The 130,402-nt window shown below is 41.0% G+C and overlaps 1 protein-coding gene across 1 annotated transcript; it reads left to right on the top strand.

The window, feature by feature from the left end:
• The first annotated feature begins 26,050 nt into the window (after positions 1-26,050).
• LOC126470161 (katanin p60 ATPase-containing subunit A-like 1) lies at positions 26,051-114,057 on the top strand. The gene is made up of 7 exons (XM_050097788.1): positions 26,051-26,115; positions 59,130-59,433; positions 67,484-67,705; positions 70,375-70,517; positions 80,970-81,079; positions 110,833-110,959; positions 113,859-114,057. The coding sequence occupies exons 2-7, from the start codon at positions 59,152-59,154 to the stop codon at positions 114,055-114,057; spliced, it is 1,083 nt and encodes a 360-aa protein (XP_049953745.1). The 5' UTR covers positions 26,051-26,115; positions 59,130-59,151.
• The last annotated feature ends 16,345 nt before the right edge of the window (positions 114,058-130,402 follow it).

The raw sequence follows: 130,402 nt of genomic DNA, 5'->3' as shown, positions 1-130,402 counted from the left end.
AAGTTTGCGGTTGCTTACGGAACCGTGATTTTACCCAGGCTTGTACCTCTTCGTCCGAAGCAAATCGACTGCCACTAGTATCTTACTTCAGGGCACCAAAATTATGGATATCGCATGGGGAGAGAATGGGACTCCATGGAGTATGTGTAAGGGCATCAGAGTGAAACTTCTGCAGCGTAGTCGAAACGTGAGGGCGGGCATTTTGTTGACAGGTTGTGTTGGCTACATTGCAGTCGTTTCGCTGGGAATCTCTTACACGTACCCCATACAGTCCCGATCCCTCCCCATGCGATTTCCAGATTTTTGGAACCGCCGGCCGCAGTGGCCGAGCGGTTCTAGCCGCTTCAGTCTGGAACCACGCGACCGCTACTGTCGCAGGTTCGAATCCATCCTCGGGCTTGGATGTGTGTGATGTTCATAGGTTAGTTATGTTTAAGTAGTTCTAAGTTATAGGGGACTGATGACCTCAGATGTTTAATCCCATAGTGCTCAGAACCATTTGAACCATTTTTTTGGAACCCTGAAGAACGATACTCGTGGCTGTAGATTTGCTTCGGACGAAGAGGTGCACGGATGGGTACAATCATCATTTTATAGGCAACCGCAAACACTTTTCCAAGAAGGTAGTGACCCCCTTGCCTCGCAGAGGGATAAATGTATTAACACTTTGCTGACCGGCGATACCACAGCGGTGTCGTGCGCGAAATAGTCGTCAAAGACCGGCGACACCACAGTGGTGTCGTGTGCACAGTATCGCCGAGAGGCCGTCGACATCACAGTGGGGTCGTGAGCATATTATCGCACAGTGGCCTGTGACAGCACTTAAGTATCATTTTCATTCTGTTGGTGTTTTGTTTAGGTAACAATAAGTTACACACCCCATCAAGTTTTTCGTTTTTATAAGTACTTGTGCACTTTCATCATGGCAGACGGAAGAGACGATACGATTATTTACGATGAATGCGCGGACGTCTTGTCTGACGTTCAGGCGTGATTGGGAAGAAGACATTGGATATCAAAAAAATGAAAATTAAGCAAAACCGTCAGAGGATAGATAGTGAAATACGTCCAAGAAGAACTCGGCGAACGCTACGGTTGCCATCTGATTCGGAAGAATTTACTGAGAACCAATAACAAATTTGAAGGATCTCCGGGTCCACACATGTTTCCCAAAGATACACAGAGCGTGGTGGATATCGTAGAATTATTTATTGGGAACGATCTGTTTGAATATATTAGCAACGAAACCAATAAGTATTACAGTCAAAATTTCAATAGAAGGGAACTGGATTTTAAAAAATGCCAAATTTGTCGACGTTATGGGGCCCGAACTTCGTTGATAGACACACCGATATTTCGCAAAACGATTCAGACAAATATTATCATTTTTACATTTTTCCGACATCAACAATAAACCGAATAATGCCGACCAGCTTTTCAAAGTGCAATTCGTAACTGATTATTTTTCCATAAAGTTTAAAGAAACGTTTAATCTAAGTCAAAACATCTCAGTTGATGAAGGAATGAAACCATGGCGTGGACAGTTAAATTTTAAAGTTTACAATCCGTCGAAAATTACCAAATATGGCTTTCGGAGCTGTGTGATTCGAGTAAGGGATATATTTCCTCATTCGAGATACGTTCCGGCGCTGGACAACCTTTAGCAAAAACAATGATGGAACTATTGACACCTTCTTATGGAAAGTGGCATCACCTCTGCATAGATAATTATTATAACAGTGTAGAACTTGCAGAGAAGTTACTTGAAAAGAAAATTCGAGTTTGTGGAACGATACAGCAAAATGGAGGATTTCCGGAAAAATTAAAGCTCGCAAAAATCAATGTGTTTGAAGCTTGTCACTAACCCAAAGGTGACAAGCGGCCGGCGACAAGCCAATCCGAATTAGCGCTGCCGGCACCAAGCGAATAAATTTATAAGAGACGGGCAGACGGCAAAGTGTCAACAGTTATGGCGATTACATCTGAAATAATGAACACTTTACTTACTTTTATCCATCTGCCTCATTTTCATACAACTGCCCCTTATACTACATTGCATGACTGAAGATGAATGTGGTATTTGAGATTCCATCGTAATCTCACGACTGTGCACATCCGACTGCTAATCTCCCCCTAGCCCATTTTAGTGTCGACCGGTTTGAAACATGCTCATTGCTGTGTTCTACCGCGCGATAGATTGAAACGCCGCGCCGATTCATCTAGAGCCCGGCGGCCCGGATAAGCGTTCGTCGGCACGAGTGCAGAGTGCACTGCTCACGACCACCGCAGCGCCACTGCCCGCTTCAGCGGACTTGGCTTGGCTTCACAAGGAGTGCCGGACACGCATTCCGCCGCCAGATACCCATCATCTGTGGTACAAAGCGTGTGTGTTGTGAGGCCTCACGAGCTTGATGTCGTTGTTGCTGCCGTAGGGCTTGTTTGCCACGCTGTGTAACATTTTTCGAGCACGACTGTCATGCTTTCGTGGTTGTTTTATTTGCCTGTTGCGTTTTTCTACATTGTCAGTTGTGTAATTTTGGTCTCTGGCGGTTTCCTGATGAGTGTAGTTCCATTTGCGCAATTTGCAGGGCCAAGGGTGCCAACTGGCTCCGATCTTACCGACCTGCTTTCGTCCACTGCCCCTGTGAGGCAACCTTCTTGTTTCACCTTGAGCCCATTTTACACGAACAACTTCTTGTCTCAGTTGAGAACTCGTGGCAAGTGAGTCTACTGCAACAACTCGGACGTTTTATCCTGTACTCTGTCTCGTCCGTCACGAGTGACCATTTTCGTTTACACGGCAGCACCAAAATTCGTGCGTTGTCAGAGCTGTCTGCTGTGCAGTTTGGCACCTGCAAGGTGACAGTGACTTTGCGAGGGACCATCATTTTCACGGCTTTGTGATGTACGTGTCGCTTCACGTTTCCTCTTCACTATCACATCTGAAAAAGTAGACCTAGGGATGTTTAGGAGTGTGGAAATCTCGCGTACAGACGTATGGCACAACTGACATCCAATCACCTGACCACGCTCGAAGTCCGCGAGGTCCGCGGAGCGCCCCATTCTCCGCTCTCGCGATGTCTAATGGCTACTGAGGTCTCTGATATGGATTACCTGCCAGTAGGTGGCAGCACAATGCACCTAATATGAAAAACGTATGTTTTTGGGGGTGTCCGGATACTTTTGATCACATAGTGTATATGAGCAGAGCAGTAACGAATGGGGAATCATTCTAGCGACGATAAGTAGCGCAAATGCGGAAATCCGCTGACTTAAGCGACTTTGACAAAAACCAGATTGTTTTGGCCCAGTGCCTGTAAGCGAGCATCTAGTAAACGGCGAAGCTAGTCGGCTTTTCGCTTGCTACTGTCGTGACCGTCTATGGAAAGTGGTTGAAGAATGATGAAACCAGGAGCAGATGACAATACGTTCTACAATATGTGTACAAAGTAAAAGCCTAGACAATGCGTAAATAATAACGTAAATGAATAAACGTCCATATCTCATCACGGAACATAGGGAACGGAGGCTTGGCCGCTCTCTAAAGCAGGATAGGTGGCGATCTGTGGCATATCTAACTACAGAGTACAGTGCTGGTGCAGGCACAAGTGTTTTGGAGCACACCATTCGGCGCACAGTGATGTTCCGCAGCAGAGGACCCCTACGTGCTCCCACGTTGACCCAACAACATCGTCGGTTATAATTACAGTGGGCACGGGATCACCGTGACTGGGCAGTGGGTCAGTGGAACTGTGTCGCCTGGTCGGATGAATCCCATTTATTGATAAACCAAGTCGATGGTCGTGTCCAGATACGCCGTCATCCAGGCGCTCTGCTGCTCGAAACATGCAGCGCACCACGGACGCAGGCCAGTCTGAGTAGTATTATGGCATGGGGGAGATTCGCCTGGGCTTCCATGGGACCTGCGGAAGTAATCGAAGGCACCATGACACATCTGGACTCCATGAACATTATTGGGGACCACCTGTAACTCCTTATGCTTGATGTCTTCCTCAACAGCGATGGCATCTTCCAGCAGGATAACAGTCCGTGTCAGAAGGCCAGAATCGTGCTGCAATGGTTTGAGGAGCATGATTGTGAGCTCACGTTGATGTCTTCGTCATAAAATTCGGCTTATCTGAATCAGATTAAACCCAACTGGGACGCTATCGGGCGCCAGCATTTTTATAACGATTCTTTTCCCAAAACATTGACTTGTACTTCAGAGTGAAGCCATTTTGTTAAAAACCATTTAAAATATCCGTACGTATTACGTTAGACAATATCATCAGTTTCAAAGCAGTTTTTGAAATTTTATTCTAGGTCGAAAATTGTGGCGTTCAGAGCTCCCACCAGCCGCCTTCGCACTCTGTGAAGATTTTTCGTCGATGTCGTGTAGTGTCTTCTGGGCGCAAATCTTTTACTTAAAAAGACAGAAAACAATCTTAAGGGTGTACAATAAATGTCTAAAGTCAGTTTGGTAATTTGTTTGTTTTTAGTTGGAAAAAAAAGGAACGTGTACATCGGTTCCAAATCGAGCGTCACCCTGGTCTACCTCCCTTAACTTCTGATGATAGCAGACGACGACATAATCTGTTCTGCGCATGCAAAGTCTGAAACATGCTCAAGATTTCATAGCTCCACACTAAGCACAGGCAGTCGGTCACTGACGTCACTGTTCCGCTCCCTACTTAGCTGGCTGCTGATTTACACGCAAGCACAGAATGCGCACCAACAATGAGTAGTCGTTTGTGGCGAGAAAGTCGCTGGTGTAAAATGGGGTTTGAGTGTAGGAAACCAGCATACCACAGCCCGTGGCACTACCTCGTTACCCGCTTGTGTCGTTAGTTCTGAGGGACTGGCTCTGCTCTGGAAACCTCCTTGCAGGTACTAACGAAAGGGCAACCAGGTTCACTGGCAGCAAACCCCTCCACTTTTGAAGCTGGTGACTCTGGCCACATACCCTCTTAGCCACCGTAATTGAGGCAAAGATTTATGAACTATCGTCCTTAGTTCACTCCTTCCCTACTCCAAATCCCCGCCACCACCCCTCTATGCCACTTGGGCTGTTGTTGTTGTTGTGGTCTTCAGTCCTGAGACTGGTTTGATGCAGCTCTCCATGCTACTCTATCCTGTGCAAGCTTTTTCATCTCCCAGTACCTACTGCAACCTACATCCTTCTGAATCTGCTTAGTGTATTCATCTCTTGGTCTCCCTCTACGATTTTTACCCTCCACGCTGCCCTCCAATACTAAATTGGTGATCCCTTGATGCCTCAGAACATGTCCTACCAACCGATCCCTTCTTCTGGTCAAGTTGTGCCACAAACTTCTCTTCTCCCCAATCCTATTCAATACTTCCTCATTAGTTATGTGATCTACCCATCTAATCTTCAGCATTCTTCTGTAGCACCACATTTCGAAAGCTTCTATTCTCTTCTTGTCCAAACTATTTATCGTCCATGTTTCACTTCCATACATGGCTACACTCCATACGAATACTTTCAGAAATGACTTCCTGACACTTAAATCAATACTGGATGTTAACAAATTTCTCTTCTTCAGAAACGCTTTCCTTGCCATTGCCATCCTACATTTTATATCCTCTCTACTTCGACCATCATCAGTTATTTTGCTCCCCAAATAGCAAAACTCCTTTACTACTTTAAGTGCCTCATTTCCTAATCTAATTCCCTCAGCATCACCCGACTTAATTAGACTACATTCCATTATCCTTGTTTTGCTTTTGTTGATGTTCATCTTATATCCTCCTTTCAAGACACTGTCCATTCCATTCAACTGCTCTTCCAAGTCCTTTGCTGTCTCTGACAAAATTACAATGTCATCGGCGAACCTCAAAGTTTTTATTTCTTCTCCATGAATTTTAATACCTACTCCGAATTTTTCTTTTGTTTCCTTTACTGCTTGCTCAATATACAGATTGAACAACATCGGGGAGAGGCTACAACCCTGTCTTACTCCCTTCCCAACCACTGCTTCCCTTTCATGTCCCTCGACCCTTATAACTGCCATTTGGTTTCTGTACAAATTGTAAATAGCCTTTCGCTCCCTGTATTTTACCCCTGCCACCTTTAGAATTTGAAAGAGAGTATTCCAGTCAACATTGTCAAAAGCTTTCTCTAAGTCTACAAATGCTAGAAACGTAGGTTTGCCTTTCCTTAATCTTTCTTCTAAGATAAGTCGTAAGGTCAGTATTGCCTCACGTGTTCCAGTGTTTCTACGGAATCCAAACTGATCTTCCCCGAGGTTGGCTTCTACTAGTTTTTCCATTCGTCTGTAAAGAATTCGTGTTAGTATTTTGCAGCTGTGACTTATTAAGCTGATAGTTCGGTAATTTTCACATCTGTCAACACCTGCTTTCTTTGGGATTGGAATTATTATATTCTTCTTGAAGTCTGAGGGTATTTCGCCTGTTTCATACATCTTGTTCACCAGATGGTAGAGTTTTGTCAGGACTGGCTCTCCCAAGGCCGTCAGTAGTTCCAATGGAATATTGTCTACTCCGGGGGCCTTGTTTCGACTCAGGTCTTTCAGTGCTCTGTCAAACTCTTCATGCAGTATCATATCTCCCATTTCATCTTCATCTACATCCTCTTCCATTTCCATAATATTGTCCTCAAGTACATCGCCCTTGTATAGACCCTCTATATACTCCTTCCACCTTTCTGCTTTCCCTTCTTTGCTTAGAACTGGGTTTCCATCTGAGCTCTTGATATTCACACAAGTCGTTCTTTTATCTCCAAAGGTCTCTTTAATTTTCCTGTAGGCGGTATCTATCTTGCCCCTAGTGAGATAGGCCTCTACATCCTTACATTTGTCCTCTAGCCATCCCTGCTTAGCCATTTTGCATTTCCTGTCGATCTCATTTTTGAGGCGTTTGTATTCCTTTTTGCCTGTTTCACTTACTGCATTTTTATATTTTCTCCTTTCATCAATTAAATTCAATATTTCTTCTGTTACCCAAGGATTTCTACTAGCCCTCGTCTTTTTACCTACTTGATCCTCTGCTGCCTTCACTACTTCATCCCTCAAAGCTACCCATTCTTCTTCTACTGTATTTATTTCCCCCATTCCTGTCAATTGCTCCCTTATGCTCTCCCTGAATCTCTGTACAACCTCTGGTTCTTTTAGTTTATCCAGGTCCCATCTCCTTAAATTCCCACCTTTTTGCAGTTTCTTCAGTTTTAATCTACAGGTCATAACCAATAGATTGTGGTCAGAGTCCACATCTGCCCCTGGAAATGTCTTACAATTTAAAACCTGGTTCCTAAATCTCTGTCTTACCATTATATAATCTATCTGATACCTTTTAGTATCTCCAGGGTTCTTCCATGTATACAACCTTCTTTCATGATTCTTAAACCAAGTGTTAGTTATGATTATGTTGTGCTCTGTGCAAAATTCGACCAGGCGGCTTCCTCTTTCATTTCTGTCCCCCAATCCATATTCACCTACTATGTTTCCTTCTCTCCCTTTTCCTACACTCGAATTCCAGTCACCCATGACTATTAAATTTTCGTCTCCCTTCACAATCTGAATAATTTCTTTTATTTCATCATACATTTCTTCAATTTCTTCGTCATCTGCAGAGCTAGTTGGCATATAAACTTGTACTACTGTAGTAGGCGTGGGCTTCGTATCTATCTTGGCCACAATAATGCGTTCACTATGCTGTTTGTAGTAGCTTACCCGCATTCCTATTTTCCTATTCATTATTAAACCTACTCCTGCATTACCCCTATTTGATTTTGTGTTTATAACCCTGTAGTCACCTGACCAGAAGTCTTGTTCCTCCTGCCACCGAACTTCACTAATTCCCACTATATCTAACTTCAACCTATCCATTTCCCTTTTTAAATTTTCTAACCTACCTGCCCGATTAAGGGATCTGACATTCCACGCTCCGATCCGTAGAACGCCAGTTTTCTTTCTCCTTATAACGACATCCTCTTGAGTAGTCCCCGCCCGGAGATCCGAATGGGGGACTATTTTACCTCCGGAATATTTTACCCAAGAGGACGCCATCATCATGTAATCATACAGTAAAGCTGCATGCCCTCGGGAAAAATTACGGCTGTAGTTTCCCCTTGCTTTCAGCCGTTCGCAGTACCAGCACAGCAAGGCCGTTTTGGTTATTGTTACAAGGCCAGATCAGTCAATCATCCAGACTGTTGCCCTTGCAACTACTGAAAAGGCTGCTGCCCCTCTTCAGGAACCACACGTTTGTCTGGCCTCTCAACAGATACCCCTCCGTTGTGGTTGCACCTACGGTACGGCTATCTGTATCGCTGAGGCACGCAAGCCTCCCCACCAACGGCAAGGTCCATGGTTCATGGGGGGGTTTGGGCTGTTATCCATTGTTTATTTCGGACCTAATTTATTACCCTGGAGTGGATCTTATGGGTTGAAGGACAAATGTTGGTGTTTATTTAGAATGTAATATATTACCCAATTAGTTATCCTTATCACTACAGTTTATTACCTTATCGCTGATATTTATTACCCAATTGGGATAATTTGTGACTCAATATGGCGGATGCAGTACGGCCAACACTATGACATCACAATCAAACTTGACTGAGAGGGTCCTGGGCAATGATTATGACCTACAAGGGGCGTTTGAAAAGTCCATGCAAAAATAAAAACTACGTACGTGTTTGGGGTAAACCTTTTCTATTTTTCGACATAGTCTCCTTTTAGACTTATACACTTCGTCCAACGCTGTTGTTGATCCCTTCCGAATAATAGAAATTGTCCAAGTCCGCAAAATAGCTATTAGTTGCTGCAATCACCTCCTCATTTGAATAAAATCTTTGTCCCGCCAGCTATTTCTTCAAATTGGGGAACAAATAGTAGTCCAATGGAGCCAAGTCTGGAGAATAGGGGGGATGTGAAACGAGTTAGAATCCTATTTCCATTAATTTTGCGACCACAGCTGCTGAGGTGTGTGCTGATGCATTGTCATGATGGAAAAGGGCTTTTTTGCGGTCCAATCGCCTGCGTTTTTCTTTCAGCTCGGTTTTCAAACGGTCCAATTATGACGAATAATATGCACCTGTAATAGTTTTACCCTTTTCCAGATAGTCGATGAGGATTATCCCTTGTGAATCCCAAAAGACAGTAGCCATAATCTTTCTGGCCGAAGGAATTGTCTTCGCCTTTTTTGGTGCAGATTCTCCCTTGGTAAACCCAATGTTTAGATTGTTGTTTGGTCTCTGGAGTACGAGGTTTCATCCACACTGTCGAAACCATACTTAAAGTCCCGCGGATTCTTCCTGAACAGCTGCAAACCATCCTTGCAACACTTCACACGATTCCGTTTTTGGTCAAGTGTGAGCAGTCGCAGAACTCATCTTGCGGATAGCTTTCTCATGTCCAAATGCTTATGAAAAATATTATGTACCCGTTCATTCGAGATGCCCACAGCACTAGCAATCTCAGGCACCTTAACTCTTTTGTCATCCATCACTATATCATGGATTTTATCAATGATTTCTGGAGTCGTAACCTCCATGAGGCGTTCAGAGCGTTCAACGTCACTTGTGCCCATATGGCCACTCCGAAAATTTTGAAACCACTTATAAACTGTTCTAATTGAAGGTGCAGAGACACCGTAATGTTTATCAAGCTTCTCCTTAGTCTCCTGTGTCGTTTTGTAATGTTTAATCACCACACGAAATTCTTTTTCGTCCATTTTTTGACAATCGCTCGAATTCCGTGATTCACACGAATGCCAAACACACAGAAATAGACCAATATGGCTGAAACTTGGTGTGCGTTCTTTCCAAAGATGCTACTAGCTAAACATGACCTCGATACACACCGGTGGTGCCATCTCTCGGATTTTGCAAGGACTTTTCAAACGCCCCTCGTATCATTACTATCTGCCTCCCTCTTATTCCCCTGCCCCCCTCCACCTTCTTCCCCTTTTCCCTGTAGGTTGCTTGTGCTGTTATCCTGCGTTTATTGAGGATCTAACTTACGAATATGGTGTGTTATCCTATGAGTTGGACTGCATATGTTGGTGTATACTTAGGATTTAATTTATTGCACAGACTACTATGACTGTTGCTATAATTTATTACCTTATTAGAACTACTGCATTTCTTGCTCCTATAATTTATCGTCCTTATCACGACAATTTCTTACCCAATATGGCTGTAGGATTCAAACACGGCTGCCCAAGAAAAGTCTGACATTTTGACATCAAAATGGACGTCACCGAATGTAAAAACAGCGGAAGATTAAACAAATACGAGTGGGATAGCTTCAATATGAAACGGACTGTTTATTGTTTCTAGGTCCCTCCAGATATGTGTGTAGCAGTGATACGTTCAAAACACGCCAGTGCTGTGAAAAAGGCAGGAAATTTTTAAAAAATCGGAGAAACATACTTTTCATATTGAATAATCTATTTATTTAAAACATTCGTAATGTTTCTCCGAGTCCCTTCAACATATATGTAGCAGTATTACACTGATAGTCCCCTGGTTCTAGATTTAACAGTTACCACTACCTCCTTGGACATGCAAGCAGTGGTATTTAACTATCACTGATTGTGTGAAGGACCTACAGCAGATGTATATTATGCAGCTAAGAGCGCACTGGCGGAAACACATCGCGAGGGTAGCTGCTGCTGGTTGTAGCCTGAATTAACACATGAAGCGCCTCCACCCCCCACCCCACTCCCTGAACCAGTTGTGCATTATATCCGCCCCAATCATGTCCCTCGGTCCCTGGATCACAGAAGCTAAATACACAGCCAACTCCTACAGCCAAACCTGGTAACCTGCTCTCCTAATAATTAATAATTATTACAATGAAACGATGAGCGAGTGATGCTGAAAAAGTGGTTCTGCTGAAGACATCGTTGCCACGCACTGCGTTCAACCATAGTGACTCCAACTTTGGTCACTGTCATGTGTAATTCTATTACAATTTATCATTACTGAACACACATAATGTGCAACACATGTTAAACAATTATATATTACAGAGGACCATAACAGTAAGCAATCATGAGATGCAGAGCAATTCCATCATGCATTGTTAATTTGTTCTCGTGTACTGTTCAAGAGTGGAATGGTTATATTTGAAGAAGACAGCATGGAATGCATCACAATCACCACTGACAGGTCGAAACACGGGCGGTGTTTAAAAAATAAAATCGTGACTGACTTTAGAATACAGTTATTCTAGAAACAAATCCATTACTTACATTTCGTTCCAGAAATGGAACTTATGCTACCTCTATCATTTAACCCCATCCCCGTTCCATTTGTGAATGGTGCATGAAAAGAATGATTGTAGGTAAGCCTTAGTATTATCTCTAATTCCTCTGATTCCGCCGGCCGAAGTGGCCGAGCGGTTCTAGGCGCTACAGTCTGGAACCGCGCGAACACTACGGTCGCAGGTTCGAATCCTGCATCGGGCATGGACGTGTGTGATGTCCTTAGGTTAGTTAGGTTTAAGTAGTTCTAAGTTCTAGGGGACTGATGACCTCAGAAGTTAAGTCCCATAGTGCTCAGAGCAATTTGAATTTGAATCCTCTGATTTCCTCTTTGTGAACATACTACGAGATGTATGTGGCAGGAAATAATACATCTTTCTCCGAACATACTCTGTCGGATTTTCTACAGTAAACCTTTCTGTGAAACACAACGCCACTCTTGTAATGTCTACCATTGGAGTTTGTTTAGAAAATCCGTGACGCCAACTAAACGATCGCATGCATGTCGCCCAACGTTGTATATGATTAAATAAAATTTAATGTGACCTGGGAAGGGTATATGAAGCTTTGTATTTTGCCATAGACAGAATATGTCAGATAACTGATCAGCATTCAGTGACATGATGGAATGTATAATGCGACAGGAAGTTCGTGTGGATGTAATGTGCACTTTTATTGTGTGCAAGGGGTAGCTTTGACAGCTAGCATTGTGTTGACTAAAGTTTTCCTGAGCAGTTATTTGGAAGAAAATGATAATGGTGAAGAAGAAGGAGTGTTCTTGCAAATATTTTGTAGGTACACAACTTTGGTGGGGGAATCCGAATCTCAACTCGGTGTCAAAGAAACCAACCCATTTTTGATAGTGTATTGAATATGAAAACAAATATTCTTGTACAAAATCTTTATTAATTGTTGCATACATATTTACATGCAAGATACATTTCTTCCTTCATCTTTTTGGCGTAATTTTGATTATTTCTAGCTAATTTTAAATTACAATTTAATCTGCATCAGAATCTTCTCATTCTTTTTCCAACCAGTAATCAGATCCCGAATTGTAATACGTATCTAATTTTTTTCCTGTAAGAGAATTTATGCTGGACCGGCACTCGTACTCGAATTTCCCAATGATGACGAGCGGTCGCCTTAACAGCTTCAGCTATCAATGCACACTTCCCGGACCGACATAAACTTCCATATGTCACACTGTCTGCATCCCTATACAGTGAAAGTTTGAGTCGGTCTATGAGGCACAGCTGATGGTAGGCTTTCTAATTAATTTCGGACAGCTGTAAGTCGTCATTAACGTCTATTCATCCAGACACGAAAGTAAATATTACATGCCACTGTGATCGCAAGGGTCTCGATTCCTCACAGTCTCGTCCTCACCGGTGCGGGAATACTGAGTAAAGCTGTGAGCGTTAAGTGATGAATATACAGGACAATGTCATAGGGATATAGATAGCGGACATATGGAAGTATGGGTCCGTTCGGGAGGCGTGGGTGGATGGCCATAGTGGTTAAGGCGACTTTTCGCGATAAGCAGGTTCGAGTCCTTGTCCGGCACAAGTTCTTATATCTCACTAACAGATAGTAAGTCTATACCTAACACAGCCAATGCCAAGATATTTGCAAACAGTGAATTTATTTCGAATTAATTTAAGATGGCTTCCACTCTTTATTAATGTCTGCTCATATAGATGTGCAAGTAAATATTGTTAATGCACTCCACGTATTTTTTGATGTACAACTGTAAGTTTACCACGTTTTCAAGTGAACTACCATTAAATGTAGTTATTCCGTCAGGCTCAAACTCCACTGTGTTTGCGTAGCGGTCGTGCGGTTCCAAACTGTAGCGCCTAGAAACGCTCGGTCACACAGACCGGCTAACATATTTAAGTGATTTACATTGCAAGATCACAGGTCAACACATGGAACAGTGACGGGGGTTAATGATAGACACAGACTCCAGTGTTTGGAAAGAAATGTAATATTTTTTTACAAAAAACTTTTTTCTACTGTCAGTCATGATTTTCTTTTTTTAAATATGGACTACAAAGCAATGATAGATGCATGTTTTTTTTTAACTACGTCATTACCGCCCTCTTTCTTTGCAGACAATCCAGTGGCAGGATGACAAAATAACTTTTATTCCTTGAGCTGTCGCTATTTTCTTTTTTAGATGCGGTGTTTGTTCCATGCACTCCATGCCGTTTTCTCCGAATACGATCATTCCTCTCTCGAATAACATGTGAGAAAGAATGAACTATGCGTGTATTAAACACATGAAACCTACCTTGAAGTAGCTCTAAGGGTAACTGGTGATAAATTATTGGTCTCGTAACTGCTTAGCGCCCATGCTGAATCACTCGCTGAACACTACCGAAACTTTGTTTACCGCGTTCGTTACAGGACTAGTGAGCACATTAAGCACAAAGCGCGCGAAATTATTCAGTAACAGAGGGTGGAGTGAAATCGATATGCTGGCACCCAGGGAATAGAAGAGTCTGACTCAAAAGACTCTGACGACAACATGGGCGCATAGGACACTCCTCAGATGACTGACAACGTTCCGACCAGCAACTAGTTATCACTGCTTGCTGAGGAGTGAATTAACGAAGAGATATGATAAAAGACGGCCATTGGGAGGCTACCCCCACCTGTCGATGCACGACCAGCAACTACGAGGAACTCAGTGAGCTACCCACTGGTCTCACTGGTCAGCTGGAGACAGCGTTCAAACCTAAAACGTTTAGGTTTCCGGCAGACACCTTGAAAGACAATATATTCCTTCTCCAAGGTTTTGGGAAACAAAGTTTCTAATTCTACATATATCCTACTGGACAGAAATACAAGATTCAGGTGGTCGTCCGTGACATCCGGCCTGACAGATCTGAAAACAGAGCCATAGTGGCAGCGCTTCCCGAGAACTTCACCGTAGACAGCGTGAAAGTCATGACCAAGTGTCCACCACTGAACGTCTAAATGAAGGCAGGATTAGGCAGCTCCGGTTCCTGGCGACCTAATTGAACAAACACAAGAACTTGTCGACTACCAACTTATTGCGCCTTAAGGTGACAGTTACGAACTACGAGGAATTTGAAGGTCCCACGCAGTACTAACGCTCTGAGGTATTTTATCATGACGCACAGCAGTGTCACGTGAAACCAGCGTGCGTAACGTACGCTGGGAATCACCTGTCTCGAAAATGTGTCACACTGAGGAATAACTCAGCAAACGTGAGTGCCATGTGGTGAAGCACATCGAGCACATTATAGCCAGTGCCAATTTACGTTAAAATATTGGAAAGTTGACGACATACCGGTACTGCAGCTCCGTGCAAGACACACTCACCACTGCAACACGCCTAACCATGTACACCTCAACCCCCGAACAGTTTCCCGCTTTAATGAACTGTCACCAGTCAGCAGCAGCGGCCAGAACGAGTCCGCAGCGGATTTAACGCCGAAATTGCTTCCCCACCCCACCGTTATCAAAACGACACAACTCCGGGGCCCATTACCAGCTGCAAATACCCTCAGAATTCGCAGGAACCCTGAAAAAATCAAAGATTTGTTTAAAGAATTTAGTATCCACGAGTTACGACGCAAACCATCACGAAACTACGGGCCCTCACTGACAAGTTTTCCTAGGTCGTCATTGTGGCTGACGCTGTCATAACTGTCTTCAGTGATGGCTCAGGTTAGACTGAGTGCATTCCATACCCTAAACTGGATATCCACTAGCGTTTCTGACAAGAAGTACGAATTGGAGCACTTGCTTCGTCGCAACGGAAATGATGTAGCGTGCCTTTCTGAGCCGCGCATGACCGACACTGACAGAGTGACCATCCATAACCACGCATTGCATCGGGTCGACCGCGATGGCCGTTGAGGTGGCGGCGAAACCGTCCTGATGAAAATATCGACGCCACTTTAAGATACTCAGTCCTCCCCAGACTCCCCATATTGATGCCGGAATCGCTTTGGACACACCACAGTCCACATCGACAGGGGACGTCAAATTGATTCCACATAGTTAGATTTCCAGAAGGCTTTCGACGCCGTTCCTCACAAGCGTCGTCTAACCAAACTGCGTGCCTATGGAACATCACCTCAGTCGTGCGACTGGATTCGTGATTTCTTGTCAGAAAGGTCACAGTTCGTAGTAATAGATGGAAAGCCATAGAGAAACACAGAAGTATATCGGGCGTTTCCCAAGATAGTGTTATAGGCTCTCTATTGTTCCTGATCTATATTAACGACATAGGAGACAATCTGAGTAGCCCTCTTTGATTGTTTGCGGATGATGCTGTCATTTACCGTATTGCAAAGCCATCAGATGACCAAAACGAATTGCAAAATATAGATGAAATATCTGCACGGTGCGAAAAGTTGCAACTGACCCTGAATAAAGAGAAGTGTGAATTTATTCACGTGAGTACTAAAAGAAATCCGCTAAATTTCGATTACGCGATAAGACACAAATCTTAAGACTGTAAATTCAACTAAATGCTTAGGGATTACAATTGCAAATAGCCTTAACTGGAACGATCACGTAGATCATGTTGTGGGTAGAGCAAACCAAAGACTGCGATTCACTGACAGAACACTTAGAAGGCGCAACAGGTCTACTAAAGAGACGGCTTACACCACGCTTGTGCGCCCTATTTTGGTGTATTGCTGTGCGGTGTGGGATCCGCATCAGGTGAGACTGACGGATGTCATCGAAAAAGTTCAAAGAAGGGCGGCTCGTTTTGTACTATCGCGAAATAGGGGAGATATTGCCACAGACATGTTACGCGAATTGGAGAGGCAGTCATTAAAACAAAGGCGTTTTTCGTTGCGACGGGATCTTCTCATGAAATTTGAATCACCAGTTTTCTTCTCCGATTACGAAAACATTCTGTTGGCACCCACCTGCATATGGAGAAATGATCGTCACGATAAAATAAGAGAAATCAGGGCCTGCACAGAAAAATTTAAGTGCTCGTTTTTCCCGCGAGCCGTTCGAGAGTGGAACGGTAGAGAGACAGCTTGAAAGTGTTTCATTGTACCCTCTGCCAGGCACTTTATAACAGAGTAATCACGTAGATGTAGACGTAGATGTACGCTTATTAGCAAAAGTTCGAGGGTATTGTGTATCAAGCAAAATTAGTGACTGGATTGAGGATGTTTTGGAGGGAGCACGGAGCAGTTATCTTGGAAGCAGAGTCATCAACACATGTAGAAGTAACTTCGGCTGTGCTCTGGGAAAGTGGGTTGGGACCCTTGTTATTTATATTGTTTATTAATAACACTGCGGACAATATTAACAGTAACCTCGCAGATGACAGTTATATAATAAAGTACTACCTGAAAGAATCCGCACAAACATTCAGTCAAATACTGATAAGATTTCAAAGTGTGCGAAATTAAACACTGTGCACTTCAAAAAACGAAAAAAGTTAGTTTTCTATGACTATAATATAAAAGAGTCACAGTTTGAATTGGTCATCTCATGCAAATAGCTGGATGTAACAGTATATAGGGGTATGAAATGAACCGATCACGCAGGCTAGGTATAGCAGGCGTAATACTGCGCTGTTCACTGGTAGGATTCTAGGGAAATGCATTCAATCCACAAAGGAGACTGAACTGGCACACGTTTGCGATGGACGCAAACTATCCTGTGAAAACCCGTCTGGAAAGTTTCTAGAACCAACTTAAAGTGATGAATCGAGAAGTATGTTACAACCCCCTACGTATATCTCCCGTACATATTGCGAAGACAGTGTTAGACTTTTTACATCATGTACACAGGCATTTAAGCAATCGTTCTTCTTACGCTCCACGCATGAATGGAAAGGGAAAAAGCGGTAATAGCTAGTACAATGGGACGTGCCCTCTGCAATGCGCTTCACAGTGTTTTGCGAAGTGTAGATACAGATGTAGAATGACGCATTCATGTGACGCAGTAATGAAAGTATATAGAGTTATTCACAAGCAGCTCCGTACCTCTACAAGACATCACAATAAAATGACGCATCAGAATATCCCTCCAAATTTCGATCAGTAAAACATGCCGTGAAGTAGTTGCAGAGTGCAGAGTGCAGTATCAGGGGGTAGGCAAATCAGAACATAAAATGATGGAAAAAATCGCAACATCAAAACATAATGAACGTAGATTGACGTACAGTTTTGCAGTCTGGGTGCGTAATATAACCGTGAGAGTGCTCCTGTTGTCATACGAAATCGCACCCGAGACCACAACTCCAGGTATAGGTCCAGCGTGTCTAGCACGCAGACAGATTGGCTGCAGGCCTGCCAACTTGCTTTTAAGTAGCACAACTCCTTCGTGTTGCGGTTTTTCTCCATCAGTGTAGATACTCGTAAACCATTCACTCCGGATTGTTGCATCGAATTTGTTTACGCCTGCAGATACGCAACCCACTGAACAGATCTCCAAAGAGGGCTGCTACCGTTGCACCTTCCCAAGTAGCAACGGCAGCAGCAACCTAAGTGCACTGCACGCACTTATTGACATTTGCCTTGCCACAAACTGTGCCCATATTTAGCATCTGTAAAGTGAATTTAAAACTTGGGAAAATGCTCTCTCCACTCATATGTGTCTACTTTCTGTATGTCTTCTGAAAACCCGGATGTACTTTAGAATAACGCTGTATAATTATAGCGAATACGAATGAGGAACCATTCTAGCGACGATATGAGCCGCAAGGAGAAATGCAGTGACGTAAGTGATTTTGACAAAGGGCAAATTGTTATGGAAAGTCGCCTGGAAACGAGCATCTTGGAAACAACGGAGCTAGTCGCCAGGTTCTATGGTATGTTATTAGCATATGCGTATGAAAAGTGGTTGAAGAATGGTGAAGCCACGAGTAGATGATGAGGTGTTGGTAGTCTACGCCACATCATAGAACATGATGGCCGGAGGCGTGCTCGCTCTGTATGTCACGATATCCAACGATATGTGGCAGACGATATGTTGGAACACGTGAGGCAATACTAACCTTACGACTTATCTTAGAAGAAAGATTAAGAAAAGGCAAACCTACGTTTCTAGCATTTGTAGACTTAGAGAAAGCTTTTGACAATGTTGACTGGAATACTCTCTTTCAAATTCTAAAGGTGGCAGGGGTAAAATACAGGGAGCGAAAGGCTATTTACAATTTGTACAGAAACCAGATGGTAGTTTTAAGAGTCGAGGGGCATGAAAGGGAAGCAGTGGTTGGGAAAGGAGTGAGACAGGGTTGTAGCCTCTCCCTGATGTTATTCAATCTGTATATTGAGCAAGCAGTAAAGGAAACAAAAGAATAATTCGGAGTAGGTATTAACATTCATGGAGAAGAAGTAAAAACTTTGAGGTTCGCCGATGACATTGTAATTCTGTCAGAGACAGCAAAGGACTTGGAAGAGCAGTTGAACGGAATGGACAGTGTCTTGAAAGGAGGATATAAGACGAACATCAACAAAAGCAAAACGATGATAATGGAATTTAGTCAAATTAAATCGGGTGATGCTGAGGGAATTAGATTAGGAAATGAGACACTTAAAGTAGTAAAGGAGTTCTGCTATTTAGGGAGTAAAATAACTGATGATGGTCGAAGTAGAGAGGATATAAAATGTAGACTGGCAATGGCAAGGAAATCGTTTCTGAAGAAGAGAAATTTGTTAACATCGAGTATAGATTTAAGTGTCAGGAAGTCGTTTCTGAAAGTATTTGTATGGAGTGTAGCCATGTATGGAAGTGAAACATGGACGATAACTAGTATGGACAAGAAGAGAATAGAAACTTTCGAAATGTGGTGCTACAGAAGAATGCTGAAGATAAGGTGGGTAGATCACGTAACTAATGAGGAGGTATTGAATAGGATTGGGGAGAAGAGAAGTTTGTGGCACAACTTGACTAGAAGAAGGGATCGGTTGGTAGGACATGTTTTGAGGCATCAAGGGATCACAAATTTAGCATTGGAGGGCAGCGTGGAGGGTAAAAATCGTAGAGGGAGACCAAGAGATGAATACACTAAGCAGATTCAGAAGGATGTAGGTTGCAGTAGGTACTGGGAGATGAAGAAGCTTGCACAGGATAGAGTAGCATGGAGAGCTGCATCAAACCAGTCTCAGGACTGAAGACCACAACAACAACAACATGTGGCAGATCTGAGTACAGAGTACAGTGATGATGCAGGCTCAAGTTCTTCAGAACACACTGTTGAGCGCACATTGCTGATCATAGGGTTCTGCAGCAGACGACTCCTACGTCTTCCCATGTTGATCCAACAACATCGTCAGTTATGATTACTGTGGGCAAGTTATCATCGAAATTAGACCGTGGATCGTTGGAAACGTGTCGGCCGGTCGGATGACTCATACTATCTTGTGGCAGCTAGTATGCACGAAGCAAGCAATGGGCCATGGTCGCAGGCAGTATTATCCTATGGGGGACATTCACCTGGGCTTCTACGGGATCTGTGATAGTAGTCGAACACACGGTGACAGGTATGGTATGCGTGAACATTGTTATGGAAAACCTGTATTCCTTCTTGTTTGATGTCTTCACTGACGGCGACGATACCTTCGAGCTCTGTAACTGTCCTTGTCGCAACGCAACTTGACCGGCAAATTAGCTTGCTCTGAACCTGATGGAAAATATCTGGGATGCAGTCGAGCATCAGCTCCTCGCCCAAAAACCACCATCCCGTTATTTGTAGGAACTGCTTCACCTGTGGATAGACGTCTGTCGATACATGCATCAAGACACCTACCAAGTCTTGTCGAACCATGACACGCAGAATCGGCGGTGTATTGCGATCTACAGGTGGACCAACACGCAAGTAAACAAATGGTCTTAATGTTTTGGCTTATCAGTGTACATACTTACCTCTGTGTCTTATCACCGAGCCGGCCGAAGTGGCCGTGCGGTTAAAGGCACTGCAGTCTGGAACCGCAAGACCGCTATGGTCGCAGGTTCGAATCCTGCCTCGGGCATGGATGTTTGTGATGTCCTTAGGTTAGTTAGGTTTAACTAGTTCTAAGTTCTAGGGGACTAATGACCTCAGCAGTTGAGTCCCATAGTGCTCAGAGCCATTTGAACCATTTGAACCATCTTATCACCGCTTCAAACATAGTCAAGCTTGTGAGTTACTGCAACACAATGAATTTCACCCTCTGACTGTAGAACTGCAAGGATCAAAAGTACTCCTCGGAAATCATTACACTACCACTCTTCGTGGCATTTCTTAGTTACATCGCTACCTCTATACATTTCTTAGTCATGGAAAACCATCACGAGTCACAGGAAGCTACTGATCTTTGCCTTTCAATGCATGTTGAATGGGTAATGTGGTGCAGTCAGTAACCTTAACTCAAGCCCCTTTCCAGCCATCCTAGTCTAAGTTTTAGCTGGTTTCCCTTTAGGTAAATGCCGAGACAGGATTCTCAAGTAGGTCACATTTCTCACCCTCATTCTTTTCTAAATGATTTACTGCGCTGTCTCTAACGGCTTTAACGTCAATGGGTCGTTAAACTCTAAGCCTTGCTTCTTGTTCTCTCTGAGGCTGCTCCACTGTGCCTTCTTTTCGATACTGTTGTTTTATTTTCAGGAAGTGTGTCTTAGTCCCTAGAACTGCAGTTCTCAAAAATGTTTGGATGTGTGTGAAGTCTTATAGGACTTTACTGTTAAGGGCATCAGTCCCTAAGCTTACACATTACGTAACCTAAATTATCCTAAGGATAAACACACACACCCATGCCCGAGGGAGGACTCGAACCTCCGCCGGGACCAGCCGCACAGTCCATGACTGCAGTGCCGCAGACCACTCGGCTAATCCCGTGTGGCGAACTGCAGTTTTGTCTCTCGACAAAACTGTGTTCACAGTCTCTTTTCCTTGGTTTTCATAGTACTAGTACTTGGGAGAGCAGTTACTCTCCTAGAACCGAATTACCAATTGGATTCCACTAGTGTTAGCAATGTCAAACGTGCTGTTTCTGTAGCTCACTTCACGTCAGAGCAGCAGGAAAAGGCAGTTTGGTTTGCAAAACAAGTATTTATATGTTTGCTGCGGAAGATGGCCACACAAACAAACGCTGATACTGTTTCTAGGTAATGTTACGAAAGTCACCTAGTGCTGTCACTCCATTGTGCATTTTTTCTTGCACTAACATGCTGCAAATGCCTACATCTAATTTCTGACCTGCTATTCTAGTACTTTGCTGTGGATAGCTTCAAATATAGAAAATTACTTATCATATAAGTTACCGCAGGGCTGTCACATACAAATCAATTTCTCGGAAAACTGGAAGGCTGTCATTTTTTCCTACAAAGCACGTATGAAAATACAACAGCGGAGAGAAATTAAATCTGAACTTATTTTGACAGAAAATGTACATTTTCAGCTCAGTATAAGGATGCATTAAAGGTACTACAGGTGACAGAGAAATGAGTACAAATTTTTTTCCCCCTTTGTTGTATTTCAATTCCCCATCGGGGTGGGCTGGCAGCAGCATATGCACTGCTCTTCAGCCAAAAGACATAGAACAAACAATAGAAGACATTTAAAAATATAAAAAGGAGAAAACATGATGAACATAGATTTAAAAAAGGGGGAACATCATGGAAGACAATAGACAAAAAAGGGGCGACTGTAAAATGGAGATAAAAACTGTAAAAAAGTAGTGCACACAAAAAACTACACACTGGGACAGTTAAAAGAACACAAGGCATAGTATGACCAGAGCATAAAAGTATCGCCGGATGGCGTAGCACAAACAAACACTGACAGTGACACGAAGTACAATGCCAGCACACAATTAAAATCACACCTCTCGACGCACAGGAGAAACAGCACTAAACACAACACTGACGTGGTACTCTGACGATGATCAAAACGGTGGATCTGCCAGGCGCAAGGAGATGATGGAGACTGGGATGGTGGGAGGGGAAGAGAGGGGGGGAGATCGACGGGGGCGCGCCGAAGAGGGCCAGGTAGGGAGGGATGTGGGAAGGAAAGAGGCAAGTTTGGGGTGCAGGGTCTCAGGGGTGGGGGGGGGGGCGGAAGGAGGAAAATCCGCTCTGGGAGAAGGAGGGAAGAGGAAAAAGGGGGCCCTGGGGAGGGGGGTGGCAAGGCCAGGTTATAGTTGGAAGGAAGGGTAGATGTTACAGCGAAGTTCATCATCCGGGAGGGGGAGGCGCTGGAAATTGCCCTGATGAAGGAGATGGAGGGTGTGGAGGTGGAGAGAAGGAGGGATACAGTGATAGAGGCTCGGCAATGGGCGGGGGGTGAGTACAAATTTTTAATTATGGCAATATTTGTTTCATTCGTCTTCCTTATTTCGCTCTAGCTACTCTGAGGTAGTGAGACAGAAAAGCTCATTCTAAGTGGAATCTTGTTCTCTTTCTTTGTTTATTTTAATAAGTTGTAACATAAGAGGGGTGTTAGATAAGCAATACGACACTTTTTTCGGCCAATTTCAGATGAAAAAATGTGGAATTTGTTGTGGGACATTGTGGAATATTCCCGCTTCAGCCCATATAGTTCATGACGTTCCGATAGATGGTGCCCCTGTACGCAACCTTCTAAACTATATCGGTAACTGACCAGGAAAGTACTTGGGCTCGAACAAACAGATCTGTATGAACGTTTGGTTACAGGACCATTATGTACCACTGAATGTGCTGGTGGGTGTCGTTTTTCTGCAAAACTCTGCAGTCATGCTCTAGATATCACTGTAGATGTAATTGTAGACGCCATACGCAGTGCAGCAATCTTAACTATAAATGTAAATGCGGAATGTCAATAAAATGCTCCGAGCAATACAAATGACTGCAAAACGCACAGTGAAGAAATGCAAGTTGATCGCATGGCGTATTTGCACATTCTATAATATCAGTGTTGAAGGCCACGTCAGTGACACTTTTGAAGTTGTTGGATGGTTCACCAATATCGTAGCCAGCGTTCTGCCACGTGTAACGAAGCTTTGGTCTGTATACTCCCGCAGATAAGTTATTGTAAATGACAGAATGCATATTCATGATAAAGAATCTGCTGTGCAATTTCGGCTGCATATTACTGGAACGTAGTTTAATGTAGTCTGTTATTGTCTTGGCATATGTTTTATATTGCCTGAAGAAATACACATCCAGAGGTTGTGCATATTTTGTAGTTTTAGGCGGAATGATTTTTAAATCTACATGTTTTGCACCAGGTGCTTCCAGTAGTACTCGTTCATCCTTATGTCCAGACCAGGAGTCACAAAGTACTAATGACTTTCTCGACAAATGTGGATTCAAAACTGACAGAAGAAACGTCTTCAGATGTTGTTTCGTCATATTCCCAGTCACACTTGCACCGACGACGACATTTGGAGGGCACCGCGTTTCTATTTCCCTTGACACGCGGGGTCCAAACTTTCCACTGGATTCGTGGAAGGAAATATAGAGTTTGTCTGCCAATCGTCCGTCCATTGATATAGCAATATCGATCGTGTAACTATGTGTTGCACAGTTAACTGATTGCAACATCGCGACAGTGTTTCTCTCCCCTTTCATGGATAGTGTTCTGTCACAAGAAAGTTCATAGCTGAGCTGACTCTGATCACAGTTCCATACAGAACTAATATCGATATTTTCTCTCGTGATATGCTCATTGACGTCAGCAACAAACGTTTGAGCTCTTTCAATCAGCTCTTCTTCGTCATCCTTATCTTTTCGTGCTTGGAGCACAGTGATACGGCGTGATGGTATCCTAAACTCCTTTTTCAAATTAGTAATAAATCCTAGTGAAACTGTAAAGTTTCTACACCCGAGATTTCGGGCTACGTCCAATGCCCAATGTTGTAAATGCCAATAGTGAACGGCGGAAACGCATTCTCGCGCTTCATCGAATTTCGCCATTACACGCTCCTTGATGGTCTTGAACAGCAGTGTACGATTTCCTTTGAAAACTGTATTTCCTTCTCTTTTCTTTGCCACGTAATCCAGTATGTTTTTAATATTGCTTTTAGACTTCAGTTTAGGGTATCTTTTCAGAAGCTTGTCGTATGTGTCGAAACCTCTTACGTAATAATCATCGTATATGTTCTCCAGTGTGTTGTCATCAAACGCCGTGATGATACTTGCAACTTTAACCTTCTGCTTTGGAGACAGTTGGTATTCACTGTCACTGCTTCCATCGCCTCTTCCCGCACTTGCCGTAGCACTACCGTTTGCAATGAGTTGTTCGTCATTATCATTCCTATCATCATCATTATGTGTTAGTGTTACAACAGTATCTGTTTTTAACTTATGCTCATATTTCTGCACTATAACAGATACCAGAAAATATGCGAATGATCGTCTTCTGCCGGCCGGGGTAGCCGAGCGGTTATAGGCGCTACGGTCTGGAACCGCGCGACCGCTACGGTCGCAGGTTCGAATCCTGCCTCGGGCATGGATGTGTGTGATGTCTTTAGATTAGTTGGGTTTAAGTAGTTCTAAGTTCTAGGGGACTGATGACCTCAGAAGTTAAGTCGCATAGTGCTCAGAGCCATTTGAACCATTTGATTCGTCTTCTACACCAGTACCATCTTCACGAAAAAGGGTTCTTCGTAACTTCATCTCAACCAATCGCAATACATTAGCAGGATTGATTACCAATCGCCGAGCCATCTGACGCTTCAATACACAAATAATGTCACAAAACGCAACTTCAGAGGTACACCGCACCGTCCCTACTGGTCCCGACTGGCGTACCGGCAGGTCAGTGTGCAATGCGGCATGGCATACGCAGAGGCCTCTAACGGACGACTGCAGAGTTTTGCAGATGCGGGAGTATCACTAGTGCAACAACAGACCTTTACATTATTTCTCACACGATTTTTGTGTATTTGTGTTTGTTCGGGCCCAAGTACTTTCCTGGTGAGTCGCGTTCTAAGCAGAAAGCTGTCACTGAGTTTCTTTTGGCGGAAAACCAGAGCATCGCAGATGCTCATAGGTGCTTGCAGTATGCCTACGGAGACCTGGCTGTGACTAAGGCACGGTGACTTGTTAAGCTAGGCATCTGTCATCATCGCAACGAGGTCGTGCAAAGCTGTTTCATCTCATCCGTACCGGCTAACCGCACACATCTGTGACTCCTACAATAGTGGAACACGCAGACATTCTCATTCGAGGTTATCGACGGATCACAAACACTTCGCTACTCAACTGAACGTCTCTGTTGGTAGTGCTGACACAGTTGTCCACCATCTGGGGTACTCAGAGGTTTGTGCCCACAGGGTTTCGCGTCACCTAATAGAAGACCATAAAGAGCTTCCATCTATGGCTAATGATGGATGCACTCCACAGGAAGCAATACGTGGGTGATGTGGAGGTTATGACACAGCAAGACGTTGGTCCTAACTTACACCAGTGGAGTGCTACCATGGGAGCTTACAGGCCCTCCCAGTAGGGTGGCGTAAGATTACCGCATTGAAAGGAGATTATGTTAAAAAAAATAGGGTTATATAGCCGAGAGAGTGGAGAAATAATATGGTGTATTGGAATCCCGAATAAAACCAACCTGCTTTCAGAAAAAAATAAGTTGCTTTACTTAATGAACGTCCCTAGTATTTAATAAATAAAGTAACAGGACCACTGTTTAAATGAAAGTATTGTAATTTTCTGATTTGCATAGAACATAACTCTATTATATGTTTATGTAACAATTCATTACAAGTCCTTTGTTGGTGTACTCTGACTTCAAACAGGTCATACTTCAAACACCTCAACACAGAAAAGTGAAGCGCCATCTGGGTTCAATAGAATGCCAGCCGACTAGTGGGTAGCCTCACTTCGCAGACGGGATCCAGATTTGCAGCCAGCTTTACCTGCAATAACACCTCAAGCACGGTACGTCCACGGACACCAAATTCAATCGCCGCACGAGTAATGTTTCCTGGACTGGTATTTTCTTGTAATTCTATTGCACTGCTCTAAGATCTAGGCTACACTACATTAAACAGAGCTAAAGTACAGCTGTGTGAACTGACATTCTACTCTGTGGTCACAGGTGAAATTTTCTCGGCCTACCACAAATACGACTTACATATCAATGACATTTTGTATTTCTTATGTTAATACGTGTAAGTTGAATATGAACTTGATATGCAGAATTGTTCTTTGTGCAGCTTTTTATAGCAGTCGTACATGTTTTGTTGCAGTTGTTGAAATGGAATACTGGTTCACCGTAAATATTATAGGGTTAATCTTTCCTACTATTTTAGAAATCGGCAGTGGCAATTCGTCTAAGATTGATGAAGGCTTATAAGGACTGAGTTTCTTCATTTTCAAGGGATCAGGAGTAAACGACTGAATTCAAACGTGACCATACTACTTCTAAAGATTATCTAATGTATCGAAACTGAACCACAGTTGAAAACATCCATATAACGTGTAATTTGAAGACTGGCAATGAAAGGTGAATGAAATATTTTACCTCATATGTATATGGTGTAAAAGTGGAGATTATAGTTTCAGTGGAAAACTGTGACAACCTTTATGTAATGCTAGCTGAGAAACCCAGCATTTCTTCGGTATTCATTTACACCTGTGCCCGAGACTTCGTACGTGCGGAATTTTTTGTCGCATAAGGTTTCGATGTTCAAATACACACACACACACACACACACACACACACACACACACACACACACACACACACATGTCCGAGGGAGGACTCGAACCTCCGACAGGAGGGGCCGCGCAATCTGTGCATGGCGCCTCAAACCACGCGGCCACTCCGCGCGGCAAGACTTCGATGTATACACTGTTTGAAGTAATATGATACGAGACATGAACGGAGAGGTTGTTTACTTGACTAATACAGGAGAGAGTCACATAGAGTTGCCAATGAAAAAGCAGCTGACAATAAGGTCAATACCCACAACACACAGCGTCTGGCCTCGTACTTTGTTTACGGTCATGGCATAACATAAGCTTACGAAGAATTGTACATGTTTAAAGCGAAATCGTGAATTGACAGGAATAAGTGAGATTCAGGGTATGAACACTCACTCGCCTGTGTTATTTCCCGTCAAAATTTCCGCTTCTATAATGTTACGTTGAAGAAAAGTAACTTTAACCCTCTGCGAGTGAAAAGTTCTGAGGAACGAGATGATAATGCATGACGCTCTCCATCAGAGTTATGTTGCACTTCACCTGCAGAGTAGCTTCCAGAGAACGAGTTACAGTATGATGTTCAAATACACACACACACACACACACACACACACACACGCGCGCGCGCGCGCGCGCGCGCATGCCCGAGGGAGGACTCGAACCTCCGATGGGAGGGGCCCTAAGGTGAGACCAGTGAGCTCAAAGAAGAAAAATCTAGATCCTGCAGCAAGTCCCACTTCGTAATCTTCACTGGATTCTTGAGACCGTTTTCAGAAAGACTCGACCGTTTTCGTAAACAAAACGAAATCAAAATGTAATGGTTTAAATGGCTCTGAGCACTATGGGACTCAACACCTTAGGTCATAAGTCCCCTAGAACTTAGAACTACTTAAACCTAACTAACCTAAGGACATCACACACACCCATGCCCGAGGCAGGATTCGAACCTGCGACCGTAGCAGTCCCGCGGTTCCGGACTGCAGCGCCAGAACCGCCAGACCACCGCGGCCGGCAAAATGTAATGAGTACCCAAATCACATAGCAAATTTAATAAATTCGTCTTTCCTAGCAAAGAACGTAAGTCAAACCTATCGAAAGAAGCAAAGCAATATCGTTCAGTTTTAAATTCACAAACGGAAACCAGTAAATCCATATATACGTAGTAAATTCGCTGTTGATTTGTATTTGTAAAGATGAGACTGTATCGCGTAACTCTGTCACTGACCTGAACTTCTGAAAATCAAAGCCAGCGAGATATACGGGCCGTGCAACGAACTTGGGCATCACACTAGTAGTCTTGCTTGCCAAACTTCGCGACACTCGGCTCCGTGCAGGGCCCACGGGAAATCAATATTTAATTGAAAAGATACCTACTATAGTCCTAATTTTGTCGTGTGCCATCGAGAACTTACATGCATTTTTACGCGCAGTTAAAAAGAAAGAAAAAAACTGACAGCACCATCTATTGGTTCTTTGGTGTACAACCAAACTAACAGCGCAGTCTATTTGTTGTTTGGTGTACTAAACCGTGATGATTTAACATCCGAACTCCTAAGGTGAGACAAGTGAGCTCAAAGAAGAAAAATCTAGAGGCAGCACAATTAATCCAGTCAAATTGCAGATATACCTTGCAAAAGGTGGGGTAGAAGATTTTATTTTTTTAACTCCTTCATATTGTTGGAAAGGTTACAAAACCAAGTGTTGCCAACAAAATTACTCTTGGGAAAGCTTTCTGCAGTCAAAAAACTTCGAAAATTTCAGACTTTTTTCAGTTTTTTCAAAATATCTCAGTTTCATTTGCTCCTATCGCTTTAACGTCTATTTTCTTTTTTAAAGAGCACAAAATTCTCTACAAATTTGATTCTTACCATTTTTTTCTACTCCCAGTATCTAAGGCGCTACAGCGCGTCAAAAAATACCAATTTTTCAAATTTTGAGCATAGTGCCAACATACCTTATTTTATAACACTATTTTTTCAGTTTCTGTTTGTGTAGTATAAATACACGATACATCGTGCTATATGTTGGAATTTACCACCTCACTTTCAGGTATTCAATTTCTCTGTATGCAACATGAGGATTGCTGGGCAACCAACTATTGTGATTCTTACATCACTACCTGAAGTTCACTATGGGCCACCTCAGCCCTGGTATTTGTAAAACTATAAATATAAATGTCCATCATTAAAGACACACACACACACACACACACACACACACACATACAAAATAAATTGTCTCAGGAAACTGAACTAATATTAGTGCAATAGGCAACCGCAACCTAATTAGGTAGGTAATTATTCTTGTGTATAAAGGCCACACAGTTGACATTAAAAATAAGTAGCTTTATTACAATTAAAATACATTGTCAGTTACTAAAAATGTTGACAATTCTGGGTTTGTAATACTTGTAATATCGCACTTTAGCGCACTTGACACAGGTATGAGCATCACTTCCAACGTTTTGATGGGCCAGGTTCCTCAGTGTCACCAGAAATACTTTGAGTTACGGATTCAGGGTCTGTACATAGAGTTGATCCCAGATTGACCTCTTCTTTAAACAGCGAGTCAGCCTCAGCAAGTTCGTTGATTTCGTCAGCGGTTTCCTCAACATCCTCAACATCTTCTTCACTGTCTTCATATAAAAATTTTGGCACGTTTTCGCAGTGGACCCCAATACACTTCTTGCAAATTGAAGAACATTTCAAACCCGCTTTTCTGCAGGAGCGCGCTTCGCCACAGTTCAGCTTGCATGAGCATGAAACAATGTGAAGAAGTGCTTCAGGTGCTGGATCTTGGCTCATTATAACGAATATTGGACCGTGGTCACTGTGATTCCAGCCCCATTTCTCAGGAGGTTTCCAGTTTCCCATCCAACTTTGGACTTGTTGGTAAGTCCGCAACGAATGATGTTGTGCAGCATCTTGTGTAGATGGCAACCGTGCAAGATTCAGTTTGCTTTTTGTGGCAGACTTGGCGAATAGCTGGTACCGCAAATGGTCTAGTGTGTCGGAACTGCTGACACCTCCACTATACAATGCGATAGTAACCTGTTCTCCTGCTGTTATTATTTCTTCACTGGTAGCATGTGGTTTATTGAACGTGCAAAGTGCTGAGGTTAGGTGTTGATTTTTCGCAACAATATTGCAGCACTTAATTTGTCCTTGACCAAAAAAAGCGGATGTTGCACCACATCCGCTAAAGGCGTGAGTGAACAGAATATATTCACTGTCAAACTTGTAAGATGCAGTGGAAAACCACTTGTCTTCTGCATTTCCTCTTCCGGGCTTTAAGAAAAATAAGTTTTCAATGCCTTGCCCCAAACCGGTCATGAGCAAAAGCAGATCAACATCATCTCCTACAATGACAACACTTCCAAAATCTTTGGTTCTTCAAATGCCAGATGTTACAATCATAACGTCAGCATCTTCTTGTGCCTGGCTTTGAAGCTGTTTCAGCCATCACCAAATCGTCACCATATTTCTGGAAAAGGCGAGCCTTGACAGTTCGAATATCAGGACGAGATGATGTGGGTATTTGCTCTAACAGATCGTCCATAGAAAACTGACATTCTTCCGTACTGGTTTCCAGGTAGGCAAATATAGCCTCCATGCCTTCATCTACTGGTGTTGCAGGTCGGTTACCTCGATTCTGTCCAGTAGCTGAAACACGGTGAAAGAACTTTCTGTAGCAAAATCTGTGGTATCGCCCATCTGCAGCAACCAAATCATTTACATTTTGAATCCGCTCTATCACTTGTTGACCAAATTCATCACCACGTCGTTTACCCTGTTCTAATACTGTCGATTGCACTTCCAATTTCATTACTTTGTAAACAAAATTTCGTTTGGCATATGGCAATCTTAACTGCTTGGTTAAAAAGTCATCAGAATTGCCTTTTGCAAATAAGAAGCATTTCTCTTAGAAATTGAACTGACCTTTTTCCTGCGACTGACGTAGCACGCCTGTTGGTTCCTGAGGATGTAGAAGGCTAGCTGCTATCATTCTCTCATTAATGTACTTCTTGTAGCATGCTTCACGCAACATCACTTCACTGAGCGTTTTCAAAAACGGGTGTGGGCAGACTCTCTGCGTTTAGCACTACTATCGATAAGTGTGCTCAGTCCTTTCTTTTTCACAAATGGTTCAAATGGCTCTGAGCACTATGAGACTTAACATCAGTCCCCTAGAACTTAGAACTACTTAAACCTAACTAACCTAAGGACATCACACACATCCACGCCCGAGGCATGATTCGAACCTGCGACCGTAGCGGTCCCGCGCTTCCAGACTGAAGCGCCTAGAACCGCATGGCCACACCGGCCGGCTTCTTTTTCACATTGCGTCCACCACTCACCACAGTTTTTTCGCAAATGAAACACAAATTCATGTCAGACATACTCATTTTCAGAACCACAACATATACTGAATGGAAGCGACTCTAAACTGTAAGACCCTTATTGTTGTGTGCTAATAGCTGTCAGCGCGCTGTGAACAATCACCAGAGATAATTGCCTTCCGCCCGCCAAAGAATAAATACGCTTTTGCCCGCTAAAGAACAATTCCTACATACTTTTTCTTATAACTGATCATTAACGTCAATCAACTGTAGAAAATGTACGGCACCTGCATGCAATCGTATTACATATTGTAACATAAATAAACTTCACGCAATCCGACGTGAATGTGTTCGTAGTTACTAAATATGATGCTGTTTGTCCTGGCCCTGCAGCAGAGTGAGATGGTAAATTCCAATGAATAACATGATGAGTAATATGTTTATACTACACATATAGAAACTGAAATAACAGTGTTCAAAAATTAGGTAATTTGCCACTTTGCTCAAAATTTGAAAAATTGGTAATTTTTGACGCGCTGTAGCGCCTTACATACTGGGAGTAGAAAAAAATGGTAAGAACCAAATTTGTAGAGAATTTTGTGCTCTTTAAAAAAGAAAATAGACGTTAAAGCGATAGGAGCAAATGAAACTGAGGTATTTTGAAAAAACTGAAAAAGTATGAAATTTTCCAAGTTTTTTAACTGCAGAAAGTTTTCCCACGAGAAATTTTGTTGGCAAAACTTAGTTTTGTAACCTTTCTAACAATTTGAACGAGTTAAAAAAATAAAATCTTCTACCCCACCTTTTGCAAGGAACAGGCTTTTTTCTGACAGTTCTACTGGACTATATGTGTTACGAAATCTTGACGCTCGACATCTTTAGCCGCCATTTTGCTGAACGTATATCTGTCTCTCCCTATCCAACTGTCAGTATACAGCTGTCCCGCAAGTAAACGAGTAAAATTTTATTTTGCCATCATTATGTGCACAAAACATCGCATTTTATCTGAATTAAGTATTTTTGACATCCCTGATTGCTGAGTCTGGCAATTAATTGACCAGGAAGCATTAAATACCTACAGAAAATAAAGAACCGTAGCCTACTGTTTAAAAATATCCTCTTCACATTATCAGCTGAAAAACTGTAAAGCAAAACTTCCTTGAAGTCACAGCAATTCTGTAATTTGATTGTAACTATTATTACATGTTTCGTTAAAGTCTGACGACCTTCATACGAAAAAAAATGCACTATGTAGGGAGTTGGTGGGGCTAGTACAGATAGGTTTTATATTTCACGATTTATCTCGAAACAATTTGAGGCAGATTTTTAAGATTTAATGTATTTCGATTAACCAGTTTTCATACTAAAAGAATCATTAAAGTGATTCTATGTTTCTTCAATAGTTTGATCACCAAATGGAAAAACCTAAACAAATGCAATCTGTCCACATTTACTCCATTGTAAAGTGTTGACATTAACTGAAATGGCATAGGGTAAAAGTTGATACCGTTTTTATATATATAAATAAGACCAGTTTTCCCAAAACAAAAAGATCACTTAATTAAAATTATTTTGTGTCCACTTTTACCATCCCCATTCTCCTCTATTTAAACAAAAGTTTTGGAATGATAAAACCTCTGATACTTTGATCTCGCTTTTGTGGAAAGGGTGAAAAAAACTTAAAAGTAAATAATTTTCAGTTCAACATTAATTTATATTTTTCATTTACGTTAGACATTTGAAAACAAAATAATTTTTGTCAGCTTATGTCGAACAGAACAGTTTTTCCCATTGACCTTATTTGTTACATTTTTTTGCATTTGCTCTTAATCTAACTCCAATATATACTGACGCAATTTCTTTCATAAGTTTTGTTTCGTGCATGTCGTCTAGGTCAAATACAGAATTTACAGAATGTGCATTAGGTCCAAAAATATTTTTTTCATTAATAGAAAAATGGTGAGACATCGAATTTACGAACTGGGAATAAACTTTACCGAAATCTTCCACATTTGCAAACACACGAAACTTCTTCTCACAATAAACAATAATTTTGTAAATTGCAAACTTAATTCCTCTCCTAGAAACCTGCTGAGTGAAAGTAGTTGGGTCAGACAAAGGCTTCCTACAATATGTGTGGTCACTTACTTTGTCATTACCAAAAATTAACAAACTAGCACACTCACAACACTTCAAATTTTTTAACATTTTTAACTACAAATCCTTCTACGTAATACAAAATATTATTAACATAATTACTGAGGTTTACGTCATTCACTCTACTACAATAATCTAAACACTGTCTCAATGAAGCATCTTTTACACTATATTTTCTGTTTGAACATGGCGGTACCTAAAGTGAGCAATTGAAAACACACTGTTTGATTCAAAATCAAGTACATTAGTCCTACATCCAGAGTTTATGCTATTTTTAATGGCTTTGAGAGCTGACTGGAACTGAATAAATTTTGGATTATTGTTCCAGCCTCTTTTACCTCTAATACATGAAAATAGTAATTCCAGTTGATCTTGAGACACTTTATACGTTAAAAAATGCTGAAATGGTTCTGTGTCATGGGAAAGACATACTGTAGCAAACATTCCTACACTTTTAATAGACAGCAAGAAACCCAGAGCAAATGTCTTACGGGGATGCCGTAGAATGGATACACCTTCAATGGAGATAGACTTCAAAAAATATTCCATCTCTTCGCAATAATTATGGCAGAAATTAATGTTGAACTTATGTAAAGGTGGTTTTAAGCCTTTAGCAAAAATATTTCTGCTATTTAACAACTCAAAAAGTTTGTCTACTTTTCCGATAAAAGTAACAGTTGCAGTTGATCCTCGAAAATCTGTATGTTGATGTGACTCAAGAAATTCAGTAGCATCTGCTACACTTGAACTCAGGGTTTGAGCAGCAAGAGAGACATTCATCGTCTTATTGTGGAACTTAACATGCTAGTTGGTTACTCAATTAGCAAACTTCAAGCCTTCACTCTCCTGTAGTTCATTTAAATTAACTATGTAGCTCCACTATGCTTCACCATCAACTATCTGCAAAATCTGTTTCTCAACCTTTCTTGTTGATTTACGCATGTGGCAATGGTCCAAAGCTACATAAACATTGCATTCAGCTTAAGGGTGCTTAAAATACGAAATAATATTATCAGGTTCATCGTTGCAGCCCATGTTTTTCAAAGCTTGCAGGTTTACAACTAGGCTGTCACAAGTAACGGACCATACGACTACACCAACTTCATGTAATTTTAGGAGGCATGTATGGATTAATTCAGCTGAAAGTTCAGCTCGAATACTATTTACAAAAAAATATGCAACTGGACATTTAAATTTTTTCTGTACGAAACAATTTGGAATACTAATGCTTCTATAGCTAGTTCATTCAAATCTACTGGCTTAATGCCAGCAAAATTTACATAACCACTGTTAACTTTTTTAATATTGTCCCATAAGAATTGTTTATGAATCATCATATTGTCAAAAATTAAAGCACATTCTTTTAAGCAGGGTTTTTTCTCTATATTTTCTTTTAAGAAACTGAACACTTCACTGATGAAAGCAGGCTCACAGCTGACAGATGAGATCAAAGATCTGATGCAATTTGGATGGGGCAAACTAAATAATGATCTAACGTATCTATATGCTTTCGGTGAATAAAAATGTAGTATCGGAGCGAACTGTTTTATAATATCTCAGTATCTTCTTACTTGTTCGTCACACATGGAGTTTTCCAATTCGTTAACGATGAAGTGCAAAGGAAAACCACTAAAACTAAATTTTAAATGATTCTCTATATCATTGTTCAGGTGTCCTTTTTTTTAAGTTCATTAATCAGCTGTGCCATTGTCGAAATGTTTTTGTTTCGTCGGCCTACAGTCATTTGCAATCTTCTTATCTTCTTTCTTAAATTTGTTTTCGATAGTGAAGGGAGGTTTGCCTGAATTCCTTTATTTTCAGCAACTGCTTCAGGAGACTTTTCCAGTTGTACACCTGTGTGATTTACATCCTGCAAGAAAGGAGGTCATTGTAATTTTGCATTCATCACAACAGTTCAAAATTATAAAACCTTCATAAGCAAGCTTAAATCAATAATTATAAATATAGGCCTATTGACGTTTATTTTGTTCAGGCCTATACTATTATAATTAAAAGCTTGTAATATATTCCACTTACTTGAGTACTAGCAGGTTCTTTACGAACCAATTGTCGCCTTGCAGTCATCTTTCTCTGAATATGTTTCGGAAAATCAAAGATGGATGGGACGGCATCTTCTTTTAACAGTCTTAATGATGCTCCTGGCCGCACTTTATAGCAATTTTCGGTAACATGTCTGCTGCATATTGTACTGTACGCAGTAGGTGAGCACTTGTCTCTACGAATTGCTTGCGCCCACAATTTCTGCATTTCCGAACGCGAAAATGGAAACCTGTATAAACAAGAGGCAAATACAGAACTAAATCCAAGAAATATCGTCTTCAGTAGTGCAATTTATACATGAAATACAGTGCGGCAGGAACACTAGTTCTAAACAAAAACATAACTTACCTATGAAAATGAACTCCGCTGTCTTTCCTCTAGAGTTCTTTACAACCATAAGCTACTCAATATTTCACCATTATAGCTTCACAAACTTAATAAATCGCTCTCGAATGAATGATTATCAAACAACAGAAAGCACAAAACAACACGTCCTACACCCGTACGTACAGAGTTGCCAATCTGATACAAATTGATCGTCACTATTTTCAAGGGTCCAAAGCACAGCAGTTGTGTATCTTGTTTTTATTGAGATCTCTGGGTGGGACCAAGCGAGGTGGCGCAGCAGTTAGCACACTGGCCTCACATTCGGGAGGATGACTGTTCAAACACGCATCCAGCCTTCCTGGTTTAAGTTTTCCATGATTTCTCTAAATTGCTTCAAGACAATGCCGCGCTAGTTCCTTTGAAACGGCACAGCCGATTTCCTTCCCCATTCTTGCTCCGTCTCTGGTGATCTACACTCATGCTCATAAATTAAGGATAATGCTGATACATGGTGAAACAACGCTCTGTTGGGCAGTCTGCATTTGACCTGCCGTCGTCGCACGGTGGTGCTGGCAGCAGTCCACATACACAGAGGTGTGTTGGTGCATGTCAGAGTACGGTGCAGTGAGTAATTGTGCAGACGTTTCCAGACGCGCTAATGGTGACTGTTGTTGAAAATGGCTCAAAGAACACATATTGATGGCGTTATGAGGGGTAGTATACTAGGGCGACTGGAGGCTGGTCAAACACAGCAGATCGTAGCACAGGCCCTCCGTGTGCCACAAAGTGTGATCTCAAGATTATGGCAACGATTCCAGCAGACAGGAAACGTGTCCAGGCGCTACAGTACGGGACGTCCACAGTGTACAACACCACAAGAATACCGATATCTCACCATCAGTGCCCGCAGACAGCCACGGAGTACTGCAGGTAGCCTTGCTCAGGACCTTACCGCAGCCACTGGATCAGTTGTCTTCAGACACACAGTCTACAGACGACTGAACGGACATGGTTTATTCGGCTGGAGACCTGCAAGGTGCATTCCACTGACCTCCGGTCGCAGGAGCGCCCGTAAAGCCTGGTGTCAAGAACACATTACATGGTCATTGGAACAGTGGTCCCAACACAGAGGAGTCCAGGTATAGTCTGAATAGTGATTCTCGCCAGGTTTTCATCTGGCGTGAAGCAGGAACCAGATACCAACCCCTTAATGTCCTTGAAAGGGTCCTGTATGGAGATTGTGGTTTGATGGTGTGGAGTGCGATTATGATTGGTGCACGTACACTCCTGCGTGTCTTTGACAGAGAAACTGTAACAGGTCAGGTGTATCGGGACGTCATATTGCACCAGTATGTCCGCCTTTTCAGAGGTGCAGTGGGCCCCACCTCCCTCCTAATGGATGGCCCCACCGAGCTGCTATCATGGAAGAGTACCTTGAAACAGAAGATATCAGGCGAATGGAGTGGCCTGCCTTTTCTCCAGACCTAAACCCCACCGAGCACGTCTGGGATGCTCTCGGTCGACTTATCGCTGCACGTCTTCAAACCCCTGCGACATCCCAGGAGCTGCAACAGCCACTGGTGCAAGAATGAGAGGCTATATCCCAGCAGCTGCTAGACCACCTGATCCAGAGTATGTCAACCCGTTGTGCGGCCTGTGTACATGTGGTTGGTGATCATATCCAATATTGATGTAGGGGTACATGCGCAGGAAACAGTGACGTTTTGTAGCACATGTGTTTCGGGACGGTTTTCTCAACTTATCACCAATACCGTGGACTTACAGATCTGTGTCGTGTGTGTTCCCTATGTGCCTATGCTGTTAGCGGCAGTTTTGTGTAGTGCCACGTTGTGTGGCACCACATTCTGCAATTATCCTTAATTTATGAGCATGAGTGTGGTTGTCGATGGTACATTAAACAATTGTTTGCTCCTCCTCTCCTTTTAGGTGAGCAGACGATTTTGGATAAAACTTTAAATTCCGATATCTTTTTTCCGTGATCCGATTTTAATGAAATAAAGCCGACATGTTGCCAAAGGTCACGCTCAAGTTACCTGTGAAAACCCCATGAAAATTCGTGTAGTAGTTTTGAAAATTGGTATGTACAAACGAACATACATACACGACAGTTTTAGATAAAACTTTAAATCACACTATATTTTTTCCGTTATCTGATATGGATGAAATAAAGTCTTTGCATTGCACCAAGTTACTTTCGTGTTACCTGTGAAAACCCTACGAAAATTCGTCTAATAGTTTAGGAGATTAGCGTGTTTAAATGGAGAAACAGAGAGACATGAGGGTTTCACCATTTTATTATTAACACAAAAGGTTGCCACATATTTTGAATGATTACCAAAATCAAATGCAAAACCGAATTTCCCAACAATGTTTGCATAATTTTGAAAACAATCAAATTGCTTTCATTACTTTCCCAGACAGAACTCAGCATCGTGACAATTTATATTACACAAGTCCAATGGTTTCCTCAATCCATTTTATTAGCTTCATCTTGTAGATAGCAACTTGCATAGTCCCACTTCATGGACTATTTATACTGTATCTCACCTCTCCTATCAGCCGTTGTTAATAATTGCTGGACGCCAGATCACTGAAGGTAAATTAACAACGATCAGGTATGTGGTGTTGGGAAAACGTTAAATGAAAGAAAGTGAGTTAATAGAGTACCACATACATTAAAAGAAACAAATGCGTTATTCATCTTTTTGCCCAGTGTATCTCAGAGCACGTGGTCTTGGTAGAATTATTGATTGTTTGTTACTGCTTCATATTGGTCCTTGAATACAACGTACGCTACGATCTTCTTCGAGCTGTGAGTGAAGAATTGTGTTATTATCTCTGGTGGAGAGCGAGGGATCTCTACTGTGGTGTAGGCAGGTACCAGTGACCACTTCTTCACGGTCGGCCACAATCCTGGAGATACAGTCTCTTCGACTGGTAAAAATGTCAGACGGTAGCTAGCCACCACCTGGCATATTAATGCATTCTGTTCCAACCGACAGATGATCATTCGACAAAGACCATCTCTCATCAAAGGTACATTGTGCAATTACAAGCGATAAGCCCGAGGTATAAATGAATCATCCAAAAGGAAGGCTGAGGTAAGTGCCATGTTACTACCTAATTGCAGAGAGGGAGCAAAATCAGGTGTGTGAGAAGCGTTGTGACTGACAGTGTATGGGGGCCGCCAGATGCCAAACCGCTCAATGGTAACAAGCTGGCAATCCCATGTCGTTACGTATCCTATACTGCCGCACACTTATCAGTGTCGAGCTAATATGGCAGAAGTCTGATTGCAGCAATATAAGAAGTTACAAATATTTACCAAAAATGCTAAATTGATTCCAAACAAGCTTCAAGTGCATGCTTAAAAGTAATGTATCCGAATTTAAACAAACAGGATGGCACTGCTAGCTTAGTGTGGACTAGAAGTCGCTGCTGAGTGAAAATGTCGGGCAACTGAAGAAGGTCCGATGATGGTTTCAATGACCTCTTTAATGAGGCTTCATTACAATAATTAGTGTGTGGCGTGGGGAGTATGACGGCGTCTCCCTCAGGTTACTGAAGGCAGGTTCCACTGCTGGGCGGCAGGTGCTGCATCGCCAGGTTCCCATATTTCCTCGCTGTAGTGAGTGTGGTTGGCTGCAGCTAACGCAGGGACATTAGCCTGCATCACAGAGAGTATCAGTCTTCTGTCAATACCCTGGCGGGGTCAGACATGACTGGAACCACCTATCATACTCCCGGGATGGTGGTCAAGTGTGGAGTCGCACCTGGTGCCCAGAGGCTTAGGCATCAGGCAGCGGTTAATGTCCCAGCTGTGGCAGAAGTATCTGCGTCACTGAGACAGAATAGCATAGCCTCAACGTCATAGCACTAGCCACCTGTTCGAAGACGACAGGCTGCTTTGAGCGTCCTTAAATACTGATTCTCCGTGCTGTTCACCACGGCTAGTGTGCCACACTGAACTGTCTGTAACGTGTCAATGACTTTCCGGCTGTCATAACTGAGTTTCAGTAATTGTGTAGGTTACGTCAAGTGGCACGTGTCGTCTGTCGTCACTGTACTGTTGCGAAGTTGCTGACCGTGCAGCCCCTTTGCCAACTACAAATGAAATAGCGGTGCCCTGGTTTCGTCATGATGCAATTTTTGCTGGTTCCAAGACTCGCTTGTAACTTTATCCCTTTATATTCCTCCCTGCCACGAAGAAAATTCGGCCTCAAATTTTGCTGCAATAAAAACACTAGTTATTTACAAATATTTACACTTCGGATTTATTTCCCCACTGATGGTATCACACTGTACATTATTTGCTCGAATTCAGTAGCACTTATTTCTGTGCAGAGGTCTATGTTCAAGGTACACTTTGTCCCTCATATCATTGCTTCTGGTTGATGCCATTGCTACAAGTTTGAACTCATAGATGGAAGTCGGCAGGGATGGGATTGGGTTTACTTTCCGCATAAGTTGGTAGTATATGATTCCAGTTACTGTGAAAATTATAGTGGCAACTGAGGTCTACACAGGTGACAGAAGTCATGGGATGCCTCCTAATAACGTGTTGGACCTTCTTTTGCCCCCTGTAGTGCAGCAACTCGGTGTGGCATGGCCACAACAAGTCGTTGGAAATCCCCTGCAGAAATGCTGAGCTGTGCTGCCTCTGTAGCCGTCCATAACTGCGAAAGTGTTGCCAGTGCAGAATTTTGTGCACAAACTGACCTCTCGATTATGTCCCATAAATATTTGATGGCATTCATATCATATGATCTGGATGGCCAAATCATCCACTCGAATTGGCCAAATCATCTACTCCAATTGTCCAGAATGTTCTTCAAACCAATCACGTGGTCGCCGCTGACCTAGGGGTGAATCTTGCGACAGTAATGGCATTCTGGTCATAGAGTAAAGATGAAACGGTACTCCATCCATTTCTACAATATGCCATTCAATGTCAACTTTGGTGTGATGTGCAACCAGGCAGTCTAAACCGAGAATGACCACATAGCCACTGCCGAACACAGGAAAAACGTCTACACCAACGCAGAAGTTATCTTCCCCAACTCAGAAACCAAATAAAGTTGAACCAGTTGAATCTACAAGACCCCAGCTTATGCTGCTTAGTGACCAACATGGCGGATTCACTTTCACTTTATCAAGTATAGCCTTACTTGCCACAGATACCTGCAATCCGGTGTCTTACAAAAATTTACAAAGTCCCCTTTCATGTAACTGGTCAGAAAAGGGTCTGCCACTGATTTTGCACTTGCGCTGACTTTTACTGGCTGCCTTGTTTAACTGAGAGGAGCGAGGTCTGGCCTTTAGCCATGTTCCATGCCTCTCTGAGTTTCTGTCCATGCAATTCTGTTCAGAATGTCCAAGCCATGTACATATCTGGCACTGCCATTCTCTGCAATCAGGCGTAATATACCCACATGCTAAACATTTAAGATCTGTGTTAAATAGGACTTTATTTTTCAAAGGTTCGGTGACCACATCAGTTTTGGCTAGCACCAACACTGTTTCTGCTGCTTTGTTTAGAGTCTTTGGAAATTCCATCGCGACTCTACGAGACATTTTTGGGTGTGAACCCAGTAATAAGGCGTCAAGTTCTCTTTGCTCAGCTTCTTACAAGTAGGCTTCATTAGCATTACCGTCCTCCATGAGCTCTTATGTATTGACATTCATTTTCTTAATACGATCTACAAAACACTCTACTAATTCCCCATGCTTTTGAAACAAGCTGTTAAGTTGCTCACGGTAGTGTCTCGATGTATCCTTCCTTCTACATCTGCCTACTAACACTTCTCTCAAGACATCAAACAACAGCGTTTTGCTTAAATTCTTGTGGTACATCACATGTGTCCATGTGCCCCCAGTAGTTTTAACTTGGCTGTACTCAACAATTGCTCATTACTCCAATTTCCTAACATAGCAGCTGTGTCCAAACTATCGACAAACGCCAAAATATGCTCTCCAGATTTTCCTGAAAATGGTGTTATCAATTCAGCAGTGCTGGTGAACAGGACAAGTGCACTAGGAAGTGTCTGTTCCCTCCTTTCCTCCTTTAGTTGCCCTGATTCACTCAGTAGCTGAGCTACTTGGTTTATTAACTGCTAAATAAGCGCCCTGAGCCGAAATTTGTTCCACCATGTTGCCTACTGAGAGAGGATAGGAAAACAACCATACAGGCTCTAACAAAAATTGTGTTGTTGCATAGGATGTCCATGCTGCAGAAGATCCGAGGTTATGGCTGCTGTCGTCTGGCTGTTCATCTTCTTCTTTATGTCCATCCCCAGCATTCCCCCTAACGTAAGTTATAACATGACGGCTCTGATAGCTTAGTGGGGGCTAGGATTCGCTGCTGAGGGAGAATGTTGTGCAGCTGAAGAAGGTAAAGTGATGGATACAATGACCTCTTTATTGAGGTTTGATTTCAATCATTAGTGTGTGACATGGAGAATGTGACAGTATCTTCCCAGAGGCGATGGTCACCAGCTGCTGTGCGTTCTGCTGCTATACAGCTGTTGCTGCGTCACCAAGTTCCTGTGCTTCCTTCCTGTAGTGAGTGTGTCTGGCGGTGGCGACCACAAGCACATCAGGCTGCACCACGATTCCTGGCTTGGAGTGTAGTGGTCTTCTGTTGGTGCAAGAACAAAAATGCAACTTACATACTGCTTTATTTGCAAAAACAAAAACAAAAAAACGTTCTGGTACTGTGGCACTCTAGGGGGTGATTTTTCTTTTTTTTTTAATTTAGACATCCCAAAACGTTATTTTAAAGCTTTCTTTTGTCAGAGGTACCGGTATTGGGTACTGAATCGCACTGTCACAAATGAAGCACTGTGCTTGTATGTGTGTGTGTGCGTGTGTGTGTGTGTGTGTATGAGATAGAGACAGAGAGAGACAGACAGAAAGGAAGTGAGAGAGGGTTTGTGTTTACATAGAATGGGATGGACACAGAGAGTGGAGAGGAAGAAATGTGCTGAATATGTATACATGAGCGAAGGTGGGGGAAAGGACTAGTGTATATACACTGATCAGCCACAACATTATGACCATCAACCTACTACTGATATAAACCCATCCAGACGATAGCAACATTATCTGACAAGGAGTGACTGCTAGTCAGACACACGCATGGTGCATGCAGTATCAGTGAATGTGTTGTCCGTGTGTAGAATGGGGATGCCCTGGAGGCTCAGCTTGAGCATTTTGGAAACTGCACTACTTGTCGAGTGTTCGGCGAGTGCTATCGTGAGTGTTTTCAACACATGGCGGAACCAAGGTGAAACCACTTCCAAACATCATGGGGCTGGGTGGCCACCCTTCATTATGGATGTCGAAAAACTGAAACCACTTCGAGACATCGTGGGGTTGGGCAGCCACCCTTCAGTACGAATATCGGATGTTGCAGACTGGTAAAACAGAACAGGCAGTGAAATGTGGTGGAAATAACATCAGACATTAATGCTGGGCACAGTACAAGTGAGTCTGAACAAATAATGCACCAAATACTTCTAACGATGGGCTTCCTCAGCCAATGACCCATGCATGTGCCAATGTTTTTTTTTTTTTATTTATTTATTGTTCCGTGGGACCACATTTAGGAGAAGTCTCCATGGTCATGGAACGAGTCAATACATGAAATTATAACACGATTGTAGAAACAGATAAAATGAAATATAAGAAACATATTCAGGCGACAAGTCGTTAGTTTAAATAAAGAAAATCAAGAATGTAACACTGGAATTTGCTTAATTTTTTAGCTCTTCCAGGAGCTCCTCGACGGAATAGAATGAGTGAGCCATGAGGAAACTCTTCAGTTTAGACTTAAAAGTGTTTGGGCTACTGCTAAGATTTTTGAGTTCTTGTGGTAGGTTATTGAAAATGGATGCAGCAGAATACTGCACTCCTTTCTGCACAAGAGTCAAGGAAGTGCATTCCACATGCAGATTTGATTTCTGCCTAGTATTCACTGAGTGAAAGCTGCTAACTCTTCGGAAGAAGCTAATATTGCTAACAACAAACGACATTAAAGAAAATACATACTGTGAGGGCAATGTCAAAATTCCCAGACTATTGAATAGGGGTCGACAAGAGGTTTTCGAACTTACACCATACATAGCTCGAACAGCCCGTTTTTGAGCCAAAAATACCCTTTTTGAATCAGAAGAATTTGCCCAAAAAATAATACCATATGACATAAGCGTATGAAAATATGCGAAGTATACTACTTTTCGTGTTGAAATATTAACCACGAGTTTAGCGACTACGACTGAAATGGGCACGTGATCATCAGCACTGGACAATGACATAGTGGTAATGCTCTGCACGGTCCGATGAACCCCAATGCTGATGGGAGGGCACGAATCCGTCACCTTCCAGGGGAACATTTCCTTGACACCTGTACTGTGGGACGGAGACAATCTGGTGGCAGCTCCAGTATGCTTAGGAGAACATTCATGTGGGCTTTCATTGATCCAGTGGAGCTCGTGCAAGGCACCATGATTGCCAAGCAGGATCTTACATCGCTTCATGACGATCATGTTTCCTGACAACAGTGGCATATTTCAACAAGATAATGCGCCATGTCACAAGGCCAGGAATGTGATGGAGTGGTTCAATACAGTGCCTAGTTCCAATTGATGTGCTGGCCCTCAATTCACCATATCTGAACCCGATCGAACACTTCTGGGATGTGATTGAATGTGGAGTCAGAGCTTGTCACCCCCATCCTTGGAGTTTATGGGAATTAGGTGACATGTGAGCGGATGTGGTGCCAGCTCCCTCCAGCGACTTGCCAAGGCTTTATTGCTTCAGTACCGTGAAACGTTGCCACTCTATCCGTGCCAAATGTGGACGTACCAGCTGTTAGGTAGGTGGTCATAATGTTGTGGCTGGATCAGTGTACATGACCCAGTCACACTAATGTAACCATTACCTACGTTCGACATCAAAGTGCTATAGCCACTTACAGACAGCAGTTGGCAGCATTAGCAGTGTAGAGTATAATGTGTGTCGGGGTATGCAGGAACAGCGCAATCCTTGTCAGTGCAGAAATGGTGTGATTTATCTAATGTCTAAAAGGGCCCGATCACTTGCTTTCAGGCCTTATTCAGTAGTAACAACTGTACTTCAAAGTATCTCATTCTGTCTGCCGCCACATGTACTGGGCATAACATCATACTTTGTAGCTTATATTTTAGACGTCGTTAGCCATATTTTCATCCCCCTATACTGAATATGTATCATTACTGTATTACAGGGATTTGAGCCTGATGGTCCGAGGAAAGGGCTAAAAGGGGTTGTCAAGAAATAAAATGTCTGAAAATGTGATCGAGACTGTTTTCTACTGATTTTTAACATTTTATACCAATCACTGTGCTCCAGTCAAAAATGCTTTCTAAAATTTTAAAAGAGTGGAAGCATTTCCGAAATGGCTATGTTTGTAAACTCTTCACGTGCCACCATGGTTAAAGCATACCATGCATGGCAAAATTGCAATATCCAAAACTGATGCTAAGTGGTTATAAATCTGTGGTGCAAGTGTGGTGCATCATGCACTATAGATGACAGGGCTGAACGATGCCTGCAGAGATGTGTACAGATAAATAGATGTAAAACTGTTGAGCAATTGACAAGATGAACCAAGGGACTATTAACGGTATCTCCTCATGGCCATTTAGTGCATGTAGCTGCATATGGGTCTCTGCAGCAGGTGCATGGTTCATGCATAGGTGTTCATTTTTTATGCGTGCTGTTCTAGAGTGGAGTAATAGAGAATTAGAGTGCACTTTGTTTGATTAATCTTCTGCCACAACCTTAAGTGTTATTTGAACCATAACCATGTAGATGCAGATGTAGGTGCACCCATGTGGACTGCTGTTCATCAGCGACGAAGGCTGGAATTTGCTTGCCAATAGCACCACTGGACATCCACTAAGTGGTGACAGAAGGTCTTTTCAGATAAATCAGTTTTACGCTCCATTATGTCAAACTTCTGAAAGCAAACACCCTGCAACAATCGTCAGGCGGGTCCAGGATAGAGAAGGGAATGTGACGGTCTGGGGAATGTCTTCGTGGCTTCCCTGGGTGTTCTTGTCATGTTGGAAGACACAGTGGATTAACACAGTTATCCATCAATTCTCGGGAACCACATATACCCCTACATGCAGTTTGTTCTTCCTTGGCACGCAGTTCATTGGAATGTGCAGAGGAACGTGTATCACCCTGCACTACTGTACCAGACATTGGAAGTCACTGAGTGGACTGAAGGGACATCAAAACCACATTTATGGTTCTAATCCTCATCAGTTTACGTTTTTATTTTTTAGATGTTTCTTCCCTACTCTTTATCATTTCTTATCATTAATAATCAGGACATTGTTCTATGTGTCCACTAACTGGGCTGTGCACAACCATAACTAGTCCTGTTCAGTTCATGTAGGGTGACTTCCAGATGGAGTAGACAAACAATGAATACATCACTATGCTTTTGATACTGGGTGAATTCGATAACCAAGCTGCTATTGCTGCTCGTACATATACTGCACAGTACCCTCAAAGGTGACATCCTGATAAGAATGTTTTTGTCTCCTGGAGCAATGTCATCAGGGAAGCAGTAGTCTTTGTCCACAAGTAATGGACACGTGTCATTCAAGGACTAGACATGCTCCACAAACACAGGATGCAATTCTTGATACCATTCACCATTCACCTCAGTGAAATACCCATGATATTGCAAGGCAGTTCAGATATTTCAAAAATTGGTTGTTAAAGCGTTGCTTAGTGAAGAATTGCACCTGTATCATTACACATTTACTCAACACCAGTGGCCAGAAGACCTCATTCAACGAATGCAGTTTTGTGAATGGCTTTTGCAAAAAGTGGAAGATAATGAACATTTTATGAAGAGTGTGATATGGACAGACAAATCTAGCTTCACTCGCAAAGGTATTTTTAACCTCCACAACAGACATTATTGGTCACAACACAACCGACATGTCACACATAAGCATTACTTGTAGGCACGCTTTGCCATAAATCTGTGGCCTGGAATCATGGAAGGAGTGCTTTTGGGCCCCTACATATTACTGGAAAATTTGAATGTGCTCCTGTATTGTATGTTTCTTTACAGCACTTTGCCTGGCTCATTGGAAAACATCCCACTTAGTGTTCGGCGAAAGCTATGGTCTCAACGTGATGGTGCACAGCCACGGTTCAGAATGAATGTGTGTAACTATTTAAATTAAGCGTTTTCATGGAAATAGATTTGTCACTGAGGTCAAATATTCTGACCTCCATGTTCCCCGGACCTTATTCCACTAGCTTTTTATTTGTGGGGACACCTAAAGGAACAAGTTTATAGTATTCCACCAATGGATGGATACAAACTAAGAGCATGTGTGCATACTGCTTTGGCAATGATGGATGCAGGTGTGTTGCATAGCATGTTACAAAGTATTTTGACTCTAGAGGGAATGGCAACCAATGCAAACAAAGCATTCCTTGCATTGGCTTTAACACTGTGTATAAAAAAGAAAAAGAAAACGAGATGCTAGTCCAGGAAATAGTTAAAACTGAGAGACATATAGCTATGAAACTCTGCTAAAGGAATTTTTTCTCTTTTTTTTACTTGGCCCTCACACTGAAAAAGAAGACACAAGTATGCAAAAATTTATTTTCATCTAGTTTGTTGCCTAACAACAGTTTATTAAAATATCACACTGTGGAAACATATACATTGTGTTTGGAAGAAGATGTGAATTTTGATATTTTTTTTATTTTATTCCACTCCTTCTTGTGTGTTGTGCATAAAATATTGCTTTTTTTTTAACTCTTCCAGCATAATACCATATATGGCTGGGAAAGAGGCAAGACGTCTACCCTTTTGGTAATTGCCGGTACTGTTTTGTCTTTATCCTTGATCATAGTTTCCACAGTTGCAAAAACTCGTGATAGTGAGATGTATTGTAATAATCTCTTTTTTGCTAAATCTGCACAATGAAACATCAACACCAAAAATCAAAACTTCTCTCAAACACATCAAACACTCTAAATGTTTGACAAATGCATCAGACAAAGCCACACATAGTAAATTATTTAAAAAGCTAGCAAAGGATGACAAACTGCTTGTTCGCGTATGGGGGAGTTTGAAAATTTGATATCCTGTCATACAAAAACTGCACACAGAAGGTGTTCATATGAACAGTTTATATTATGTTTGTAAAATAATAATTAACTACAGAGTGAATCACATCATAAGAGTACATTTGGATGGAATCATTTAGTTGACCAATAGTACATTTTAATTGAGCATGACCATAAGATGTTAACCTGGACTGGTCAGCTAAAAGAAGTTCACAAAGATATTTACATGTAAGTGTCTGGTGGTTAGACAAGGAGTAACTGGAACACTGTTCTGCACAGTGAGTTACAGAAGTGTGTATTAATAAAATTCAAAATTTATTGTTGTACTTTACTTTATAGAGGGAAACTAGCAAAATTTGTGGACACAAACTTACGATCAGACAAAGAAGCGTCATTAACTATGTGTTTTTTATCAAGGAAAATGACAATATTATAAGAATTATGTTGTAAATACCATACATATACTCATCGGGATCTGCAAATCCTGGGGAAAAAATGGCTAAAATTTCAAATTTTGTAGATAGAATAAATAGTAAATTAACAAGTTTTGCTAGTGAGAGGGGCATTTTTGAACTCAGACAAATCAGAGCTACAAAATTGTGGAACTGAATTTTGAAAACAGCCACTGATTAAAAATCAGAAATCAAATAAGAATTTTAATTACAAATATTTGGGGAAATATGGTATTTTAGAAGAAATAAAGATGTTCTCTAAAAAGGGGAGGGTGAAAGCTTTAAACTGAATGATAATCTGTCAGTCAAAATCAGTTATTAGTTCACTTTATAAGTTCCATCTCTACAAGTTCTTGAAATTTTATTTCCAGGTTATTTAATATAAGTATCATTGTTAGTGATTTAGAAACTATATTGTCACTTGAAGGAAGGTGTAAGTAGATGAATGACGAACACTAGCTTTACTTAACGAAAGTTTATTCAGCACTTGCACATACAAGAACGCAGAGCGATGTGCCTCTGGCCAGAACACTTACGGTATATATACAGCTACAGAACATTCCAGTATAATGATTCTTGCCATTTGTGGATACTTCTAGAATGGCAATGTTTCAGTTCAGGTGAGTTTTGAACTCACGACCCTCCATGCAACAATCTAGTATCATAACCACTGCACTACAGCGACTGCGCTACTCGGCTTCTTCTGCGAGATTGCTCCCTCCTTAAGAGAACAGCGTCTCGCTGTTACATCCTCCTAGTCCAGGAATGAGTCATCGGTCTTGCATACTCTGACTCCCGTTGACTGATGTTCACCCTGGTGGTGATCTTCTTATAACTTCCCTTGCCGCTACGATCTTTGTTACCTTTCCACTTGTTGCCTGTCGCTGGAGCTTCGACTGTACCCTGGGTTGCAGGAGCCTTATAGGGCTTCATTCGAAGGGCGTGGACCGTATCTCTGATCTTTCGTCGTCTTGTGTCAGGTTCGAAGTCTTCAACTTCGTAACATCAGACAACAGTCTTACAACCTTATAAGGGCCAAAGTAGCGCCTGAGGAGTTTCTCAGAGTGACCAACCTTCCGAACAGGAGTGAAGATCCAGACGAGGTCACCAGACTGGTAGACAACAGGGCGGTGGCTTGTGTCATACCTTCGGCGATCGTTTTCTTGAGCCTGCAACGTACGGAGTCTAGCTAACTGCCGAGCTTCCTCGGCTCTGTTTATTATCTGGCCGATGTAGACGTCTTCCACGTCATCAGGATGTAACGGAAACACAGTGTCGATCGTCGTAGTCGCCTCACGCCCATGCACCAGGAAAAATGGCGTAAATCCTGTGGTGTCTTGTTTGGCGGTGTTGTAGGTAAACGTCACGAAAAGTAGCACCTAATCCCAGTTGCTCTGCTCAACATTGACGAACATTGATAGCATGTTGGCCAAGGTCTTATTAAGGCGTTCAGTAAGCCCGTTAGTTTGCGGATGGTAGGCAGTCGTCATGTGATGAGTAATGCACCGACAGTTTATCTCCGTCACAAGATTCGATTGAAAAACTTTCCCTCGATACGTAATTAACGACCTTGGGGCACGGTGTTTCAATACAATGTCTTCTACGATGAATTTGGCTACCTTGAATGCTTCGGCTGTTTTCACGGCTTTTGTAATGGCATAGTGCGTCAGACAATCAGTGCAAACAACAATCCATCTATTGTCACAAGCAGACGTTGGAAATCGTCCGAGGAGGTTCAAATGGCTGTGAGCACTATGGGACTTAACTGCTGAGGTCATCAGTCCCCTAGAACTTAGAACTACTTAAACCTAACTAACCTAAGGACAACACACACATCCATGCCCGAGGCAGGATTCGAACCTGCGACCGCAGCGGTCGCGCGGCTCCAGACTGTAGCGCCTAGAACCGCTCGGCCACTCCTGCCGTCCGTCCGAGGAGGTCAAGCCCAATACGATGGAAAGGCGTTTCGGCTGGTGCAATTGGCGTGAGTCGGCCAGGTGGTTTCTGAGGAACTGCCTTTCTCCTCTGGCACTCGCTACAGTGCGACACATAGTGACGGACACTCCTAAATAAACCCGGCCAGAAAAGTCTCTTGCGGATCCTATCGTATGTCTTAATAAATCCTAAATGTCCGGCCTCAAGTGTGTCATGGAATTTCGTAGAACATCTAAGCGCATGTGTTTAGGAATCACTGGTAGCCACCTCTTTCAAAAACGGATCAAAGTTTTTCTTGCAAAGTAATCCTTTAACTACCTTAAATTGTCCTTTCACATCCTCTGACCGATTTAAGGAAGCATAATTTGAGATATCTTGGCGTCCTTCTTCTGCTCAGCAGAGAGATCCTAGAGTGCAGCGAGACAGTCATTATCTTCATCAAAGTCTTGATGGTCTGGCACAGGGCTTCTTGAGAGACAGTCGGCATATTGGTGTTTTATCCCACTTTTGCACATTATGGTAATGTCATATTCTTGAAGTCGTAGTGCCCACCTGGCGAGTCGTCCTGTTGGATCCTTAAGGTCTGTCAACCAACAAAGTGAATGATGGTCTGTAACAATTGTGAATGGCCTTCCGTAGAGATACTGTCGAAATTTGCACATGGCCCAAATCACAGCAAGATATTCTCTTTCTGTAGTTGAGTAGTTTCTCTCGGCTTTTTTAAGTGTCCTAGACGCATAGGCTATAACCTTCTCTTTTCCATCCGAAATCTGCACTACAACAGCACGGATCCCATACCCACTGGCATCTGTGTGTAGTTTTGTAGGTACTCCCTCATCATACAGATCAAGTACAGGGTCAGTCGTCAGAGCTTTTTGCAGCAAATCGAAAGAATCTTGTTGAGCACCACCCCAGATAAATGTAGCATCGGCTTTTAATGAGTCTTGGTGTGGCCTTACTTTGATACAAAAGTCTTTGATAAAACGACGGTAATAAGAACACAATCTGAGGAAGCTTCTCACATTTCTAATACTTTTAGGGATAGGAAATTCCGTCATAGCTCTCACCTTTTCTGGGTCTGGCCGTACACCTTCGTTTGACACAAGGTGTCCAACCATTTAGATTTCTTTTGCTCCAAGGGACACTCTCTTGCATTAAGTTTCAGTTTGGCTTGTTGGTACGGTCTGGCTTGTTGGAGGCACTTAAGAACGGCCCTCAGTCTTTTTATGAATTCATCAAATGTCTCTGAGAACACTATAATGTCACCTAATTCACAAAGACACATCGTCCACGTCAGGTGCCTTAGAAGATTATCCATCATTCGTTCCAAAGTTGCTGGTGCATTACACAGACCAAACGGTATTACCTTAAATTCATACAGGCACTCAGGGGTGATGAATGCAGTTTTCTCACTATCAGCCTCATCTACTTCGATTTGCCAGTATCCCGAGTACATGTCCATGGTTGAGAAAAACTTAGCCCCTTTCAGACAATCTGGTGTATCATCAATTCATGGAAGAGGGTAAAGGTCCTTTGTAGTTATCTTATTAAGCTTCCTGTAATGAACACAAAAGCGCCAACTGCTATCTGTCTTCCTGACAGAAACCACTGGTCACGACCATAGGCTCTGCGAAGGCTGAATGATGTCATTCTTCATCATTTTCTCTACTTCGTCGCAAATTATTCGACGTTCCGTTGCTGACACACGTTATGCTCTCTGGCTTATTGGTTGATGGTCTCCAGTGCTAATCCAGTGCTTCACTGACGATTTGCCTAATTTGCTCTTCACCTGTGGATTGAAGCATTCAGAGAACTCTTGAAGAATGGCAGTTAGCTTCTTCTGTTGTTCCTTAGTGAGATCTGGTGATAGTCGAGCTAGAAGATCTTGTCTCGTAGTGGTAGCGCGAAAGTAGCGCTAATTTCGCCCACAGACCCGGCATGGGAAGTTTCTATGACGCTCAGCTGTTCTGCAATTAACAGCTCAGCATTTACTACGCACATGCATCTTGGAAGGATCTGCGGTTCTCGGCGACACTTAACTATCCACAATTCACCGAATCCGTTCTTAAACGAGATGCCAGAGGCTGGGATGACCAAGTTATTCTCCAGTGGTTTGCTTCTCTTACATTCCACTCAAGATCCATTGGTTGATGCATGTCATGACACATGACCTTTCTAGTGCTGACTGTAGGAATGATCACTTCATCCAGCACACATAGTCTCCACACACTCGGATGCGCATCTTCCTGTCCAGAGTACCTCATCTCATCTACCATAATCTTGGAGCGACCACAATCTATAATTGCTTGAGAAGCTATCAAAAAGTCCCATCTGAGAATGACGTCATGATTACACTCTTGGAAGACGATGAATTCTAACAGCTGTGTATGGCCACTTATACCCACATGAATGACACATCTTCCTGTAGGTTTTACATATTTCCCATTAGGCTCCTTCAGCAGAGATGTTTTGCTGTCGACGAATACGGTTTTCTGCAACTGGCGATGGTACTTCTCCGAAATGACTGCTTATGAAGCTCCAGAGTCCACAAGAGCTTGGGCTGGTTGGCCAGCCATGAGGACATCGACGTAGTTTCCTATCATTTTCGTAGTGATCGACGGCGGAGGATTTTTCTCTTCGACAGTCTCACCTCCAAGGAAGGTCGCACTCTTTAGTTTTCCAGGGGGCGGTGGCTAGGTGATCGGCTGCAGCTTCTAAACGGCGATGTGGACCTTGATCGGCGTGTTGGGGAGCGTCCTCTCCAGCGGCTAGCTTGCGGCGATGGTGACCTACGTCATCTGGCGCCCACCTCTTCTTGTTCATCTTCGTCGTCCCGAAGTTGGCGACGGCTAAGATCGTTCTGCTGTCTTTTGGTGCGGGCTCCATCAAATATCCTTTCTCGACAATAACGCATCACACGTCCCGGTCGTCCGCAGTGGAAACATACTGGTTGGTTACCCTGGGTCCTCCAGACATCAGTCTTCCTTGGTACCTAAACAGGTTCCTCATGCGGCTTTGTAGAAACGTAACTTCGCCTGGGTCTCGACTTTTTTATTGTTTTAAAGAGAAATGAAGGACGAGAGATTGGGTTCAATGTCCGTTCCACTTCCTCCCTTATGACCTCTTGAACCGTCTCGGTTTTTTGCCCAACGTGCAATCCAAGTGCCTTATGAACTTCCTCTCTCACTATCCGACAACGAACACTTGTGAAATCAGTTTCTTCCTCCATCACAGACATCGATACGACGCTTGGAAGCTGTTCAAACTTCTTGCGTGTAATTCTTTTTTGATGCATTGTCTCGATATACTAGCACCATTTTATGAAGTCGTCTGCTGTCGAAACCTCCTTCAGGAGTAGGGCTTGATACATGTCCTCAGCGACACCCTTCATGAGATGTGCAACCTTATCTTCCTCCTTCATTTGAGGATCCACTATTTTACACAGCTCCAAGACGTCTTGAATGTAGGATGCTGTAGTTTCTCCTGGACGCTGTGCCCTGCACTTTAATTTATCTTCAGCTTTGCACTTCTGTCGTTGTGTGTCGCCAAAATACTCGCGCAGTTCCGCCTGGAATACTTCCCAGCTTGTGAACTTCTCCTCGTTGTTCTCATACCATTGCTTGGCAGTGCCCTCCAAGTAGAAAAAATATGTTAGCCAAACACACGGTGTCATCCCATTTGTTAAATTTTACTATAAGCTCGTATACCTTCAGCCACTTGTTTGGATCTTGACCATCGTCACCAGAGAACCCGGAAGGATGTCTCATGTGATGGCACACAGTTGCTGTTATCGTGACGTCATCTTCTTCTTCTGTCTCTAATAGATTGGGATCTATAGAATATGCCTCAAACTCGGGTTTCTCGCCACGTAAATGGCGGCTCTGTCGTGGCCTGATGGGAGCCACTGTGTCGTCGACAATGTGTGGTATCACAAGTTCCAATACCCAGCGCCTCCACCAGAGTAATGTCACGCAGAGGAAGGTGTTAGGAGATGAATGACGAACACTAACTTTACTTATCGAAGGTTTATTCAGCACTTGCACATACAAGAGCGCGGAGTGAACTGCCTCCAGCCGGAACACATACAGTATATATACTGTTACAGAACATTCCGGTACAATGATTCTTGCCGTTTGTGGATACTTCTAGAATAGCAATGTTTCAGTTCAGGTGAGTTTTGAACTCACGACCCTCCATGCAACAGTCTAGTATCATAACCACTACACTACAGCGGCTGCACTACTCAGCTTCTTCTGCAACAATATTTTGAACAATTAATTCTGATAAAATACAACCTGAATACAAAATTAACTATTTTCTGAAATTGTCCCCTATGTGTATATTACTATCAGGAATGGTATAAGAACAAGTCAATATTTCCACCTTACTCCATTACTGCTAGTTCCAATATAAATCAGTGTTGAACTTCCCACATAGAAGTGTTGATTTCTTGCATAGCTATAGATGTAAGCAACAACTGTATTTGCATATATCTCTGTGTATAAAGAATTTTATAATAGCTTTGCATTTCTACTCTTTTTTAGTCTCATAACTGCTTTTACACAAATAATCTGACAGTATGTAGCCTCATGTAGAAATTGAAACTAACTCATCTACCTATATCCAATTTTCTGTGGGGCATAGAACACTAATAACACTTAGTTCAGTACTAGTACTTGGTGTTGCCTTTTTCATACTACTGATATCTTATCATACCAGGTCACTTCCACAAACTTTGTAAGTTTATTCAAAATCATTTACTCTCCCCATTACATAGATTTCTGTCACATCTGGATGTTTCTGAGTCATAATCTCTACGTTGCCACAGGAGGGCCCTGTTTACGTTCCAAGGGCCACTTGGGGCACCAGGCTGAGGCACCCTAGAGGTGCCTCTTGGGGAAAATTTTACACAGAGTGTATCATAATTAGTAGCAAAACCAATCCATTTCCATGTTCAGTAGATTTAGGTTTATTTTGACAGGTCTCATGAAGAGCCCAAGGAATTGCAGCTTGGCAGGTAATGTACGTGCAAGGGAAGTAGAAGGGAAAGGGGGCATGAAATGTTTCTTGTGTGGAAAAATGGGAGGGGGGGGGGGGGGGGGGTGGCAAATGACATATTGTTACTTGTGTGGAAAAATGATCCTTGTCACAGAATTTGGTAGAAACATGTACCTATTAATTTTCCGGTTTCTTTCAATCAGTGTGGTATACTTGCGTGATATGTTAGTTTTTGTTTGAACTTTTCTGGTCTGTTATAAGCTGAGGTTTGATAGGATCCCTGAATGTTCATCAAACCAGGAACATATGCTTGCAGACCTGTGAACATAGCTGCTGCCATCATGAAAGATGGTAGTGTCCATGACATATCACCATGAATATATAGAAGAAAGGAAGATAACTGTTTGGCAAGAATGCTGAAATATACATCCGTAGCCTGAATGAATGGGCTCAAGCCATGGTACAAAAAAATATCCCTCGAAGATCACAGGACCACCTCCATCCTGACCTACACCCTCAGTGCATTATAGTTTAAATGCCTCATTGAGCCACCAATGCACTCAGCACCTTGTATCATTTGAAAAGAGGAAAAACTATGACTCATCAGGCCACACTATGTGCCTCCATTCCTCTGTGTTGTTTGGCTCATTAAGTAGATTTATGTGCATTTGTGAGTAATGGCCTTTTGTGAGGTACCACCCTACGCTAAATGTCCATTGCACTCCCTTCACAACTTATTGAGATGAAACTGCATTCACTGATGCCATTTCCTGGCAAGTTTGAAACTGATCATCATTGACATCCCTGTTAGTTAAGACCTTATCATGACCATAGTTAAAATGCTGTTACTTGGCTGTGAATAGTACACTATTCCCTGTAAACACATTTGACATTCCACATTGATACACTAACAAACTGGGCAACATCAGTCACAGTGTGGTTATATGCACATCCAAATACAATATCTCCTTTTCCATTCTGTCACATCTCCTTCTCAACCTAGCTTACTGCAGTGATTCGTACAACTGACATCACTTGCCTGAAATGATTTGTCAATGGTGGATGGTCACATGAGTGCCTGCTACTAGTTCTATGTCATCTACAGAATTCCAAAGTGACAATAGGGCTCTTTTATGAGGATAGCTGATATCTTTCCCCATGAGCTGAACTCTTTGTGGACAGAATTATTGATCAATAAAATCAAAATATTGTATGTGCTCTATTTGTAATATACAAGGGTATGATATAAGATATTTTGATATTTGATAAAAAGACATATTGGTCAAGTTTTTTATAATATATTATGCAGTGTTATTTATTTTTTACAGAAATGATTTTACAGATGAATTAAATGTTGGCTTCTTAGTAGTTATATATACTGTCTGACAAAACAGTGAAGCACCCAGAAGACATGGTCGGCTGTCAAACATATAAAACACCAGTGTTTGTGTAAAAGATTATAGTTGCAATTCTCTGTGACAGGTAGAACAGCCACCGTAGTTCATTAGTGCATGAAGCACACTGTAACCCCTCCACATCTGTGCCTGCCATACAAGAACAAGTAATGGATTCCCTGCAATGTTCTGTATCATCCTGCATCATTCAGTAGAGATTAGCAGCAGCCAGACTAGGGAACTACTTTCCCATATGTAGGCTCCCATTAATGCCACAACACAAACAGCAGTGTTCGGAGACGTGCCATGAACATGGAACCTAGACTGCTGATGAAAGATGTCACATTGTATTCTGCAATGAATCATGATTATGCGCTAGGCTAGATGATCATCGTCGACACGCATGGTAGTGACGTGGGAAGATGTCCCATTCTTCCAATGTTTTGAAGAGGCATAGAGGTATTAGTCTTGGCATCATGGTGTGTAGAGCCATCGGGTATGACTTTACATCGTAGCTGGTACTGGTTACAGAACTGTGATGGCAAAATGGTACATAACAGACATCCTGCATTCTCGCATACTACCACTCGTACTACAGTATTGTGGTGCTACTTTTCAACGGAACAATTCTCATCCACGCATGGAAAGTGCCTCTGTGAAGTCTCTGTGTGATGTTGAGGTATTCCTGTTCTAGCAACATCAAGATTTGTTGTTGATAGAAAATGCTGAGGACCAGCTGAGACATCAACTCTGTCAAAGTGCCAGTATCCAGGATACCAAGGAATGACTTGCCATTGGAGAGGGTACAATGGCTTTATGACACCCTTGACAATTGTATCAGTAAATAAAGCCAGGCAAAAGAGAGTGCAATGTCATACTGATAGGTGGGTCCACTTTACTGTCAACTTCTTTGTAAATTTGCCCCAATCTTGTAATCACTGAAATAATATCACATACCCTCTCAACCCATGAAGTTTCGTTTTGTTCCCTCCTCCCCAACTGGGTGCTTCACTATTTTTGTCAGGCAGTGTATATACACTTTTCTGACACATGGAAATACACAATAATGAGATACTTGTGACCTGTATAAACATTATCTTTTGTGGAAGTCCAGAAAACAGTTCCTTATTGTCTAACATTGTCTTGATGGACAACTCATCTCTGAGAGCTACATAAAAGGTATACAGAAAATTAGTATCGCAGAAACAATTTTAAATAATGCTGCAGAGTAAATGTGGAGATAAAAGCCAAAACCTTACCATTTTCAGAAATGTTTCTTGTAGCTCACCTATTTGTTAGCACAAAACAGCTGCAGTATAATTAAAGGAGCCACTCAAGTAACTGTTGCCACCCTCTCCATCTGCTCTGTGTGCCACACAAGCAAATACACTGCTCTTCTTTGCATAAAATTCTGTAGGGCTGATTTTATATAAAAACAACTTTTCTTGTGAATGCCTAAGTTAACAAATTTGTAATTCTTAAAGAAAATAATCACAATGTTTTGGAATAATATCTATCATAGTAATTTTTTATCCAGATATTTCTCAAAATTATCCACTTTTTGTAGAATTTCTTAAAAGTTCACAGCTTACCCTTTGTAAGATCATTCATAATAAGTATGAAGAGCTGAAACAAATGTTTCCACATTCCCAAGATGCAATTACTCAAGTGATTCAACAAATTGTCACAGCACTATTTTACAATGTATTGGAAGCTTACAAACTTGTTAAGCACAACCATAGAGGGTTATATCCTGTCATTAATATTCAGTAACTCATATCTGTATGGTACAGTTTATAATATAGTTTTAATGTCGCTAAGTTTGGATTTCTTTTTTTTACTAAAAGTAGTTCTGAAGGAGCATACCACCACAGCCACACTTTTGACATGAGCCACTTTTAGTTAAGGGACAGCACCATTTCTTACTTAGTGATTCTTAAACTGCAATGCATCTCCTCCATTACTGGCAGTTCATGAAGCCATACTGTCACATGCTTTCATGTTTTCACTGTGTTTGATGGTTCTTCATTGACTAAGAGTTTGTTACATTGTCCTATGTTTACATTGACCCTCACACAGTATATCACCTCTTCTAAGATGGTTTAGAAAGCTATTCATTAATGAAAATGTGGTTAAGAAGTGTCTGAATTTGGATTACCACAAATTTTGCAATGACTGAAAATGTGAAAAGATAGGAAAGAAGTACCATCAATATTTTCTGAAAGTTTGAATCATAAATGTGCTCCATAATTAATTCTTATAAACAAAAATGCATACCATAACTTCAGTTTCGAGCTAGTTGTCATAGTATTATATTAGTGAATATCTAAATTCATTACACATTTAACAATAAGTCATTACAATTTCACCAAGTAAATTTTTCATTAAGACTTTTGACTTCTTTCATTGTAGCCGATCCAGGAAGTCTCATTCAATGGACCGCACTCCATGCCTGACAAAGCGGTCACATCCTGGAGCAGCAGTGAGCATGAAAACACAAGGACCTGTAAGACGGAGCAATGAGGGACCGCCTTCATTACCATCTGCAATACCTTCACAAGATAGTGATTCTCATGAAACCCCACCAAAAGTGTTCCAGGCTGCCCAGTATGAACAGCATCTTGTAGAGACACTTGAAAAGGATATCATTCATAGAAATCCTAATGTGCAGTGGAACCGTGTCGCTGGGCTGAGCGAAGCAAAAGCAATACTTCAGGTGATGAACAATATTCAGTTACACACTTATTTTAGACAGTAATATTTTGTTGAGTTACATGTTATTACTAACACAACTCAAGAATAATCAAAAATTTCAGCAAAATATGATGAAAGTATTAAAAAACCAGAAGAAGGTGTACATGAGAAATGTTTCTCTACTGCTTGAATAACTTTTTGTATTTAAAATACACTCTGGATGTGTGGTATCAGAAATTATGTTTTATATCTCCTGCTTAATAAAAAGAACAGTTTAATACTAAATCATTGCATCAGACATGAGAGCAAATACCCTCACCTCAGGTGCCCTGGATATTGATTGACATCTGCACTCTTCATGCCACTGGTTAGTGGCTGTCAGGTACTGCTTAACACGACCACCATTCTCTTCCTCCTGTGTTCTATATGTAGAGGAAGCATGATGAGACCTATGTGTGTCCTACTGCTTCTTATCTTGCTCATGTGGATTTTCCCTTACAGGTACAAAAACAACAAAGTAAAACCAAATTCCATAACACACCGGTGTTCAAAAGTTTCCTTAACAACTTTCCACAGAAAGAACATCCAAAATTTAACATTCTATGTTATAAATCTTCTGAAAGACTTTAACTTGGACCAGACATGCTATTGGGAGTTACAGTATTCATCTCTGAATTTCATGTATATGCTTTGCCAATGCAGCTTTGCCAGAGCCATACTCATTTTTAATCTCCTGTATATGCTGAATTTTATCAGTAGTATTTCATTGAAATGGGATACGCCATTTCCTGTCTCCATAATTAAGTACATAACATAGTTAGCCTTCCACTACTACTTCATGTAATCATCACTAACTAGCAAGACAATGAATGTTTCTCATGATGATGTGCAATTATGTAGAGACAGCCACAATTTGCCTTTAAAAATAGTACTGAGTGACAGTAAGGCACACAAAAAAATGGAGATTTCCACTTGCTGAGCGGTAAGACATCGTTTCCTCAAACAAAAAGGTTATCAGGAAGATAAACATAATTTTGAGGTTGCTGATATATTGCTTTGGATACTGGAACAAAATAAAAACATAATATTTAAATAAATATCAAATTAAATAAATACTAATGTAAAAAGTGAGTTACACACATAAAATTTAGAGGTATTCAGAAAAATATCAGTCTATAGAACCAATGTTAGGGAGGACTGGAATAGTAATAGGAAGAAAAAAGAAGAACTGTGTGACAGAGTCAGTGGTGTGAAAGCAGAAGGAGCTAGGCAGATTACATAATATTGTTGAAGTTCAGACAAAGGATAATGTAGGAATGTTGGGTGTTCTATATGGACATTATCCATTTATGTAGAACATTTTGCATCTGTGTAAAAGATCTGTCCTTTAGTTGGAAGTTACAGATGGTATGGGTTCTGAACATGTTGGAGTCTCACAGTTTCATAATCTTGCTACTTTAGGAATCATATCAATTTAAACATTAATTTTTTTCTTCGGGAATACATATATGTTAATCACACATAAGACGCATAGGAATTTCTGATAGTATTCTAAGCATACTGGTTTAAAAAATCCTTATTTTTTCTTAGATGCAGAATATTCCCATAATTCATAATGAAGAATAGGTTATTGAACTGAAATCACTCATGTATAAAACAATGGAAACACCAGGTTGAAATATCAGCTGTATAAGAAAAGGATAGATTGCTACTCACCATAAAGATGACATGTTGAGCTGGAGACAGGCACAATGAAAATATTATTACACATTTAGATTTTGGCCAAAGCCTTTTTTAATAAGAAAACACACACACATTCATTCACATAAGCAAGCACACCTCACACATACATGACAGCCATCTCTTGCAGCTCAGACTTGTGAATAGTTGCCCCATAATCACAAATACTAATGTATGGTGCTTCACCTGGAAGAGTGACCTTCTCCGTTCTCAACAAACAGATAGATCTCATTTCTTCACGGAGTAATAGTAAGCTAGGGAAAATAGACATTTTATACTACTCACAGTTCTGCATGTAATTACTTCAGGCTGATCAGACTACAAAATTTATACTGAAACTAACCTTTTATCAACTGAATATAATGTTGATGTGATCCATACTTCATTCTTGATAACTCATTCGATAATGAATATAGAAAGCTGCTCTTGCTTTCTAGGTGACATGTAAAAACATGATATGTCATATAGCTTAGACCAGTCAGCATAAATTAAATTTTAGTGTTTTTCAACAATATGGCAATAGCAACAGAGAAAAAAATTAAACATTTAGTGTGAAATTATTGTTGCAGATGACAGTCCTCTGAAACTCTTTGGCAGTGACTAAACATTTATCAGTGTTTACAGCAATATGTAGGTAAAGTTCCTATACCTACCAAGTGAGCAGCTCGGTGTATCAGAAAAATCAAAGGACATCATATCCTACATTAACATATTTGTAACAAGATTGCTGTTTATTTAAACATTATCTATCGTCTTACACTGCCAGATTCATACATGTTAGGGAAAACTGTCTTTCATGGTAATTTCTTCATGACACATGCACCATGTAGCATAAATTGATTGTGGTGGATATTATGTAAAAGCTTACCTAGACCTCTGTGAGACCTATGGTCATTTCAGAAAGTAACATAACTACTATGAACTGTGTCAATATTACTGCTAACATTCATGGCTGACACATACATTTTGAACCCTAGCCAGGTATGCGTAGTCTAAATTTGCACTTATTATTAACCACAAATAATGTTAGGAAGTAAATTTATTGGTGCACCAGTATAAAGATCCCAGAGTCTATGAAGAGGATTCTGCAAAATGCTTGGTTAGAAACTTTACAAAATATTTTAACTGCATGTGCCCTTAGAAAAAATACTTTTTTAACCTTTCCTGCACTGTCCCAGGAAATTATGTCACTGCACCATAGTGCAGTACTGAATGAAAGTATGTAAACACAATCTGCAGATTACACAGTGGTAGGGATTTTCAAATGCCAAGCAGACAGATAGGAGCTTTTTGGAGAACATACCCTTTATGCTGGTTCAACTCAGTTTATTATCCATCTGAATGCTTAGACTTTTACATAGAGTTTCATTTATTGTATTCCCATTGACATCTATTTCTAACCAGTAGTTGTAACATTTTTAACTGATTTCAATTGCATAATATAAGATTTGTAAGATAAAGTAAAATAATGGTTAGAATATCATGGGAGATTGTCATTTCACCTGCCCAACGAACATCCTTGCATAACATGTGTCAGTAGACATCGAGTTATAAACACAATGTTTATGTCTGGCATAGTGGTTAAAAGAAAAATATGCAGTAATACATTTACAAATGTGTAAAAAAAATCAGAAATTTTAAAATCTTTTGCTGTTCAAAATATCATCCCTGGTGTGCAACCTCAGTTATTAAATTAACAGAATATACACTGAAGCACCAAAGAATATGGTAAAAGTGTGCATGCTCAGGTACAGAGATATGCAAATAGGCAGAATACAGTGCTCTAGTTGGAAACACTTATATAAGACAACAAGTGTCTGGCGCAGTTGTTAGATAGGTTACTGCTGCAACAATGGCAGGTTATCAAGATTTAAGTGACTTTGAATGCGGTGTTGTAGTCAGCAGATGAGCAATGGGACACAGCATCTCCAAGGTAGTGATGAAGTGAGGATTTTACTGTATGACCATTTCACGAGTGTTCTGTGAATATCAGGAATCCGGTAGAACATCAAATCTCCAACATTGCTGCGGCCATAAAAAGATCCTTCAAGAACAGGACCAACAATGACTGAAGAGAATTGTTCAGTGTGATAGAAGTGCAATCCTTCTGCACATTGCTGCAGATTTCAATGCTGGGCCATCAACAAGTGTCGGTGTGAACCATTCAATGAAACATCACAACACAAAGCTTTAGGACAGTCAGTACCAACATTGGACTGTTGATGATTGGAAATATGTTGCCTGGTCAGAGGAGTCTCATTTCAAATTATATCAAGCAGATGGACGCCTATGGGTATGGAGACAACCACAAAAATCCATGGACCTTGCGTGTCAGCAGGGGACTGCTCAAGCTGGTGGTGGCTCTGTAATGGTATGGGGCATGTGCAGTTGGAGTGATATGGGACCCCTGATATGTGTAGATACAACTCTGACAGGTGACGTGTACGTAGGCATCCTGTCTGATCACCTGCATCCATTCATGTCCATTGTGCATTCCAACAACACCCAACACATCCAGAATTGATACAGAGTAGCTCCAGGAACATATCTGAGTTCAAACACTTCTGCTGGCCACAAAACTCCCCAGACATGAACATTATTGAGCATATCTGGTATGCCTTGCAACATGCTGTTCAGAAGAGATCTCCACCCCCTTGTACTCTTACAGATTTATGGACAGCCCTGCAGAATTCATGGTGTCAATTCCTTCCAGCACTACTTCAGACATTAGTCAAGTCCATGCCACATTGTGTTGTGGCACTTCTGCATGCTTTTGGGGGGCCTACATGATATTAGACAGGTGAATTGGTTTCTTTGGCTCTTAAGTGTGTTTAGTAGCACTTGAAGAAAATAAGTAAAGGTACAAGAAGCTGCTTTCATTTTAGAAAGTATGGCATAAAGTTCCTGATGTTTCAGATGACAGGCTAACATTTCAGATGGTTAACTTTGCATATAAGCACAATACACAAAATTTGTCAGCAAAAATCCTAATAATAAAGTTTCGAGGTTAACATCTATGATCACGATGAAGAACTAAGATATAGGAGAACAAGTGTGGAGGTACTTAGACATTCCCATACTGTGCATTATTTATTGTTTATGAAGATGTATACATCAATGAAATAGACACTGAAGAGTAATGGAATGATACACATTTCCTTAGTAACATACAGTACCATGATGATGGTGGACACTTGTAATGGCATGGGGTTTGCAAGAGACTAGTTGCCCCATGGACTCTTACTGATTGATGATTCACATCTAGTGGAAACTAGTCTAATGATGTGTAGAATCCCAGGCTTGCTCAATAGGACTGAAATTAGACCATTCTCTAATATCCATAGAGCACCACACTGACAACATTCAAGAGTGATGTGATGATGTGATGATGTGGGTATTTACACACATCATAAAAAGTTTTGTGTCACCCCAGTTCCCAGAACTCCTGAAGATAGTCATTGACTGTGGATATTGTATCACAGACACAGTCCCTTTGGCTGTTCAGAGACGTCACTAAACCTGCCTGAAGATTTAAACAACCACACACGAGCAGTGACTATTAGATGGAGGGGGTCCGACTGCCGATCAGTTCCAGTCATTCCACCAGGAAGGAGGTACACGGCTCATGTTGTCTGTAGTTCAACCAAGCCTAGATGGTCAATGCCACAGTTTGATCATGTCCACATTGTTACTTTCAGTCAGGAAGGGTTCTCAACAAGGAAAGTGTCCAGGAGTCTCAGAGTGAACAAAATCAATGTTGTTTGGACATGGAGGAGTTACAGGGAGAAAAAGAACTGTTCATGACATGCATCGCTCAGGCAACCCAAGGGCTACTACTGCAGTGGATGACTGCTACCTATAGATTATGGCTCAGAGGAACCCTGACAGCAACGCCACCATGTGCAATAATGCTTTTCATGCAGCTACAGGACGTCGTGTTACGGCTCAAACTGAACGCAATAGGCTGCATGATGCGCATCTTCACTCCCAACGTCCATGGCGAGGCCCATCTTTGCAACCATGACACCATGAAATGTGGTACAGATGGGCCCAAAAACATGCTGAATGGACTGCTCAGAATTGGCATCATGTTCTCTTCACCAATGAGTGTCGCATATGCCTTCAACCAGACAATCGTCGTAGACCTGTATGGAGGCAACCCAGTCAGGTTGAATGCACTCTGTCCATCAAGTACAGCAAGGCAGAGATTCCCTGATGTTTTAGCATGGCATTATGTGGGGCTGACATACACCATTGGAGGTCATGGAAGGTGCTGTAATAGCTGTACGATGCGTGTATGCCATCCTCCAACTGATAGTGCAACCATATCGGCACTTGTAATACTTGTAGCATAACAAATCCAAAAATTAAACACAAATCAGCAAGCTTCATTTAAAGTTATAAGTTTACTCTTTTGTGAAACATTCCATGAGTCACAATACGCTCAACTGCGAATGTTGTTCTCAGGCCTCCGATGAGTTACTTACTGTTTGTAGACAGCTGGAAACAGATCTGACAACTGTTAGATGACTGGAGCTGCACCAAACAGGTGTACTTGGAGGGCTACAGAGAAACATGTACCAAAGATTTGTCTCCATGGACAACAATTCGCACCCCAATCGTGCACATCTTGTGAATGACTTTCTTCATGATAATGACTTTGCTCAACTAGAGTAACTAGCATGTTATCCAGACATGAACCCTACTGAACATGCCTGGGGTAGATTGAAAAGGGCTGTTTATGGACAACGAGACCCATCAACCACTCTGAGTGATCTACACCAAATCGCCATTGAGGAGTGGGACAATCTGGACCAACAGTGCCTTGATGAACTTGTGGCTAGTATGCCATGACAAATACAGGCATGCATCAATGCAACAGGACATGCTACTTGGTATTAGAGCTACCGATGTGTACAGAAATCTGGACCACCACCTCTGAAGGTCTCGCTGTTTGGTGGTACAACATGCAATATGTGGTCTTTATGAGCAATAAAAAGGGCATAAATTATGTTTATGTTGATCTCTATTCCAATTTTCTGTACAGGTTCTGGAACTCTTGGAACCGAGGTGATGCAAAACTTTTTTTGATGGGTGTATTATTATCATGCTGAAAATACATATCTCCAGTAGGACCCTATAAATCACAAATATAAACACATGATCTGCCAGCCACTACCTGAATCCTTAGCCTATGAATGATAGGAGTACATGCACCAGAGGTCACGTTCAGTCTCATATGAATTTCATCACATGAAGAGACTACCACTTATTAGACTGCATCTTGATCGTTATAGGATTACACACACATTTTGAAATATGCAATTCTGTACTGAAACTCATCTGCCTTAGTGACCTTTTACCTTTTGTTGAGCATCCATTTGCAGTGTTTTTGCCCTTATGCTAATTGCTCTGGTCTGCGAGGTGTGGTTTGCAAATTGTTTATTGTGTGATGGCGGTTTTTGTACCTTATGGTGATGCGATAGGTCTTGATGGTATTGTTTCCCAAATATTGTGTACAAAAATAGCAAGTGATCTGGAGGGCTGTGGTTTGTCGGTCTAAGGTTAAATTCTCAGCCCAGTGATGGAAATCCCTACCAGCTAAATTTTGATAACTGTAGTTGCAGTATTACCTGGATCAACATAGCCACTGTATATACAGGAAATTGTGGCCAATGAAAGCTCCAGTACCTGTATAGCTTCAGGGATGAAGCTGTCCCTCACATCTGACTTGTGTCACTTGTCAGTCAAACATGTTGCCTTTCTGTGTGCAGCTGTTCTGTGTACAGCCAGTGCATGGTCTGACTACATTTCAGTCATGTACCATACTGAAACACTCAATTCAGTGAAACAACAAAAGTGCTATTACTCCAATGTGGTAGCAATCAGTTTCCCATCAGCATATATATCTGACCTCATACAGATGCAAATATTCTGTTGTAGAAAAACTGGCTCTGTAAACCTGTGCTATTAAGAAATCTGTTTTACTTACTTTATTTTAATTGAGTCATATTTTTAGTTACTTAACTGAGTAGGACATACAGTGAGAAAGTTGGCGTAACTAATTTAATTTTGAAGCCAAACAATCCACTATGAGAATGTTACAAATATTCTTTCCAAGATCCTCAAAGAACATACATCAGTCAAGTGAAATTATTTCTATTTCCGGAACATACATTGCCATTAAATCTACTTTATTATTAATTTACAAACTCATTTCTTTCTGATAAATGGAGAACTTCCAGAATGAATGTTCTATATAATCATCAATTACTGACCAGTGAATGGCATATTGACATTTACATAGGCTGAAAAAGCACTCTATGTTTCAGGAAGCCATGGTACTCCCAATGCTGATGCCTGATTTCTTCTGTGGAATAAAAAGACCATGGAAAGGAATTCTTATGGTGGGACCTCCAGGAACAGGAAAGACTATGTTGACTAACGCAGTTGCAACTGAGTGTGGTTCAACATTCTTCAATATTTCTTCAGCAACACTTACCTCAAAATACCGTGGAGACTCAGAAAAGCTTGTGCGACTATTATTTGAAATGGTACGCTTATACAATAATGGAAATTCACTTAAGTTTTCACTAACTGCATAAAAATCACTTTTAATCAGTCAAAGTAGCAATCTGGTTTTAGAAGTCAGTATAGCACAATCAACCATTTATAAGTCATGAAAGTAGTTGCACTTTGCCTACGATTCAGAGATTTTGAGAAAGCTTTAAATTTAATGTCAGTAAATTCTCTTCTGACAGTCCTTGACAGACAATACATTGATTCAACCTATGTTATTATGCTGATGAATGCATAAACCACTGCAATGACTATCATTAGATTTAACCAGGATAACGGGAATTTTAAAATTGAGAAAAGAAGTATGTACGGAGTTTTGTATCACCGATGCTATTCACAGCAGCCCTAGGTGATGTTTTCAGGTACATATCGTGAAAAATATTTGTTAATGGAATGTAACAGAACAATCTTCATTTTGCTGATGACATTGTGTTGTTTGCCTGCAAATGATTTGTAATCAGTGCACAGGAAAAAAATTGTACAAATAAACAATGAAGTTATAGAACCAGTTGAAAAGCTGTATTTCAGACATTTGAAGACAATGGCAGTGTATGCAGCATAAGAAAAAAAAAATATAGGAACAAAAGTGGCCTGGGTTGCTTTGGTACACTAAATTTCGAAAGTAAGCATCTGACGTGTATGAAAAGTAAAGCTTGCAGTTTGTGTATTTATCAGTTATGCTTATGTTAGTGAGATAATGCAGAATCTGTACAAAACTTGAGGGTTTTTCAGAGAGAAATAGGAATATGCATACCATAGACCATAATGGTCTAAATAAAGTAACTTTCCTTTTTTCCAGTTCATGGATAATAATTTGTATTTTAGAAGTAAGCAGATTTTTTAAAAAGTAGTGCCCTCTTTTGTATATGGGTAAATACTCATTTGCAGTTGTCCTAATTATATAAAGAACAAATCAGTTCTATCACTGTCATAAAAGTAGACTGTCATTAACACTACATATATTTACATTTGACATTATAATGAAGAATCCTGTCTTCAACACATCTAGTAGGGAAGACAGCACTGTTAGTGTTACAGAGCCTGAGGAGATTATAGAGCATATTTCTACAAACAAACCATGCAGCACAGTATGTCTTTTTGGAGTTGGTTTGGTATAATTTGCTATTAATCTCAAGAACAGGACAGTTGAGTTAAAAAACTGAAACTGTGCAGATTCTAATAGTACATTTTAATACTCTCTACTCCATTTGCATTCAAGCTGGAACAATCTAGATCACAGTGCTGGCAAAACTAAATTATTACTCTGTAGTATAACATTTATTGCAGAGAAATATTCCTGAAAGGTTAAAATTATGTGACTTATGTGGAAGGCAAGCAAAGATCTATACTCAGGTCTCAGTCTGACATAAAGCTTTAACCTATTGGGAATTTTTATTCTTGCTTAAAGTTTACTTCAGGCTTAATGTTTCATTCTGAGAACAACTTCAAGGCATTTACATTGTACACTATTTTGTTTTTAATAGCATTTCATTAATTTCTTCAGAATTGATATGCTTGTTGCAACACTCTGATTTTTTTAATGTCCTCTGAGCTGATTCTTTCAGTGCATCATCCTTCTCACACTTTATTTTACAGGTTTCAATGCATTTTCCTCCCTTCCCTTCCCTTTTCTAAAATCCTTGGAATTTGTAAACTAAGTTGATACTCTTTGTTCTCAGTTCAACTAATATTAATAATTCTAAACTGAAATGGAAAATTGACACTTATGAGGTTCCAGTAGAAAAACACAAGAACAGCAGATGATAAAGATAGTAGACTTTGGAATCAGATGTTCCTTTATGGACTAAAATAGAAGAAAGGGCTGAAAGAAAAGGGGCAATTTAAGAGATATGCAGGAGACCCAACCAGGTTCCCAAGTCAAAAAAGTCATATTGTCACAGGATAAGAAATAAATAAATAATGAAACCAATGGATAAGATTTAAAAACTAGAACACAAAAGTGGTGGAGAGGGTAGCCAACAACTCAGAAAAAAGTGGAGCATAGTGTGAAACTAGAAATATAGATAATCAAGTTTGGCAACTCCAGATTGAATATTAAGAAACTAAAGAGGATATTCATTGTACGCCTAGACTCTGATACCCATAGTTAGGAAAATGCTCAGTGCTACTGTCCTGTCAGACTGGATATAAATATCAAAAATATTAATTATTTAAAAATAGTTGAGAGTAACTTTGACACAAGCATCTCCACATCATAATGCTCCATTAAAGTGTCTCTGTAAAGCAGTGTTTCAGGAGATCCACTGCATATGCTGTGGCCTGTACTTTATAACAAATAATTCAGTTCATATGATCACATAAAGCTAATTTGTTGCCTACATGTTTCAATATTGGTAGAAGAAGTTTATCTAAAATATATGCCAATCAACTCATTTCTTATAATATACTGTATATTCTAGGCTAACAGCTCATACTGCTACATTACAAATACACAATGTACATTTCAAAATATAATGACATGTAGAAAAAAGGCAATATGATTGGAATAGTGATTGAATACTTGTATTAATTTTTCAAAGCGATTTTGTTTTCTGGGTCTCACTCATACCAGTTTTTCAACTTGAACATTTTAATTTGCTGCAATGAATAAGATATTTCCTTAATAATATGCATTATATTTCAGGCTCACTTTTATGCCCCAAGCACTATTTTTATAGATGAAATAGATTCACTGTGTTCACAACGTCGTACAGATTCAGAACATGAAGCTTCCCGAAGATTTAAGGCAGAACTGTTGATTCAAATGGATGGTCTTAATTCTAACAGGTATGAACACCATATTTACTTCAAATGGTAAAGAAACATCCATTAATTAAGTTATATGGACAAGTGTTGCCTGTGTGAATGAAGATATAAGTTGGTTGACACTGCAATCAGTGTTTGAGTAGAGTCTGAGAAAAAAAAAAGGTTAGGGTACAGGCACATTGGAAGATTAATAATGCAGAGATTGTGAAACATATGTAGTCCCTAAGCCATTGTTGTGAATTCCAGATGAGCTGACAGTGTGAAAATTTTGCACATAAAATACAATAAGCAGTTCTGAAACATGCACACACACACACACACACACACACACACACACACATACACACACACACACACACACACACACACACACACACACACACAGAGAGAGAGAGAGAGAGAGAGAGAGAGAGAGAGAGAAAATGTAACTGTTTATTATTGTGTCATTCCTCAGCATACTGTTTTGGCACTAAATAGATTCCTGTCCTCATCTGAGACTTTTTTTAACTGATAAACTCCCAGATGACATGATTCAGGGTGCCGATTTCTTGATACTCTCAAGAATCTGTTGAGTGTTGATGTATTTTTAGTAAATACAAGGGATATTAAATATAGCCTATATTTTCCCAGGTAGTGTATTGGATTTTTATGTGTCCCATCTGTTATGCACTCTTGGTCACTACAACTGCTAATCTATAAATTAAAGAATATCTGACCAGATTTTTTCCTTGAAACAAAAAGTGCTTCATTCTGTCACAGAAAATGCCAAACTACTCCACTGGTGTTTAAAACTCAAAATAAGAACAAGTTTGAAAACACTCTGAAAAATAACAGACTGTGCACTGCACGTGTCCTCTATTTTTTAGTTAGTTAGCTGAGTTTGCTATTGAGTATAACCCCAGAAAACAAATTCTTTCAGGAAATCAACAGATTTTATCCCAGGTTTTTCTTTTGTCATAATAGAAATGTCTTCCTTGGGTGTTAATTGATTCAGTTCTTAATGGGCACTTGTAATACTTGTAGCATAACAAATCCAAAAATTAAACACAAATCAGCAAGCTTCATTTAAAGTTATAAGTTTACTCTTTTGTGAAACATTCCATGAGTCACAATACGCTCAACTGCGAATGTTGTTCTCAGGCCTGCGATGAGTTACTTACTGTTTGTAGACAGCTGGAAGCAGATCTGACAACTGTTAGATGACTGGAGCTGCACCAAACAGGTGTACTTGGAGGGCTACAGAGAAACATGTACCAAAGATACCAATGATACCTCGAATACAATCCTCCCATTGTTTCCTCTACAGCAAGTACAGGATCTATCACTACTCGCCATTGTGGATGGTGTGATAGGTCTCAGGGCCCTGTACAGAGGAGACAGGGACCAGAGAGAACTCAAGGTTTTACAGCCACCCACCCCACCCCCAACCAATGAATTCAAGGTTCTGTCTTTCACTGAAACTGAAACTGAGCCAGTAAGACTCACTTCACTTATTTAGGAATCTGCTGTGTATCATGTCAAGGGGAGAAAATTTAAAAGAGTATGGGGTCTATTAAGCACTGACACTCATAACATACAGGAATACTTGTACCCTTAGAAAAATTTCAGCAAAGGATGGGAAGGATCACCACATGCACTCCACACGTATGCCCATTCAACATTCTGAGGAGGCCGTTCCAGCACCCATTGAAGGAACAGACAACTGTGTATTGTGGAGCATATTTGAACAAACAGTGCTTGTCAGGCAAGCTTCAAAATCATACTTGAATCCTTCCACGACTGGAAGGAAAGGCTGAAAAGAATAGCCATTTTCACAGACATACATTCTGCAGCATTTCCCCTGGTTCTCAGTTGAGAAGGCGGCTTGAATCACTTTGACTTTGGAGGTTCTGCGACAACTTAGGCTACAAATTCTTAGAATTGCACCATAGAGTAGAGAAATCTATGGTCTGTCTAGATGTGTCAGGTGTGCACTACACATCAGAAGCTGTTACCAAGACAGTTGATGGTTTGTGGGGTGCACAAAAGATTTTTTTTATATCACCTGACTCTTCATGCTGTCTGAGTAATGACACCTGTAAAAGCATCAGTGTAAGGTCAAAATTAATGCACTCCCCTTGCCACCTTCCCCCTATCCACCCAAAAAAGTATAGAAGTCCTAGTTATCAGTATCAATTGCTGAAGCACTTGCAACAAAGCACCAGGGTTAATAGCACTCCTAAAAAGCAGAAATGCTGAACTCCAGGAGTACTATCCCAATTTAATGCTTGCACCACTGCCAAGATTGGTGATATAGATATTAGGGTCACTACTATTAAGAAAAAATTTAAACCACTAAGACTGAATGAAGTTCCATGACCTGATAGAATTCCTATTAGATTCTATACAGAATTTGTGGCTGAGTTAGTGCCCCTCGTAAAAATATTATATACCATAGATCTCTCAAACAAAAAAAACTGTGTCCAGTAGTTGACAGAAAGCACAGCTCTCACCCATCTACAAGGAGGATAGCAAAAGTTATCTACAAAACTAATGTCCAATATCATTGACATGCATCATTATAGAAACTTAGAACATATTCTGAGTTCAGACATAACTAGGACTTCAAACAAAATCACCTCTTGCAAGGCAGCCAGCATGGATTAAAAAGCATTGTTCATGCAAACCCAACTCACACTTTTCTCACATGATATCTGGAAAGTTATGGAGCAAAGCAGTCAAGCAGATGCATTATTTCTTGAATTTTGAAAAGCATTTCACTCAGTACCTCACCTAAACTTCTTATCGAAAGTATGATTCTGTGGGATATCAATTGAAATTTATGACTTACTGAGGATTTAATGGTGGAGAGGATGAAGCATGTTATCTTGGCTAGAGGGCCATCAACAAATGTAAAAGTATCTTCAGGCAACCCATAGGTATGTTCCTTGGGATGCTTGCTGTTCACGTTGCATATTAATGACCTATCAGACAATACTCATAATAACCTCAAACACTAACCATTGTGGCCGAGCGGTTCAAGGCACTTCAGTCTAGAAGCGCGCGGCTGCTTCAGTCACAGGTTCGAATCCTACCTTGGGCATGGATGTGTGTGATGTCCTTAGGTTAGTTAGGTTTAAGTTCAAATGGTTCAAATGGCTCTGAGCACTATGGGACTTAACATCTGAGGTCATCAGTCCCCTAGAACTTAGAACTACTTAAACCTAATTAACCTAAGGACATCACACACATCCATGCCCAAGGCAGGAGATTCGAACCTGCGACTGTAGCAGTCGCACGGATCCGGACTGAAGCGCCTAGAACCGCTCAGCCACCGTGGGTGGCTAGGTTTAAGTAGTTCTAACTCTAGAGGACTGATGACCTTAGATGTTAAGTCCCATAGTGCTCAGAGCCATTTCTTTTAACCTCAAACTTTTCACAGATGCATTTATGTGTAATGAAGAACTGCCTGAAAAAATTGCACAGTTACTGAGATAAATCTTAATAAGATTTAAAAGTGGTGTAAGGATTCACATCTTGCTTTAAATTTTCAGAAATATAAAATTGTGCATTTCCCAAAATGAAAAAAGTCATATCCATCAACTTCAATAACAATCAGTCACAACTCGAATCAGTCAACTTGCACAAATACAAGGTTGTAACAATTTGTAGTTATATTACATGGAGAAATTGCCGTAGCATAGTTGTAGATAAAGTAAGTGGCAGACTATGTCTCATTGGTAGTACACTAAGAATACATAATCTGTTTACAAAGGAGGTTGCTTACAAAACACTCAAGCTATGCAGTAGTTCTATAATGCTCTTCCATGGGTCTAATAAATCTGTGACCATTTGTGCTGTCCTTGGTGTAAGGACAGTATGAATGGTCGCAGATTTGTCAGACCCACAGAAGAATTGTTAATGGTACAATGTTAATGATATCTTAAAGAAGCAACACTGTTTATCTTTGATTTGTGTTATCTACCATTTTTAAATGCTTTCGCATTTTCTGTTTATTCTGTGTTTGTATTGTTGTCTGCCATTAGTTGTAAGCTGTTACACATTGCAATAAACTCCATACAAATGGGCTTATTTTCATGATTCATTTACTGTTCCTGATCACAGGTTATGGTTCTAGGTGCATAAGTCTGTTTTCAGTGTAGTGGCAGAGAGTTGTTTCCTGGTGTCATGCGTAACAGCAAAACTTTTGATGTCACCGGCATAGTGTTGGCGTGGCACAATGGAACAATCTACACATCAGTTTCATTTAATATTGTCTGCAGGGGACAATTAGGTGGTGTAGAAATTCCAAATGGATGTGATATTAAGAGGAAAAGACCTTTTAGATACTGCCAATAGCATTGTTACTCAGTCACCACAGGAGAGAGAAGCAGAAGTAAAAACATGGCAGGAAAAGGACACAAAAACACAGGAGTTTATTGTGACCTGGATGGAGGTAGCACCACTCACTCATCAGCTGGCATGTGGACAAAACTGAGACTGTGTATGAAAAAGAGTCCACAGTATTTACCTACTTCAGCAAAAGTGTTTCTTGCTCCAGTTTGATGATGACGCAGTGGTTACCGTTGTGTCGAAAATACAAAAAAATCAACACAATATTGAAGCAAGTGGGAGAACCACTTTCAGATAAAATGATCATAACAAAAGTGGTAATGTCATTGCAAGGGTGATATAAACATTTCTGTTCAGCCTGGGAGTCCATATTCTTTGAGAAGGAAATGTTTAATGACTTAATTTCAAGATTGCTCATTGAGGAAGAGAGAAATAATCAGTGCAATCAGCCAGAGGTAGCTTTAGTCAGTCTAAGCAGGCAATAAAAAATTACCTGTTATGCTTGTGGTAAGACGAGCTACTACGCAAAGGACAGTAAAAGTAAAGCAAATATAGAACTAAGAAGTTGCAATTATTGTAAGAAAAGATGTCATTTGAAGTCAGATTGCAGGCTGTTGAAATCAAAGGAAGGCAAAAAGGCTCAGAATGTAAATGCCTTTATGTGTATGAATCAAGGAGTTGACCTAGAAAATTATTGGATGAGGTGCTAGCGAGCATAAGTGCTGAGAACTGTTTACAAAACTGGACAGTGTGCAAAGCTCAATGAAAGTTACTGTGGGTGACAGTAAATTTCTTGATGTGACTGAGCATGGTACTGTGGAACTGTATGCATGGATCAGAGTTAAATTTATCAAAACAGTACTTAGTGGAGTGCCTTTTGTTCCTGAACTGAAATTCAATCTGTTTTCTGTAAGAACTGTGTTACACAAAGATATGTGTTTAGTTTCAAACAAGCAACAATGTGAATTTTTGAAGAGTAAAGGCGAAGTTTGTGCATTATTCAAACATGTCAACAAAATGTATCATACATTGTTTTCACTAAACGGAACACAGTCACAACTGTCAGTGGTTTCTTTTATGCATGTGGATGAAACACACACTGTGGTTGACAGTAATAACATGTCAATTTGTCTATATATATTGAAAACTTGAGTGTCTGGCACAAATAATTGTAACATCAGAGCATTATGCACATGAAAGAGTTTTTATCATATAAAGGAGTGAGATTCATTGAAAACATTTGTAAAGAATGTTTAGTATGTAAACAACATCACTTGCTTTCCCTGTCAGTTCCTCTGGAGCTAATGCCTCACTCGAACTGATTTGTGCAGATGTCTGTGGACCCATGGAGATGCATTAGCTTGGAGGAGCTGGTTCAAATGGCTCTGAGCACTATGCAACTTAACATCTGAGGTCATCAGTCCCCTAGAACTTAGAACTACTTAAATATAACTAACCTAACGACATCACATACATCCATGCCCGAGGCAGGATTCAAATCTGCGACTGTAGCAGTCACGTGGTTCCGGACTGATGCACCTAGAACTGCTTGGCCACTGTGGCCGGCTTCTTGGAGGAGCAAGATATTTTTTGCATTTGAAGGATGACAACTGTGGTTAACACAAAGTATATTTTATGAAACAGGAGAATAAAGTAAAATGTTTGATTAGGTATTTTATGCAAACACTGAGAGAGAAAATGGTCGGAAAATTAAAGTTCTAAGATGTCATAATGGACTGGAGTTTATGAGTACTGACTTAGGTACATTTTTGAGTGAAAATGGCATAGCCCATCAAAGATGTGTTGTGTACACTCCACAGAAAAATGGAAAAGCTGAAAGGGAACTGCACACCTTGATTAAAGCTGCTCATTCAATGATTTCAGGAATTCCCAAACATTTCTGGGCTGAAGCAGTTAACATGGTGGCTTATTTATTAAATCAAACTGGTCCAAGCCCTATAGAAAGTAAAACTCCTTTTGAAGCTTTTTATGTTAGAGAATTGGCCTTAGCAGATTTGAAAATATTTGAAACGCATATGTCTGTCCCCATACCCAAGGAAAAGTGACTGAAACTAGGCCCCAAAAACAAGATAGATTTATTTGTGGGTTATTATAATCATGTGAAGGGCTACAGAATATTTATACCTCCCACAAAGAGAACTGAGATGCAGCAAGACATTATTTTTTGCCTCCAGCAGTATCCAAAAGGAAGAAGAAAGCTGATGTTCATGTAAAATAGTCAGATACTATTCATTGTGATAAAAAGAACATAGATGAAGCTTCAGATTTAGAGGAATGGAAAGAAGAAATGAGGACTGATGTTGTGGAAGAAAATAAAAGTCAGCCTAGAGGAGAACAAGAAATCAGTGAATACAGTGAAAACAGAAATTTTTTTAGAGGATGCAGAGGACAAGAACACATACAATCTTAGATCCAGGAGGAAAATTCAACACCCAAATCAATTGGAGGATTATGTGTCAGAGCTGTTGACAGCAGTGATTGACAAAGACCTCAGCACCTATGCTGAAGCAATGTCTTGCAGTGAAGCTAAAAATTGGAAAATGCTAAACCAAGAGAGCTGCAAGTCCTAGAAGAAAACATCACATGGTATTATGTATGTAAGCCAAATGAATGTGATGTTATTGACAGAAAATGGGTTTTTAGGCAAAAAAAAGGGATGAAAAGGGTAATGTTGTTTCTCACAAAGCTTGTCTTGTAGCAAAGGTTTCCAACAAAGCTTGTCTTGTGACTCTTCAAGCTTTCCTGGTGGATGTGTTGTAAATAGTCTTAGACAATTTACAAAGCTTGTCTTATTTAGAGGTATACAGTGCAGTAGCAAAACTGGTTTCATTGAAATTTTTTCTGGTTAATTTTAATGAGAATAACTTTTCCATCTATCAACTGGATGTCTTTAGTGCATTTCTCTATGGAGAGATAGTTGGAGACTACTGGTTATTGCAGTAAAATTAATGGCAAAGTTTGTAAACATACAAAAGCTCTGTATGGTTTAAAGAACTTACAAATAACTGTACCTGATGTTACATTTTATTCTCTCATGCTAAAAAAGTACTTTAAGTAAATAATTATTCTTAATTTTACTTTATTTTCAACATGATTATTTTAAACCATTTTGTGGTACTTAAAATGACAAAATACCTGTAATTATTCAGTACACTTACAATTAGATGTTATGAGACAATAAAGTTTCTATTCTATTCTACCAAGCAAGGAAAAAAAAAAAAAAAAAAAAAAAAAAAAGAAACATGGCTCTGAGCACTGTGGGACTCAACATCTATGGTCATCAGTCCCCTAGAACTTAGTACTACTTAAACCTAACTAACCAAAGGACACCACACAACACCCAGTCATCACGAGGCAGAGAAAATCCCTGATCCGCCGGGAATCAAACCCGGGAACCTGGGTGCGGGAAGCAAGAACGCAACCCCACGACCACGAGCTGCGGACTAGAAGTTTCAATTCTGCCATAAAAACAGGTAGCCTATTTATGGGGATTATGACAGTCAAATTGAAAGAATGCATTACAAATTTAGAAAAAAATGTGGGCTTTATAAGACATAAGATTTCGCATATAATAAATGAAAATTCTGAGCTGCAGAACGTTTCCCCATCTTGGCGTTAAGCACCAACAATCAGTCGAATTGCTCGACAAACAAAAGTAAACTATGAGCAAATACGTGTTGAACATGCAAAAAAAAAAATCAACATATTTAGTGACAGGACGTGTCTAGCTTGCACTGTAATATCAAAAATTATGGAAAAGAGACATGTAGAATCAGAGAAATTCGAGAGTACAGAAGCGAACAAAATGCGACGTTAAGTCGAAGAGTTTCAGGTCTTTGCTACTGTGGAAATCGTTCCTTTAAAGGAATTGTGTGCATCAAATATAAAACTGCTTCATTTCTCTTGTGCAAATGTGAATTTGAAATGGAAGATATGGTTGTGCATGGAAGATGAGCTAGGACTAAATTTTAATAACAAAGATGGTACTTACATTTTTTATCAGTATGCTCATTGATGAAGTTAAAGATTTAAGAAGTAAAATCGACGAACTCCATTGACAGAAGCTATAAAATGATGGCGAAATATGCAGAGACAAAAAAATTTGCGCTAAATTATGCAAAAACCAATTCCCTGCAAAGAAAACCTTTACGAGAACTGAACAATATATTACGACTAAAAAAACATTTAAAACTGTGAAAAGAATTGCGAATGATTCTTCCTTAATTATTACAATGAGCAACAGGTTTCTAGCACTTCAAAAAGGATAAAATCATTAACAACAAAGTACCTGTACTGAAAATAAGGTATTAATTTTACAACTGAAGCAAACAAAATAAATAACAAGAAATATTCACACAACAGAAACAGCAATGGCATAAGCAGCAGTCACAGTTGGAGTCAGTCCATTCATCCTATTATGTGGGTGTAATAATGTGTTGTGATAATGTAACTGGCCAGAAAATGTATAGGCCTAGGTAAAATGCTATCAGTTTACAAAGGTGACTGCTTCCAAAACACTTGTGTGTTCCACAGCACAATATTGTTGAAGTGTGTGGAAACCATACTAAACAGGACTTATTGGGAATAGTGAACTTATACAAGTGGTCACATGTTTGTTTGACTCGAAGGAGACCATCGAAAATGCTGAAAAACTTGAATTGGCAGATGCTTTAAAATGGAGACCAAGTATCCTGTGAAAGCCTATTCACAAAGTTTCAAGAACTATTAATATATATGGAATCTAGGAATGTATTGCAGATGCCTAAAAGATTCACTCATATACCAACTGCAAATACAAAATTAGTTTAATTGGACCGTACACAAAGTCATTCTTCCCACACTGCATATGCAAATTAACTGGGAAGAAACTGTAGTGTGTGATACTGTGAGAAGTACCCTCTGTTATGCATGTCACAGTAGTTGGCAGAGTGTGTGTGTAGACGTATATTTTTTGGACAATTCCATTTATACCATAGTGGTTACTGTGGTTATGCAAGCCTATCCAGTTATGTCTCCAAGAGTGACCCAAAGCCTCAGTATGATTGCTATTCCCCTTGTATTTCTTCTGAACATTACAACAAGAGATTCTTCCAAGGCATACGTGGTAGCAGCATCACAGGGGTAATGGACATTGTACCCTGTACGACCAACCCAAGGACGTTAACATCCATGGAAACATTGAAAACTACGAAACAGATTCATTAATCAAATTACTACTGTATTATTATTTATGAGTCTAATTTAAATCCAGGTTCAAGTACTAGTCTGTTACAATTTTTCTGTTGTCACAATAGAAAAATGATTTTGCAGGAACTGAGTTAATTAACTGATTTCATTTTTTAATTTCAATGTTTCTATGGAAATATATTATGTATTAATAAATATAGGTTAAAACCAATAAGTAAACAGTGCGCATCTTTTGTGAAATAAAAGATAATTGTAGGGCAATGACTGAAAAAATTAGTTATTTTTCTGTCTTTTATTATACCAGACAATAATCACTGATTGTGTTTATACAATTATTGATTTCAAGTGTGATCTACAGCCATCTCTAAATCAGTATTGGAACACAAGAAGCTTTTTTACACAGTGATGCAAATGTAGCATACTTTGCTACATGTAATTCTCTTTGACCATGTGATCAAACTAACAAGAAGAATTGTCACTACAAAATGTGCACTGTAAGCTTTTACACTGTGCTAGGAGTAATGGAGAGGATTATACCTACTCCCCTGCTTCCTGCATCCCCCATGTAAAATGCCAAGTTACATTGCACATATATTAAATAAAGCCTCCAAGCACACAAAAACTTCACTTTTACCTTGCATATAATTCTTCCAATGATAACAAATATAAATCTTCTGATCAGGGTACAGCTGAAGATCAAATATGGATACATAACAATCTTTAAATCAGGTCTTAAAGGGCATTATAGCCATAGCGCAGTAAATATCATACCTGTCCATTTGTCTTTTCATGTGTCTGCACGTGCATCAAGTCTATGAGCATTTCTTAGGTGTGTGTGTGTGTGTGTGTGTGTGTGTGTGTGTGTGTGTGTGTGTGTGTGTGTAATTCCTCCATCATACAGAAATAACAAAAGTGCTCTCAAAAATTTTTCAGTTCATATAACAAGGTGATAATGGTACTAGCAGCAACCAACCATCCATGGAACATTGATGAGGCATTTCGCCGAAGATTTGAGAAAAGGATATATGTTCCTCTTCCAAACGGTAAATCTGCATTCATAATTCATCATAATAATGGTATTCATACAGCTGTGTATTTGATTCACAGGGGTGTACTTAAACCCAAATCATTGAGCTATGACACACAGAATTGTTACACATACTCTAGCATCACTTGATGGAAAGATATTAACTTTCTCCTTATTATATTCCTAAAATCAATACACATATACACTCAGATCTACATATAATGTACAACTGTGCATGTACATGCAATATCAGTAACTGAAAATCCAGGAATAGAGATAGTATGTATGTAGGATAGAACACTGCCCGCCAAATAGAAGCAATTCTGAACAGTAGGTAATTGCTTATAAAAGACAAAAATGCTTTATTTTTGGAGAATGTCCTTTATTAGGACTACCAATGCACATGCTCAACTCAGCACATGCTCTTGTATTGCAATGCTGTTTATCTAAATGAGGTCAGCAATGATGTCAAATGGGATAAGTGGTGGGGGAACAGAGATATATGTAGAGTGAGGAGATGGATGAATGGTACAGTAGGTGGGGTGGGGGGGGGGGGGGGGTTATGAAGGATAGTGCTGGGATGGAACATGTAAGTGTTTTGCAAGGTCAAGTTAGGGATAGGTGTGCCAGGATGAAAACAGAGAGGAAAATGGGAGAGTACTGGGGTAACAATACAAACTCGTAGATACATATAGGAGGTATCGAAAGGTTCAAAGTTATGAGTAAGGATGGAGTAGTAGATAGAGGAAACAGGAAAAGTAAGAGCATGTTATGGGAACAATTGGTGAAATTAGTTGATAACATGAAGGGAGAAGAGAAGGAGGACAAGTGTGGCACAAGAGTTAGCAAATATTGAAATCTTAACTGGAATGAACGATATGTAGAAGGGAGATTTCCCACCCACAACATTCAGAAAAACTTAAGGCTGTTGGCAAGAATCCAAGTAGCATGGCTTGTAAAACAAATGCTGAGGACAACCACTTGCATAGCATGCTAACTTTCAGTCACGGTTTGACAATTTCTGTTCATGTGAGTGGATAGTTTAGTGCTCATATCTACATAGAATGCTGCATAGTACTTTCAACATAGTTATATGCTGTGACTGCTTCCATGTGTGGCTCTAGTTGTGATGAGTGATGCCAGTGATAGAATTGGTCTAGGAATGGTTGGCAGATGTATAGGACAGGTCTTGCATCTGGGTCTTATACAGGAATGTCACCCAGAGGTCAAGGGATTGAAAACAAGATGGCCATAAGGACACACAAAGATACTGCATAATTTTGGTGGACAACTGAATAGGGGTAGAGGAGTTCTGTTTAAGTCAGGGTTGGAAGGGTTGATATACTCTGCTGATGCTTCAGTACGATCCTCAGTACCCTAGGAAAAGAATTGCTTGTCACTGAAAATTTGGTATCCACTGGTTGCCGGTCTGTATGGGGGAGGGAGGTGAGACATTTTTTACATAAGACGGGTAGCAGCTGCAGAGTGGATGTACTTCTGGTGATTGATGGGTTTAATTTAAATAGTCTGAAAGTGGCCATCAGTGAAGTGAAGGTGGCTCTAGGGGCCAAGGAGGACAATATAAAACAGGTGGTAGACCGGTGTTAAGATTTTGAATGAATGACAGTGGGATGTCTTCAGTGGGTCTCTAAATCATAAATATGTCATCAGTAAATCAGAACTAACTAAGGGTTTCAGGACTGTGGGTGATTAGAAAGGATTCCTCATGAAGGCTCTTGAACAGGTTGACACAGATCATGTAGATGTAATATGATTTTCCGAACATGCTTTGACCATTCATACAGGAATGCTGAATATGGGCAGAAATAACTGCAGGTCAAGCATGGAGAAAGGAGGAGATGCCAGTTACATTAAGAAGGCATGAAACTATAAAAACACTGATACCCATATACTTTACAGTGATCCGTGTTTTAAAACTTATGCTGCAAAAGTAGATTTTCTTGGAAAGTTAATAATAATAATAGCAAACAGGACTCCATCTGTTAATTTTGATATTATTTATGAAATATTGATGCATTATTAAACTTCTTGACTTCCAAGCAAAATAAGGTAATATTATGTGGAAATATAATTTTTCAGAGAACACCTGGTCTAGAGCTTTACTTAAGTTCCTTGCCATTTTATGTGATCCAGCTCCTTTATGCAATTTGCAACAAGAATTATGGGAATGAGCACTACTGCTACTGACCACATTTTTATAGATGCATTGAGATTACAAAGTGCTATTGAAATTCCCATAGTTAATGGCCTCTCAGAATATTATAGTCAATTGCTGATGTTTAATATCAGAGTGCACCACATAAATAAAAATAATTGGAAAATACAAGGGTGATAAATGGACAAGAAATTGTCAGATACAAACTGGAGAGATATGTACAACATTCCTGGTGTTAATGAAAAACATAATGTATTCTGTAACATTGTAATAGGCTACTAATAGAAACTGCATTCCTAAGAAATTAAAATATGGAAGCAGATTAAATGCATCGGAACCTTGGGTTACATATGTAATCAGAATATCATGCAGAACTACGAGAAAACTCTACTAGTCATCAAGGGACATGGATGATGATACGATTAAAGCCCATTTCAAACTGTGCTGTAAAAGTCCAAGTAAAGTCATCTGAGTGCCAAATGGTATGTATTATCAATAAAAAATAAGCTCCTTAAAGAACAAGACAAGAACTGTTTGGAACCCACCAAAAAAATGAGACAGGAGAAAAGAATCCAGAAAATGGAGAAATTTCTTTAAAAAAATGAGGAATTCTGCATAAATTTATTTGGCCAATAACAGATAGATTAGGTTTGAATATTTCCATAGAGTACTTTCCAAAACAAGTTACATAAAATTCAGCATCCTCCTACATTTCCAAAATAAGTTTCCAAATTTTATTAATTCTCTTACAAATAAATGGTCAAGTGGTTATGAAGAAATCAAAAGTAAAATAATGAAATGTTGTTCAGCTGAGCTTACAATTAGTAATATATTGGCTTACTTATGCAACTAATCTTTTCCTAGAGAGACAAGCGTTCTGTTCTGCAACTTCACAAAAAAAGGGGGCAAGACACTATTCCAAATTACCAATCTGTCTTATTATTGCCAGTATTTTCAAAAAAAAAATTTAGAAGATCATATAAGTTGTAAACATTTTTGTTTGTTTATTTATTTGTCCATCTTCAAGCATCTGCATGCAAAGGATTCCTAGACATTTGTAAGTACACTCTATTTTATTTAGTTGAGTTGTATGTATTTCTATTTTTAATGTTTGACAAGAATTATCTTGGTGTACAGGTTGCCTTAGGCTATTCCTTCTATAATTTACTTCTATATGCAAGAGGTAACTGCATATGGAGAGAAATAAACTGTTAATATATTTAACTGTGTGGAATAAGGCCTATAAGGTATTTTAGTCATGGAAATTCCAGATGTGCACCTGTTGGTCTTGTTCAAACAGATGCTCCCCCCCTCCCCCTTTCTCTCCCTCTTAATTTTTCTCTCTTCTTTTTTTTCTTCCTCAGGGAGAATCACCCTAAAATCAATACCTTATTTTAAATGAAAGTGGAAGATATCATAATAGGAACTCAGTGATAGTTGTTTAAAAACATATGTGCATTGTTTCCCCAACAAATAAATAACAAGTGACAGAATTATAGATATCCCATCCGTGTGACTATTTGAAGTAAATTTAGTCTCGAAATGTATGCCAAGGAGTTCAGCAGATGTGCACTCATTTCAGCATAGGATTAACTGAAAATAATGTTCAGTCTTTTCCTTGGTATACGATATACTAGAATCAGTAAAATAGAAGCTACTACCATTGAGAAATTTTGTGACTTAGCTAAGGGAACCATAGTATTCCCAAGGAAATGCTTAAATATTATGAAGTAGTAGACACAGCAGGTTCCTGGTTTTTATCTTATGTGAATGACAGAAAGCAATGTGTATTCCTGGTTTTTATCTTATGTGAATGACAGAAAGCAATGTGTATCTGTTGCCTGTCAGTCACTTAACAATAGGCATTCAGAATTAGAACCAATCAGACATGGTGTACTGTAAGGTTCAAGTTTGGGTCCTCTGTTGTTTCTGATCTACCAGTACATAAACAATCCTTCATTTGCAGTTTCAAAAAGTACAAATTTTATTATTTTCTGTAGATGATATAAGTGTAGAAATGAGAGGTAATATCAATTTCCTAAGTGAAAAGGCAGCTGTTGAAAGATTAGAAAACGTCAGCAGTTGTTTTAACACAAATGCAATGCAATGTAATGATATTTGTGCTATGTTGAGTACATTCAGTTCAGTACATCTCATATAACTCTACAAGGTACAGAAATAGTCTACTGAAACAATGAAGTACAAGAAATAGAAAGTGTTCACTGTTTTGGATCACAACTTTAATTGGAGGTCTGTGGCCTGGAATTATTTTAGTGCATTAGTTCGGCTATGTTTCAATTCCTACTGCCATACGTAATTTAAAAATGAAGAAACTAGTTTTTTCTGCACATTTTGATTCAATAATGAGTTATGGGATCATTTTATGGGGATGCTCTACTTATATGAGCAATAGTATTTTCAGATGATGGTAGTGTGTTATAAGAATTATGTATGGTGTTATCAGTGCTCCTTCAATAAGGCTGCTTTTATTTTTATATACATCATTTCCTTCTCTGATTATGACACAGTTTACATCACTTTTTACTGCAGTTACGGTTTTTCAGCACTTCTTGTAATCGAGCTCCAGGCTTTCAAATTCTATTCACTTTATATTCTGACTTAATATTAGGTAAGACTGTGGCTAGTCCCCTACCATGACTCATTGATAGTACATATGTTTCTTCTTTCTTATTCACTGTCTGGTTTTCTGCACTGCATTTAATTTCATCATTTGTTGCACTAATACAATTTTTACTTCTAATAGTACTGTACATGGTGGTAATGAGTTTCCATTGGCAGTTTTTTGGTCAATAGATTTTTCTGAGCAGTTTCCTCTGACACTGAATTTTTTTTCGACTTTTTTGGGCTGCCTGCACTTTGAACCCTGTACTCGCTCATTAGTGGAACACGAAAAACGTTTGTTCTTAACACAGGATGAGAGAATTTCTTACGCCTAATATATATAGTACACATTCTTGTTTGCAGCTTTGCATCTCCGTGGGAATGTCCACAACTGCATCAAATTTTTCAACATACTGTCTGGCTTTACTCAACTTGTTTTGCAGCCCTTCCCCCACAATTACTTCAAGTCTGGTGTATTACTTTACTGTATCTTATATAGACCTATTCAGTTGTCTGTACAACCTTTAGGGCCTACTGCTTGTTAAATCTGGACCAGTAAAAATACAATACAATACAGCACAATGAAACTGGTGGTATGCTAAGTGAACAGATGTGCTAAATAAAACATACCGGTAGTTCATAATGTGTTGTAAGAAAGACATGAATGCTTTGTCCCTTAGAAAGCAGTTTCTATTAGAAGTATATATAATTCCTAGCAGTTGTGTTCATAATGACAACAGATGGGACCCTGTCCCATTGTTTGTTTTTCTGTCTAAAAAATTTTTTTTGGCCAAATTACATACAGTGTGCCACCTATAACCCACTTTGTAACCTTTCCCAGAAAGTTTGGATACTCACTACTACCTCCCAATATGTTTTCTACATGATAGTCATAGTGGACAAATTGGTGCACAGTGAAACTAAGAAATACACTATAATTACAACACAAGAACATAAGCTGACCAGCTTGTGCGCTGCTGAAACTAAGTGTTGTCCAGTGCATACAACAATATCATGTGACCATTCATGAAATTTTATGTCATAACAATGTGTTATTCATAAATGATTGTTGTCAAGATAGGACTATTACACTGAGGTGACAAAAGTCAGTGGATAGCAGTACACATGTCCAGAGGGTAGTAGTATTGCATACACAAAGTACGATCTGTTGTAGAATTTTAGAACATGTTTTTTGCTCGAGTATCATGTCGTTTTTGGAAACCCAGAATCTACTATGTAGGAATCAACATGGATTCTGGAAACAGCGATCGTGTGAGACCCAACACGCTTTATTTGTTCATGAGACCCAGAAAATATTAGATACAGGCTCCCAGGTAGATGCTATTTTTCTTGACTTCCGGAAGGCGTTCGATACAGTTCCGCACTGTCACCTGATAAACAAAGTAAGAGCCTACGGAATATCAGACCAGCTGTGTGGCTGGATTGAAGAGTTTTTAGCAAACAGAACACAGCATGTTGTTATCAATGGAGAGACGTCTACTGATGTTAAAGTAACCTCTGGCGTGCCACAGCGGAGTGTTATGGGACCATTGCTTTTCACAATATATATAAATGACCTAGTAGATAGTGTCGGAAGTTCCATGCGGCTTTTCGCGGATGATGCTGTAGTATACAGAGAAGTTGCAGCATTAGAAAATTGTAGCGAAATGCAGGAAGATCTGCAGCGGATAGGCACTTGGTGCAGGGAGTGGCAACTGACCCTTAACATAGACAAATGTAATGTATTGCGAATACATAGAAAGAAGGATCCTTTATTGTATGATTTTATGATAGCGGAACAAACACTGGTACCAGTTACTTCTGTAAAATATCTGGGAGTATGCGTGCGGAACGATTTGAAGTGGAATGATCATATAAAATTAATTGTTGGTAAGGCGGGTACCAGGTTGAGATTCATTGGGAGAGTGCTTAGAAAATGTAGTCCATCAACAAAGGAGGTGGCTTACAAAACACTCGTTCAACCTATACTTGAGTATTGCTCATCAGTGTGGGATCCGTACCAGATCGGTCTGACGGAGGAGATAGAGAAGATCCAAAGAAGAGTGGCGCGTTTTGTCACAGGGTTATTTGGTAACCGTGATAGCGTTACGGAGATGTTTAATAAACTCAAGTGGCAGACTCTGCAAGAGAGGCGCTCTGCATCGCGGTGTAGCTTGCTGTCCAGGTTTCGAGAGGGTGCGTTTCTGGATGAGGTATCGAATATATTGCTTCCCCCTACTTATACCTCCCGAGGAGATCACAAATGTAAAATTAGAGAGATTAGAGCGCGCATGGAGGCTTTCAGACAGTCGTTCTTCCCCCGAACCATACGCGACTGGAACAGGAAAGGGAGGTAATGACAGTGGCACGTAAAGTGCCCTCCGCCACACACCGTTGGGTGGCTTGCGGAGTATACATGTAGATGTAGATGTAGAAGGGCAGTGCACTGGCTAAGCTGTCATTTGTACTACGCTAATTGATGTGAAAATGTTTCTGATGTGATTATGATCACACAACAGAAATTAACAGGCTTTTAACGTGGAATGGTGGTTGGAGCTAGAAGCGTTGGACATTCCATTTTGTAAATCGTTATATAATCCAACATTCCGAGATCCACAGTGTCACGTGTGTGCTGACAATACCAAATTTCAGGCAACCCCTCTCACCATGGACAACGCAGTGGCCGATGGCATCCACTTAATGACTGAGGGCAGTGACGTTTGCGTAGGGTTGTCAGTGCTAACAGATGAGCAACACTATGTGAAATAACAACAGTAATCAATGTATGATGTATAAAGAACATATTCATTGGGACAGTGTGGTGAAATATGGCATTAGTGGGCTATGGCAGCCAATTAGACCCTAGAAGTCTGGAAGACCATGGCCTGGTCCGATGATTCCCGATATCAGCCGGCAAGAGCTGACAGTAGCGTTTGAATGTGGTGCAGACCCCATGAAGCCATGGATCCAAGTTGTCAAGTGCTGTGCAAGTTGGTGGTGGTTCCATAATGGTGTGGGCTGTGCTTGCATGGAACAGACTGGGTTCTCTGGTCCAACTAAACCAATCATTGACTGATAATGCCTAAGTGTAGCTAGTTTGAGACCATTTGCAGCCATTCATGGACTTTATATTCCCAAACAATGATGGAATTTTTGTGGGTGACAATGCACCATGTTACTGGGCCAAATTTTTTTGCGATTGGTTTGAAGAGCATTCTGGACAATTCAGGTGAATGATTTGACCACCCAGATGACATGAATCCCATTGAATTTTTATAGGATACAGTCAAGAGATCAGTTCGTGCACAAAATCCTGCATTGGCAACACTTTCGCAAATATGGACAGCTGTAGTGGCAGCATGGCTCAGTATTTCTGCAGGGGACTTCCAATGACTTGTTGAGGCTATCCCATGTCAAGTTGCTGCACTACACCAGGCCAAAGGAAGTCTGGTATAATATTAGGTAGTATCTCATGACTTTTGTCACCTCAGTATATGTTGTTGAAGAGCAACATGGCTGCTGTATCTCATGGTGTTTTTATGCAATATATTTCCAAGATTCTCTCTGGGCAGGCAATTAAAAAATTAAGCGCTAAAACATGTGCAATGGAGGTATTACAAGAAACATTATCAGACTTAAATTTAATACATGTTGCCTCTCGTATGGTGTAATGCCATTCTGTGCAAAACTTAAACTACATAGTGTTTCAACTGTTGCTCCCGAGATCAAACATTGTTTTTAAATAGCTTTGTCCTTTGAGGACGGCCCAGTGGCCGAAATGCGTAAGAAGTGATTGAAACATTATTTGTAGTCAAAACAGAAGAATTGTATTATACAAGCTCTGTCACGGCAACATCTTACATGAGTCAGTGTTATGAGAGCTTTATCCCCTGGTAAAGAAAATTTTCTACCGTTATTACTCAGACCCTGTCCCGCCAAATTTGTAAATTTAGTGAGAGAAGAAAGACTCAGAACACACCTGCCTGCTTCCTTAATCCCAATTTTCTCATTGTTACGACATTCACATGAAATATGAGCACCAACTAAGAGAGACTGGGAAGCAGATGGAGATGATCCAAGTCATTTGTCTTTTACGTTATTCACAGTTTGGATAGGATAGTGAGACACGAAAGACAGGTGTGGCTAGACATGTGGTGGTTTGACAGGTGACCCAGCTCGATGCATCAGAAGTGCCAACACAGATGCGCGTAGTCCGTAAGGAGTTAGCATGTGGAGCTGTCTGTCTGAGCAGCAGACCATACATCAACCCCTGCTACTGGAACAGCAGACCATACATCAACCCCTGCTACTGGAACGGTATATGAGTGCCATGAAATGACCCAGCTGTCATAAGGGCACCAAGTAACCTGAGGGGTTATTGTCGACATCTACACTATATTCTGCAAGCACCCTCATCATGTTTGGTGGAGGGTACTTCGTGTACCAGTGACACTTCCCTCTTTTTCTCTTGCAGTTACAAATGGTTTGTAGGAAGAACATTTGCTGGTTAGCCTCCATGTTGGCTCAAATCTTTCTGATTTTATCTTCATGGTCTTTTCATGAGCTAAACGTAGGAGGAAGCACTATATTGGTTGACTCTTCAAGGAACATGCACTTTTGGAATTTTAACAGTAAACTACACTGTGATCCAAAATTACTCTCTCGCAGTCCCTGTGACTGTTGGCTGAGCATCTCTGACACTTTCAGGCTTACTAAATGAACGTGTAACTAAATTATCTGCCTTTCTTTGGATCTTTTCTGTTCCCTCTATTAGTCCTGTTTGTCACACATCTTAGACTAATGACAATGCGTGTTCTTTGCAGTGGTTTGCAAAGTACAGATATAGATGTTTAGATTAATTCAAGTGTTGGTCAAACGAGTGTTTTGTAAGTCATCTTCTTTATCGATGGACTACATTTCCTAAGAATTCCTCTAATGGGTCTGTCTGGCATCTGCCGTACCCAAGAGTAGCTGTATGCAGCAGTTCTACTTCAGATTGCTCCCTACGCATATCGCTTTCCAGTGATTGTTCTGCATTTGTGTAATCATACAATAATGGGTCTTTCTATGTATTCGCAATATGTTACATTTGTTTATGTACAAGGCCTAGCGCCGATCCTCTGCAGTTCCTCCTGCAATTTTGCTACAGTTTTCTAGCTTTATGACTTCTCTGTCTATAACAACATCATCCACGATCAACCTAACAGAACTCCCGACGTTATCTTCTAGGTCGTTTATATATACTGTGAGAAGTAATGGTCCTAAAACACTTCCTTGCGTTGCGTCCAAAGTTACTTTTATGTCTGTAGATTTCTCGTCAGTGAGAATGACATGATGTGTTCTGTTTCCTAGAAACTTGTCACTACAGTCACGCAATTGCTGTGATATTCCGTATGATCATATTTTGTTCACTAAGCGGCATTACGGAATTCTGTCAAACGCCTTCAGGAAGTCAAGGAACACGGCATCACTTGTGCGCCTCCATCTGCTACTTTCTGGGTCTCGTGGACGAACAGAGCGAGCTGGGTTTCACATTATAGCTGTTTCATTCCTACAGACAGGAGATTGTCGGTCTCCAGAGATGTCATAATACGCGAGCATAAATTCTACAACAGACCGGCGTCAGAGATATAGGCCTATAGTTCTGTGTATTTGTTCGACGACCTTTCTTGAAAACGGGAGATGACTTGTGTTTTTTTTTTTTTTTTATTTCAATCATTAGGAACGCTTTGTTTCTCCAAAGACCTACGGTAGACTGCTAGAAGAGGGCAAGTTCGTTTGCATACTCTATGTAGAATCGAATTGGTATTCCTTTAGATCCATTGGTCTTTCTTCTGTTTAGTAATTCCAGTAGACTTTCTATCGCATGGTCACTTATTTCGACATCTGTCATTTTGTGCCACGATTTAAAGAAGGAACTACAGTGCTCTTTCCCTCTGTGAAACAATTTTAGAAAAAGTCATTTCCGCCTTTTCTGTGTCATCCTCCGTTTCATTCTCATTACGCTCACAGTGAATCTGAACAAAACTTCTTAGGATTTTCTGTCAAATCGGTCAACAGAATTTTACTTTCAGATTCATTGAACTCTTCATTCATGGCCCTCCTGTGCTGATTTTGGGTTCGTCTAGTTTTTGTTTGTGTGTGAGGCTTTTGCTGGTTTTAAATTTGCAGTCAAATTCTCTTTGCTTTCGTAACAGCTTTCTAACGTGGTTGTCGAACTTTGGCTGGACTTTTCCATCCCTCACAACTTTGCTCGGCATGTACAAGTCTAAAGCCTAGGCCTATTGTACAACTGTGGCGGCTCGTGACTGGGAAGTTAGGTGAAGAGCTATCAGGAAAGAAAACTATACCTAGATTCATACAAGCTTATCTAAATAATTGAATTTATTTCTTTGTTGTACTCCAAATCAATTCTTGGATCCTTTAAGGGTGGCCGGCCGGAGTGACCGTGCGGTTCTAGGCGCTACAGTCTGGAGCTGAGCTGCCGCTACGGTCGCAGGTTCGAATCCTGCCTCGGGCATGGATGTGTGTGATGTCCTTAGGTTAGTTAGGTTTAATTAGTTCTAAGTTCTAGGCGACTGATGACCTCAGAGGTTAAGTCGCATAGTGCTCAGAGCCATTTGAACCATTTTGAACTTAAAGGGTGCGTCGGTGATGTTTTCATAGAATGCTGTGTTTATATTAACTGCAGTAGAACTTCCTTCTGAATTGAAATATTCGCTAAAGAAGAAAGTCTTTCTTCTGAAACTGCATTCTTCGTGTATGTTTTTATATGCTTCAGACAAGGAAAGCGTGTTTCCGTAGATGCCGTAGTAGAAGAGATGGACAGAATGAAGGAGAACGCTTTATAAGTAGCCGGGAAAATATCCTTAGCCTCGTTAAGCATTTATAATATCCTTCCTGTGGGAATCTTTCTTATTGCCATACAAAATAATAAAATACATACTGCATCATCAGCGGGGTTCAGATTTAATACATATACTACCAAATGCATTAAGCGTGCTCCACACACACAACAAACTCTGCTTTACAGCCTTGAACAGGAAGCAGCCGGGAATAAAATTCCCATCTACATCACTGCATGCCGCCTCCACAGAAAACCTCAAGAAGGTGACATCTTAGTTGCTATAGTAACCATACGATCACGCTCGACCTGATATGTGGCTCCGTCCACGAGGTTGAGCTCCAGGAAACGAAGGCCACTGCAGTTTGCCTGGTCCGAATCGTGTGCTTGCTGCTAGAAGAGAATTCCACACAGTATAAAACATGGAAATGCATTTGGAGTAATAACCAGCATACGTGGTAAAATAAATAAACTTTTTTAAAGTGTGGCAACGGTTGCGGATGCAGGGGGGGGGGGGGTGAAGGGGCTCAAGGTTCCCCCCTCCCCCCCCCCCCCACACAAAAAAAAGCACCTGGGTCTACCCAGATACAATACTTCGTATTGTCCTTCTTTCTTAGTACAATTTTCATTACTTATCCTAACGTAATCGATTTTAAGTAGGTATAATATGTTATCAACTTTTAAATTACTTAAGAAGCTGTTTACATAACGAGTCTTTAATTCGCACGCTACTCATTGGCGATGCACCAACAGCGACTCCCAACTGCTACCGCCGCAGAGCCGCCCGCGACGGGGTCCCGCGTGGTATATGAGAGAGTAGTGTGCAGTAAACAATGAGTGGTTTTCTTACTTTTTTTTTTAACAGCAGAAGAAGAGGCCGAATCGCGCGAAAATGAACCAATATTACCAGAAAACAATGCCAGCTACTTCTTATTGTCAACACAAACGTTCATCAGGCGCATCCTTCTGATTATTTTGTATGTTTTAAATGAAATTCATATAAACGCGATTAGTCGGGTTTGTGACTTTTTGTTCGGTTGATTTCGTTGATCTTTCGATAGGTGTGGTGTGGCTGCCTGTGGACACGAGTCTGAGCACTCGTTCCTCCCTGCTGGCCCTACAAGGGACATCGTGAAGTGAAACTTAATGTTAATAATGTAATACAACATAAATCATCGGGTTTCTTCGGTTTGTAATTCTTTTTAAACTAGCTTTCTTCGCACGTCTGCAACTGTTTTGAATTTCATAGTTTTATATTCTATTATTTACCTAAAATCGGTAAATAATCTTTTACAGGTTAAAGTACTCATCCATAAGAACAACTTTTACTATCGGACCTACTTCGAAATCGCGCAAAGCACCAGCTATTTCATACACTTCGGTCAAGTAGGTTATCAGATGTGTAACTTTTGTGCAGCTGATTTTTTTCGGGATTTCGAAGCTGCTGAGTATTATTCTAACCCATTAAAAGGAATTTTGACTATTTTTAAATAACCCTGTAGAGTAGCTCCGCAGAGTTAGTTTAGTTGGTAAGTTGTTGATTTCATCGTGCGCGCAGGCCGCTGGTGGCCGAGTGTTTCTAGGCGCCTCATTCTGGAACCGCGCGACCGCTACGGTCACAGGTTCGAATCCTGCCTCGGGCATGGATGTGTGTGATGCCCTTAGGTTAGTTAGGTTTAAGTAGTTCTAAGTTCTAGGACACTGATGACCTCAGAAGTTAAGTCCCATAATGCTCAGAGCCATTTGAACCATGTGAATCATCGTGCACGATTCTCTACTTCGTGTAAAAGCATCAGTTTGTTGGCTGCTGTTAACAGAGCCCGACCCAGTGCTATAGGGAGTGGCTAGTACATACATTACCTGACCTGAAAATCGTTTCGATATTTCTTATGTAACAGGAAAAGCACTTAGCGATGAGGAAAAGTATTAACATCTGACACAGTCTTCAGAACCACCTCGAATTATGAATATCCAGAGTAAACAAGAAAGAAAGTTTCAATTGGATTGGCTAAAGAAATACTGTCTGTAGCCAAAAACAGAATGGTGCATAATGTTTGTCTTGCATACTATTTTCTGGTCCAGGTGGTAGGGGAAAGCATTCTGTAGCGCTAGGATCTTTAGCCACTCGTCCACTTTGCAAATACACTCTAATATAAAATGAAAAAGAATCCTGAATATGACAGAAATCGGTAGATGTTCTGTGCATCTACAGACAAACAAACCATTACAGTTTCAGAACATTTGGACGATTTATTCAAGAGAAAGCGCTTCATAGATTTAGCAAGTCAACAACGCATTGGTCCACCTTTGGCCCTTTAAGCAAGCAGTTACACAGCTTAGCACTGATTGATAAGAGTTGATATATGTCCTCCTCAGCGATATCATGCCAAATTCTGTCTAACTGGCGCGATAGATCGTCAAAATCCCGAGGTGCTTGGAGGGCCCTGCCCGTAATGCTCCAAACATTCTCAAGTGGGGAGAGATCCGGCGACCTTGCTGGTCAAGGTAGGGTTTAGCAATCACGAAGATAAGCAGCAGAAACTCTCGCTATATGCGGAAGGGAATTGTCTTGGTGAAATGTAAGCCCAGCATGGCTTCCCGTGAAGGATAACAAAACGAGGCCTACAATATCGTCGGCCTACAGCTTTGCTGTAAGGGTGCCGCGATGACTGCCAAAGGGGTCCTGCTATGAAATGAAATGGCACACAAGACCATCACCCCTAACTGTCGGGCTGTATGGCGGGTGAGAGTCAGGTTGGTATCCCACTCTGTCCGCGGCGTTTCCAGACACGTCTTCGCTGATCATCAAGGATTAGTTTGAAGCGCGACTCATCACTGAAGACAATTCTACTCCAGGCAGAAAGTGGCTGACACCACTGCAGACAGGCTTGTTGGTGTACAGAGGTTAATGGTAGTCGGTGCAAGGAGCTCCGTGAGCTCAGCCCCCTTTCTGTGAGCCGCCTATTGATGGTCCTTGTGGTCAATGAAGCACCAGTTGCACGTTGCTTCTATGATAATGATGAATCCGTGGTTCTGATGATTGCTCGGTCCTCATGTTCTGTCGTCTGTTCCTTCTTGACATCGTGTTCTGCCATGGTTAATCCATTCCTGCCAACATCATCGAATAGTAGCATCGCTCCTATCCGAACGTTGAGCAATTCATCGATTACTCCAACCAGCTTCTTTAAGAACAACTACACGTCCTTTCTCAAATGCTGATATCTACGTATACTGTTCGCGCGCCCATTTACGAGGTACAGTTGCTGTCTAATTGAATCCACAGAATGAAACTCGCAAAGATTTTATGTCCTAGTATTGACGTGTCCCCTGTTTATTCTCCTTGCCAGCTGCGCAGTAAAACCGTGCTGCAGTGTCACACATTCATCCACCGGCAGTCAAAGTTTACAGTTTTGCATTTTCCTTCGATACATTGATGAATACCAATTTGTGAGCAATTTACATAACTCCTACTTGGTGCGTCGTTTCTTTGTCTGGTACACATTTCAAAAGTTCATATGAAAACCCTGAAAAGGCTGCCAATATTTTAATCGAAACGGAGAGAAACTGAAAATGATTAAATCAAAGAGAGTGTGGCTGATTCCTATAGTAAATACTATTATACTATGTTATCGACAAAATATACCGTTAAGAGGCCGCCGAGATGAAGTGATGAAATCGGCCAAGGAAAATTTCAAGCCGTTTTAAAATTTCGCGTTGACTCAGTTGATTCATCTCTCCAAAAAAAATTAGAGACAACGCTGCAAAATGCTACATATCTGAGCAAAAAAGCTCATTATTAGATGATTGATTGTTACCATTCTGTCATAATAAGAAAGGTACTCAACAAAGTCGACGATGCCGGCCGAAGTGGCCGTGCGGTTAAAGGCGCTGCAGTCTGGAACCGCAAGACCGCTACGGTCGCAGGTTCGAATCCTGCCTCAGGCATGGATGTTTGTGGTGTCCTTAGGTTACTTAGGTTTAACCAGTTCTAAGTTCTAGGGGACTAATGACCTCAGCAGTTGAGTCCCATAGTGCTCAGAGCCATTTGAACCAAAGTCGACGAAGCGAAATATTATGCTACCCTTGGCGACGAAATAGGATACCAGTGGTGCAGGACAATTTAGTGTGTGTATCAGGTATTTCGATGTACTAACAGCACAGTGCATGGAGATTTCATAAGCTTCCTGTCTGCAATTGACTTGACTGGTGCTGCATTAAGCGATCAAATCGTTCAAGTTCACAATTTGAGATGTGAAGGTTATGACGGAGATGCCAACATGTCTTGAAAGTTAAGTGGTGTACAATTTCGATTAAAGTAACTCCTGCTTCTAGCGACTTTTATGCATTCTGCATAACATAAACTAAACCTAGCTACCGTGGAGGCCTGCAGCTTGCCTAGTGTTCGCAGTATGATGAAAGATGTAAGTAGTATTAGCAGTTTTGTAAGTGAGTGAGTCAGCAAAAGGGTTGGAACTTATCAAGCGAACTGTCCTTGAAATCATCCGAAGGCAAAAATAGTTTCAAAATCTTAATGATACACGCTGGCTTCAAAGTCTGATGCACTCCAATTCAAAGAGCTCTTTCACTATAGTGTACAGCTCTCTTTCTTTTTTTTTTTTTTTTTTAAGTAATTGACGGACCTTCTCCGCAATCGGAAAGTGCAAGTCTTCTGGTTTCTATTCGACGATGGCTTACCTTTGACGGTAACAACCCCTGTATTTGAGATTACTGTTTCGCTTTCACGCCAACTTTAGGCTGTTACATTAGACCTTAACTTTTGCTATGAGATGGTAGACGGTGTAATAAGAACTCTGGAGAGGTACAGAGAAACTTAATATTAAGAAATTTCCCAAGAGGCATGTCGCACTTGTAGAAACTTTGGACATTCAATTGCAGGCTCCCAAAAAAGCCAGACATTCAATTCAGCGCTGAAAAATAGAAGCTCCAGATGCTAAGTAATACTAAGGTAAAAAAAGAACCTTTAATATACAGGGTGGTCCATTGATCGTGATCGGGCCAAATATCTCACGAAATAAGCGTCAAACGAAAAAACTACAAAGAACGAAACTTGTCTAGCTTGAAGGCGGAAACCAGATGGCGCTGTGGTTGGCCCGCTAGATGGCGCTGCCATAGGTCAAACGGATATCAACGTCGTTTTTTTTTAAAAAATAGGAACCCCCATTTTTATTACGTATTCGTGTAGTACATAAAGAAATATGAATATTTTAGTTGGACCACTTTTTTCGCTGTGTGATAGATGGCGCTGTAATAGTCACAAACGTATAAGAACGTGGTATCACGTAACATTCCGCCAGTGCGGACGGTATTTGCTTCGTGATACATTACACGTGTTAATGATTGTACCTTAGCATATGGCAAAATCTAAAAAAAATCATCTGACATGACAATACAGAGAGGATGATTTCATCACACTGTGTTCCTGATTATACTTCTTGTGTATATTTCACTCTTTGAATTGCATTGTGAATATGTGCTCATATTCTTCTTTATTTTTGCATGCATCCATAATATTATGTGGAGTATTTGATTTCATGTTTATTTTTGTTTCATGTAGGACTAAAATAGAAACTGTTTCATTGGATAGTGTAGTATGTACTCATGTAAATTTGTTCCTGCTTACTAATCTGTGTGTGCACTGCTCAGTTTAAAGGTATTACAAGTTTGTTGCTAGTATTCTGCTTTACTTTAGATTGCATCCATTTTTATACTTTCTCACATTTAATGGAATACTCCATGTTACCAGCTTTTGACATAATTGGTAGTCAGCTTTATTACATCTGGTCATGAAGTAAGTATGTATTTCTGCTTTGTATAGTGTTGCTTCTTGCCATTAAGTATCCTTTGTGGACGTAGTAACGGACACCCGTAACAGGGACTACTGACAATACAATGCACTACAATCATCCTTCCACACCAGTGAAAATTTGATAGGAAATAACACACACACACACACACACACACACAAGCTTTCATAATTGGATCTACTAGTGAATCCTCTACAACTAGAGTTTGCTAGATGCAGTAGTATTCAGTTCAGTGAAAGTGTTTTCAAACTATAGCACACAATCCGATGTACAAATATGTACTTTGACGTAGAATAATTTTTCTAGTTATAATATATGGCACAATAACTAAGAACTCTGTCACTAATATTACAAAACATACTAACCAGTAAAGTACTTGGGCTCGAACAAACAGATCTGTATGAACGTTTGGTTACAGGACCATTATGTTCCTCTGAATGTGCTGGTGGGTGTCGTTTTTCTGCAAAACTCTGCAGTCATGCTCTAGATATCACTGCAGATGTAATTGTAGACGCCATACGCAATGCAGCAATCTTAACTATAAATGTAAATGCGGAATGTCATTAAAATGCTCCGAGCAATACGAATGACTGCAAAACGCACAGTGAAGAAATGCAAGTTGATCGCATGGCGTATTTGCATATTCTATATCAGTGTTGAACGCCACGTCAATGACACTTTTGAAGTTGTTGGATGATTCACCAATATCGTAGCCAGCGTTCTGCCACGCGTAACGAAACATTGGTCTGTACACTCCCGCAGATAACTGATTGTAAATGACAGAATGCATATTCATGATAAAGAACCTGTCGTGCAATTTCTGCTGCATATTACTGGAGCGTAGTTTAATGAAGTGTTTTATTCTCTCGGCATATATTTTATATTGCCTGAAGAAATACACATCCAGAGGTTGTGCATATTTTGTAGTTTTAGGCGTAATGATTTTTAAATCTACATGTTTTCCACCAGGTGCTTCCAGTAGTACTCGTTCATCCTTATGTCCAGACCAGGAGTCACAAAGTACTAATGACTTTCTCGACAAATGTGGATTCAAAACTGACAGAAAAAACGTCTTCAGATGTTGTTTCGTCACCTTCCCATTCACACTTGCATCAACGACGACATTTGGAGGGCACCGCGTTTCTATTTCCCTTGACACGCGGGGTCCAAACTTTCCACTGGATTCGTGGAATCGTCCATTGATATAGCAACATCGCTCGTGTAACTACACTGCTGGCCACCGTAAATGCAACACCCTGAAGGAAGCATCTGAATCAAGTGAAATTTACACCGTGGGTTTGCAGTGATGAGATATGCAACTGATTAGAATTTCAGCGCAGACGCACATCATGCGCGCCTGTGGCGCCACCTCATAGCGCCATTTAAGGCTTGGCGATTTCGACGAGTGTACGTTCGGCACGTGTGTTTACCTTGTGGTTGTTTCACAAGACGATCAGTTATGCCTCGTAGACAACAGCGAACATCGTTTGATCAAGTATCCGAGTTCGACAGATGAAGGATAGTGGCTTACCGAGATTGTGGATTATCATACAGAGAAATCGCTAGTCATGTTGGACGAAACCAAACAACTGTAATGCGGATATGTGACCGTTGGGTGCAGGAGGGTACGACGGACCGACGTGGTCGATCGCATTCACCTCGGTGCACCACTGCACGTGCTGATAGGCAAACTGTGCGCATGGCAGTGACGGATCGCTCAGTGACATCCCGAACCATAGTACAGCACATTGCGTCTGTAACGCATCATCCTGTGTCTGCGTGTACCATTCGACGCCGTTTACAGCAGAGTGGTCTGTCCGCAAGACGTCCATTGCTTCGTCTACCATTGACGCAGAACCACAGACGTCTCCGTCGCCAATGGTGTGATGACAGACGGATGTGGACGGCAGAATGGAATGACGTTGTCTTTACTGACGAGGCACGCTTCTGTCTGCAGCACCACGATGGTCGAATTCCAGTGTGGAGACACCGTGGAGAGAGGATGCTGGACAGCTGCATTATTTACCGCCACACTGGTCTTGCACCGGGTATTATGGTATGGGGCGGTATTGGATATTACTCTCGCACGCCTCTAGTACGCATTGCCGGTACTTTAAATAGTCGGCGCTACATATCCGAGGTGCTGGAGCCAGTTGTCCTTCCTTACCTTCAGGGCTCAGCCACAGCCGTATTTCAACAGGATAATGCGCGACCACACGTGGCACGCATTGTCCAAAGGTTCTTCGTCAATAACCAGATTGAAGTGCTTCCCTGGCCGGCTCGCTCTCTGGATCTTTCGCCGATAGAAAACATGTGGTCCATGGTTGCTCAACGAGTGACCCAGATTACATCCCTAGCTGCCACACCAGATGATCTTTGGCAACGTGTGGAAGCTGCTTGGGCTGCTGTACCCCAGGAACACATCCAACGTCTCTTTGACTCAATGCCGAGACGTGTGGCAGCGGTGATCTCCAACAATGGCGGCTACTCTGGCTACTGATTCTGGCAGGAACCACATGTCACAGACGTCTGTAAACGTAATCATTTGATACTTGGTCAACATGTTATCTACAAAATAAATTTTGTTGTGCTACCTCTTGTCTTTCTTGGTGTTGCATTTACGGTGGCCAGCAGTGTATGTGTTGCACAGTTAACTGATTGCAACACCACGACAGTGTTTCTCTCCCCTTTCGTGGATAGTGTTCTGTCACAAGAAAGTTCATAGTTGAACTGACTGATCACAGTTCCATACAGAACTAATATCGATGTTTTCTCTCGTGATATGCTCATTGACGTCAGCAACAAACGTTTGAGCTCTTTCAATCAGCTCTTCTTCGTCATCCTTATCTTTTTGTGCTTGGAGCATAGTGATACGGCGTGATGTTATCCTAAACTCCTTTTTCAAATTAGTAATAAATCCTAGTGAAGCTGTAAAGTTTGTACACCCGAGATTTCTGGCTACGTCCAATGCCCAATGTTGTAAATGCCAATAATGAACGGTGGAACCGCATTCTCGCGCTTCATCGAATTTCGCCATTACACGCTCCTTGATGGTCTTGAACAGCAATGTACGATTTCCTTTGAAAACTGTATTTCCTTCTCTTTTCTTTGCCACGTAATCCAGTATGTTTTTAATATTGCTTTTAGACTTCAGTTTAGGATATCTTTTCAGAAGCTTGTCGTATGTGTCGAAACCTCTTACGTAATAATCGTCGTACATGTTCTCGAGTGTGTTGTCATCAAACGCCGTGATGATACTTGCAACTTTAACCTTCTTCTTAGGAGACGGTTGGTATTCACTGTCACTGCTTCCATCGCCTCTTCCCGCACTTGCCGTAGCACTACCGCTTGCAATGAGTTGTTCGTCATTATCATCCCTATCATCATCATTATGTGTTAGTGTAAAAACAGTATCTGTTTCTAACTTATGCTCATATTTCTGCGCTATAATAGACACCAGAAAACATGCGAATGATTCGTCTTCTACACCAATACCATCTTCGCGAAGAAGGGTTCTTCGTAACTTATTCTCAACCAATCGCAATACATTAGCAGGATTGATTATCAATCGCCGACCCATCTGACGCTTCAATACACAAATAATGTCACAAAACGCAACTTCAGAGGCACGCTGCACCGTCCCTACTGGTCCCGACTGGCGTACCGGCAGGTCAGAGTGCAATGCGGCATGGCATACGCAGTGCCTCTAACGGACGACTGCAGAGTTTTGCAGATGCGGGAGTATCACTAGTGCAATAAGAGACCTTTACATTAATTCTCACACGATTTTGGTGTATTTGTGTTTGTTCGAGCCCTAGTACTTTCCTGGTCAGTGGCAAGAAGCAACACAGTTCAAAGCAGAAATACATACACATTGCGTGAAAAGATGTAATAAAGTTGAATAACATTACTGTCAAAAGCTGCTAAATGGAGGTCCCCATAAACCCATTGGATCATACAGATTATACAGCTGTCTCACAGCCAGCCACAGGTTTCCAGTCCGTCATTACATTGCTAGCTGTGAGACGGACCGAGCAGCTATAGCGCCTCCTTAGTGTTTCTTCTTCGCTGTTACTAGATGGCATGAACGTAATATACCATTGGAAAGTTGAGAAATCGGTCTGTTTGGTGGTGAGTACCACACACGATTTCTTTCGATATTTTACGAGTTTTAAGCAAACACTTTCAGGTTTTGTTTGGTTTATTCTCCCCAATCCCATCAAGAAAACACCCCCCAGAAGTTGTGCAGTGTGTAAAGCAAGGAAGAAGAAAAGTGATACACGATATGAATGTGAGAAACTCTAGTGGCGTTGAACATGCCTGCATTTTTCGGGTATATCACACCAACAAAAACTTCTAAAACAGTATTATCTTCATTCCTCAACAATTCAATAAATAGTGAGGATAGATTTATAAAGAACTGTAATCAAAAATATATATAACTTTGAGGAAAGTTTGTAAGACAACATATGATGATTTTCGTAAATTTAAATAGTAAATGTATGGTCAACTGTGGGAAAAATATTAGTAAGTCACTGGGTGAAATGGGAGAAAGATGAAGAATGGATGTGAACTAAAATAAAGCAGGATATGAGAAATATACTTAAAATGCACTTAAACTGGGCAGTTCACATTCGTATTCGTAGGCAGGAACAAATTTCAACAGAACACTATGCAGCAAAACCAATTTCTGTTTTATATGAAACGAAAACAAATATGGAATTATTTACTCCAACAATCAATACAGATGCAAGCAAAATTCGAGCAGAATACAATCAGCTTATTCACAGTGCAGTTCAAAGAGTGCAATACACACAGGAAGTCATATATCAGGAACACAATGCGATGAAACCCACTTCTGTTTACTGCGAAACGAAATCAAATACGGAAGACATTAAATCACTCGATAAGAAAGCGAGATGATGTACTGATAATTTTGCAGTGCTCCAAATGTCATGGCAGAGAATCGAGGTCATGTTACCGGAAGTCCCCCTAATGTGAATTTCAATCCCCCCCCCCCCCACTCCCACTACACACACATCGCTCTGCTGAGACTACCAGACACTGACTATGCGAGAACTGTCTCCAGTGTTCACGAGATCCAAATTGAATCACATAACTGTAGTGCTTATGACGGGGCAAAACTGCACTAGAATGTTGGCTCCCACAAAGATAATGCACTAAGACTTATACAAAAAACCTTAAGATGGTAAACACTAGTCTAGAAAGTAAAATACAAAGGTACAATTCACTTTTTCGAAGAAATACGTGGGAACAAAAATTAAACTATGCACTGTGAATAAAACAAACTAATATCGCTCCAGGTGCGTCTGTGGAAGGGGTGCCGCAAAAATGCGTGAAAGGACCAGAGCTGTCACGACGGTCCCACGTGGCACGCACACATGCGAGTCAGCAGAAGAAGCAACGGCAGTGCCAACTGAGCTGTCGTATAGTACAGACGCGAATTTCGAGATTCTGTAATTTCAGTCCGCGGATCAGGAGGGTCGAGCTTAACGCGAGCGCCCCACAGACTCATACGGATCTTTGTTTTTCACTCTCCCTTTGCTTCATCATGTCTGCGAAACACACAGCACCCCCACGATCACGAGAAAATGATTCGTTTTGTTCCGGACATGCTTCCACTGTTCTCCTGCCCTCACACAACCAGACGACACGCTCGTCACCGAGGAGGGTACACCGTCTGGGGTCGGTGTTCGAGCGGAACTGTTATGCAAAGACAATTATCGCGATCGACGGTTAATGGACATTGCGAATCAATTTCATTTTTGTCACTTGTTCATTTACTCATTTGGCAAAATAATTTTCGGAAAGTGTACTTATCAATTTCCTGTTACCACACCGTCGAACAAAGTGCGTGGGTGTCAGTAAAGTCGGATCACTCTACAACTGACATGTAAGCGGCGATACCCACACGTTCCCGCTTCACTGGTGACCCCAACACGATCGCTACGCTAAATACGCGGTGATGAACTTTCATCAGTGTGAGTGATGCAGAACCACAAGTGATCTAACGCTTTCGTCCTCGCGTATGAAGAGTGAGTTCACGAACAAAACTTCGTGAACTAGGCGCTAAAGCAAGGTGACAGCTTTGGAAGAACTGCAAAAGACAATAGACAGTGTACAACAGACAATACTTGAGCTGCTAGTGCGCAACCAGAGACTGGAGAACAAGTTTACGGGAGTGGCAGAAAGCACAGGATGTGTGTTTTGGTTAGGCTGCCCTCCATTTGGCGCCGTGGCCCAATCATGTGGTTCAGCCAAGTGGAGGCAGTTTTCATGAGCAACATCACCTGTGACCTCGCCAAATTTGGACATGTCATGAGCCAGCTAGATCAACACTATGCAGCCAAAGTGTGAGATATCACCACCACGCCGACATAGTCTTCATATAAGTGACTAACAGAGGAGTTAATAAGGTGAATTGCATCACTGCGGGAACAACAGGTGAATCAGTTGCTGCGACAACAGGAGAGATTAGATTAGATTAGATTAGATTAATACTAGTTCCATGGATCATGAATACGATATTTCGTAATGATGTGGAACGAGTCAAATTTTCCAATACATGACGTAATTAAGTTAATTTAACAACATAATTAAGTTAATATAACAACTTTTTTAGTTTTTGTTTTTTTCAATTTTTTTAATAATTTTTTTGTTTGGTTTTTTTTCTTTTTTCTTAATTTATATCTAAAAATTCCTCTATGGAGTAGAAGGAGTTGTCATTCAGAAATTCTTTTAATTTCTTCTTAAATACTTGTTGGTTATCTGTCAGACTTTTGATACTATTTGGTAAGTGACCAAAGACTTTAGTGGCAGTATAATTCACCCCTTTCTGTGCCAAAATTAGATTTAATATTGAATAGTGAAGATCATCCTTTCTCCTAGTATTGTAGTTATGCACACTACTATTACTTTTCAATTGGGTTTGGTTGTTAATAACAAATTTCATAAGAGAGTATATATACTGAGAAGCTGCTGTGAATATCTCTAGATCCTTAAATAAATGTCTGCAGGATGATCTTGGGTGGACTCCAGCTATTATTCTGACTACACGCTTTTGTGCAATAAATATTTTATTCCTCAGTGATGAATTACCCCAAAATATGATGCCATATGCAAGCAATGAGTGAAAATAGGCGTAGTAAGCTAATTTACTAAGATGTTTATCACCAAAATTTGTAATGACCCGTATTGCATAAGTAGCTGAACTCAAACGTTTCAGCAGATCATCAATGTGTTTCTTCCAATTTAATCTCACATCAATGGACACACCTAAAAATTTTCAATATTCTACCTTAGCTATATGCTTCTGATTAAGGTCTATATTTATTAATGGCGTCATACCATTTACTGTACGGAAGTGTATCTACTGTGTCTTATCAAAATTCAGTGAGAGTCCGTTTACAAGGAACCACTTAGTAATTTTCTGAAAGACATTATTGACAATTTCATCAGTTAATTCTTGTTTGTCAGGTGTGATTATTATACTTGTATCATCAGCAAAGAGAACTAACTTTGCCTCTTCATGAATATAGAATGGCAAGTTATTAATATACACTCCTGGAAATGGAAAAAAGAACACATTGACACCGGTGTGTCAGACCCACCATACTTGCTCCGGACACTGCGAGAGGGCTGTACAAGCAATGATCACACGCACGGCACAGCGGACACACCAGGAACCGCGGTGTTGGCCGTCGAATGGCGCTAGCTGCGCAGCATTTGTGCACCGGCGCCGTCAGTGTCAGCCAGTTTGCCGTGGCATACAGAGCTCCATCGCAGTCTTTAACACTGGTAGCATGCCGCGACAGTGTGGACGTGAACCGTATGTGCAGTTGACGGACTTTGAGCGAGAGCGTATAGTGGGCATGCGGGAGGCCGGGTGGACGTACCGCCGAATTGCTCAACACGTGGGGCGTGAGGTCTCCACAGTACATCGATGTTGTCGCCAGTGGTCGGCGGAAGGTGCACGTGCCTGTCGAACTGGGACCGGACCGCAGTGACGCACGGATGCACGCCAAGACCGTAGAGGACCGCACCGCCACTTCCCAGCAAATTAGGGACACTGTTGCTCCTGGGGTATCGGCGAGGACCATTCGCAACCGTCTCCATGAAGCTGGGCTACGGTCCCGCACACCGTTAGGCCGTCTTCCGCTCATGCCCCAACATCGTGCAGCCCGCCTCCAGTGGTGTCGCGACTGGCGTGAATGGAGCGACGAATGGAGACGTGTCGTCTTCAGCGATGAGAGTCGCTTCTGCCTTGGTGCCAGTGATGGTCGTATGCATGTTTGGCGCCGTGGAGGTGAGCGCCACAATCAGGGCTGCATATGACCGAGGCACACAGGGCCAAGACCCGGCATCATGGTGTGGGGAACGATCTCCTACACTGGCCGTACACCACTGGTGATCGTCGAGGGGACACTGAATAGTGCACGGTACATCCAAACCGTCATCGAACCCATCGTTCTACCATTCCTAGACCGGCAAGGGAACTTGCTGTTCCAACAGGACAATGCACGTCCGCATGTATCCCGTGCCACCCAACGTGCTCTAGAAGGTGTAAGTCAACTACCCTGGCCAGCAAGATATCCGGATCTGTCCCCCATTGAGCATGTTTGGGACTGGATGAAGCGTCGTCTCACGCGGTCTGCACGTCCAGCACGAACGCTGGTCCAACTGAGGCGCCAGGTGGAAATGGCATGGCAAGCCGTTCCACAGGACTACATCCAGCATCTCTACGATCGTCTCCATGGGAGAATAGCAGCCTGCATTGCTGCGAAAGGTGGATATACACTGTACTAGTGCCGACATTGTGCATGCTCTGTTGCCTGTGTCTATGTGCCTGTGGTTCTGTCAGTGTGATCATGTGATGTATCTGACCCCAGGAATGTGTCAATAAAGTTTCCCCTTCCTGGGACAATGAATTCACGGTGTTCTTATTTCAATTTCCATGAGTGTATATTAAGAACAACAACAGACCCAAGACTGACCCTTGTGGAACCCCATTCTTGATAGTTCCCCAGTTTGAGGAATGTGCTGATCTTTGCATATTATGAGAACTGCTTATGCCATTTTCAGATTCTCGCACAGTCCGACATGGTCCTAGACTTGCTATTGCGTGCTGTCTGGATGCGTAGCCTTCCAGCACAAGTGCAAGCAGCCATTGCTGCACAAACAGAAATGCAGCTGGACACTGTCATGGACTTGGCTGATAGGGTGTGTGACGCACCAGCAACAACACCCAATATCACTGCCGTGGCAGCCTACAATGCTGTCGCCGTGCCTGCAAATTTGGCTTTGTGGTGATATGTGTCTCCCGTAGTTACCAGTACAGATGCCAACCTGCCCTACCTAGTTCGAGACCTGGCCGCAAAGGTGGCAGTACACAGGTCGACCAGTTGGCACACTCACAAACAGAGAGCAGCAGTCCCCATAGTGGCACAGATTTCGATACCACCGATCTGGCTCCCACCACCATCAGCGTGTTACCAGCCATTCTGGTGGTAAGCCGACAACATTAGAGCATCAGCTGAGTGGGCACTGCTGGTATCATTCCTGCTTTAGCTATAAAGCGACAAAGTGTCGGCCTCTCTGCTTGCACCCAAATGACAGCTGCAAATGGGCCTAGGTTCACCCAGATGCAGTGCAATATCCAGGCATCTCCTCAAAATGGAATGGCCTAGCAGTGTGAAGTACCTCATCTGCATGGGTTCCAATCTGTCTCTTTCCCCTTGATTTATGCTAAGAGCTTGCTGGAAGGCCTAGACAATCTCTTATGGTGGCAAACAATTCAACAATAAAAATGTACAGCACTTGTCACAGAAATTTGGATCCTGGACTGTGTCGCACCTTTCCTTGTAAGTTTGTTGTGGCTGATGTCAACAAACCAATCCTGGGTGCTAATTTCCTTGGTCACAACAACATATTAGCTGACGTTACAAGTGCCCTTCTGATTTGACAACAAATTTGAAAATAGAGGGACAGTAACAGCTGGCTGCCTCGTTCAGTGTTAAACTAGTGAAGTTCCCCAGACCATATGCAGATATACTGGACAAATTTCCAGAGCGCACTTGTCTGCCTTGTGCACTGAGGCATGTCGAACATTCAGCAGTCCACCACATTATGACTACATGTGGACCACCAACCTCATGCTGTCCACATCAACTTGCACCCGAGTGACTTGCTGTAGTAAAGGCTGAGTTCGAGGCCGTGTTGTGACAGTGCATTGTTCGTCCACCATGTAGCCAATGGTCCTCTGCCTTGCAATTTGTGCCGAAGAAAGATAATTTTTGGTGCCCATGAGGAGATTGGTTGGTTGGTTGGTTTTGGGGAAGGAGACCAGACAGCGAGGTCATCGGTCTCATCGGATTAGGGAAGGACGGGGAAGGAAGTCGGCCGGGCCATGCCCATGAAGAGACTACCTACCTTAAATGCACAAACGGTGCCAGACAGATACCTCAAACCACGCCTATAGAATTGTAGCCACGCCTTGGTGGGCTCTGTTATACTTAGCAAAATTAATTGCACGAAGGTGTTCATGCAGATCCCTGTGGTACCTGAAGACATTCAGAAAACAGTAATTATAATGCCCTTCATTCTTTTTGAAAGCTTATACTTGTCATTCGGTCTACAGAATATTGCCCAGACATAGCAGCATTTACTGGATGGCATTTTACGAGGCATATTTGTGGTATTTTATGTACCTCACTGATATCCTCATCTATTCAAAGTCATCTGAATGCCATCACTGCCACATAACGACCATCTTTCAGTGGCTGAGCGAGGCCGGCATAGTCATTAATCCCTCAAAAATTATGTTTGGGGTCACAGAAATTGAGTTTCAAGGGCATTTACTCAGAGCCACTACTGGGTAAGGTGCAGGGGATGTTGAACAAGGCGCACCCACAGACACACAAAGGCATACGCCACTATCTTGACATGATAAATTTTTATCAGTGCCATCTGCCTAATGCCACCACATTGCTGGAACCTCTGACTGTGGTGCTACGTGGTCCTACCTTGAAGCCGGCCAGTGTGGCAGTGTGGTTCTAGGCACTTCAGTCTGGAACTGCGTGACCGCTACGGTCGCAGGTTCGAATCCTACCTCGGGCATGGATGTATGTGATGTCCTTAGGTTAGTTAGGTTTAAGTAGTTCTAAGTTCTAGGGGACTGATGACCACAGATGTTAAGTCCCATAGTGCTCAGAGCCATTTGAACCATTTTTTCCTACCTTGAAGGGAGAGACCCTTGTTAACTGGTAGTATGCAATGGAGAGAGGATCTATTAACTCCAAATGAAGCCTTGCAGAAGTGACACTGCTCTCTCACCTGGTGCACGACGCTCAACTGGCTGTGGTCATGAATGCTAGCCAGACAGCTATAGGTGCAGTGCTTCAACAGCGCATTGGCAGCAGCTGGCAGATGCTCAGTTTCTTCTCATGGAAGCTTTCAGAGTGGCAACACACATGGAGTGCTAAGGATTGTGAGTTGCTTGCGTTGTTCAAGGCAGTAAAATGCTGCCGCCTATCAGTAGAAGCTCATCCCTTTGTAATTTTCACCAACCACAAGCCCCTAACTCACGTATTTCAGTACAATAATACCACGTGTATGCCACACCAATACTGGCAGTTGGAGTACGTGTCACAGTTCTTCACGGACATCCTCCATTACCACAATAAAGAAAAATTTTAATGGAGCAAAAAATAGTACATTCATAGTGAAAAATGCAACAGGAAATGACAGTGAAAGGAAGTTTGTTGACATTAATCAATAGCAGTTGAAACAGAAACAGCAGTATCTTTCATAAATATAATACAACAGTGAAAAATGACATTTCCTAACATTTATACAAACCTAGCAATGCACAGGAAGGAGTAAATTATCCAGCTGTTGGCTCTCTTCCAAGATTTGTGTAGTGATCTTGAGGATATTATGCGTATAAAATAATTTTGAAAACAAATTACTCTACACAGAGTATATGCAGAGTTTGTTCTACTGGACAAGTGAAGACTATGTTATGTATCTTAAACCCACTGCATCATTTGAGCACATTCCGTAAACTGACTTAGAGACAGTGGATGTCGTAAAGAGTTTGGCGTATCCATACAGTCTGTGTTACTGATGAGAATTAGTTCGCCTTCATTACACAGAATAAATCCTATATTATTTGTATGTGGCAGTTTCTTCCTTTCCAATTTCTCTTTCACAGACTTTCTGTAATGGACCCTTTTTTACACAGATTGTCATTACTGATGTCAGGATGTTTCATGTTGTTTCAGATGAAACAAGATCTGCCTTGGTGAAACTATGCCTAGAAGGAGTAAATGTTGATCCCTCTCTAGATACTAACAAAGTTGCTGACAGCCTTAAGGGCTACACAGGATCAGACATAAGTAATGTATGTAGGTAAGTAAAATACAATTTGTTGAAAATCAAAGTAAACTAATAAGGCAGAACATTATGACCATCTTTCTTCTGTTTAAATGAGGGAAGCTGATAACCAAAGCAACTTGACAAATATGATTTTCCAGTGAATATCACAGATGTGACATGGCTTGAAAAATGAAACAGTGCTGGAGGAGATAATAGTATCTGAGAGTACACAATTCATGATTCATGATTGCTCATGTCTTTCTGCACCCATGTGTGTGCACTAATTTATCCATTGACACCAATACATATTATGTCATTCAGCATTACAGGATTCACCTTAGAAAATAGTGTAAGAGAAATGTGTTATCTTCTCTAATAAATCAGGCTTCTTGTTTCATTATGTTAAATGATGCACCAGAACATACTGGCATCTTGGAGATCACCTGAACAACACACACATCATGAGACATAAATAAATAGGCCAGTGATCACAGTACCATGTTATGAGTGGCATCCATCTGTGTTTACCTCAGCATTACACAAGGCAATTAGTAATATCCCTGTTATGATCAAGTTTTTATGTCAGTGGTTGACTCACAGAAAATTACATGAATGATCAGTATATTCTTGCTTATAAATGTAGACTGTCACTAATAAAATACTAAATAAAGTAGTTAAACATATTAGTAACAGTATTAACTGAAAGACTTTGAATATTCTGTACTACTGTCAGTCATGCTGCATGGCAGCTTATGTAACAGTGACCCAACTGCTAATGGTTGACACAGTAATTTCATTTCATAAATAACAACAGGTCACACATATCTCTGTAACATAATAGACCATTATATGAATAAATCACTGCACACTGTTATGATTTAAGCTACTTCATGAAACCATCATTCTCTCATATATCATATAACAAATTAGAGTTAATAAGTCCGACAGACAACAAGCAGCCTTGTTTAACTTTCAAAGAGGAAAAATTCTGTGCAGTATGAAGCATGAATTATGGATGCCAGTATGGAATCAGAGGACAATTGAGCCACAGTCTAAAATCCTACCTACATGAGAGACAAGAGAAAATAATCTCAGATGGGATCAACATGTAGGTAAGAGGGCTGGAGTCCAAATGGGGAATGGTAAATTATGGAGCCCTACAAGACTCTGTCCTCAGTCACCTGCAATTTCTTATCCACAAGCATTGTGATACACTATAAAACATCCACAGATGTAGAGTTTAATGCCATATTATTACTTGCAGATGTTCTGAACTGGTTCACAGTAAATTCCCTGACAATAAACCTCATCAAAACCAATTATATTTACCTCCATTCTAATCAGGAAAGCCCATAAGAAATTAACACTGCACTTGAGAGCCATCAGATACAGTGGGCATATTGTTTGAAATAATTAGGCATACTAATGAATAACAGGTTTAACTGTGAACATCACATCCTTCAAATCTTGAAAAGGATAATCTCCCAACTCTGAGACATCAACGTCTCAAAATCTGCTTATTTTGGTTACTTCCAGTCACTCATCTTGTGCGGCAGTTCACTGATACTGAAAGAAGTCTTTATCATCCAGAGAAAGATTGTCAGAGTGGTGTGTGGACTGCCTCTAAAAATTTCATGTCCTAATCTTTTGAAGCAAATAGAGATATTAATTACTACCTCTCAAAATCTCTTTTTGATCATGCCATTCATGCGTCACAATACTTCTCAATATGAAATAAATGAATGAGTACTGCCATCGCCATAACACAAGAAGGAAATGTGGCATACAATAAAACTTGAAGAATTTTCTCTAGTGCAAAAATGTGTAAAATGCACTAGCACAAAAATCTTGAACTCACCTCCAAGTCATATTAAATCCCTACAAGGCAGTAACTGAATATTTAAAAGTAAGCTGGAGCAGTTTCATCTTGAAAAAGTTTCTGTTCTCTAGACAAATTCTTTAACAGACACAGGTAAGAGCATTTTCCATATCTACCTGTGTTTTGCTGTTTTATTGTCTCTTTCTTCTTTAATTAGATCTTATAAATCACATTGTGTCCTGTAAGTTATAAAGATGGTTACTGTATTTTATAAATCAAAGGCTGTGTTTAGGTAATATCTGAATTTTACAGTTTAAACTCTGTATTGACATAAACATACAAAATGAGTTAACAGTTTCAAGTCATTCCACAAGCATGTGTGATCACACAATAATGGATAAATGGAATGTGTATCAGAATAAATAAATAAAAACACATTCCACTATTTCTCTGGCAATTTCTGTTTCTATCTACAGTGAAAGGAATTTTTCCTCATCACATAATAAGTATTCTCAATGGGTTACAACTTAGATGACATTGCAGGCCAATGGATAGAGATCATAGCTTTTCAACAAGCTGTGTGTTAAGTAAATATTGGATTTAAAACGGTGAAAAATTGCAGTGTGTATCATGCAATGAAATAGCAATAAATGGTACAGTTGGACAGTTGTAATATATCACTGTCTATCTCACAGCCTCTAGTGAACACAATAAGTGATAACAAACAGTAACTGGTGTCACATCAGACTGTAGCACTTGATATTTCTGACACATGATGCTTATGAACCAGTACTAATTACCTGTTGTGCTTTGCAGTGACAATCATTGCTGTTGTCAGAATGGTATAGAAACTTGAAGCGGGCAAGATCAGAGAAAATAATTCTTGCTCAGTTTAGTTGTACCTGACATTTGAGTATTGACTCAGATGCAAATTGATGCTGAGGATTCAAACACAAATGGCAGAAGGTCACCTATGTTGTGGTACTGAGTTATGGATTCTAATGTGTTATAGATTCCAGAGCTGAAATGTTGCTAAAAAAACCACCCCACTTGATCCTGAAACAGTAAATTAAACCTTTGTGTAATTATTCATGTTTTGTGTGCTCTTCTCAGGGATGCTGCCCTTATGGCAATGAGGCATAAAATATGTGGCAGGAGTCCAGAAGAAATTAAGAAAATCAAGAAAGAAGATGTTGATCTAGCAGTAACTATGCAGGATTTTGATGAAGCATTAACAAGATGTAAAAAAAGTGTATCAGCAGGAGACATTGCAAAATATGAAGTTTGGATGGAAGAATTTGGATCTTGCTAGAGACCTTGAAGTGATGATTATTTTTTATGAAGTGTAAAATGACATGTGATATAATTTTCTAGCATGTTCAGACTGAAATAAAGATTATCCATGTATGGTATTCTTAAACTAATCTTTCCCATACTCACTAACCATTATTACTGATTTGCTCATTTTTTGAAACAAAATATTTACTAACTGTGTCTGGACTATTTGTTAAGATTTACTGTGGTGTGTTCTATAGAATCGAACAAAGATATGAAAATTGTTTTGCCTCATTCTCATTAAGAAGAAAGAATTCTTATTGTAGCGTTTGGCTGTCAGCGTTAGTCCTATGTACTTTATATGGGCAGTTTTCTGGTATCAGAATGAGCCCAAGGAGCTTTAGAATGGATAATATATTTTTTCCTTATCCCTTTTCATACATTATTTTTTAACTTAATCATTTTTCATTGTTGCATATTCTAAACTTGTTTAAATTGTTGTTCCTAACCAACCTATGGTATACAATATAAGAGATATGGGATAAATGATATATTAGCATCATAAATACCAGAAATATTTATGTGAAATGGATGTGTACCCCAAAAACATGTAGTTTACATATCTACATCTACATCTACATCTACATTTATACTCTGCAAGCCACCCAAAGGTGTGTGGCGGAGGGCATTTTATGTGCCACTGTCATTACCTCCCTTTGCTGTTCCAGTCTTGCTGAACTTCATGCATATATGTTAAGTTATTGAGCCAGCCATGCAGTTTGTATACAAATGCACTGTGCTAACACCCAAATCTGTACATAAATCAAAATGAACCAAATCCAAAGAAAACACATTAGGTTGGCTAATGATGGTGTCACACACTGTGTGGTGCCTAGTGGAGTACAAATGTAAATGACATACACATTACTAGGACCAAAATTGATAAAGTACAAGAAATTCCAGAACATATTAGCTGTAGAAAAACTTAGTGAGTATGTAGAAAACTTAAGTAATGACCAGTACAATTGGTGATGCACCACAAATTTGTATAAAATACAAAGATAATAAAGTACACAAATTTAAGTACCTTGGGGAGATCATCAAAGAAAATTGAGTGAAAAAAGAAGCACTTTGGAAGTGAATGCAAGAACTCAACAAAGCACATCAGGCATAAAAGCAATCTAAAACACAAAGTCATCTCCTGAAAGACATTGATAAATTATTGTGAAACCATTTTGTATTGTCTCAGTCAGAACCAAATGGACGAGTCACAATATTTTTTTCCCATTATTTTGCACTTAGGAGAACTGTCCTACTTCCACAGTGATGTCAAAGGGGTGGGGGAAAACTGTGTACAAAATTTGGCTCTTTTGAGTTTCCCACCACCTTTTGATTTTTGCACCATTTTGCACTTATAGCAGTTTACCTATGTCAGAAGGATGGGGGAGGGGACAAAATCTGTCAGAGTTGCATGGCATCATTAACGATGATGTAGATGAGGGGGAAATCTAGCAAAAATGCAGACTATCCTGAAACTGGCCTAGCCCAACTACTGAAGAATTCATTAATCAGCAGTTACGGGCATTATTGAGGAAAGTATCAATCCAGTGGAGCACCTGTGGTGATCATCCCCAAAAAAGAGTGTGTATGGATAGCTCAAAATCATATCAGTTTTGTTTTAGTTACAGATAACTCAGTAGTCGCATGATTACAGGTGCTTATCTGATCTCAAATGTAGCAGAAACTATGGATAATTTTGGATAGACTCCACCATGGACTTAAAGAGTGGTTATCACCAGCTAGAAGCAATACTGGAAGACCAGCCAAAAATGCATTTATTGTTCCTATGGATAACTACCAATACTGGTATATGCCATTTGGATTAAAGAATGTGGCAGCCACATTTCAGCATTTGCCACATGGATTTTAGCAAGGTTTGAAAGCAAGGACGTGTACGGTACATTTGGATGACGTTGCTGACCTTGCTCAGGATATGGAAGAACAAGTGCTACTGTTAATGAAGGTGTCTGACAGTTGCGCACAGCACATCTAAGACTGAGTATTGAAACATGTGATTAATCATGAAGAGGTCTGGACTGATGCTAGTTGGTAAGGGCCATGCAAGATTTTCTGCACTGTGTTCTGAGGAAGAGCTATAGTAGTTTTTGGTTTTATTGAATTGTTATAGAAAGTTCAATGTGAAATTTGCAGAGGTAGCATGGCCACTTACTCACTAACTGAGAAAAGGAATGATGTGTCATTGTACATCAGAGTGCAGGGATGCAGTCAGTAAATTAAAAGAATTGTTAAGATCTTGTACAGTGTTGATTTTTTCAAACTATGAAAATGAATTTGTATTGTCATATGATGCAAGCAATAATTTGCTTAGCTGTTTATTGAGTTAGGAAGTGGACAGAGCAGAGCATGCAGTTGCCTATTCCTCACATTGATTGAATACATTGTAAAGAATTTACTCTAAAACAAAAAAGGAAATGCTTAAGCCGCATATGTGGCATAACATACTTTTGATGTTACTCACATTGTAGTATACTAAAAGTAATAACAGGTATGTGGTGTTGACATGGATATTAAGTTTGAAGGATCCATCAAGCAGATTGATGCACTGGATACTGAAGCTTAGCGAGTTCAATTTTGAGGTAATCCATGGACCAGACAGAACACAAGGGAACGCAGACGGCCTCAGTCTCAAGGATTGTGTATTATGGTCAGTGGGTCACACAGCTGCAGAGTGATAGAAAGCACAAGATCCGATGAAGACTGCAAGTTATGCAGCTACAGTTCATTCAGCATGGTGGAGTGTTATGTAAGAAAAGAAAACAAGGACCCCCATCTTGTGATTCCAGCCACACTGTGGAAGGAAATGTTGAGACAGGTACATGATCATTTGTTAGCCAGCCATGGGGGTCGAAGAACCATGGAGCAGCATATAGCAAAACAATATTGGCAGTGGACACTTGAAGAAGATGTAAGACTGTACATGTATCATGTGCACAGTGGGTTGAATTAAGCCATCAGCATATTCCACTGTAAAGATTAACAGAGGCTAGTAAATCATTTGCAATGATTGATATGGAGATCTTAGGCTCTTCTAAGGTTTCTGAGAGTACAAGTCTGTCACACTGTGAGGTAGTATATGGCCAGAAAATGCCTTCACTATTTGAGGTAGTGAAGGCTAAAGTAGGGAGGAATGGAGAATAGGTATGGAATTCCACAAGAGCTTTACAGAAGGTATGGAATGAAGTGTGCAGGAACGGCTCTGCTAGGAGGGGCTAAGGCGGTGGGCGAATTTGTTGAAAGAAATTGTTCTGACACCTTTTCATGAAATGAGGCCATTTATTGGCAGAAAAACCAACAGATGCGAATTCAAATGGACAACATGAGTCAGGCCTGGGAAGGCAAGGGTGAGCCAAGATGTAGTGGTGGGCAAAACATAATTTGCAGCAAACTTAGGTGAAGTTAAAGAAAAGTGGTGGCTGCCATTCGGACAAGTCTGAATGCCATGGCAGCTACAGAAACAAAGTCCTCGGTGCCACAGCACCGGGAAGAGAAGATGATGTTCACAGCCACAGGGCGCGTGGCAGAGAGCGTTTTCAGCTGATGGGCAGCAGGGTACCTCCAGCGCAGCCATGCGATTTCCTCCACCCTGATTGGCCAGGAGCCGAGAAAACCACAGCAGCACCATGGAAAGTTCCGAAGCATGACTTGGTCAGCTTTGCCTAAGTGGTATTACCTCATCAGCACATGAGGGAGGTGCGTGATTGAGATTGCCCACCTCGGTGGTGACATGCTGCTGCCAGACCATGGGACGAGAAAATTACAGGCAGCTGGATCTACTGGCTAATGCTTGACCATAACAAGAGAATGAAATAAACCTTTTGAAATAAAATAAAGATAGAATCCCCTACTATCTGGCTCAACCTTACAGAAGTGCAAAGAGCAAATACAAAGGCCCCAGAACATCTTCAGTGGATGGGGTAATGAAATGCTAAGTTACCTGAATACCATGTAGGACAGCTGGTATGTTAACAAGCTATTACACCCCAGAGGGAAAGGTACCAAATTCTTCACTTATTACCGAGGTCCATACTTCATTAGTGAACATGAAGCTACAACCTCCTCCAAGTACACGAGACATCCATATTGGGCATATCCATCTGCCTTAGGGTGTACTCGACTCTTTACTGCCATTACTGGTGTCATTTCCAAAAAAGGGGAAGATGTAGGAAGGAGAATGTAACACAAGTGGAGTGGATTACTTCTGTGCAATCTGCATACAAGTCACTTTCACATTAAGACAGACAGTTAAGCAAATGTATAGAGGAAATGACAGTGTACTAAATTTTCTTATAGTTTTATAAGATGCATTTTATAGCTCATATCATGTATCACATCCAGCTCCATAGCTGAGAAGTCAGCATGATTGATTACCATACAGAGGACTTGGTTTTGATTCCCCATGCTGCCAGAAATTTTTCATTGGTGGGAGGACTGGAACAGGCTACACGCAGATTCATGATGCCAGTAACTGAGGAGATACTCGACCACATCATAATGACACCATATTTATTCAACAATGGCTGGGGGTTAGGTGTGTTGACTCCCGCTCCTCCATACCACATCCACATGATGCCATTAGTTGATACATGACACAGTGGTTGGTCAGGCACAGTTCACTCATCTGTGGCAAGAACAGCAGTGCTTATATTTTATTGCTTCATGTACCATGATAATGAGAGTGTCTGAATGTATTATGTGCACATGATGAATGAGTTTTGTTTTAATTTGTATGTATTTTGACTGAGATGTTAATTTGGTGGAGGCAATTAGTGGATGAATTTCATTCTTGTGATATTTTAACAGCTGTGCAGGAAATATCTTTTGGGTTGTCTGAATTGATTCTAGTGTTTTGTTAGTATAGTAATTTGGGGATTTCTATTGTTTTGCAATGGTGGGAGATGGTGTTTGCTTATTTTTCTCTATAAATATACTGTAAGTGAGGTATAGCTACTAATGTTTTCAGGTTGTAGATTTAGATGAAACATTGGGAGAGGAAGTAACCCACACAGTTGGTACATGGTGCAGCATTAGAGAAATTGTATTACTGGAATGGGGTGGTGTGCAGTGATTTTGTGACAATGGTTCAAACTGTCACAGAGATGTGCAAGATACAGCTGTTTCTCAAGGGGACAGGAGCAAGAAGATGCCCACAGGCATCCTCACAGCACAAGCATATTTCCAAAACACAGGACCCTACTGGGCACAATCTGTGTGTGACCTAATTAGAGTTATCAGCACTTGCTATGAGCAGGGATGTTCAAGGGGAACAGAGTGCTTAGAGCTATGGAACAGTGGGCCACTGTTGAATGGTACAAAATGTGACATCTTGGGACTGACTTTTCAGCTCCCAGCAACAATATCAAGAGCTATGGCTCTGAACATAACAAATTTACTGCTGTGTTTTCTTGATAATCCTCTACATCACTCCATACTGACATCACTCATTGATCATATAGCTGCACAGAAAGGGGCACATAAGTGTGGAACAGATGTTCCAATAGATTCAGTAATATTGCAGCAGGTACCAGCACAGAGTCATGGTAATTGTAATTTAATCCTGTGGCACCATCTTAATCCCAGTCCGAACCTCTGTCTATGAATGCTAGAGAACCAACTGTCGACCCGAAATTCCAGTCTATTACATACTGATCAAGTGTGTCAGCCCCAGAGTGCTGGACAATTGTGGGTCTACCAGCCTCCATAAACCATGTGATCAAGTGAACAAAGAAAGAAGGCGCTCAATGTAGAAATTGTAAATAATGGTGTCAGAGGACAGAGATGCTACAGTGTTAGGTTATTTTAAATGATTAACAGGCTTAGAACAAGCCAGGGATTCAGAGGACTGAATATTCCTGAAGAGGAAGATGTTTTGTGTAACACAGTCCAGACTTCACAACCCATTGAGAGTCAGGCAGGTGAGCTGAATATGAAATCTTGTTACTGGGTGCTAGAATTCTGCTGGCACAGCATGCTGCAAGACCACAGTCTGCCACAGTGGTGGGCTGAAATTCCACATGTCATGACACAATTCTACACTTTCATGGTCACCTACATGACTAGAGACGGGGCCCTATCACACCGTAGCTGTGCAGAGTTACTATACATACTCATTACTCAGCACCTACCAGCACTTTTATTCATACTATGATTGGCTCTGGGATGTCCAACAACAGCTGACACCACCTCTAGGTCAGCTGCCTCTGTGGGGCAAATCAGCTTCAACTTCACCTAGCACATTGTAGGAACCACTGCTAGAACTGATAGTTTTGGGTCCGGAACTGGGACTACCAAGGGAAGACCTCCTTTAGGGTGTCTTCATCTGCTACCCTAGCCACCATCAAGAACCCTGGGCCAAGTGCTGGGCATCTGTGCATCTGACTTGCTGTTCACAGTCATTGCCTCATAAGCCTGCTGGCTGCCATAGGTGCCTACCATACATAGTATAGCTGGGGCGCTAGCTGTGGTCTTCTGCTGAGGCAAGCATCATTGCCTTTAGTACACAAACACTCCTTTGAGCTGGACATGTAGCATGGAGCTATACTGAAATAGTGACCATTGCCTGGGTGACCACTGGGATGCTGTCATCAACCTCTGTACAGAGGTCTTGCAGCATAAAGAATATTATTACTGATTGAGTTCTCATTATCTGCACTTGCTGTGATACTGGTGGAACACAAACCACACTTCCCACACACTTCATTCTAGGGCAGAATTGGACATCTGGCTAATAATGATGTACACACCCTGAAAGCATTACACTGTGTGTGTAGGTGTGCGTGTGGGGGGGGGGGGGGGGGGGGGAGTGTGTGTGTGTGTAGAGAGAGAGAGAGCTAGAATATCAGTTTCTGTTTATCATTAGAAGGTCTGTACCAGTCATTCTGACTGGTGAGCATTGTTTAACATTCAATAAATAGTGTATGCCTTTATTTAATGTAATTTGGTGGTTTATAGCTTCTGTAAAAGACAAAAACCTATTACAAAAAGTGGATAACTATAAACATTTTTATCATAAAATGGCACCCAGTTATGTTGTCTGCAGAGTATTTTTTACATTTATCATCTCTACATGTGCAAAAATGGATTTTTACATCTGCTTAGCTTATTTTATTTCATTCTTCTGATCATCCCTATCTTTCTTTCCATTTTACTTGATGTAGTGGAAGTGCAAACGTGTGTTTCTTGCTGCTCTCTGTCAGTATATTGTTGTGCTCTGCAGAAGTTCAGGGCTCCTCATTATTGTGGCTCATTGGTGTTTCCACATGTGTAGAGAATTACTGAACTACTTGAACAGTTTACCAGAAGAAGAGTCTGCACGAGAAGATATTTATGATTCTGATGAGTTGGATGATAAAGATGTCAAAGATGACACAGAATATCAGCCTCATGAAACAGAACATGGGGAATCATCTGAGGTGCAAGATGAATATTCAGAACCTGTAAAACAACACACAAATAATCCAGTTCTTATAGATTCAGTTCCTGTGGTGCCTCAAACCCCTACTCACAGTCAAGGAAGAAAATGGAAATAATCACATTCATCTCAGCATCTAGAAGCTAGAGTGAGGAGACTGCACCAAGTGGAAAAGTGTGGACTTGACTGCACCATGTCTTGCACCTGGGAGATCAGTGCATCATAACATGTTGGAAACTATAGGGCCAACATGTAATGCTAAGAAACTTATAGACAGATGGTGATAGACAGAGGGTGTTACTTGAGTGCATTGTGAGTGCTAATAGACAATAATATTCTACAAATCATAAATACTTTACAGAAATTATATCCCAAAAAGTTAATCAACATGCTTAGGTGGTGGCAAGTGTGGAGCCCGCCATTTTTTTCTCGCACTATGGGAAGACTTGATAGAAGTAATGAGTAGGTTAACAAGTAGAGGTACTATACAAAGTATGTTGCTGATGATGTCATCGATGATGCACTTGATGGGTCATCAGATGTTCCCAACCCTACCCCTCCCTTGCCTGACAAAGGTCAATTGCCCCTCCATAAAGTGGTCAAAAGTTCAAATTTTGGCAGGAAATTCAAATTTTGATGGGCAATTCAAAACATAGCCCAACTGTGCTAGCATCTTTCCTGTTGAAGTAGGACATTATCCTAATTCAAAAATGCAAGATGGCGACCAGCCCATACTGGGACGAGCTCTACAACATCATAATCCAAGAACTGGAATACTGGCACTGGCTGTATTACATCACAATCCAGCTCAGACCTTCTGGGCTATTTACAACAGCTTGGTGGGTTTCCTATGGAAGGAGGTCTGTGGTCCAAAATATAAATTTGAAGGAAATTAAAAATGGTCCATTGACATGCTGGCTGACCTGGAATACTGGAACAGGCACTATAACATCATAATCCAGCTCAGATCTGTTGAGTTGAAACTTCCTGGCAGATTAAAACGGTGTGCCGGACCAAGACTCAAACTTGGGACCTTTGCCTTTCGTGGGCAACTGCTGTACCAACTGAGCTACCCAAGCATGACTCACGGCCCGTCCTCACAGCTTTACTTCTGCCAGTGTCTCGTCTCCTACCTTCCAAGCTTTTCAGAAGCTCTCCAGCGAACCCCCAACCATGGGGTAACTTTGACCAGTGACATGAAAAAATTATTAGGTAAATTAATCAGTAGCTAGGTGGCTAGCCCCCAATATACAATATTCAGTTTCAGGAACTGTTTGTGTGTTCTGATATCACACTTATATTGAAAATTTTGGTCAAAGTATCCCCATTTGATGGTACCACCTTCCCACCTGAATGATTTTTAGTAGAAAACAGAGCAAAGAAGAACAACACAAGATAAACAGGGTCAGGGCTTTATTGGAGGTGAATGGTTCATCAGAAATGACTAAAAGCAGTAGCTGCAGTAAGCAAATTAAATCTAACATTCTGCCATTTCATATAATGTATCATAATGTTCAATCTCTGACTAACAAATTGCAAGAACTAGAAATAATACTATGTTCTGACCTAAATGTTGATGTTATCTGCATAACATAACATTGGCTAGAAGAACCACAAATAGAAACTCTAAAGATCCATGGTTTTTCTCTAGTCAGTTCATTTTGCAGGTCTTATTATAAACATGGAGGGAGAACTATCTTTGCAAAGCAGCATTTGAGGTATAAAGCAATCCGAACATATTCTGAACTGAATAAAGAAAAAGTCTTTGAAATGGTGGTTATTGAACTTACTGACATTCAACAAGTTATTATAACTATATACAGATCCCCTGATGCTGACATAAAAGAAATCCTATATAAATTTGATATGATGTTAAATATTGTAGAACTAAAGAAAAGAAAATCATTTGTGGAGACTTCAACATAGACTTTTTGAAACGCTCAAACTACAAAGATGAATTACTGTACATGACAAAGAGTTTCAAGTTAATCCCCACAGTAAATACACCAACACGAATCACTAGGCATAGTAAAACTGCACCAGACCAAATTTTTATTCAAGAAGGCTTTTCTCATTACAGTAGTGAAGCAGTTAAGATGGGATACAGTGATCATGATTCTGTGTTGTTATCACTGGAATTATGTTCAGAGAAAATATCTCCCATTAAAATAACTGAGTGCAGGGATTTCACTGATGGCATTATAACAAACTTTTGCAACATAATAAGCTGAGGAACATGGGCTGAAGTGTTTAATGAAACAGATATAAATAGAATGTTTCATAACTTTCATGGATCATATAAGTACTATTTTGACACAGTCTTCCCACTAAAGCAACATAAATTAAAACCAACCAGAAACAAAAGTTGGATTACTAAGGGCATAAAAATCTCCAGTGCAAGGAAAAGATTTCTACATTTGTATAGAAAACAAAACACTATATCATTAGAAATGCAAAATTATATGAAAGAATACAGTAAGATCTACCACAAAGTTATTAAAGAGGCAAAGAAAAGGGGGAATGATGAATATATCTGCAAATCAAACAACAAAACACGGGCCGCATGGAACATCATCAGATTTGAAACACACATAAAACCAGTGGCAAAAAATATTAACTTAAAGCTGGAAAACAAACAAGTATCAGATGCTACCTCTGTAGCTAATATCTTCAGTGAGTACTTTGGCAAAACTGCAAATGATCTTATCCAAAGCAACTTTCAGAATACTAATATGAACTACATTGAGAACTATAAACCACTGATGGGGTCTTTGTTACCCAAGCAGGTCACACAGAGTGAGCTCATACTGGCAATGAGCTCATTAAGGAAACTTTATGTTGTTTTGATGAGATTCCGGATTGTATTATAAACCAAACAAAATGATAAATTGTAGAACCTCTGAAGCATGTTGTTAACCATTCCTTTTCCAAAGGTACCTTTCCAAATTTTCTAAAGATTGCAAAAGTAGCACCCTTGCACAAAAATGGAGCCACAGACAACGTTAACAATTACAGACCTGTAGCACAGCTTAGAGGCTTCTCAAAGTTCTTTGAGAAGCTCTTTTATAATAGGTTGCTAGAGTTTGTTAACAAAAACTCATTGCTGTCAAATCATCAACATAGCTTCAGGCAATCTAGATCCGCAACCACAACAGTCTATGAATATTTGCACACCATTCTAAAACCTGTAGATGAAAAGGAAATGGCTACTGGAATATTCTTGGACCTATCCAAAGCATTTGACATTTTAGATCATGGTATCCTGCTATGTAAGTTGGAAAGAAAGGGAGTTAGAGGTATTCCAAATCAATGGATTGGATCATATCTTACTAGCCAGCAATTAAAAGTTGTTCTCAGACAGGACGCAATAACTGAAAACGTTTCAAGAACAACAACATACACTTCAGAAAAAACTACCATTAAATATGGTATGCCACAAAGATCAACATTAGGTCCTATCCTATTTCTTTTGTATGTTGATGACCTGAATGACATTGTCCATGCCAAACAGAAAACTTTATTTGCAGATGATACCATTATTTCGATTACAGGGTCAGACTGAAAAGAGCTTCAATTAACTACAGGTGCATCATTGCTGCAGCTAACACATTGGTTTGAGAAAAATAAACTTATAATTAACACTGGGAAAATGGTGGCCATGAACTTTCATATGTCCCACTATAAACAACAAAATGAACACGCATTAAAAATAAACAACAAGATTGTAGAATTAATGGTGATGTTAAGTTCCTTGGAATATATCTGCAGAGTGATCTCAAGTGGAATACACACATTAAAGCTCTTACAATCAAGCTATCATCAATCTGTTGAATGCTACGGATACTAAGCACAAGCTGTAATAGAGAAATACACTCCTGGAAATTGAAATAAGAACACCGTGAATTCATTGTCCCAGGAAGGGGAAACTTTATTGACACATTCCTGGGGTCAGATACATCACATGATCACACTGACAGAACCACAGGCACATAGACACAGGCAACAGAGCATGCACAATGTCAGCACTAGTACAGTGTATATCCACCTTTCGCAGCAATGCCGGCTGCTATTCTCCCATGCAGACGATCGTAGAGATGCTGGATGTAGTCCTGTGGAACGGCTTGCCATGCCATTTCCACCTGGCGCCTCAGTTGGACCAGCGTTCGTGCTGGACGTGCAGACCGCGTGAGACGACGCTTCATTCAGTCCCAAACATGCTCAATGGGGGACAGATCCGGAGATCTTGCTGGCCAGGGTAGTTGACTTACACCTTCTAGAGCACGTTGGGTGGCACGGGATACATGCGGACGTGCATTGTCCTGTTGGAACAGCAAGTTCCCTTGCCAGTCTAGGAAAGGTAGAACGATGGGTTCGATGACGGTTTGGATGCACCGTGCACTATTCAGTGTCCCCTCGACGATCACCAGTGGTGTACGGCCAGTGTAGGAGATCGCTCCCCACACCATGATGCCGGGTGTTGGCCCTGTGTGCCTCGGTCGTATGCAGTCCTGATTGTGGCGCTCACTTGCACGGCGCCAAACACGCATACGACCATCATTGGGACCAAGGCAGAAGCGACTCTCATCGCTGAAGACGACACGTCTCCATTCGTCCCTCCATTCACGCCTGTCGCGACACCACTGGAGGCGGGCGGCACGATGTTGGGGCGTGAGCGGAAGACGGCCTAACGGTGTGCGGGACCGTAGCCCAGCTTCATGGAGACGGTTGCGAATGGTCCTCGCCGATACCCCAGGAGCAACAGTGTCCCTAATTTGCTGGGAAGTGGCGGTGCGGTCCCCTACGGCACTGCGTAGGATCCTACGGTCTTGGCGTGCATTCGTGCGTCGCTGCGGTCCGGTCCCAGGTCGACGGGCACGTGCACCTTCCGCTGACCATTGGCAACAACATCGATGTACTGTGGCGACCTCACGCCCCATGTGTTGAGCAATTCGGCGGTACGTCCACCCGGCCTCCCGCATGCCCACTATACGCCCTCGCTCAAAGTCCGTCAACTGCACATACAGTTCACGTCCATGCTGTCGCGGCATGCTACCAGTGTTAAAGACTGCGATGGAGCTCCGTATGCCACGGCAAACTGGCTGACACTGACGGCGGCGGTGCACAAATGCTGCGCAGCTAGCGCCATTCAACGGCCAACACCGCGGTTCCTGGTGTGTCCGCTGTGCCGTGCGTGTGATCATTGCTTGTACAGCCCTCTCGCAGTGTCCGGAGCAAGTATGGTGGGTCTGAAACACCGGTGTCAATGTGTTCTTTTTTCCATTTCCAGGAGTGTAGTAATACAGGCACATCATGCACATTTCCAGTCAGCAATCAGATATGGAATAATATGCACCCTATAGTCTATTTGTTTTCAAAACCCAGAAACGAGCTATCAGAATCATCTGCAACATGAAGAGCCAAGGATCATGTCACTCTCTTTTTCCTACTCTAAAGATATTGAACCTTGCATGCCTATATATATTTGAAACAATAGTCTTTGTAACAGAATATTTAAGAACCTCCAATGCCTATCAGCTGAAGAGCTCTGTGCACAATTACACAAGAAGAAATGGCAATAACATTCGTGTCTCCTATGCTAGAACAACAGCCTACCAGAAAAGTGTCCTTCATAGAAGCACACAATCGTCTAAACCACCTCCCTAACAACATCAAGTTGGTAAAGCAAGACAGCTTGTTCAAAAAAAAAAGCTGAAGTCATTTCTGATGGACCACAGTTTCTACTCTGTAAATGAATACCACTCAGAATGAAACAGAATTTTATAATGTTAAATTAATAAACATTTTATGACAATTATTTGTTTATTAAAGTGTACTAGCTGTACATTTAACGTTGTTTGAATGTAGATATTGGTAGTCCACAGCATTGTATTGATCTATATATATATATATATATATATATATATATATATATATATATATATATATATATATACAGGGTGGTCCATTGATAGTGACTGGGCCAAATATCTCATGAAATAAGCATCAAGCGAAAAAACTACAAAAAATTAAACTCGTCTAGCTTGAAGGATGAAACCAGATGGCGCTATGGTTGGCCCACTAGATGGCGCTGCCATAGGTCAAATGAATATCAACTGCGTTTTTCTTAAATAGGAACCCCCATGTTTTATTGAGGCAACGGCCTTGCCGCAGTGGATACACCGGTTCCTTTGAGATCACCGAAGTTAAGCGCTGTTGTGCGTGGCCGGCACTTGGATGGGTGACCATCCAGCTTCCATGCGCTGTTGCCATTTTTCGGGGTGTACTTAGACTTGTAATTGAGGAGCTACTCGGCAGAATAGTAGTGGCTTCGGTCAAGAATACCGTCATAACGACTGGGAGAGCGGTGTGCTAACCCCATGCCCCACCTATCCGCATCCTCCAATGAAGATCACATGGCGGTCGGATGGTCCCGGTAGGCCACTCGTGGGCAGAAGACAGAGTGAGTGCATTTTTAATTACATATTCATGAAGTACATAAAGAAATATGAATGTTTTAGTTAGACCACTCTTTTCGCTTTGTGACAGATGGCGCTGTAATAGTCACAAACGCATCAGTACATGGTATCACATAACATTCCGCCAGTGCGGACAGTACCGGTATTTGCTTCATGATACATTACCCGTGTTAAAATGGACCATTTACCAATTGTGGTAAAGGTCCATATAATGTTGATGTATGGCTATTGTGATCAAAATGCCAAATGGGCATGTTATATGTAAGCTGCTCGGTATCCTGGATGACATCATCCAAGTGTCCGGATCGTTCGCCAGATAGTTACGTTATTTAAGGAAGCAGGAAGTGTTCAACCACATGTGAAACGTCAACCATGACCTGCAACAAATGATGATGCCCAAGAAGGCTGCTGTTGCAGCTAATCCGCACATCTGTAGCAAACAAATTGCGCGAGAATCGGGAATCTCAAAAACGTCGGTGTTGAGAATGCTACATCAACATCGATTGCACCTGTACCATATTTCTATGCACCAGGAATTGCATGGCGATGGCGACGACTTGGAAGTGTACAGTTCTGCCACAGGGCAAAAGAGAAATTACGGGACGATGACAGATTTTTTGCACGCGTTCTGTTTAGTGACAAAGCGTCATTCACGAACAGTGGTAACGTAAACCGGCATAATATGCACTATTGGGCAACAGAAAATCCACGTTGGCTGCGACAAGTGGAACATCAATGACCTTGGTGGGTTAATGTATGGTACGGCATTATGGGAGGAAGGATAATTGCTCCCCATTTTATCGATGGAAATCTAAATGCTGATTTCCTACGTGATGTTCTACCAATGTTACTACAAGATGTTTCGCTGCATGACAGAATGGCGATGTACTTCCAACATGATGGATGTCAGGCACATAACTCGCATGCGGTTGAAGCGGTATTGAATAGCATATTTCATGACAGGTGGATTGGTCGTCGAAGCACCATACCATCGCTCGCACGTTCACCGGATATGACGTCCGCGGATTTCTCTCTGTGGGGAAAGTTGAAGGATATTTGCCATTGTGATCCACTGACAATGCCTGACAACATGCATCAGCACATTGTCAATGCACGTGCGAACATTACAGAAGGTGAACTACTCACAGTTGAAAGGAATGTTGTTACATGTATTACCAAATGCATTGAAGTTGAAGGACATCATTTTGAGCATTTATTGCACTAATGTGGTATTTACAGGTAATCCCACTGTAGCAGCATGTGTTCTCAGAAATGATAAGTTCACAAAGGTACATGTATCACATCGGAACAACCGAAATAAAATGTTCAAACGTACCTACGTTCTGTATTTTAATTTAAAAAACCTACCTGTTACCAACTGTTCGTCTAAAATTGTGAGGCATATGTTTGTGACTATTACAGCACCATCTATCACAAAGCGAAAAAAGTGGTCCAACTAAATATCCATATATTTTTATGTACTACACGAATATGTAATAAAAAACAGGGGTTCCTATTTAAAAAAAACGCAGTTGATATCCATTTGACCTATGGCAGTGCCATCTAGCAGGCCAACCATAGCGCCATCTGGTTTCCTCCTTCAAGCTAGACAAGTTTCGTTGTTTGTAGTTTTTTCGTTTGACGCTTATTTCGTGAGATATTTGGCCCAGTCATGATCAATGGACCACCCTGTGTGTGTGTGTGTGTGTGTGTGTGTGTGTGTGTGTGTGTGTGTAATTTTTAACTTCGTGAATCATTTATTGACCTGTCCAATATCTGTACAAGATGTCACAGGACCAAAGCTAAATACATAGATAAATAAATAAACATAATCAAAGAGTAGTTTAAGCTATGTCCACCACAGACTGAGTCTCTCCATAGCGACCCATATTGAAGAGTACAAATCACGTAGACTCACAACAATTGAATGCATGAAGGTACTTAACAGAGGCATGTATTTGTTCTCCCATTGCTCCATAAGCACATGGAGTAGCAAAAGGGTCCAAACACCTCCCCCTCCTCTGTCTGTCTCCTGTCTCCCAGTCTCCTGTCTCCCTCTCTCCTGTCTCCCTCTCTCCTTTCTCCCTGTCTCTTGTCTTTGTCTCCCTCTCTCTTGTCTTTGTCTCCCTGTCTCTTGTCTTTGTCTCCCTGTCTCTTGCCTTTGTCTCCCTGTCTCTTGTCTTTGTCTCCCTGTCTCTTGCCTTTGTCTCCCTGTCTCTTGTCTTTGTCTCCCTGTCTCTTGTCCTTGTCTCCCTGTCTCTTGCCTTTGTCTCCCTGTCTCTTGTCTTTGTCTCCCTGTCTCTTGTCTTTGTATCCCTGTCTCTTGTCTGTCTCCCTGTCTCTTGTCTTTGTCTCTCTGTCTCCTGTCTTTGTCTCTCTGTCTCCTGTCTCCTGTCTCTCTCTCTCTCTCTCTCTCT

This window comes from Schistocerca serialis, chromosome 3 (assembly GCF_023864345.2).
Source record: "Schistocerca serialis cubense isolate TAMUIC-IGC-003099 chromosome 3, iqSchSeri2.2, whole genome shotgun sequence".
NCBI classification, from domain to species: Eukaryota; Metazoa; Arthropoda; class Insecta; order Orthoptera; family Acrididae; genus Schistocerca; species Schistocerca serialis.
This window is presented reverse-complemented; position numbering and strand designations above follow the sequence as displayed.

What these genes read in the sequence shown, in the direction of transcription:
- LOC126470161 (XM_050097788.1), top strand. Translation starts at nt 59,152, where the DNA reads ATGGACCGCACTCCATGCCTGACAAAGCGGTCACATCCTGGAGCAGCA. An exon ending in TGCGACTATTATTTGAAATG is followed by an intron (nt 67,706 to 70,374) that starts GTACGCTTATAC and finishes ATTATATTTCAG; the next exon opens with GCTCACTTTTATGCCCCAAG. An exon ending in ATATGTTCCTCTTCCAAACG is followed by an intron (nt 81,080 to 110,832) that starts GTAAATCTGCAT and finishes ATGTTGTTTCAG; the next exon opens with ATGAAACAAGATCTGCCTTG.